At 41.9% G+C, this 144179-nt stretch overlaps 5 protein-coding genes across 5 annotated transcripts; 4 read left to right on the top strand and 1 right to left on the bottom strand.

Annotated features, from left to right (window-relative positions):
- Positions 1-39531: 39531 nt before the first annotated feature.
- On the top strand, positions 39532-63308 carry vps53 (VPS53 subunit of GARP complex). Its single transcript, XM_034097552.2, has 22 exons — positions 39532-39674; positions 40070-40150; positions 41742-41791; positions 42238-42304; positions 47423-47509; positions 47935-48050; positions 48534-48653; positions 50526-50604; positions 50729-50872; positions 50949-51091; positions 51653-51794; positions 52518-52616; positions 53075-53169; positions 54180-54422; positions 55528-55675; positions 56097-56179; positions 56279-56357; positions 56666-56814; positions 56923-56992; positions 57219-57356; positions 61711-61815; positions 62444-63308. Exons 1-22 carry the CDS (start codon positions 39588-39590, stop codon positions 62609-62611), a joined length of 2493 nt encoding a protein of 830 aa, XP_033953443.1. The 5' UTR covers positions 39532-39587; the 3' UTR covers positions 62612-63308.
- Positions 63309-63650: 342 nt separating this feature from the next.
- rflnb (refilin B) lies at positions 63651-66310 on the top strand. The gene is made up of 3 exons (XM_034097451.2): positions 63651-64256; positions 64683-64777; positions 64986-66310. Exons 1-3 carry the CDS (start codon positions 64068-64070, stop codon positions 65347-65349), a joined length of 648 nt encoding a protein of 215 aa, XP_033953342.1. The 5' UTR covers positions 63651-64067; the 3' UTR covers positions 65350-66310.
- Positions 66311-68687: 2377 nt separating this feature from the next.
- Positions 68688-71344, top strand: dus4l (dihydrouridine synthase 4-like (S. cerevisiae)). Its single transcript, XM_034097491.1, has 6 exons — positions 68688-69050; positions 69322-69443; positions 69625-69742; positions 70058-70180; positions 70651-70877; positions 70993-71344. Exons 1-6 carry the CDS (start codon positions 68959-68961, stop codon positions 71256-71258), a joined length of 948 nt encoding a protein of 315 aa, XP_033953382.1. The 5' UTR covers positions 68688-68958; the 3' UTR covers positions 71259-71344.
- A 489-nt stretch (positions 71345-71833) lies between these two features.
- bcap29 (B cell receptor associated protein 29) lies at positions 71834-77131 on the top strand. The gene is made up of 8 exons (XM_071205198.1): positions 71834-71942; positions 72437-72554; positions 72760-72860; positions 74338-74485; positions 74565-74700; positions 75261-75363; positions 75472-75572; positions 75951-77131. The coding sequence occupies exons 2-8, from the start codon at positions 72463-72465 to the stop codon at positions 75984-75986; spliced, it is 717 nt and encodes a 238-aa protein (XP_071061299.1). The 5' UTR covers positions 71834-71942; positions 72437-72462; the 3' UTR covers positions 75987-77131.
- Positions 77132-86623: 9492 nt separating this feature from the next.
- On the bottom strand, positions 86624-128060 carry LOC117457653 (solute carrier organic anion transporter family member 1C1-like). The gene is made up of 15 exons (XM_034097841.2): positions 128010-128060; positions 118402-118574; positions 108456-108597; positions 105094-105226; positions 104687-104808; positions 104457-104603; positions 103294-103392; positions 98515-98763; positions 92170-92334; positions 91552-91747; positions 91122-91287; positions 90448-90620; positions 87767-87831; positions 87529-87646; positions 86624-87232 (listed from the first exon to the last, which is right to left on the bottom strand). Exons 2-15 carry the CDS (start codon positions 118495-118497, stop codon positions 87007-87009), a joined length of 2097 nt encoding a protein of 698 aa, XP_033953732.1. The 5' UTR covers positions 118498-118574; positions 128010-128060; the 3' UTR covers positions 86624-87006.
- Between the last annotated feature and the right edge of the window lie 16119 nt (positions 128061-144179).

The following is a 144179-nucleotide window of genomic DNA, read 5'->3' as shown; positions in this document are numbered from 1 at the left end:
GTCTGAAATTGTTGCTCTTTAGAAACCAGCTGGGCCTCCAGGGAAAGGAACAACTGACAGCCGGGGAGTAAGACAGGGAGGTGAAGAGGATGACTGATAGGAGAAGAAGATAGAGAAATCATCAATGACAGGAAAAGGAAAGGCAGTGAGAGAGGAGGAGAAGGAACACAGGGGTAAAGACAGGGGCCCTTTCTCATTTCATCAAATCCCCCTCCTCGACTCCTCGGTCCTCCGGTAGTGACTCGGAAATTAATTTCAGCTCGCCATGTTGAAGGACATCTCATTTCTCTAAATGCACTTCGAGGACCGAGGATCGAGCGTCGAGGAGGCTCTCTGGAGGAGCTATAAACGAGGATACACTGATGAGTCCTCCACAGTCCTCCACGGCTCCTTCATGGATGCATTTCCGGGAACAGAGATGTTTCAAAGAGGCGTGACGCACGGCCGGACTTATCTCAGCCAATGACAGCTCTGCATGCATCCCCTGGATATTATTTTATTAACTGCTCTCATCCAAGCCCCCAGGAAGTGCGCCGGACTCAGATGGAAATATTCGTGCTGGCCAAACGGCGGTACTGCACATCCGTTTGGTTGCCAGGCCCGGAAACACTTTTTCCCATTGACTTACATGGGGAAAGAATGGTCTGTAACACGTTGGATATTTTTTTTTAAACTAAATAAACTACCCAGTATGAACACTTGTATAGCCCTTATTAAAAACATTCGTTCCTCAAGTTGTAAAAATGTGCTAATAACGTTATTCTGAGAGTTATTTCTTTCGGCATTATGAACGTGCATCTACCCCACGGGACCGCGCCGCCCGGCACGTTCATGTTACGTGTTCAGCACTACATGAGTTTCTCTTTACCCATGGATGCACAATAACAACGGACCCATATCGCCTTACTGCCAGCCCACGGAGCTGTAATAATGGATATATTGCACATGTTTGCTGTAATTCATCATTTGTAAAATATTATACTACATGGGCTGTATGATGTAAATCTTGTACCGTAAATGTTGTATTAAATAAAGTTAATATTACCGACATAGATTAACGTTCCTGTAGCTTCTTATTGCACTAACAAGTTTATTGCACTGTGTATATATATATATATTAGGGCTGTCAAGTTAACGCGTTAACGCAAAAAAAAATTAACGCCACTAATTATTTTAACGCGATTAACGCATGTGTATTTTTTTTCCTCGGCCGCCCCGTAGTTTCAGAGCGCATCGGGTTTAAAATACCATCTACAAGCTGATGCTGACAGCCCCGCTCCGGCAGGCACCGACTGGCCACCGGGAGGACCGGGAGGGTGTGTGTGTGTGTGTGTGTGTGTGTGTGTGTGTGTGTGTGTGTGTGTGTGTGTGTGTGTGTGTGTGTGTGTGTGTGTGTGTTGTGTGTGTGTGTGTGTGTGTGTGTGTGTGTGTGTGTGTGTGTGTGTGTGTGTGTGTGTGTGTGTGTGTGTGTGTGTGTGTGTGTGTGTGTGTGTGTGTGTGTGTGTGTGTGTGTGTGTGTGTGGCGCGAGTGAGCAAGATAGAGACCTTACTTGCATTGTTGTTGTTAGCATCGGGTGCTAGCTAGCTGCGCTAACGGATATAAGGAGCTGTTTAAATGAAAACAGAGGAGTGCTCTATCCACACAACTGCGCCGAGCACTTGACTTTATGCAGGAAGCAGACAGCGGGACGTTGTAGGAGAAGTCAGCACACTCATGATTGCAGCAACATGATCGCAGCGTCCAGGCAGCTCCCGTTCGAGCATATGCCTTGAGTTGCACATAGCTCCAACGATCCAACACACACACGCGCACGCGAACACGCACACACCATTTGTATTGTATGAGAGGTTCCAGGTTGAAGTGAGGCGAATATTGTTGTGTTTAATATTCATGAGAATATTTGTCATTGTTCAAATGATAATAAACATTAGCATAAAGCATATTTGTCCACTCATATGTTGATAAGAGTATTAAAAACTTGAAAAACATTCCTCTAAGGTACATTTAGAACAGATCAAAAATGTGCGATTAATTTGCGATTAATCGCGATTAACTATGGACAATCATGCGATTAATCGCGATTAAATATTTTAATCGACTGACAGCCCTAATATATATATATATATATACAGTGCAATAATTCTTTCATGCTAAATGAAGCTCTGTTGGATATCACTAGATCCTGTTACAGCATAATAGAAGTAGGCCTACATAACGATTGATGTGTACATTAGCATAATTACTAGCTAGCCGTTAGCTGCTCACTGCATAATAACAAGCCATTACCATGCTGTCATGAACGCACGGTGCTGTTACGTGTACGCAAATTGAAGTGCTTGATGTGAACGAGCATGTTGGTTAAAGTTGCGCATGCGCTATGAACGCACATACGGGTACTTCTCAGGCATGCCGGGTAATCTGTGACGTTTCACTCTCAAAAGTTGGGCCATTTTATCCATAGATATATATATAAACACTAGATGACTCATCCGCGCTGCTGGCCAATGGAGACCGACGTTGCCACTTGGCCGCCATCTTGCTACAGGGAGTTCTCTCATTCATAACATTATGGTTTACTATTTAAATAACCATAGCTTACTCAATTTTCAACCAATTTTCAAACTGTTTTTTTTTTTTTTATAAACATCAAAGATGTAGTTATGATACTGCATACTTATAATCATGGACTTTCATATGAAAATAACATTAATCAGATAAAGCAATAGCTATACACACACACACACACACACACAAGGTATTTATATTAAATATTTGCCGGTGTATATATTTCCATTTATTTTATTATATTGTTAATATTTAAAATAAATTATAAAATTAAAATACATTTATATTTTATATATAAAAATCGGTCTCATGTTACCACTCTGTAAGCCAAGAGTTGTTAATTTAGCAATGCCTTAGCTTTAAGAACAGGGACACAACTAATGACAATAGCATATGTTGGTATATTATTTAGATATTCACACCTTTTATCAGAAGAACCAAACCAACATAAAATGTGCTCACAGACAGGCCAGTTCTGTCTAATTTATCACAATTATTTTTGACATGAGATCTTCATATCATCCTAGATTTGTAAACAAATCCAGAACCTTTGAAATATGTTATTGAAAAAAGACCAAGAATAATATAAACTGTACCATGTGTCCTTTTGTGTCCTTCTGTAGTCCATTTGTGGTTTGTCTTGTCTCACCCCGGCTGATATATCACAAAATCCACTGTTTAAATTGTTCCCTATATTGCCCCTATGCAATATAGGGAACAATTTAAACATAAACTATCCTATGTGTCCTTGGGTGTTATGAAAGGCGGCCCCCCAAAATAAATGTATTATTATTATTAAGAAGAACAACTTGGTGTGGTGTGGAGGGGATGTAGGAAGCAGGAGCAGGTTGGGAGAGATGGGACTTCAAGGTTATTTGTTTTAAATGTGTCTTGGAGATAAGGACCAGCTGCACACAATAAAATACAGTATAACACAAAACCAATAAGACACACGGTGACACATGGCACACCAATCATCGTCCAGCCTCAGCTTTGGTATTCTTTCACAACCATGTTATGGGTTTATTAGACTGAGCAAACATAAACATATGTGGGGAACATAGTGCTGCGTCTCCTGTCCGGTCAAATTCCTCACTCCTGAAGTGCTCACTGCAGGACAGTGTCCTGTCACAGGAAACAAAACCGTCCCTTTTTAGTGCGAGTTCCCACTGCCTCCTCCTCTCTTTGGTTTTGGGAAACCTTAAAAACATGAGAAAGGTAGCCAGATATATAAATTATTGTCAACATGTTCTTTCCTTTAACATTAAGGGTAGGACAAAAATACACACCGAAATTATCATATTTTTGGTATGTATGCATGTATGTATAGCCTACTTTAAGAATAAGACAACCACACTAAGAGTAATACAAAAGGTGTCCAATAGAAACATTAAATAATTGTGTAAAGAAATGGTAACAACATATTCTAAAGAGGCTGGGTCAACAACAATCTTGCAATACTATTATCTCACATAGCCCCACTGATCCTGTGTAGCAGGACTTGTAATGTACATACATCCACTAAGAAATTAACGATTATCCTAATTTTAGTCATAATATTGTCATATCTTACACGTGAAAGGTGATCCCACGGGTTCTTGTTTCCAGACTGCGGTGATTAGAGCATCCGTAGGCTGCACAAAAGTCCGGCATAGTCAGGTACTTCTGTAAACACAAAGCCAGCAAATTCCTGTATCATAATGCAAGATGTTTTTAACAAGCCAAACCACTTGGAAGAAATCATGTGTAACTTAAGTTGTATTGAAAAGAAAGAGCAGTTCTGCCTCTCCCACTGGTGTAAAGTTGCTGGGTCAACTTTGTAATACTAGGTCTCACTGACAGTCTCTTGTTATTAGCCAGCTAATAAATACAACCACATACACAAAGAAAAGCTACACTTTCAACATGTCCAAGCATCCTGTATCATAGCCATGCTAATCATGTTTATAATAAATCAAACCGTTTGTAAATCAGTCAAGATTTCAGTGAGTTAAGAGTATTTTTGTGCAGATCACTCACCTTACAACAGCTAACATAACGCGAATCAGAGTAACTGTTAACTGCAGCAAGATGGCGGCCGGTCAGCTACGCTGGAAAATCTCCCATGAGCCATCTAGTGTTTATATATATCTATGATTTTATCATCATGCGCTCATGCAACCCAGTCTCACGGCATTTCGTGTTCACCAACACGATTTTTAATCTATTGATTCGTGTTCACCATCACGATTTGCCCCTTTTTTTCGTGTTGTACAGCACGATTTTAAAAGCAATGTATTTCTACTGGTAACGTATTTCGTGCCTGCAGGCTGCAGGACGTATTTTTCAACGGTCGGGTCGTGGAAGACCGGAAGCTGTGTGGTTCATAAAAACATGTTCTTACTCAATATCAAGCCACAATTATTGCTTTTATTTTAAATCGTATAATTTCTGACTTTTGTTGCCGTCTGTGAGGAAAATAAATGGGGCTCAGAGCCTCAGGATACTGAAATCTGTATTTTTAAATATTTCTTTCCTTCTAATTTGTTATTCTTTTCAAAATAACACACTGTTATTTACTCACCAATAACACACAATTATCCTTGCTTTTATTTATTGGTTTAATTCCATAATCTCGGGCTTTTTTGGTGTCCGTCAGGAACTGAATTTCAAAATAAAAATAACCGGAAACAGACGTAGGGCTATAAGGGACATTTCGAACATCATTGCGATTGTCAACATTTCTGAGTTTAGGATGGCCGAAGACACTACACTACCCATAATCCCCAGCTATCGTTTAGGACTACAGTCCTTACGCAGAGCGTCAAACAGCTGTGTGAAATGGAACGAAACCACGCCAGATTATCCAAAACTGGAATCGAACACCCCCCCAGAACTACACATGCTGGCTATTGTGTTTCGCAAAATGTTCTATGGGACGTCTCTACTGAACGTTTTCGTTTTTCCCACAATTAGAAGTTGCCATTATTAAACACATTGGTGTTATCAAATGTAAAACATATAATTAATAAATGGGTAAAAATCACTTGTGTCCATAATGCGCAGCATTAATAAATACCCACATGACAGCTCATTGCTACTTTGTAATTCTACTCCACTACAATTCAGAGGTTAACCTGGTATTTTTACTCCACTGCATTTATTTGAGTTACTTTGCAGATTCTGATTAATTATGTGAAATATATAAACAACCCTTAAATCAGACTTTAGTTACACCTGAGTAAAATTCAGGTAAGGTGATTGTCAAGTGCCAACAATCAGGAGAGATATTTGATAGTTGGTGCTTGAGAAGACTAAACATGTATCTGCAATTGACATGAATGGAAACAAGTAATAAAGTATATTCATTACTCGTTATTCTCTACTAATAGTTAATTAAAGACTGTATATTATGGCTATTTTGCACATCCCTTTCAAGATTTTCAAAGGTGTATTGACATATCATACACAACTACGGTGTAGTTATGCAATGAATGAAAAACTTGGGTCACAGGTTCCTCAACAGTGCATTACAAGACATCTATCAATATGTGTGTACCACCACCATTAAACTGTCATATTCTGCACATTTCTTATTCTATCTACATACATAAGAGTATAATTAATGTGTATAATATCAGTTAAAATAAGTGCTTCAACATAGTTAACATTGCAGGAAAGCAATATATTAGACGTTAATTACTTGGTCAGGCTTAATATTTAATATTTAATGTTTAAATAAAGGTTAATCCGTTTTTCTGTTTTGCACCTCCTCCTATTAATATCTTTGTACATCCTGCACTGAACTGTTTTATTGTAGAGATCACTTATAGTATCTTCTTGATTTTTAATATTCTATATTTCTATATTTATACTTTCCCCCTATGAAAGTATGTAGGCCTACTCTTAATATTTTTTTAATCAAATATAACACATAATAACAATAATTCAATAACGTGCTTTAACCACTAGGAGGTGCACACAAGGTACACACAGCCATAACAACTTTGTATTATTAGTGTGTATGTACAACATCTGAAGATGTATAGTTTTATGCATGCTTTCACATCATTTTACAGCATATTGCTATACTATTTCAGACTCAGTATTTACATTCAAAGAAAATCAGTAATATCTTTAAAAACTACAGTCCTTTTCTATCAGCTGTGCACCGTTATGGTGTAAATATAACCTATCTATGAATTAGATCAAATGTAAAAGTCAGCCGAATTAGTGTTGATACTGCAAGGAGACGTATTGTGTGAAGAGAAATTGAAGATGTTGTTTAATTGTTGATATATTTATGATCCACGTCAAGTATTCAGTTTCGGCGCCATTTCTTCCAGTTTTTCCAAAGGTCTTCTCATCAGGGCTCTCTAAATAAAGAACTACGGCAGATCTGTAATATGTAATGCAGCCGAACCGTGTATTACAATGCCGTTATGTGATGACTTTCAAAGAGAAAAGCAAGAGCACTCGGAATTAAGTATTATTTTATACTTTTAAAATGTTTTCCGGATTTCATATAATATAAACACCAACTCCCAGCATGCATTGCGGCTAACACATCCAATCAGATAGCTTAAAACCATAGCTGAGGATCTTGGGTAATCGCTCGAAATGCCTACGTCTGTTTCCGGTTATATTTATTTTGAAATTCAGTTCCTGACGGATGCCAAAAAAGCCCGAGATTATGGAATCAAACCAATAAATAAAAGCAAGGATAATTGTGTGTTATTGGTGAGTAAATAACAGTGTGTTATTTTGAAAAGAATAACAAATTAGAAGGAAAAAAGATTTAAAAAATACAGATTTCAGTATCCTGAGACTCTGAGCCCCATTTATTTTCCTCACAGACGACAACAAAAGTCCGAAATTATACGATTTAAAATAAAAGCAATAACTGTGGCTTGATATTGAGTAAGAACATGTTTTTATGAACCACACAGCTTCCGGTCTTCCACGACCCGACCGGAGAAAAAGACGTGCTGCAGCCTGCAGGCACGAAACACGTTACCAGTAGAAATACATTGCTTTTAAAATCGTGCTGTGCAACACGAAAAAAAGGGGCAAATCGTGATGGTGAACACGAATCAATAGATTAAAAATCGTGTTGGTGAACACGAAATGCCGTGAGACTGGGTTGGCTCATGAGCAACTCACGCTGTATCCAGTTCTTATTATACATCCATGCTCTCATCGCGACGCGATGTTTCCAGAGAGAACAGCTGTGAGGTCCATGCAGAAAGCAGAGCAGTGTGTATAATATATATCACTCAGTATAACAGGCCTACTCTCTTTATTTGCTTTAGTTTAGTAACTACAAACAAAGAGTCGATATTTTTCTAAAACCATTTAGTGCTTCACATAATAACATACACAACGGCTGTAGCCTCTTTTAGGAATGTGCGTGTGTGTGGTACAGTGTGTGCGTAGATGCAGCGGACAGACAGGTCTCAGTTGGTTTGGTGTCCTCTGCTTACTTTTAATACTTGTAAATAAAACTTTTGGCCTGTAATTTATTTTCCTCATTGTAGCGAGAGGGGAGAGGGGGGGGGGGGGATATATCCAGTCTCTGATAGTGTTACGTTATTATGAGAGTGCTCTCTTTGATTCTGAAATTGTGTGTGTGTGTGTGTGTGTGTGTGTGTGTGTGTGTGTGTGTGTGTGTGTGTGTGTGTGTGTGTGTGTGTGTGTGTGTGTGTGTGTGTGTGTGTGTGTGTGTGTGTGTGTGTGTGTGTGTGTGTGTGTGTGTGTGTGTGTGTGTGTGTGTGTGTGTGTGTGTGTGTGTGTCCACATATGTAGCCTGTTATTGTCTCATTATACCGCACTGTGAATGAATTAAAAGTAAATTATATAAGTGGTCATGAATACATCTGTCCATCAGACAGAGGGCTGCTGTGCCTCCTGTCATCATTAATGTACGTCTCTTTAAAATGACCGCTCAGAGGAGAGGAGTTCTCATTTCTCTAACGGCCCGTCCACACTACAACGTCGACAGCGTCGGAAGCGTCGACAACTCCAATCTGCCCATTCACTTTGAATGGGGTGACGTCACGTTGCCTCGCTTTTTCGCCGAACTGAATTGTGGGTAGCAGAGTGGTCCGTCTCCGCCGTCTCTGGCGTCAGAAGTTGAACAATGTTCAACTTCTGACGCCGGAGACGCCGGAGTAGCCAGCACCAGCCAATCAAATCCCGTTTCGGAAAATCTGACAGCTCAAGCCGTAGCCAATCAAACCGCGTCTAAGCTGGGAGAGATATCCCGCCGTTCATTTCTATATTTCAAAAAAAGTTGGAGGAGAAACTAATTATCGCCGTGGAAAATCACCCGGTTTTGTATGACCAGACCCTCTTCACCTACCAGGATACAAACCGGAGGAAGCAGGCATGGAGGGAGGTGGCAGAGACAGTGGGTGAAACTGGTAGGTTTTCGCCTGTTTGGGGAGTTTATATATATATATTGCTCCCATAAAATCCCCAGGGTTTTTTGCTTTGTGTGTCGGGGGCGGGAGATTCATGTGATTGGTTGTTGGTCGCATTGCTTGAATAAAATCCCCAAGCTACAGACACGCCCAGCTCCAAGCTTTTTTTGAAGCTGTAGTGTGGACGCTCCGTAACCGCCTGCTGCTTTCCCTCCTCAGCTCCTCCGCTCGCATCTCCTGTGGGCGGGACTAAGTATCGAGGATAGGAGTCGAGGAGGGGAGTTAGAGAAATGAGAAAGGGCCAGGGAGACATTTCTGTATTCACTTTTATTTTTATTCAGTACTTTTTTTAGTGTGTAAACACTCCAAAAACAGTTTAACACTTGGTTCACTGGTTCTGACATCCACATGGGTATTTAGGTATGAAAGGTTTGGATATATAGGATATTTCATGCCAGTTATTGATGGATCCATTGTCCAGCACCACTTTTCCCTGAATAGCTGCTGCAGCCAACAAAGCTTCATCAGTATACGCCTAAATCATGATCAGGGATTTCAAATCCTTCAAACATGCCTTGTGGCAACATATTGTGGATCAGTGTACCGGTATGTCTATTTGAATGCATTGTTATATAACACTTCTTCTGTCAAATGTTTGGAATTTAAGTATAGCTCACTCAAAAGACTCTCAAAAGACAGGTTCAATAAGTAATGCAGAAGAGGTTATCCGACTTTTAGTCTCCTGTTAAATTCTAACTCCAAAACCATAAGGGACTGTATTTCCCATAATGCAACTCAAGGGTGACTTTAATTTAGCCCTCTACTTTGTAATGCAGGGTTTCTTTTTCAGGGCTAGAATAGCTCTGAACGTGGCCTTAGTCATTTTTCTGAAATTAGTTGCTGGTATCCATCTTTACCTTGATGTTGTATAGCATTAAGCAAGCTACAAATGAAGGTTGTCTACTGATATTTTTTTCCAGAAGATGATACCTTTTTTGTATAATGTTCACATATAATGAAACATATTACCAAGGTTTCATGATAACCTGTACCATCGTTTTGGTCTCTGGAGTATTTACAAAGAGCTTCATATTACAGACCTACTTAATTATTTTTGAAGGGCCTCCTCTGCTTTATAAAAGCACAGCTGCACTTCTTAGTTATCTGTTTGAAGAGTCAAATCAAATGCAAACATAAGAGTGTTTCGAGCATACATGAGGGAAACAATCTTTAAGACCTGTTTTGTTCATTCATACATTAATTAGGACTCTCCTCAAAGGATTCTGCTAAAAAGACTGTAAATAATAGTCGTTTTATGATGATTGGTATTTTTAATTGTTTTTCTAAATATTGTCCAAAATTTTAATTTCATATATGTATGTTCCAAATAGTGTTGATGAATATATTTAGAGATCAAATGTTTGTCCAAGAATGAATAAAAGGTCCGAAATGAGTCACAATGGAAAAATAGGTCAATGTGTTAAGCATATTTAATGAAGCTTAATAACACAATTATATGAATATTAAATACAAATATTGATGGGTACAAAGCGGCAGATTCTGAGGCATCTTTTTAAACACTTTTTACTCAGTTTAAAATCATTCTCAAAGTAATTGCAATATCATTATCCAAAAGCACTGTTCTGTTGTTTGAAAAACAGGACAGAGAACATTGAAGAGCCAACAGAGTAGCACTTCGCAACAATGTAATAACCAAAGATTATAAATGTAACACGGAACAGATCAAAACCAACCAAAAGATAGTTCAGAAAATACAGAGCAAAACCGGACAAGAATAAAACCGGAAAGGACAGAACAGAGGAGAGAAGGGCAACGTGTTTTATCTGTTGCAAGGCTTTAGGGTAAATCACACCAGGGAACTCTTGTCAATAACAGCTTTAGGTGCGTGTGTCTCATGTGTGTGTGCGTGCACAGGTGCAGGTGCGTGCGAGAGCGCGAGAAAGGGAGCGAGACAGGTAACTTTTAAATATGCCGCATTAACTGAAATAATTTGGTGCATCTCTGGCCTAGAAAGTGCCAGAGAAACACTTTCTCAGCAAACTCAGCTCAGGAAATATGTGACTGGCACTGAACACACACACACACACACACACACACACACACACACACACACACACACACACACACACACACACACACACACACACACACACACACACACACACACACACACACACACACACACACACACACACAGGTTGGGTTGTTAGTGCCAACATTCGTCTTTTTGTCAACTTTATGGATCAGATAAACATTGTTAATCTGACCCCATAATAGTACTATACTGCCAATAAGAACACTGCACCATTGCTCTCCTCCCTACTCGGTTCATTTGAGTGTGATTTACCGTTTATTCATGTTCATGGGTTTAGTTTAGTTTAGTTCACGGGCTTTCTTCATATACCACAGACACAAAGCCCCACGGGCTGACTTCATATACCCCAGACACATTGAGCCCCACAGGCTGACTTCATATATACGACATATTTTTCCCCTGATAAATTAATAAGGTCACACTGTGTCAGTAAATACATGTGTGAGCTAGTAATCTGGTAGTGCTGCAATATTTACCTCTCTCTCGGCAGCTGAAGCAGCTTGTTTGGTGGCTCGAACTTCACGTTTGTTGACACTGGTGTCATTGTCTTGCGCGGCCGACGTGCTGGGACGGTCGGTGTTCCCGACTGCATACGATGAGAAATCGAATATTGTGAGAACAGATCCTGGCTTCAAATCATATGTTTTGTATTGAACCAGGCATCCAGACTCATCAAACATCATTTTGTGGACATAATCGTCATTTGTCAAGTGTTCACTGCACACACGTGCGTACTGATTCAGCGGCGGATCGGACCGTTTCATGGAAATAACCCATGCTTTGAGCAGCTTCTCATCCTTTAGTGGCAGCCTATGGAAATGTACTTCTTCCTTCTTTGTATAAAAACCATTTGTGCAGCCTGGGGCAATACAATACGCTCCTGACGACGACCGTTTTCTTTTGTTGGAAACCACTGGTGCATTGCACGCCATGTTGTTTGCAGCTGTATTGAGCTTTGGCCCAGGAAGCCGTACCCACACAGTGACGTCACTGGGAAAGTCCCGGATCCATGGAAGCGCCCAAGGTCATTAGGCGCGTATTTCAAAAAATAAATGTGCGTATCTCGATCGTTTACATTGGAAATAGACTAGATAAATACATTTCCTAATGGGAATATTGTCGCATGGAAAGCAGTTTGGAAAGTGTTTCCATTTCCCTTTAAATGAATGTAAATAAGCCCCACTTGAAAAGGCTTATTTCATAATCTTAGATTTGAAAAAGATGTTTCACTTATGTGAGATCATTGTTGGATTAGAATTGAATATAATGAATGTATATGATATCATTTAACTCTGATAAAACCTATTTCTGAAATCCATGCCCATGGACATTTTAGGAAACTAAACACTAGATCAGGTCCTTTGAACTGATACAGTTTTTCTGAATAGACTGCAGACAGTGATGGAAACTCCTTCTTGGGTGACTGACTGAAGATAATACAACGACTATATCGGGGGGGGGTTGTGCAGCACTTGGCCTGAAAGACAGAATGACAGATTCAGCAATGACATTTAAAGTTCAACATCCACAGGCCGATTGATTTGTTGAATACAAGAAGAAAGACGATTCGTCAGATATGGAGACACCTGGAATTTGTGATGATCTGCTTTGATGGTAAGCAGGAATGTTGAAACTGAAGTTTGATTCCAGGGGAATGTGGAAAATATATGCTAAAGATATACAGATAGGAACATGGTAAAAATATGAAAAGGGCTTGCAATCATTTCATGCCAGGGGAAGGTCCAATGCTTTTTAAGACATGCAACCAATAGAAGACTTAAAGAAATGTACCTGCAGTCAGATTCAATAGGCTCCTCTACACGATGCTTCTGTTGGACCGTTGTTTCTGATACCCCTGTGATCCTTAGCCAACTACATATTAGAGACAACTAACAAGCCTTAACATAAAGAAAATTGATTAATGTGATTGATAAAAGAAACAGAATTTGCAAGTCATGTATTAGATTATCACCATTCATGCCATACCTGACCAGTATATCCAACATGAGTTTGATTCTCAGATTTTCTTGAGATCAGCCATCTTCCGGCACAGCTGCTCATCATTTACTCAATGGTTACTCTGTACAAGCAGTTTCCCAGTGGCTGAACTCCATTTTGCTGTGCCAGTGTGCTTCATGTTTCAAGGGCAGGAAAACCCTTTACTGTAAACTGCAGGGGGCAAAGGAGGTGGCAAGTATGACATCAGAACTCTGAGCTAGAGAACACACACTGGCAGGTAGTGGAGATGCTTCCTGCTGAGGATGAAGTGTGGAGGAAACACAGCTTGCGTTCATCCTCTCCCATGCAACCATATAAAAAGATGGAGAAAAAGTTGGTCTGTTATAAAAATTATAGCAACTAAACTGAGTTGATCAAAACATTTTGAAATTAAGTCATTTTGTTTTTATTTTAATAGATGGAAAAATGTCATTACATTTGAACCTCTCTGTGGTCTATCCTCATTACTCTAGAAATAATATATCATACACTGCTGAATTAATCAATGGACACCAGAACACAACGGCTGATGTTACAGAGGCCATGAGAGATATGGTGCTCATTAGGCCGAATTGTAATGCACACCGGATATCTCTTTATTTTATAATGAGTCTGCTTATTTGCTGCAGGGATTTGCACATCCCAAATACTGTACTATGACTTGTCTGTATAATACATCCAGTGTATTCTACAGCTGTCATGACACAACGCCATGTGAAACGTGTTTTCATATGAAGCTGAGACGCTGGAGCAATATAGTCAAACTAAATGAAAAGATTGTTGCTTTAAAGCAGAGAGACAAAGAAAGGGCAAACAACATAAATAATTGGTGAAGGTATTTTGTGCCATGTTGAAGGGAAAAATAAGAAGGTGATGGCATTAGAAGAGAAGACAGAGGACCAGAGGTGAAGGATGGACAGGCATCACAAGAAGATGGAAAAACAGAATGAAAACAAAAGTTAGAGAAAAAATAAGGAGGAAGTGGAAACGAATACAACCTTATTATCTATTATCGAGCAGAGTGATTGAATTGCCTATAAGGTCTAATTGTGATTTAATAGGCCATACTCTTTAATAGTTTGGATGATGATGGGTATTTAAGTGCAGTTTATTGTTGTATGTAATTGGCACCAAAGCAGGAGTTTTTATACAGTTATTTGTTATGGGTATACAGTTGTTTAATCATTTTTGTTTAGTTTCTTCTCATTTCATGCGTTTTGTTGGTTTTGTTGCCAAGTTGACAAACAATGAATGAAACACTTATGGCAAAGACTGCTATGTGAGTTGGGATTGCTGAGCACAAGCCTTGCTTTTATGAGGCGTTCAAATTCTACCACCCTGCAGACAGGAACCACAACAAACACTACAGGGATTATACTACCTTTGTAAACTCTCTTCCTGCCTTCATGTCTTTCTGTCCCACTTTCAGTCTGTCTTTCTTTTTCCCTCTTTCTTTTTCTCTGTCTTGCTTTCCCTCTTCCTTTGTCGGGATTTCTCTCTGTCTCTCTCTGATTTAATAAAACTGGCAGCATAAAGGATTTATACTCAAAAGGAAATCATTGAGGGAGCCAGAAAAATAGAAATAGCCTGTTTTAATCACCACATGCACACTCACTATCGCACACACGCATGCGCTGTTCCAGAAGCACCCACACAGAAAGGCATTCTCCATATATCATTATCACGGGGTTCCAGGCAGCAGATAATCCGGTAACAGTTGACATTTAGCGGCCTGTTGTTCGCAAAGACACATTCAGCAGAAACCCTGATTAAGGCTGGGCATTAACAGATTTTATGAAGGCAAGATTAACTCCAACTAGCAAGATACATGCCCTCGAAAGCTGTCGACAACACAGGGCATACAAGTCAAAACAATAGTGTCTTCTTAGTTTGATTTATATTATTTTTCAGGTTGTCTCAAAGGGAGAAAAGGTTTCAAAGAGCAAGAGGATCAGAAAAGTGTTGATAATAGCACGACACTCAAAGCAAGAGTTGGATTTGAACAGATTACATTGTACGTTAAAATCGATGGGTCCTGAGGAAGTGACATTTCCAACTTGCCCAGAAAAGGGCAGTACGGCAGTGTTTCTCATGTTTAAGCTCTTGAGTCATAAAGTTTGGTCATGGTGATTGAAGTGGCACACAAACTGCTGATGCGGAGAACTACTGAAAGAATGTTCTTGATATTAACTGCAGGCTAGGACCCCGTTTTAATAGGATGAAAATAAATGCCCAGGATTAGAAACAAATTAAGAACAGAGTCTAGGAGAAACCCTGGTGAAAGTGTGCAGTTTGCATCCAGAAACCTTTGTTGCATGTTAATCTCTTTTTTTTTTTTCTTCTGTCGCCTATCTTCTGTTGCCATCAAGTGTAACTGCTGTATATACGAAATAACAAACTTAGAATTTTCCAAAATAAATCATGTCGTCTGTGGTTGAGTTTAACAGTATATATTCACAATTTGTGTAGATTTCTAAATAATTGCTGGGGGGTGCTGAAGCACCCCCCAGGATTGCCAAAGCACCCCCTAAGCACCCCCAATAAATATGTGTTTTTTTTGTTTTTTTAAATAAAATTATTATTATTATTATTTTTCTTAAATTAAATTAGAAAAAGTATTGATTACATCAATGCAAATGTGAAACAAACTCATTTTTTACCAAAAACATAAAGCCAACACAGGTGATATGATTAGGCCAATGGCCAGCACCCATTAGATTTTTGACCTACCCATAGGCTAAATTACATAAGTAACAATCATCAAGAGGGCCCAAGACGGCCAATTCTCCAAAAATACCCCACACGGCCATTTGGAAATCAGCAGAGATGTTTCTATAAAGACTGGATGGATCAACATGTATGGTTAGAATACAGCATGTCCAAAGAAGCAGCGTGTTGCTTTGCTTGTCGGCACTTTTCAAAACGAGTGCACGGAGTGCAACCAGCATTCATCTGCAACGGGTTCAACAACTGGCGAAAAGCATCAGCGACTCTGAACACTCATCATGAAAGTGCGGCGCACAAGTTTGCTATGGAAACATGGAGTGAGTTTAAACAAAAACAGACAAGTGGCTCAAAAATAGCAAACATGATTGACAAGGGACATTCAGCTTTGGTTATGGAGAACCGAAAGTTCATGCAGGCCGTGGTTGAAAGCCTTCGCTATACCACTTGTCAGGGAATCGCACAGCGAGGTCACAGCGAGGGTGGGGACTCCTCTAATAGGGGTAATTTTATCGAGCTTTTGCACCTCATCAAAATGTTTGATGTTACAGTGGATAAAAAATTGGCAAGCAATCCATCAAATGCCAAATACACTCACCATGACATACAGAACGAATTATTTAATATAATGGCTGATATGATACGAAAATAAATAAGTGATGAGGTGGGGGAGGCAGAGTACTTTGCTGTTTTGGTGGATGAAAGTAAAGACATTAGTAAGAAAGAACAGATTTCAGTGATCGTGCGGTATTTACAGCCACTGACAGAGACGTTGCATGAGGAATTCTTGCATTTCACCCCAGCAGATGGGTTAGATGCAGACTCACTACTAAACAGCATAAAGCTTCAGTCAGTGTAATATAGACATTAATGGTTGTGTTGGCCAGTGCTATGACGGAGCATCTGTAATGTCAGGATGTAACAATGGAGTGCAGGAAAAGTTCAGGAAAGAAGTGCCACAGGCAATTTATACATTGCCATGCTCATAGGCTCAACTTTGTGCTGGTGGACTGTGTGCATAATGTCATCGCTGCAGCAGAGTTTTTTGAGACACTACAAATGCTCTAGAAGTTTTTCTCTGGGTCAGTGGTGCACGATCTGTTCATGAAAAAACAAAAGGAACTCGAGCCAACAGCACAGTGCGTAGAACTCAAGAAGTTGAGTGATACTCGCTGGGCATGCCAATATACTGCAATCTGGGCAGTCAAGAAAACTCTCCCAGCAATACTGGCTACCCTGCGTGACATCATCGGCCTGTCAAATCCACACCGGAGGACAGAGGCGAGAGCTCTCAGTGAAATCATGGACGAGACATTTGTTGTACATCTCATTATTTTCAAAGATGTATTCAGAACAACCAAGTTCATGTCGGATCAGCTTCAGTCCGCCACTTTTAATCTTGAAGCGGCAGATGATCTGGCCCAGTCTGTTACCACTGCCATATCTGAAAAGCGGACCGAGGACAAGTGGAGGGAAATCAGAAATGAAGCAGAAAGTCTGTGCGTGAAGGCAGGAATTGCACCACAGACGCAACGTGAAAGAAGGCGGGCCCAAACATCTCGACATCTGGAGGGGTTTGTAGTGGAAGCCCCATTAGAAAGAGCACGCTTAGAAACAGATGACCTGAGAACACACTCGTTCTATCCTGTTATAGACAGGTTCAGGCCCGGACTGGCCATCGGGAGGACCGGGAGGTTTCCCGATGGCCTGGCTTGTTAAGTGGCCTGCTGGCCTGAGGATTTTTTTTTTATGTATATATTGTGAACGCAACGCTGCGCAAATGTGGGTCTGACTCTGCCTCACAGAGGGTGACTGGCTGTCTACATGATGTGGCCTGCCGACATGGCCACTTTCTATGGGCTCAGAACAGTCTCATAATACACACATGCGCACAGAAGGATTCACACTTGTATTTCCGGATCCACACTTGTGTTTTTCAATGCACACGCAAATGTATTCCGTTTCATATTCATGTAAATAAAATCCAAATACAGAAAAAAGTTTTACATGTGTATTTTTGATCCTCACATATTTGTTTTCCGTTTAAATCCTCTGAACCTGCAAACACAAACAGCTTTCTGTGCACGGATCGCTGTGCATTCGTGTGTGGGTTTTTTGAGACTCCCCTGACGGTCAGCCGATTCGTACTTGTAATTATTTCTATCTATAGCCAATCAGATGTCTCCTCAATTCTAAGCCAATCACATGAGCGCGCCCCCACGAGGGTAGATTTATTGCGTTCATGACGTAGTGCTTCATGTACGCATTTTGCGCAGTCCGGAGCTCACAGGTCCATGGAGCCTAATCTCAGGACACCTCCACTCTCAGTACAGCGCCACTTTCCGAACAGAAAATGCACGAAAATACAAGCCTTTATATTATTAAGGCACCGCGCCACTTCCCGAACCATTGATGAATGCTTGTGTACAAAAAAACATCAGGCAAAACCGTTTTAAATGTGTGTTTCCTGTATGGCGAATACAGCTGCTTTATTTATGTCTGTATGAAGTTGTTGTGAGTGTGGAGGGAGCAGCTACAGGTTAGCTTAGCCTAATCGATCAGTGCACTACGAAGCCAGTGATAGTGAATCCTTCTGTGTGCATGTGTGTATTATGAGACTGTTCTGAGCCCATAGACATAGGGAGATTCTTGGACTGTTAACGGGGGGAGCCCCGCTGGTCATTATCGGCCGATATTCACTCTTAATAGTTTGATCGGTGCTCTCTATAGAGGCCGATCAGGAGAGCTGGATCTGATCGATATGGACATAAACGCGAGTGAAGTATAACCGGACGCGAGAGAGAGATCAGATCAGCTGCTGAGTCTGATGGAGACACGCTGCTCTGCATGAGCCTGATGCTCCTCCCTCTGTTTAGCGAGCTGACCGGACTGCGCAAAATGCGTATATGAAGTAATCTTACCCTCGTGGGGGCGCGCTCGTGTGATTGGTTTAGAATGAAGGAGACATCTGATTGGCTATAGATAGAAAACATTACAAGTACGAATCGGCTGACCGTCAGGGGAGTCTCAAAAAACCCACACACGAATGCAAAGCGATCCGTGCACAGAACGCTGTTTGTGTTTGCAGGTGCAGCGGTTTTAAACGGAAAATAAATATGCGAGGATCAAAAATACACATGTAAAACTTTTTTATGTATTTGGATTTTATTTACATGTATATGAAACGGAACACATTTGTGTGTGCATTGAAAAACACAAGTGTGGATCCGGAAATACAAGTTTGAAACCTTTTGCAGATCATGACATACAAGTGTGAATCCTTCTGTGTGCATGTGTGTATTATGAGACTGTTCTGAGCCCATAACTTTCATACAGATCATACTAATGCCCTCGATTGGTCTCTGTGTGTCATTCAAGCTCGGGAGGGTGTGTGTTAGTGTATGTGTGGCGCGAGCGAGTGAGATAAAGCACGCGCACCGGTTACGTGTATTGTTATTGTTAGCATCTGGTGCTAGCTGCGCTAACGGATATAAGGAGCTTTTTCAACAACAAGGTGGTTGGAGAGTCCTCTCCAGTCAGACTGAGAGACTGATAACTACAGCTCAGGTGAGGTAAAGGACTCTCTGAGTGTTTAGATAGTTAACTTAGTCTAAGTTATCTCTGTGGGTCTCAAACGGTTTGGTCACCATTTATGTAAACACATATTTCCATTTGAGGGGGGAGTGATTAGTAAAATATGCATGAATAATAATTAAAAAAAACGTTAACTAGGTGAAAAAAGGCAAGATAAACTATTAAAACTTGTTGAGAGCTAAAAACTAGTCTTTCCTTCTGCCTCAACGAGAAGCAGGGGCAGAGGAGGGAGACAGGTGAGGCTGGTTCAGGAGCACACACACTCACAACTATAAATGAACCAAAAACAAATAAATAAACAAGTTTCAATGTTTTTTCATATTGGAAATGGTATGTTATTGGTTATGGCCATGTTTTTATGATTTTATGATTATTTAAATGTAACAGTTATGTTTCATATGGGTGTAGTCTCTTTATTTCCCCCTCAAAATGCACCAGATTGATGCATTTAAGTCCAACATTTAAAAAAAAAAATCTTGCATGCCCCCGGACCCCCCTATAGGATTTGAGGTCCCCCCGACTTAAAATATGTTCACATAGGTTCCTAAATAGATTTGCACATTTTTTTAAATAGTAATCCATGTCCATATGTTTATTTTTGGGTATTATATTTAGAGGGCTATCACTACGGGCAGCAACGCTGTAAAAATTGACAAATAAATCCAGCAAAATGGCACAAAAAACTGGTAGTGGTCTGGCTGGGTGTATAATTCCCGGCCTGACTTATTGTCCCAGTCCGGCCCTGGACAGGTTGTTAATGGAGATGAAACGTCGCTTTTCAACAGAAACTAATGAAGTACTGAGAGGTGTGTCCGCCCTCAGCCCCAAACACACATCATTTCTGGACAAAAAAATGATACTGCCCATGGCCCGCCACTATGGAATCAGTGAGGAAAACCTGTCTGCAGAGCTTTACCAAGTTCGCCGGCTGTTGCAAAGAAAAGAAGAACAGGGACATACTATCACCAGCACCAAGGAGTTTCTATCCCTCTTGAGGCTATACAGAGATGCATTTATAGACTTGTACAAACTGATATGCATATCTCTGACACTTCCTGTGACCTCAGTGAGCTGTGAGCGCAGTTTTTCTTGTCTGCGTCATTTGAAAAACTACCTGAGGAACACCAGTGGGGACTCTCGAACCAGTAACCTGGCACTGTTGGCCATAAACACCGTGAGAACAAGGGCCCTGGACAGCGACAAAATCATTGATGCATTTGCCCTCAGCCACAACCACAGACGCATTGTTTTGTTATGAAGACGTCTAATGGTAAGTGCATGATGATGCACCCCCTCTGTTGCCTATTATAAATGTAATGCATTGATGGTTGAGGCAAACATTCTGACTATTTATAGTTATTTCTATGTGGCCTACTTGTGTTTAATTCTATGTTCAGAGCCAGTGTGTTAGGCTTGTGGACCTTACCCGCAGTAACAGTTGTAAATATGCAGTGGTGTTTGTTTGTACATCATTTAAATTAGTATAATCACACTAGTTCTGTGTTCTTCGTTTATTTATGTTCAATACCTGACAAGGTCGGAGATCAGTGGGCAGAACTTCTGAAATGTAGTCACTATACTCAGAAGATTATTTTTGTGTGTACACCCACCCCCCTTTATATTGTCCCTCACGTTTCCTCTTCCCTTTTTGTTTTTGTAAATGTTTCCACGTGAGAGGAGTCACTGTGAGGGATGCAAAGTGTAATACTGATTTGTTATATCTGTTGTCAGTGATTAAAAGGAAATCGTCTAAACTGTATGCTGGCTCGGGTCTCATCCATCTATGAGCAACGCAAAACACAATACAGAGACCGCTTAATGTTGCTCTCAAAGTGCACCAATTGATGCATTTAACTTCAATATTTAAAATAAAATCTTCACGCCTTCATTGTAACAGTTGTGGGTGTACTGTGTGTGTGCCTGTGGGGAGTGTTGCAGTAGAAAATTCAACTGTAGCGCCGGTGCATTAATGGGAAACCCTAAATGTTTGAGCACCCCCTATGAAACGTCAAGCTACCCCACAGCACCCCCTAGAGGAAATCTCTGGCGCCGCCACTGGATATATCTCTTTATATTATTGAATGGTTTAAAATGTATTCTCTTGCTGTTTATAGTGTTTATTGTAAATGTATTCTTAGTGTCATAAGTTACAGTTTTTCTCGATTGCTAACACACATTTTTTTTTTAATTGCTCAGTTTCTCAGAACACTAAACACAATTCACAAAACCCACACCCAAAGTGCAAAACACCTCATTTCTCCTGCTAAATGAAGAACTGCCCTCAAAACTACATAAACACTTACCAAATGTAAACTTTTGCACCAAATATAACACACTTCATTCATAATACTAGATTGTTTGACCACAAGAAGTGAGGATACCCGGCCCGGAGGAAGCCCGGGGTCCCCTTCTGGAGCCAGGCCCAGAAGGAGGACTCGTCGGCGAGCGTCTGGTGGCCAGGCTTGCCACGCAGCCCGGCCGGGCCCAGCCCGAAAAGGCAACGTGAGCAACACCTCCGCTTCTCCGTCCTGCGGGCCCACCACCTACGGGAAACAGCGATGGGGTCGGGTGCGCTGCCAGAAGGGTGGCAGTGAAAGCAGAGGGTCTCCACGGACCAGACCCGGGCGACAGAAGCTGGCTTTGCGGACGTGGAACGTCACCTCTCTGGGGGGGAAGGAGCCGGAGCTTGTGCGGGAGGTGGAGCGTTACCAGTTAGATCTGGTTGGGCTCGCCTCTACACACAGCGTCGGCTCTGGAACCTTACTTCTGGATAGGGGTTGGACTCTATTCTTCTCCGGAGTTGCTCAAGGTGTGAGGCGCCGGGCGGGTGTGGGGATACTCACAAGTCCACGGTTGGGTGCTTCGTTGTTGGAGTTTACCCTAGTGGACGAGAGGGTCGCCTCCCTACGCCTGCAGGTTATGGGGGGGGGGAACTCTGACTGTTGTGTGTGCTTATGCACCCAATAGCAGTTCAGAGCATACGGCCTTCTTGGAGACCCTGGAAAGAGTCCTGTATGGGGCTCCTGAAGGGGACTCTTTAATCTTGCTCGGAGACTTCAACGCACATGTGGGCAATGATGGAGACACTTGGAGGGGCATGATTGGGAGGAACGGCCCCCCTGATCTGAACCGGAGTGGTGGTTTGTTACTGGACTTCTGTGCTAGTCATGGATTGGCCATAACAAACACCATGTTCGAACATAAGGATGCTCATAAGTGTACGTGGTACCAGAGCACCCTAGGCAGAAGGTCCATGATCGATTTCGTTATCGTATCATCGGACCTGAGGCCGTATGTTTTGGACACTCGGGTAAAGAGAAGGGCGGAGTTGTCAACTGATCACCATCTGGTGGTGAGTTGGGTCGAGTGGCGGGGGAAGCCTCTGGATAGACCTGTTAAGCCCAAACGTGTAGTTCGGGTGAACTGGGAACGTCTGGAGGAGGCCCAAGTTCAGGAGGCCTTCAACTCACACCTCCGGCGTAGCTTTTCGGGCATGCCTGTGGAGGTTGGGGACATTGAATCAGAGTGGTCGGTGTTCAAAGCCTCTATTGCCGAAGCCGCGGCGGGGAGCTGTGGTCTCAAGGTCCTAGGTGCCTCAAGGGGTGGTAACCCTCGAACCTCCTGGTGGACACCGGTGGTCAGGGAAGCCGTCCGACTGAAGAAGGAGGCCTTCAGCGATTTGTTATGCTGGGGGACTCCCGAGGCAGTTGCAAGGTACCGACAGGCCCGAAAGGCAGCAGCCTCATCCGTGGCCGAGGCAAAGCAGCGGGTGTGGGAGAAGTTCGGAGAAGACATGGAGAAGGACTTTCGGGCAGCACCAAAGTTGTTCTGGAAAACTGTCCGACACCTCAGGAGGGGGAAGCAGGGAACCATCCAAGCTGTGTACAGTAAGGATGGGACGTTGTTGACCTCAACTGATGGAGTGTTAGGGCGTTGGAAGGAACACTTTGAGGAACTCCTGAACCCGACAACTCCGCCCTCTATGTTAGAGGCAGAGCTGGAGTATGACGGGGGATCAACACCAATCTCCCGGGGGGAGGTCACAGAGGTCGTCAAACAACTCCACAGGGGCAAAGCCCCGGGGGTGGATGAGATCCGCCCATAAATGCTGAAGGCTCTGGGTGTTGAGGGACTGTCATGGTTGACACGTCTCATCAACATTGCGTGGAAGTCGGAAACAGTACCGAAGGAGTGGCAGACCGGGGTGGTGGTTCCCCTTTTTAAAAAGGGGGATCAGAGGGTGTGTGCCAATCACAGAGGCATCACACTACTCAGCCTCCCCGGGAAAGTTTACTCTAAAGTACTCGAAAGGAGGGTCAGGCCGATTGTCGAACCTCCGATTGAGGATCTCGCAAGGATCCTGGAGGGGGGCTTGGGAGTACTCTTATCCGGTCTACATGTGTTTTGTAGACTTGGAGAAGGCGTATGACCGAGTTCCCAGGGAGTTACTGTGGGAGGTGCTGCGGGAGTATGGGGTGAGGGGGTCTCTACTCAGGGCCATCCAATCTCTGTACTCCCAAAGCGAGAGCTGTGTCCGGGTCCTCGGCAGTAAGTCGGACCCATTTCCGGTGAGGGTTGGCCTCCGCCAGGGCTGCACTTTGTCACCAATCCTGTTTGTAATATACATGGATCGGATTTCGAGATGTAGTCATGGGGGAGGGGGTCTGCAGTTCGGTGGACTAAGGATTGCACCACTGCTTTTTGCAGATGATGTGGTTCTAATGGCTTCATCGGTCTGCGACCTTCAGCACTCACTGGATCGGTTCGCAACTGAGTGTGAAGCGGCTGGGATGAGGATAAGCACCTCCAAATCTGAGGCCATGGTTCTCAGCAGGAAACCGATGGACTGTCCACTCCAAGTAGGGAATGAGTCCTTACCCCAAGTGAAGGAGTTCAAGTATCTCTGGGTCTTGTTCTCGAGTGAGAGAACAATGGAGCGTGAGATGGGCCGGAGAATCGGAGCAACGGGAGCGGTACTGCAGTCGCTTTGACGCACCGTTGTGACGAAAAGGGAGCTGAGCCAGAAGGCAAAGCTCTCTGTCTACCGGGCCATTTTCGTTCCTACCCTCACCTATGGTCATGAAGGATGGGTCATGACCGAAAGAACGAGATCGCGGATACAAGCGGCCGAGATGGGTTTTCTCCGCAGGGTGGCTGGTGTCTCCCTTAGGGATAAGGTGAGAAGTTCGGTCATCCGGGAGGGACTCGGAGTTGAGCCGCTCGGAGTTGAGCCGCTCCTCCTTCGCGTCGAAAGGAGCCAGTTGAGGTGGTTCGGGCACCTAGTTAGGATGCCACCTGGGTGCCTCCCTAGCAGTGGCGTTTTCTCCTGGAGGCCAAGGGAAGCCAGGCTTCCGATGTTTTTTCGATTGTAGTTATAATTTTAATAAATAAATAAAAACACTTTGTTTAGTTTCGGAAATTCTTTGTTGTGTGTTGCTGCCGGTCCATCTCTCCCCCATTCTCATTGAGTATTTTACAAAGAGTGAAACAGCGCCCCTGTAGATGTTATGGTGAAACAGTAGATTGCACTCTCTGTTGCGAGAGGAGGCCAGCCTCACAATCCAATCAAATCGCATCATCTTAGTGTTGCAGTGACGCGTCCTAAAACCCGGAAGTAAGCTGCGCTCGGTTTCCCTCAACTAAAAAGCAATGGGATTTCTCCATAGGATTTTGGAAAATAGCTCGAAATAAGGTCATTGGAAAACCAACCTGTTAGATAAATGCACGTTTTGTTCAGTCGGATAATATCCACATGTCTACCTTACTTTTATAATTTTATAATCATAAATCTAATCGATAGAAGATAGATAGCATCACTGCGCCACTCTCACAGCCGTTAGAAAGTGGCAAGCAACTGAAGCAAGTGCAATTATGGAGGGTGGAGATTTGGAGTATTTAATCAAAAATAATTGTACTAAACTTCCGCTACAGCAGCCACAACAACAAATACAATCTGATGACATGCCAATGCCCAAACTGGAGCTGTGTACAGCGAGGAAAAAAGGAGCAAATCGGACGTAAAACGTTAAAGGTCTCCTGTATTAGTTTGTGAATGAATGCTTATTAGAGTTTCGGCTGGAGAGTGCGTGCGGACCTGTCGGTTAGATAACAGGCGTGTGTAAGTCCTGCATCTGTATGATACAAATGTGTGTAAAATGATACCGGGTGCTGTAATCACTCATCTGGTTACGTTATTACATTGACCACCACACCCCCGACCCAAAAGAAAGGACGTATTATTGGCTTTCCCTAATTTTTTCCCACGCCACGCTACTGCTCCCTAGGGAGGTGTTCCAGGCACGTCCAGTTGGGAAGAGACCATGGGTAGACCTAGGACCAGGCGGAGGGATTATATCTCTTCGCTGGCCTGGGAGCGCCTTGTAATCCCCCAGTCAGAGCTGGTTGATGTCGCCAGGGAAAATAAAGTTTGGGGCTCTCTGCTGGAACTGCTACCCCCGCGACCCGACTACGGATAAGCGGGAGAAGATGGATGGATTGATGGATTGATGTTTGACCACCCAACTGCACACTGCTGAGCATAATCTAAAGCACTTTCATCTTTTATGGGCTATGCTCTGTACATAGAGGTTTCTGCAGAGAAAGATTGCTTGAGTTTACAGAAATACAGTAAAGGAAGAAATACAAATGAGTTGTTGAAAAAAATCACATTTTATTCAAAGATAACACTGTGCAACATGCATCTCAGCACATAGTTACGATGCTTCGGATCTCTCTAAGTGTGATGCATTGTTTGCCAAAACCCAGTTTGTAACTGCTGCTACAGTACCTGTGCCTCATTGAAAATCCTTGGCCTTCCACCTCTTTTTTCCTCAGTCCTTCAGATAAACAACAAAGATATAGTGGTCGGTCAGTGTCTGTGTTGCATAAAAGTAAGTTTACCACAGTAGATTGTGCAGGATTTGTGTACAGTTATAGTATGCAACATGCCAACAATTCAATTACAGTAATGAAGTAAATACGTTTCACACAACAGATATAAGCACTGATATATCATGAGAGTATTCTTCTTTGTCCACGTCCTCTCCCTCCAGCTCTACCTCTACCTCTCATTCTTCCTCCTCTCACTCTCACGCCACCTCTTCCTCCTCCTCTCACTCTCAGCCCAGCTCTTGCTTCCATGTTGGCTTCCATTGTTGCTGTAAGAAAGTACTCACCTGTGGTCTTTTTATAGTGCTAACATCCTGATTGATGAGCCAACAATTATGCTATCAGGTGTTTGGTCAGGTGGAACGTGTTTCTTGATCATTGGTCCATGTGTGAGGCATTTTGAATATCAGTGTTTTAAACCAGCTAACACGTGACTTTATGTCAGATTCCTGTGTCTTACGTGTAGAAACGTGTGCAGTGGTTTGAAAAAAGTGCCATGTTGATTTGCAAATTGTGTGAAAAGCTGAAAACGTGTTTAGAGTTTTGGAGATTTGAGCCGATGTTTTGCTCTTTGAGTGTCAGTTGTATGTATAATTTTAGTGTGTTAGCAATCGAGAAAAACTGTAAAGTAGTGTCTATGCTTTTATTTTGAAGGCATGTTTGGGCACTGGGTGATTAGAGCACCTGGTGTAATTGTATATATTGAAGACAGGTGGTGGTGGGGGCCAGAGCACTAGTAGTTCGTCCCTTCAAACGTGACAGTTACATGGTATTGTTACAGTTTTTCTCGATTGCTAACACACTAAAATTCTACATAAAGCACAATTATTTTATCTGACACTCAAAGAGCAAAACATTGGCTCAAATCTCCAAAACTCTAAACACGTTTTCAGCTTTTCACACAATTTGCAAATCAACATGGCACTTTTTGCAAACCACTGCACACGTTTCTCCACGTAAGACACAGGAATCTGACATAAAGTCACGTGTTAGCTGGTTTAAAACACTGATATTCAAAATGCCTCACACATGGACCAATGATCAATAAACACGTTCCACCTGACCAAACACCTGATAGCATAATTGTCGACTCATCAATCAGGATATTAGCACTATAAAAAGACCACAGGTGAGTACTTTCTTACAGCAACAATGGAAGCCAACATGGAAGCAAGAGCTGGGCTGAGAGTGAGAGGAGGAGGAAGAGGAAGAGGAAGAGGAAGATGAAGAGCTGGGCTGAGAGTGAGAGTGAGAGGAAAAGAAAGAGTACTCTCTAATGAAATGAAATGTTATCAACCATGGTGTGACGATGAGAGAGGCTGGACAGAGGGTTCAGCCTAATCCAAGCCGATGTACTGTTGCCTCTGTAATCCGGACACTTAGACTTGACAACAGGTTAGTTACCAGTTTTTAGCTCTGCATAATTCATGATATATCAGTGCTTATATCTGTTGTGTGAAACGTATTTACTTCATTACTGTAATTGAATTGTTGGTGTGTTGCATACTATAACTACAAAAATCCTGCACAATGTACTGTGGTAAACTTACTATTATACAACACAGACACTGACCGAAAAACTAAACACTTTGTTGTTTATCTGAAGGACTGAGAAACAAAGAGGTGGAAGGCTAAGGATTTTCAATGAGGCACAGGAAGCAGCAGTCACAAACTGGGTTTTGGCAAACAATGCATCACACTTAGAGAGATCCGAAGCATAGTAACTATGTGCTGAGATGCATGTTGCACAGTGTTATCTTTGAATAACATATGATTTTTTTCAACAACTCATTTGTATTTCTTCATTTACTGTATTTCTGTAAACTCAAGCAATCTTTCTCTGCAGAGACCTCTATGTACAGAGCATAGCCCATAAAAGTAAAATGCAAAAACGTGCTTCAGCCACTAGTTGTCCCTTTCTATCAGCTGTGCACCTTTATGGTGTAAATACAGCCTATCTACCAATTGGATCAAATATAAAAGTCAGCCGAAGTAGTGTTGATACTGCAAGGAGACATATTGTGCGAAAAGAAATGTAAGATGTTGTTTAATTGCTGATATATTTATGATCCACATCACGTTTTCAGTTGTGGCGGCAGTTCTTCTTGTTTGTCTAGAAGTCTTCTCATCAGAGCTCTATAAATAGAGAACTACGGCAGATATGTAATATTTAATGCAGCCGAACCGTGTATTACAATACCGTTATGTGATGACTTTCAAAGAGAAAAGCAAGCACACTCGGAATAAAGTATTTTATTTTCTAAAAATGTTTTCGGATTTCACGTCGCATAAACACCATATCCCAACGTGCATTGCGGCTAAACCATCCAATCACCGAGCTGAGGATCTTGCCTACGTCTGTTTCGGGTATTGTTTATGATGGATGTATTTTGTTATACACACAGTCCTTCACATTTAAATGTAAATGTACATTAAAGGTGGGGTAGGTAATTTTGGAGAAACCAGCTCGAGTGCGCTGGAATTTGAAAATACACAACCGGAAAAAATCTGCCACTTCCTCACAGAGCCCCTCCTCCAACACACACGAACGCACACATGACCAATGAGGGCACGAGATAAGTTTGTGCACAGATGGAAGGCTGACAGGCAGGTAGGCCATCCAGTTACTTTAGCCGGGCCGGCTAAAATGATTGGTCGTGCTTTTTACAGCGCCACGGCTTCCACAGATGAAATTTTTTTATGGATTTTTTGTCAAAGTACTTACGATATTCATTGCTATCGGGATGTTAAGAGCATTCCATGCAATATAACAAAAAGTGTATCTCGAGCTGGTTTCTCAAACTTACCTACCCCACCCTTAAAGTATTTTGTGAGGCCTTCTAAAATGTTTTTAAATATAACTACGGTTCTAGTTGAAGAGTTTGTAAATCAACATGAAGCCAAGTTGTTGCCTGGCAACGCAATCGCACAACGTCACGTCCGTTAATTCCACAACCACACACATGGATTAACATCAATTTAATACATTAATATAGCCTTTGTTTCTGCTAAAAGAGGTGTCGACTAGCTGGGGCAACAAGAACATCGGCGAAATCGAGTGCTCCTCTGGGGACTACTGAATGTATGTAAGTCGCTTTGGATAAAAGCGTCTAACAAGTTACATGTAATGTAATGTTTACCTGTATGCTTCTACCCATACTAGTCACTAACTGCTGACCCGGCCCGGGTCAGATAATTGGATGGCCTACCTGCCTGTCAACCTTCCATCTCATGCACAAACTTATCTCGTGCCCTCATTGGTCATGTGCGTGTCCGTGTGTGTTGGAGGAGGGGCTCTGTAAGGAAGTCTGAAGAGGCAGATTTTTTTCAGAGGTGTACTTTCAAATTCTAACTCAAGCTGGTTTCTCCATTCCCTACCTTTATGTTCTATTAAGATATCACAATTATAATATTCATCAGTTTTTAATATGGATAATGCACAAAAACTGGGTTTTTGTTGTTTCAGTCATTAACTAATTATGTATTAATTTATTTGTATCTTTTTCATTTCTTACATATTTTGTATAAGCAAAACCAGGGGATATATGTAGATTGGTGTTGTTTTGTAATCCCATGTTGATTGAGCCAAATATTTGGCATGAATACAAATATAAACTAATGATGAATGAATGTGGCATACTAAAAATGTCACAAAACTGCCATTCATCTGATTTTCTGTAAATTCCAGCAGTGGATTTTCCTCAATATCCCAGGAATCCAGTCTAATGAAGTGTGTGTTTGCCTGCGTCTGTGGGCCTCTGTGTCAATGCAACAGCTCCAGGGCACATTAATCTGGTGAAGGAAATGGATGAGTCCAGCAAACTAATTACACAGCTGTAATGTACTCATCAATATGTATGTGTAATCACAGTCTCATCAGGTAGGGCTACTGAAAAAGAAGAGAAGAACTACGAGAAAGTACTTTCATAGTGCCAAGACTGCTCATGACAGCCTGTTTCTTTCCCCCACTTGTTTTTGTTCTTGTTTTTCCCTTTACTGGCCTTTCTTCCTCAACATATGAATCATTGTCTTTACTCTGCATCGGTGGCTTATTTTTCTACGTTCTCCACTTCGATGCAATGAAAAGAACATCTGCACAAAGCCATCACTCTCACTCAAAAATACCCTGAGAGACATGGAGGGAAAAGATACAAAAAAGAAAGAAAGTAGAACAGAAATAAAAGCCCAGCGAGACAGAGTGATAGAGAGCAACAGAGTCAAGCATGTAATTACCCCTGTTGATTTTGTGAGTCAGACAGTAAAATCCAGATTAATAGAGGAAGATATTGAACGTCAAGACTTCTGTTATTGGCACTACAGGGTATGAGTCCTGCACATCCTGGCACAAAAGGTACAGCGATACTCACACGGACACTCTAATGCTCACTTGATCCTGGGAACACACAAGCGTGCAACCCACACTCAATCATTCACACCTCTTCACGGATATTTGCACACACACCTGCAGGCACGCATGCATATAAACACTCCCACACGCAGTAATTATTTGGTTTGTCATATTTCTCACTCAATCACATGATACAAAAAAAAAAAAAATAGGATAATTGAGGTACAGGACAGAAAAAAGAGGGTAGATAAAAGAAAATGGAGAAATGGCAATTTGCAAACAAATACGGACAGATGGAGGAGTGACATTGTTGGAGAAAGACATCCAGAAAGGATTTGAATGACAGAAATTGTTTTTCCTAGAAGACTAAGGATTTGTGTTTATCCTAAATGTGATATATGGCCATAATTGATCTTGTTCATTTACATTCTGATGGGCAGTCTCATTTTGCGCCACTCTTCTATGACAGAAATTGATTTTATTCCCCTGATAACTAAATTGTCACACCAGTCTGTGGGGGAGTGCTTCTCCCGCTGTCAAAACAGCAAATTCCAGGTGACATGTTCTCCCAAGTGCCGATTCACATCCATGCACAAGTTGTTCTCTTACTTTATTATTGTCCCTTTTGTAAAAATGTTATGTAGTGCTATAAAAGTTCTAGATTTGGTAGAAGAAAACGAGTGAAGATCAGTACAGTTGTGTTGTTTATGTTTAATGAAAGATAAATCCTCAAATAATACATTTACATTTAATAAAATAAGCTATATTGTTCCGGTTCAAGAGAAGATTTATTATGCTCCAATCTGTTGTAAATATGAATCTGAAGCAGGAGATATCTAACTTTTAGGATAAAGGCTAGAAACAGCTCCTGGCTCTCCCAGAAAGTATAACAAAATCTACCTAGAAGCACTCCTACAGCTCACTAAATAACATATTATATTCTGTTTAATTGATGGATACAAAATGTTACAATTCCAGCCAGCCGCAGTGATTTCCTGGAGTTCAGCACTCCCTATAACAGTTCAGTGTACAGTATACAGTGTTATTTGTATTTGTACACTCGTAGGTGTATTTTGTTACCTTGTTCCTTCTTCAAAAAGCCAAGCTTACTTGCTGCTGGCTGTTGTCTAAATGGACAGACTCTCTGCAAGAAGCAAATTAGCATATTTCCCAACATACAGACAACTAGCTTTTTAATCATGTTTACCACTGTCTTTAACACGTTAAGCAAGAAATAACAACTCCCACTTCTGTTTCTGGTATATCTTGTTATAATACAGAAAAAATGAGGATAGGTATTGAACTTTGACCTTCAATTTGTCTGTCATGATGTCACACACACACACACACACACACACACACACACACACACACACACACACACACACACACACACACACACACACACACACACACACACACAAACACATTTAACACTCAGTTGTAACAGGTTGCTCCCTGTGTGGTCATAAAAAAACAAGGTCACTCTGCACATCTTGGTCATGCCAACACCACAGTAAACCATGCAAGTAATATTATTAAATGGACCATCTGTCCCCACACACGCATTCACACACACGCCAGCACACCCACATCTGCCAAGCATATACAAGCAAGGTGTTCATTTGGTTCTTTAGGGTTCAGTGGATTTTCAATTGTATCTCTTTTTTTTCCCTCTTGCATTGCATGAATACATGTGGAAACTCATGTAGCACATGTGCTATACAAGTGCATACAGATTCAAGGTTTTAACCAAAGTATATTGTCTTACGATAAACACCAACATGTTGGAGAGATATACTATAGTGTGGTACGATGTCAAATAATTTGTTATTTGCAACATTCTAATTTACATGATGATGGTAATGTCTAGATGAGAGTGTATGACTTGAACACGATAGCGCAGATATACGGTTAATGGATCCTGCTAACAGGCAAGTTGCATCCAAAACTATTATGTTGCTAACATTACCCCTGGCAAGACTGATGGTTTTCTCCTTTTATGTATTTCCCTGATGCTGTTAGCTTGGTGCTACATTTCCTGCCGGTAGAAGCTAAAGTTGAAAGTATTTAATTTGATTTGACTACTCAGGGAAAGTACATTTTTAAAAGTGCTGAATCCATTTTTAGACAAGACATTAAAATCCCCATGTTCCTGTTAAACCTACAATTTACACGAATGATTCAATAATTTGTTTCGCACAGGGAGTCATCCTCCTGCACCACAAATCTGTAAATAAATGAATGCAATCACTTTGAATTTTAGTGACAATTACAAGACTGAAATCCCTCTGGCTGGATTTGATCATGAGTTAAAATTAACCTTCATTCTCTTTTCTGATCCACAGCAGCTTTAAGACAAATAAGACTCTAAATCCACCATGACGGATAACCTTGGCAAAATAAGATGATTGCAATGCTCTTTAAATCTTCATATTAAATTTAACCTTAACATTTAAATCTGCATGTTAATTTTCACTGATAAAGAGAAGGTAACAACCATATGCTCCTATTACGCTTGGTGTCAAAAAGAGCATGTAGGTACTGTAGCACAAAGGACTGTGGGATATTCTATTTGTAGATGACATTTAGCTTAGCAGCTTTATCTTAAGCCCGATGCAAACCTGTGTTATCGGGATATCCCAAATGTTCACTTCTTTATTATCATTACAAGTTATTATATAACAGAACATTTACTTTTCTTCAATCCTATTTGCGCCTTATGGCATAGCATAAACATGTCAAAAATATCCTATTGAATTGAATACAAAATATGTATTCAAACTTTACCTTACCCCTAATAAAATATACTGTTGCTTTTTTTTTGAAATTCTCTTTTTATTCAGCTTTTCACATGTTTACAGTCATAGATAATACAATATTCTCTGTAAGCCTTCTGTAGTTAACAGTAAAATCACAAATCAAACGTACATATTTGGGGATAATACAGATGCAGGCCTCACTGACCGTCAAACATGCTATAACATATAGAAAGAACATAAACACGAACAGGGTTATGGGGTGTACCTGCAACTTATTCAAACAAGGGGGGCATAGAAATTAAAAATACTAAAAACAAAAATATATATAAAAGTCCCTTCTAGACAAATGATGGTCGTATTGGTGTAACATATATTATCCATTTTTCCCATCTTGACAAAAAGATTCCCTGTTGCAGTCTCAAAGCAAGGGTTATCCTTTCCATCTTAAAAATATCATACACAATGTCAATCCACTCATCCAAAGTAGGTTTTCCTGGTTTTAACCACATTCTGGTGATGGCCTTCTTGCAAGCAGCACTCAAGACTCGAACCAGATATCTATCTTCAGAGGAAAACATTTCTGGTGGTAAAGCACCCAAATATAACGATTCAAATTTAAATGGAATGTCTACCTAAAAAACTTTTTGTAAAACTCCATGAACCTGCTGCCAGAAAGGATTCAATGATGTGCAAGACCAGAATATATGAAAATGGTTTGCCATAAGGCATCCACACTGTCGCCAGCATGCAGAGGAATTAGTGTAATGTCTCTTCTGGGCTGGAGTAATGAAAAACCGTATGAGGTTTTTCCAACAAAACTGTCGCCATGAGGTTGAACTTGACGTTTTCCATTGTATCTCACATAAATTCTCCCAATCTTCTTCCTTCACAACTAAATGTCCTTCCCTTTCCCATTTTTGTTTTACATACAGCGAGTTACCTTTTGTTTGTTGTAAACTCCTATAGATTTTTGATACAACTTTCTTGTTTGAGCCCTCAAGATAGGCATCTTTAAAAACTTTTAACAAGGTGTTATCCCAGTGCACTTGTGTACTCTCCCTCTGTATTTGATAGATGTAATGACGAACTTGAAGGAACCTGTAAAAATCATCACGTTTCAAGTCAAACTGCCCCTTCAGATTCTGAAAGCTGTTCATGGACCCCTTGTGAAGAAATGTGCAGTAGGCTGTCAGGCCTTTTGAAGACCAACACTTAAATCTTGCGTCCCATCTTCCAGGCAGAAATTCTAGATCATACACACACCATCTTAAACACTTTACAGCCCCCCTCAAGTGATTTTGAGTTACCAGTCTGTTCCACACCTTAAGCGACAGACAGATCCATGGGTTTCTCAGTTCATTTAGTGTATTCATCAAGACCTTATCCCCAATTGCAGCTTGAATTGGAAATTCTTCTGATATAGCACTCTTAATCTCCTTCCATCTAGCAGCGTACTTTGGATTGCACCAGCATATTAATGGTCTCAATTGAGCCGCAATATAGTAATCCTTTAAACATGGGAGTGCGACACCACCCTTGTTTTTAGCCAATTGTAAACTCTGATATTTAAATATTGGCCTTCGTCCCTGCCAAATGTACCTTGAGATATGTTTATCCCATTCCTGAAATTGTTGGTCAGATAGTTCTAGTGGAAGGGACTGGAAGAGATACAGCAGTCTCAGCAAAATAACCATTTTGACCGATTCAATGCGTGAACTAAAACTGAGAACAGGAACCAGGTCCCATCTCCTTATGTCTTCCCTAATCTGTTGGTTCAAAGGTAGGTAGTTAAGTGAAAACAGTTTTGTCAAATCTATTGGAATATTTACTCCCAAGTACTTCATGGATTCAGCATCCCACCTCAATGTAGTTTTTCTTCATATTTACTGAGGGGCAGTACTTAAAACTCAAAATGTGTGTCTTCAAAACATTCAGTTTATATCCAGAGAAGGATCCATATTGTTCTAAAATTGAAAATAACTGCACCAGTGATTGTTCTGGGCTGGATATATATACCAATATGTCATCAGCACATAAGGAGATATTTTGTTCCACCCCCTTCATTACTATTCCCTTGATACTGTTATTCTGAATAATCCACTGGCTCAGAGGTTCGATAAAGATTGCAAACAAGAGATATACTGTTGCTTTAATGATAGCATGGATACCCTTCTTTGATGAGTGGTGGAGACCAAGTGGGAAAAGAAAAACTCATGATGAGATCTGCCAGCTGAATCCGCATGTTCAGTTGATCAGTTTTCAAGCCTGATCAGAAATGTATCTGGATGCTGCTTGAAGGCTGGCTGGAGTGCAAAGCATGTATTTCTGCCAACCTTGAAAATCTGCCTTGTGAGTTTTTCTCAGCAACAGCCAGCTCTTCACCTTCAGTGATGCAAGTCATTTGCTTGTGGATGTTTGGTTTTCCACTTTTTCATACTTTGGAATGTGTTCATTTTGATCATCTTGAAGAGGCTCATCATGCTTTTATCATTCATGTTGGATATTCTTTGTTATTATCTGCACAGGAGTTCAACTTAATGGATATTTTGGACCGGGACTTCTTAGTCTATATGTGAACATACATGCTTATCATTCTGTTGCCTCTTCCAGGTCTGTGCACAAGGCATGTTTAACTTGGCCAGGTCACTCTTGGAAAAGAGATTTTAATCTGAATGAGTCTTTTACCTGGTTAAATAAAGGATATATGTAACTTTGTTTTTCATTCCAAATACTTTGGCATTTGCCACTGATTCAGTTGGCATTTAAGAAATGTCTGTGATGCCACATTCCTTGCACATGTCAATGTTGGCTTTTCACAGCAAAGCAAGGAGAGACAGTTGGATTCAACCAATGAAAATAGTTTCGAGGTCTTTAAAGGTTTTGACAGATCGTAAAAAAAAACAGAAGATGACTGAGGTTCACTTTAACAAGATTCTGCTTTGCTATATTTAAGGATAATGTAGCTAAATTATTGGAGTAAACTTAACACAATCTGAGGAGAAGGTTTTTAAACATCTTCAGTTAAAATGACTAAATAATAAGCTGAGGGGCTCGCTCAAGGCGACAGATTGTGTGCTGGCAGAAAATCATAGGAGAATTTTGGTCTCAAGGTTTTAAACTTGTGATCCCATTTATCGCCCATAAGTACTATATTGTATTAATTTTTCCACAGAAATGGCCTATTTAGTAGACACGCTTTTACAGTATTTTGTTAATGCATGTTTGACTTGTGTAACAATCTTTGAGAATCTTGTCAAGCAGAACATCTTGCACAGGCTTTTGAGGGAAAATGTGGTTCTGCATAAATCTTTCCCTCGTTTCTTCGTTTTCCTCCAAGAGCAGGTAAACCCCTGGACCACACTGCATGACTGCTGCATCCACTTTGCAAATCTTCAGTGCTTCTCCAATTGCAAATTAGGCTGAAAGCTGTTGATTTGGGGAGAAAGGCTTTCAACACAGCTTTGGAAGTGGTGGTAAGTGGAGTTTTACATAAAGGTACACTGATGAGAAAAACTGAAAAAGTTGACTTTAATTACATTTATTATGTCAAAACATTTCACATTATTGTATTAGGTTCTTTGAAAGCAATAATACGTAATAGTATTGCTTTCAGCTAACCACATACATTAATGTGAAATGTGTTGACATAATTAAATTAAAGTCAACATTTCAGTTATTTCAGTGTATGTTGAAATTAATTGTGTAGATGTGTGGATGGTATACACTGTTTGAAACCAATTTGTATTTCAAACTTTACATGTACATAGTGGGTCTCATTGTCAGTCTACTTTGAAACAGCTGTTCTCATAAATCTTGGACTCCTTACAACCGTGAAAGACATAAAATCCATCACCAAAACCTTGTGATAACTTCATTCTAACATACTCTAATGTCTAATCTGCCTTGCCTTGTAGAAGCACTTGGTTTGGCCTGACCGTAAGTCTCTTGTTTCTTGAACACTTTCCTCTCAATGAGGGAAAACGCTGTTAGCTATCAGGTCATCATAGTGGGCTCAGGCATTAGCAGTAAATGGCTTTACATAAGCTATTAGAAACCGTCCGTCTAATTAAGTGCTGTCATGACAGTCGATATCTACCCATTGTGTCTGCCCATCTTTTTCCAGTCTGGTTCTGTATGCATTTGTATCACTGGTGAAAATTAAGGACATGTCCTGTTTCTTTATACTTTTATAAAAAAGGGAACAATGATCCATTACTCAAAAACTTCTACAAATGCATAAAAATAAATGTGTGTAAGCAGACATTTTGTTTCTTCTTCTTTTCTACCCCATTTATCAGCACAATGTTTCTGACAACCCGACGGTTTGTAAAGTAGATCAATTTAGCTCCAGCTTCAACAATAAAATGCTGAATATAAATTGATGCATCAATATTAGGAATCTAATGGTTAAGAATACAAAACAGCATCTGACTCACAAGAATCATTTTGGGACAATCTGCAGAATGAAAGTCGTTCCCAAAATGTCTACCTAATTCTTATATATTTGTATTTGTATTTTGTATTTTTACACAGTTGTGAGAGTTCATTTTGAATGCTTTTTTCATAAACCACATTTTTTGCTATAGCCTACAGTTGAATTATGCAGCATTTGTTAATTTGTAGCTTATTAACCTAACCATGTCTTTATTTAACAACCTGCTTTCACATCACAGTCATAAAATGTATCGAGAAGCCTCTGCCACGAATGCATAAACACACACTGCTTGTCTGCAGTGTTAGCTGTACCCCCTGGTGAGTCTACAACGTGATGTGTTTCCTCTGTGGGTGAGATTTATATGGGCTGTCTGACAGCTGCTCTGTCCCACACGTATATTATTACACCACAGCCATCTTTTCGCTTTTCCTGCCTGCGTTATCTCATTGCTTTTCTTTTACGTCTTGTGTGTTACGCTTTTGTCCCTTTTTCACAGTTCAGTGCATCCTTTAAAATGTCAGAGAATGACTAATTTTTTTAATGAATTAAAGCAATTGTATAAAAGCCATTGCCAATTGTCCTAGTGATAGCTTAATAGTTACATTTACAAACAACTTTTTAGTCATATGGCAAGTTTGTCCTGTCTCCTTTTCTCCTTTTCTCTACTCTATTGATTTTCATCCGTCTTTAATATGCAGTTAAACCTGATACAGCCATTTTTCGAGTCGAGTCGAGGTCTCGCTGTAGGGGGGGGATGAGTCCTCGACTCGCTGTATCATCTTATGCGTTTTCAGCACTCCACTGCTTTCCACTTCTAAAAAGCTCTCTTATGGGTTTATATTCCTGTCTTTGAAAGAAAAAGAACAGTGTCATGCTTAGAAGCTAATGGGAGCATGTGTGTTTCTGTTAGTGTGCTGCACCTTTAAACAGCAGGTGGCACTGCTGCTATTTAAATCATGATGTGCGCAAAGAGGACAGCAATATGTTACTGCAGTAGGTCGATTTCTTGTAACAGTAGTTGTGGTAGGGACAGTTTTAGCATGACTAATTGTTTCTGCAGGGCACACTTTAAATGGAATCATGTTAAAGGCCAGAGTGCCTATTAGGATCATCAGAACAGAGGAAATGTGTGGGTCAACTCAACAATGTAGGAAGGGGTTGTACGGTTGTGTACATTTAATTTGAATAAAAACTATGAGGGCACATTTTCAAAGTGCAATGTGCTATTGTTGAGGTTATTCAACTGTATGTATAACACGTTCCTCTTGTTAAATGGTCAAGGAAGGAAAGCCAAGGAGATGCAATTTTTTTTAAAAGTCATTACTTTTAATTGAATTCCCTGGGACCATGGATCATCTTCTTATTCTGATTAATGCCTGGTGAAAAGAATTGTTTTCCATGAAGAAACAAATGCTACTGCCCTTACGTCCCCACAAAAATGAAAGACATTCAGACAAAGGCATTTAAAAACAGTCATTACAAAGAAAAAATAATAAAGGAAACATTAAAAGAAAAAAATACATGAATAAAAAGTACATGTCTACCCCTGATGTCAACTGTTTTGTATACACAATATATGACCTTCATATATGTTCTTGAATACTTAAAAGAGAAAAAAAAGACGAGAGACGTTCAAGTGTAGCTCTGATTTCCGACAGCCTTGAAAGCACCGTTTTCTACGTCATCGAGTATCCCAAAAGCCTCCTCACCAGGAAGTAGTATGCCGGAGATTTTTTTTCAGGATTTGTTTTGACAATGATGGAGGAAGAAGAATTTGAATTGGCTGAGGACTTGGAGGCTATTCTGCATCTCACCCCAGAGGTGCAACTAGCCATTGAACAGGTAGCCGTTTGACCCTCGGTTGCTCTAGCAGCTTTTAAACAGTGTTGCTGCTCATGCCTATAAACCAGCTGTTAGCAGGCTAGCTCAACGTTACAGTGCTGTCACAGCTAGCCGAAACACCTTGGGTTCCTCGATATATTAACATTGTTAAGCCTCCAAAACATCGTCAGGTTGTTTTATATGTTGCTTAAAATAACACGAGAGTAAAAGACAAATACGTCGTGAAATGTCATTGTAATTACACACGTCCCATTTATCAACTTGTCAGTGTATGCTTTCAGTGACAAGCCTAAACCGGTTTGCATGTTGAACTATGCCAAATTACTCCATCAAATATTTAGTGAAGCATTGTCAGTAACGTACTGACTGGACGTCATGTGTGTTTTGTGTACTAGGTTTTCCCCAGCCAGGACCCACTGGACAGAGCAGACTTCAATGCTGTGGAATACATCAACACCCTATTCCCGACCGAACAGGTACACTTTATACATGCATGGGTACACTGAAGTGATAAAGACTGTTATGCTACTGATATCCATTTTATTGGGGGGCAGTCAAAAGCTATATTTGTCATTAGTGGGTTGATAATGTTTGTCTTTGGTTATACTGTTTTGGAATTCGTTTTAGGTTGGAAATTCAACATACTGATAGAAACAACTAGTATTCTCAGTTTCACAGACTGTCAGCTGTCAGAGGACGAACTCTTGAGCCCTCACTCAGGGGCTGTCAATACATTTATTACACCAAATCAATCTTAGTTGCAATACCTTAATACTCATATTACCGAAAATTATGGTGATAAATATATTAAAAAGGGTCTTTAAATTGCTGATCTGTCATTCATTTATTTAACACAAACATTTAATCGAAAGATAATTTCAGTTTATTTCAATAGCTTTCATATGTGTGACTCCAAATTCATACCAGCAATGTTGTCTACACCGGGCTGTTCAGACACACCTCTTCCTGTTGGATTGAAGTGTTTCTTTTATTTTCTATGAAAATATTTTATGAACATTCTGCAGTTTTTGTATTGAAAAGTCTTGATTTTTTCAAAAGCTTCAATGTCATGTGACCCAGTGACTCTATTATACATTTGGAAATATATATATTTGTAATTATTTGTAACTATACAAACATGCTGGTTTTCTTTATTATATAAACTTGTTTAATAATAAAAATAGGTGTGCTCTACTTATCCACTGCAATGGTAGGAGACCTTTCATAAACTTGTGAATTTTCATAAGAATAACCATATACGATTGAAGAAATCACTGAACAAAATTGTGTACAACTTGTCCAGCGTAATAACTCCATATTAATCTAGATGTCATATGCTATGGCAGTTATTGAAAAAATATCATATGTCTGTGGATGCAATGAGTATGTTGTGAATCTTTATGTATTGCACTTTTGGACGGTATACTTAATAAAGTGTCTGTGTGTATATACTCCATTTCCATGAGGGGTCGCTGTTACCCTATAGTTTGTGCTCATCGTATACATGGAAGGGCCCCTAGTGTAAATGTGCATGAATTTTTTTTCTTCTCCTAAATGGACTCTATGTGTACTATTTCATCAGGTAAGGTGTACACCTGTGCTGCAGTTGAAATGGCTAGTTAAACAGATTTGTATACCCTGAAGCAAAATGATCAGCTTTTTTAAAGGGACAGTTTACGTCAAAATCCAAAACACATGTTTCCTTTCACTTGTAGTAGTATTTATCAATCTAGACTGTTTTGGTACTAGTAGCCGTGTTGGAGGTAATGGCCGAGAAGATGTCTGCCTACTCGCAAATATAATGGAACTAGATGGCACTCTGCTTATGGTTTTCAAAGTGCAAAAAAAATACATTTGAACAAATCTGCTGCAATGTGTTATCAGAAATCATGACCCATTAAGTCAAGTCGATCTATAAACCTTTTAGTAGTTTAATGTAGGAATTGTACTTTTGTCGTGAACTGTCCCTTAGGCACACATGCAGTAAATGCTACAACGTGTGTATTTAAGTACAGAGGTATAATATAGGTTCAACAGCTGATTACCTGTTTTTGTATTTCCCATCAGTCATTGGCTAATATTGATGATGTGGTAAACAAGATTCGTCTGAAGATCCGGTGAGTTCATTTCATTGACTTGATGACACATTTCTTGTTTTTGGTCATTTCATTTCAAAACCTTTATTTATCCAGATTGTTCATCGAGATCATAGATCTCTTTAAAGGGAGACCTGCAGCAATTCCAGTTCCACATGAAACATAAAACAACATAAAGCAATAGAGGATATCATACAACATATTAATAAGCTACATTTACATACTTATCAACATTTACAAATACCCATAGTTTCAATGAGCATTTCACTTAGACTTGCTTTAAAAACATTCAGAGGAATACAATTGCTCAGTTTCAATTTTAGCTGTAGACTGTTCCAAGCAAGTGGCGCTGCGCACATAAAAGCTGTCTTACCTAAGACAGTCCTTGCTCTTAGCACATCAATTATTTATTACCCTTTATATTACCCTCAAACTGACTGGAGTGCCCTTTGTGTCACATTTGATAGGCGCCTGGATGACAACATCAGGACAGTGGTGAGAGGCCAGACCAACGTGGGTCAGGATGGCAGACAGGTGGGTCGAGCTACAGTGGTTAAACAAACTTGATCGACTTCAAATATGTTTTCCGGCACAATGAATTGTCATTTATGTCATTATGGATAGGAAAAAATATACATTTATTTAATCTATGAAACATGTTTCGTTGGTTGTCAGAATTAAGATTTATGTAACTATTGAAATGTATTATCTTGTTATAGTGAAGATGGTGGAGCTGGAATTTTTCCGCAAAGGCTGATTGATATGTGTGCAATGTAACCATAGTATATAAAGCGTTATAGAAAAATAGTAGACGTTACGTTATATGGGGGATGGTAACACTATTTTCTTATTGTACACGCAACCACAAGGCCTAATTTTCACTTGTGGTTTTCAAAACAGTATCCTTTCCCTGAAGTTAGAATAGCGCTACTGGCTTCTCTAAAGCCATAGAAAGATGTTTTTCCCGCTCTCCTCCTCTTTCCTCTCTCCACATTGCTTCCATGGAAAAGGACAAGATGACTCAGAACCATTCCCACTGCTCAAACTACCCTTCTTTACAGAAAACACGTCTGGGAAATAGATTCTCGTATGTGAAAACGTAGATTTATTTTAAACCCTGGCTTTTGAGTCTTTGCCTTTTCATGTTGGAGCATGATGGAAAAGAACAGCCCCTGCTGATTTAATCCAGGTCCTCTTTTTGTCGAGGAGTTGTGGCTCAAAGGGAATGTGACACCTGACGGGTGAGCCGTGTATGTTCTGACCAGTTGACATGATGAGGTGTGTGTTGTCGTCAGGGTGTCTGGCCCGGTGGCCCTGTCTTTCCCCGTTAGCTACTGTTTGGTAGCGGAAACACTTTTAATCCCTCCAGACCAATAACGTTACACAGCCACACACAACCATTTTAGTTTGTTTTTCCAACCCCGCAGTGCCATTCCAACATTTCCAGAGGGAAAATACTTTCTGTAGATGGAAAGAGGTGTTCATTTCAAGACGGCGATTAAGACATAAAGCAATAGAATAAAAACAAAAGTATCAGCAATTTAGTCATTTCTGCTGTTGACTGATCTCAACTCACTGAGCTCAAAGCAATGCCCGGGATGACATTTAAGATTATTGAAGAAGAATGGAAAGATCAAGACAGGAGGAGAGAGAAAGTGGAGGAGAGAGAAAGTGGAGGAGATTCTGGGAAATATTTCTCTGGTGCTTTTTTTCTGTTTGGAGTCATATGCTGCAGGACAGAGTGTGGAAATGTGTTTCCCTTAGTGTTCGACTTAAAGCGCTGTTATTAAGTGTTACAATGACTGTGTTACCTAGCAACCAAACATCTTTGCAATCATTCATTTATGAAAAAAACAACAACAGCACGACAGATGCATACAGGAATGGCACTGCAAGCCAAATTGTTTACGGTATGATGTCAAGTGGCTTTGCGGCAGACTCAATTATTACATAAACTCTGTCATTAATCAGATGCTAATTTCTTAACAATCCAGACTAATTCCTTTTAATCTGCATCATTTAATGTGTCAAGGTAATGCAGAGGTGCATAACCTCTGTATTATCTGAAGAATCCAACAATTAGTCACCTTCAGCACTGTAGGCATACTACAGTGCTGAAGGTGACTAATTGTTGGATTCTTCTGAGCAGTCTGGCTATGTTGGAAAATGTACTATGAAAATATCTGTATGGTTGTAGCCTGCCAGTTAAGAGTTTCCTGCCACACACACTGTTCCTGTCTGTTGTTAAAGCAATTTGGATACCACATGCACACCTGCTCCACAGTCAGCTCAATATTGCAGTGCACCACTAATGAATGACATAAAAGCCTGGCTCGGTGGGAATCTATATGTTCATGTCTGAGTCAAAGGATCTCATCAAGGAACCCACACATTTGTTACCAGTTAATTCCATTCACATAAAAGCTGCAGTATGTAAAAAGGGGTATGAAAACACACCCACACACATACACATAGTGGGGCTTGCTTCCTGCATGGTTGGCAGTCTGCCATTTGTGTTTTTCTTTCCGTGTGTCTGATTTGTCTGTTCGTGTTTACATACTTTTATAAATAGTCACAGGGAAGGATGCAATACAGTATAGGCTGGTATTCCTGTAGAAACCGCATTAATGTCAATATTTAACTCAGAAAAGGTTGTTCAAAGCTTGTTTTAGCGTCCATGCTTTCCTGTTCTCAGAACTCTGTCTGCTCTAAATGCACTAGTCACTTTCAACCTTCGCCACAAATATGTTTAGTGACTATCAGTTTAGCCTATTACATTTGTCTAAAACATAATCTATAAACACCAACTTTGCCAACATTTTGTATTGCTTTTTAAAGGAGAAATTAAACAATTAAAGAAATACGAGGCAGCTGGATACTAGGATATTTATAATTAGGCTATAAAAGAATGCATTAGAAAGTGGTGCTTTGGATTTTATTTACTGTGAGTATTTCTAAACAAATCTTTTTACAAGTTATTCTCTGTTAAGTGAAACACTCTTCTCTCCAAATGTACTCCCTACAAATGTTAACATGATGGCAATGAAACAACTATTAAAATAGCCCTGATTGGTCGATCAGATTTTTTAGAATTGGCCTTAATCTCAGAATTACCATTCAACCCAACCTGTATGTCAGAAAGCTACACTAGCATCTGTCAGAGGGAGGAGTGAAGTGCATCCTGTTCACACTCCTTTTGTACCTCTATAACACTACATATGTATGCATTGGAGCCCTGCTGATTAATGCATGTAAGGGATACACTGGTTAGCATATGTGTGTTTGTGTGAGAGCAGATAACATCTCGGGCTTAGAGGCGCCTGCTGGGCAGTGGTCTCTCTCTCTCTGCTCTCTTCAAGGCTAAATACAGGAAATGAGCGCTCGGAAGAGAGCCAGTTTGTCTCAGCTGAGCCTGCATGAGAGGCATTTGCCGCCTTGGAACCAGCCTCTCCTGCATGCAGTTTGCTTTCTGAACAGCTCCTCCAGGGAACCTCTTAGAAGATTCAGTGGCCCTGCCTTCCGCTCAGATCAAAGAGTAATGACATAACCTGCATGCATTTTTCTAATTCATTTATCCAATCACCCGACAACCAATGGGTTGCTTGAAGCATACAATTAAAGGTGCAACCTAGACTTGTTCTCATCTGTATTAAAGAAGAGATCCTCTCTGTCTGGCCTCCAGGGCCGACTTCCCTAATGTAGTTTTATTACACAGAGTAGATCAAGTGTGAGTTTAGTTTAAGATTACAAGAGAAACTCCTTGCCGGTTTAAATGTCAGAATGGTTTTGTTGTGATTTGATGACCTTGTCTTGGTGTTGTGCTGACTTTCACTGGGTCTCTACGACACTGTCACCAAGTGCTGCTTTTTAGCCACTCTCAGGAAGCAGAGTGAATCCTCTGCTGTCAGTGAAAGCTGTATTTATGTTTGTGTCTGTTTGCTCACTCACTGTTTCTTAGACGTGCTTGTAAAAGTGGTAAATTCCTTGCACAGCTGGTGCCGGCTGTTAGCATTCCTTGGGTGCATGTGTCAGTCTGTGTGTGTGTGGGTGTGTGTGTAAATCTTAGGAAAGTCAAAGTTGTGTCGTAGCATCGGGCCAAGTGAAGCCAATTACCTTGGCATCAGATGTCGAGCACAATCTCTGTTTAGGACCATCAAAAAACAGCTGCCATGTCAGATGATGGGGAAATATTCAAATAGCACGTTAACTATCTTACAATTGTAACTATCTGATGTTATCTAATCCCGTCTGGCTTTATAGGTTTTTAAAACTGCTAATAGTGTCTTTAGACTTTAACCTGTCAGTGTCAGATATCTAGTTAGCTTTCCAGATAGATGGGCAATTACTGTGTATATATCAGAACTGTGAACAGGCATAAGCGGGATATTTTTTTACATGGACCAAAGCCAGTAGTGAGCGGATAAGAAAATATCCCTGGAAATACGACCCAGGCTGGCGAACCACAACTGACACACAGTTATTCCACACAGCCCTGCTTCTCAAATCAACTGTATTTTAAGTGCAACATGTTTTTTTCTTATACAATTTAGCTAAAAAGTTCACCTTTTATGTATGGGATGACACATTTTCATTCAAGGGTTTCCCTGCTCTCTCTCAGGAATTTGTGGATTAAAGAATATACAGTATAATAAAGTTCTAGACACCAGAGGGACATTTTATTGTGAGTTTGGTACAGTAGGTTGACTCATTTGAAATATATCGACAGTACAATACTGTCTGTTAGAAAGGACACTTGTAAGGGATAAGAAGAATGCATGCAAATACATACCTTTAACGCCTCTCAGGTGGAAGCACCAAACATCAAGGGATTGTTTTTTCTAGCTGTTTCCATGACTTGCCATTTCTCTACAGGTAGACAACTCCACTCATTCAAACTCAGCATATAAGGGTTTGTTTGTAGCCTTTATCTAACCAGGTGAAAGCCCCTTGAGATCAAAATATCTCTTTTTCAAGGGTGACCTGCAGGACATTAGTTACACATGTAACATAAAAACAACAGAACAACAATAAGGATGACATACAACATAATGTACAGGGTACAGTTTACAAACTCTATTTACAATGACAGGTACCATGAGTATCAAACAGCATGTCACCCAGCCGAGTTTTAAAATGATGCAGGGGAACCAAAGTGCTCAGTTTTAAACATGTTTGCAGACTGTTCCAAGTTAGTGGAGCTGCACATCTAAAAGCTTTCTTCCCTAAAACAGTCCTAGCACTTTTAATAAAACAACATCCTGAGATCTCAGGCAATACGTACTTTCAATTCGTCGAGAGATCAGAGAGCAGATATAAAAAGGTAGTTTACCCAACATGGCTTTATAGATGAACATGTACCAATGACTGAGCCTCCGTACAGTTAGTGAAGGCAGACCTGCCTTGGTGTACAGGGTACAGTGATGAGTAAGTGATTTACAGTTAGTAACAAATCTCAGGGCACTGTAATAGGTGGCATCTAACTTTTCCAGGCAATGGGCAGGTGCATTCATAACTGAATAGGAGTTTTTCTCATCTCTTTGTTCAGTTCTGTTTGTTTGAGAATAAATCCACACTTACATTATCAGCGGCAGCAGCAGGTGAAAAAAACGTATTCTCGGTATGTTTCATATTTTCTTTGTTTGTTTTGGACAGGCTTTGGAAGAGGCCCAAATTGCCATCCAGCAGCTCTTTGGAAAAATCAAAGACATCAAGGACAAGGCAGAGAAGTCTGAACAAATGGTATATATACACACATACACACATACACATACACATACACACACACACACACAAGGTAGCTTGTTGAAGCTAATCAGTGACATTACCTGGCAAAGGGGATATACACTCTGTATCCTTCTGTTACAATAGAGGAGAGAGTTATTTAAAGTTGAGGACGTAGGCTGGGTGTGTAGAAAGGATGAAGGGGGAGGTTGGAAAGCAGACCCTCCCTCAGTGGCATGTAGGAGCAATGATTTCTCAAACCAGTGGGTGGATTGTTTATCTTGCTCTATTTATCTTTGTCGTATCGCACCATCCAGTCGAACCACCTATATGTGTACACCTTCTCTTGCTTCCTCTTTTCCCCATCTCTGAACATTTTATTTTCTTCTTATTCTGTGCAATATAAATGACCAACCTCTCTGACCTTTTCTTTTCCTGCGCAGGTCAAGGAGATTACGAGAGACATAAAGCAGTTGGACCATGCCAAGCGCCACCTAACTACATCCATCACCACCCTCAACCACCTGCACATGTTGGCAGGAGGCGTCGACACTTTAGAGTGGGTGCAATCCCTTTTAACAGAATGGATCTAATTTGACCTAAATAAAGCATTTGGGATTTTTCAGAAGCTCTTCAGTTGTGATAAGCGTTCTACATTTTCTGATAAAGAGTTAGTTGCTGCCAGTAGAAATACTCTGAACTGAATGAGGAGTTTTATTTCAGTCTAATATGATTTCAGTGGCATGTTAAAAAAAAATACGGGGTTCAAGCTTCTAATGTATATTGATAAAACATCTGATTTGTCTTTAAAATCTATAAAAATAACATCCTTCTTTGTTATCTTTTCTATCTTTTAAGGGTAGTGTTTGTATCCCCTTTAGCATGTTAGGAAGGAATTTGCACATGTGAGAGATATACACTTAGATTGATGCTTGAATGATACGTTTACAGATGTGCGTGGCATTATCACTTGACAAAATGTAGCGTATCAAATATATTTTCTTTATTTAATAATAGAAATGTGTGTTGTTTTGGGTTCCAGAGCCATGACCAGAAAGAGGCAGTATGGTGAGGTGGCCAACCTGCTGCAGGGAGTGGTCAATGTGCTTGAACATTTCCACAAGTACATGGGCATACCCCAGATCAGACAGCTATCTGAGAGGTAACTGAAGTGCACACGCTAACACCTACACACACAGCTCTGGGGTTGAGTATCAAAGCATTATTTACAGTAGCAAGTTCAGAGCCGGTTCTCTGCTTACAGCTGAATATTCCACCGCTCGTCAGCAGAACTGTTGAAAAGTGGTTACAGTATTTGGATGGAGGTATTTTGCGAATTGCATCCTGTTTATGCAGATACAGTATACACACACAACGCCACAAATACAGGAACACAGAGGAAGGAAACACTGAACAGAGTCCCATTATGGCCGTGATTCTTCCATTGTGAGAGATTAGGAGCATACTTTTTCTAAGGGTGTGTTTGTGTCCGCATGTATGTGCTTCAATTAATGGTACATTCCAAAATGTTAGTTTGCTCTCCTGCCAATATCTGGAAAATACACACAGCTACACACATACAACAAAGTGCATTGTTACACTCTCGTTTCCCACAGCCCTGACTGATTTAATTTCCCTTTTTACTATTATTTTCCATGAACATTAAATCAATTTGGGACACATGATTCCTGGCCATGTTCAAGTTTAAAGCAGTGCTGATCCCCCCCAAAAAAGATGACCTTCTGTTCTGTTTTGACTGAGGTGTGGCCGAATAGTTTTTTACCAAATAACAGCTGCGTGGAAGAAGTGACTCGAGATAATAAGACAAGGCAGAAAGCTGGACGCAAACAGTTAAAAGAAAGTCATAGCAAGACAATAAACGACTACATATTTGATTAAATTCTGAACTCAATCTCATTAAAAACGTAAAACATTTACAGAGAAGGAGTTAAGTAATTTTTGTTTTACTTATGAACTTAAATTTAAAAAAGGGACGGTAATAAATATAAAGCAATACAAAAGAAGAAGAATGGTTTGTTTTATGTGAATATTCTACATGGTTACAATCTAAATGTATATTACCTCCAAATTACAATTCTCCCTTCCTGCCTTAAAATATTTAATTCAGTTAAGGAAATTGTTATTTAATTTGTCTTTATACTTACTATACTGAAAGTGCAAATGTCATAGTTGAACCTGATCAACTTTTTTTTATCTTAATAAGCCTTACTCTTGTCATTGCTTAATGCTTCGCTCACCTTCTAAACTTGACCATGACTCTCACAGTTCAGCTGACAGGCAGCGAGACAGTGTTTTGTTGTGTACTGTATCTATGTACTGTACTATTGTGTGTGTGTGTGTGTGTGTGTGTGTGTGTGTGTGTGTGTGTGTGTGTGTGTGTGTGTGTGTGTGTATACACATACATGACCTGCTGTTCTCTCTGACATCAGTGTATATGAGCATGAGACTCAGCTGAAACGGGAGCAATAGAGCAGAGTTTGTTGTTACACTCAGTAGCTGAGGTTAATAGCTGGATATTTAGCCAACATCATGCACTTGAAATAAAGCTGCCAGTTAATTTGCCCTCCATCTGTGATAACATCTCTGCAGCCTCTCCTGCTTATTCTGGACCATTGTCATGGCTTTGGGAGCTGTCCTTGGTTAACCCAGCCTGGAAGCCTTCAGGCAACACAGACCCTCCAAGCACTGGACAGACAGAGTGTCTAAGTGGATCCTTTTGTATAAGCACTTCGAAACATTTTATACAGTGACTTTATAGTGGGTGAAAACAAAACTAGCCACTTTAAACAGTGTCTTTGTCTACAATCACTAAACAATCATTACATTAGGGATATTTTACCTGGCTGTTTATCATAAAAGGTATTTGCCAAAGTAGCTAGGTGGCCAAATGTCATATGCCAAAAGTCTATTGTATATTGGAAGCTTCCACATGTAATTGCTACCATTCCCTTATGCAATTTGAATTATTGCGGAAACAACTTTAATTAAAAGATATAATTTATTGGATTTCCAGAGTAAAAGCAGCACAGAGTGAGTTGGGGACTCAGATCCTGGCAGATTTTGAAGAATCCTTCCCCTCTCAAGGCTCCAAGGTAAGAGTTTCAGATTTGTTGAGTTTAATTTGTTTCTGTAAAAATGAATACCATTTCTCACTATTCAGACACTGTTCTTGTCTCGTTCCACCTTGTAAAAAAACGTGTATTGTTATCCATCCAGAGACAAGGTGGTCCCAGTAATGTGTTGAGAGATGCCTGTCTGGTGGCCAATGTGCTGGATCCACGCATCAAACAGGAGATTATCAAAAAGTTTATCAGGCAGCACCTCTCAGAGTACCTGGTATTATTCCAGGAAAACCAAGATGTGAGTAAGAAACTGATTTCTCTAATGAACAAGATGATATCTGTAATAGTATACTAATACCATGACCTGTGCTTAGGTTGCATGGCTAGACAAGATCGATCGGCGCTACGCCTGGATCAAACGGCAGCTCGTGGACTACGAGGAGAAGTACGGACGCATGTTTCCTGAGGAGTGGAGCATGACTGAGCGCATTGCTGTGGAGTTCTGCCACATCACCAGGTAACGAAAACACCACAACATATAGCATAAAAACCCATGTTGGAAAAAGCGGTGCAAATTATCATAGGCTATTAATTGTATAGCTTGTGTTTCTAGCCTATTTAGTGAATATGTTGATGGTATGTCTCTGTCCCTAAGAAAAGAGAAGAAAGACAAATAAATAAAAGAACAATAATTAAATTAAAGAGAACGTGGCTGTGGAACATTTTGGCACTAACCACACTGGTATGGCATGCTTCTCGTGAGTCTTTGATTTGGCTTTTAGTGCAGTTGACGTAGGTGGCCTGCATGAGCAGCGACCTAGTGACCACACACTCAGCCTGTTTCCCTCAGCTACAGAAGGCAAGAAGAAGTGGGCACTGTGTGTGTGCTACTCTCGACTACAGCTGACAACAAAAATGCATAAATCCAATCAGTGTCTTACGAGAAGCCTGAAAAGACATGTTAGGTAACAAGGATGTATAGGATAGGTGTAAAATAAAATTACTAACAAGGGTCAAAGCATAGAAATTAATATTCTCATAAGTAAGCAATTTCAATTTTTGTATCTTTGTTTTTAAGGGTGGAGCTTGCCAAAGTGATGCGAACACGGGCTAAGGAGATTGAGGTGAAGCTGCTTCTGTTTGCTATTCAGAGGACCACAAACTTCGAGGGTCTTCTGGCCAAACGCTTCACTGGATGCACCTTGACTGACATACCCGGAGTAAGAAAACTCCAATAAATACATACAGTTGTACAGAATTTAAACTCCAACGGCTTCCACCTTTTCAAGCTGAAATTGTCCAAACACATAGAAGCTTAAATCAGAGATCTTAATTGCACTTCTGCCCTTAAATAACACTTTTCTTACAATACAACATTTCATCCAATCAAAATAAACGTTATGATGCAGCTTGCTTTTTTTGTTCCATAATCACAATTACAATAAGCTGTTTGTTTTGTTCTACTCACACACACAGTCCTCTCTGTGTCACAGCATAAAGAAACCTTTTACTCCACGTGATGTTGTAAGTCGAATTGGATGCAATAAACGAAAAATGGACGCTTAATGATTATTATTTTGTTGGACGTAAAACTCTGCCAAGCTTTTTCATCACTGACAATATTTAGGTTAGTCAGAGGCCCTTTTGTCCTCAGTTAGGTTTACACCAATGCCTGCTGGGTTCTGTAATTTGATCAGGGAATTTAGTTGAGTGGAATTTCATAATTGGATTAGCAGTTTCACCAAATCCTCCCATTAAATTGTCTACATAGAAATAGAAGAAACTGACTAAGTAATACTGAACGATTTAAATAATTACAGAAATATTTATGCAAGTCAAGAGAGTTGTTAGCATGGGATGCCTAAGTGGCAGTAAAGCCCCTAATGCTGCTTTTAATAATTGAGAAATAGAAAAAATACTAAAGTTTATCTGTTCTTTTATAGAAAAAGAGGCCAGAGAGTCCTCTCGAATCTACTAACCCCTTCCTGGATGACGACGCGGGTGAGGATGTGGGCGCAGATAAGGACGAGGATCTAGCTAAGGTGAGTTGACCTGGAATGACCCCATCTGTTTTGTAACAATGAGATGTTTCTTCCTCCTGCTTTTTGATTGGATTGATTGTTTTTTACTCTTGCTAAAGGTAATACCACTGGTTTATTGGCTTATGCAAGTAGAACAGTTGTGTAGAAGCTCAATTTAAATATTTAATGTTTATTTTGTTTCAGTTAAAAAAACAACAACAACCTTATAACCCATTTAAAGCAGGGTGGATTGGTGTAAACTGCATAGTCACTTTAAGTTGGAGCTAATACCTTGGTAGCTGATTGTACTTACAAATGAGAAGTGATTTCTAACAAGTTACACCACCTTATTTTTGAAAACTGTGCTCATATTTTGACCTTTGTTCGCTGAGCTGGAGGCACATCATAAACTCACTGATTGATACTCAAAGGAGCTACAACTTAACTAAAATGCCTAATTGATGTCTCAATCCTTTTAGCCCAGAAAGCCAAAAGCGCCGGACAACCCTTTCCATGGTATCGTCTCCAAGTGCTTTGAACCTCATCTATACGTCTACATAGAATCCCAAGACAAGTGAGCAACACACAAATATACAAGCAGACAAGGCCATATTGGGTCGCGGTGCACGGACCCAGGGTCAGAGGCAGGTTGTGTTTTAAGGATGGCACGCGCATCCTTTTTCTACTCATCAATCAGATCCCCCACCTACCATTCTACTTCATTGTCTCTTCTGTCTTTCCATCTCTTGTTTCTGAATGCCTCTGTCTCTGGCAGAAATGTTTCCCATTAGCTACGCGACCACAGACGCTGGGAGGAGGAGAGAGGGAGCTTGAATAAGTGCTGCCACAGCAGATCTGCCTATTTTCTTTCCCACCTCTTTATTGCTTTCCTTTTTGCCCCCCCCCTCTTTCTGTCTTTCTGTTTGATTCCTCCTTTCTTCATCTCAATCTCTCATTGTTCCTATTTTGTACATTTCTCTAGCCATGCTTATGTTTTTTGATTCCCTTCCTGTCTCCCTGTCTTCTACCACCATCCTTCACTTTCCCTCCTTTAATCCCTTCCCCCAGTCATGGCAATCTCTCCTGAAATCAAACACAGTTCTGGGAGTGCTGTGCTTGCATGCAGGCCCTGGCTTTTGGCTCTCTGGCCCGTTAAATGCTGTTTGTCTATCCAAGGGAACAGTGTTGACCTATTCTGCAGTTACAACCTCATTTTACTTCAGTCCAAAGGCCTTAGGCAGGCAACAGCCAGATCAGCATGTCCCCAGTGGGACATAGCAGGAGAGAACAGTGGCCTGCTTGTTTTGTCCTTGGCTTTAATTCCAAGATTCAGCAGGATTGGGCCCCACCAACTGACTGTGGTCCTGTTGACTGTAGCACTTTTGATTTTGATATGCATGGAATATTTTCTCCTATTCAGCCGTGTGGCTCTCTGTCTGCCTGCCTCTTATTTTATCCTTAAATTTATTGAATGGGTTTAGGAATCATTTATTTTAATGATCATGTCTTTTATGTTTGAGTCACTTATTTCCTAATCCTAATCCAACCATGGGAATTTGGCTGTACATTTTCTGGCATCCGCAGGAACCTGGGCGAACTGATTGACCGTTTTGTGGCTGACTTTCGAGCGCAAGGCCCACCCAAGGCTGGCACGGAGGAGGGCGGAGCCGTGCTGCCCAGCTGTGCGGACCTCTTTGTCTATTACAAGAAGTGCATGGTGCAGTGCTCACAACTGAGCACCGGGGAACCAATGATCGCTCTCACAACCATCTTCCAGAAATTCCTCAGAGAGTACGCTTGGAAGATCCTCTCTGGCAACCTTCCTAAGTAAGACGTTTAAAAAAAGTCATTATAGTGAAAATGTCCTTCCTCATGTCCATCATAACATGAAGATTTTAAAAGAATATGAGAACAAAAGGTAATCCAGCACTTTGCTTCTAAATGAAAACACTTCCAAATTGGCTTCCAATCTCTATGTTGTGGAAGTAGTTTAATATTTCCTGTTTCCATCCAATCAATAAATATTCTGGGCAGTAACACAGATTTATTTGGGATTCATTTTTCACGAACAAAATTGTCAGGCCAATATTTGTCAAATCTGTTGGTAAGATGATGTTTGGGAGTTTAGTTTTAAACGAAATGTCTTCAGTGCTGTGTGTATGATGGATTGTGGTGGCATGCTTTAAGGGATCTGGAGTTAGTTATGTTGTGGCAAAGCCTAATATGCTACCAGCAAAGACATCTCTGGCTCATTGTCCACATTATAACTCATCACTGGCTGTGGTGTGCGTGCACACACACACACACACACACACACACACACACACACACACACACACACACACACACACACACACACACACACACACACACACACACACACACACACACACACACACACACACACACACACAGAGTGGGGCTCTGTTTCTGTCTCAGATATTCATGCATGCTAATTACAAACTTGTGCTCACAGACTAATGTATACCATATTCTGAGCTGTACACAAACATGATACAAAGATGCACTCAAAGGCTTTGCAAGTGCGTACACTTACAAACACATGGAGACACAGTCGTGCAATGTGGTGTGCTCTAAAGGTTTGCAGAGGGGCCCTCGAAAGGAGCTTAAATTGTTGTGGTTTCTCTGTTATGTCTCTGTGATGATGTATATTAATGTAGAGGCATCATGTTGGTGCTGCCACCCCATAGATTGTTGATAAATGTCTTAAAACAGTTAGGAGCTATATCTTAGTTGTTATTATTAAACTCATATGTTTCCAGGTATGATTAGTTGAGAAGTGTAGGGTTTCTGCCAACAAGTAAAATCTTGAGTTATATATGCTAATTCACTATTAAATGTTACAACCAGCCAATATGTTGTCTCCATCTTTGTTTAACTGCTTTTCTGTTCCTTATATCTCTCGATTCAGATCCAGCAGTAACAGTGGAGGTCTTACCATAAGCAGTCTGCTGAAGGAGAAGGACGGGCCGGAGGCTGCAAAGTTCACCATGGACGAGCTGTGCCTGATCTGTAGCATCCTTAGCACTGCAGAGTACTGCCTGGCTACCACACAACAGGCAAGCACACACATATAAGCACACCGATGCACTAATCTTAAATATCTATAAATGCATGGCATGAGATGAACTCCAGTGACAGTACACACTAGAGGACACAATAGATTCCTTCCATGTAGCAGTTACAGAACGTTTGACCTGTGTTTCATCCGTGTTTTAAGGAACTCAGAGTGATTACAATGCATCCTGGAAGGTTTCATTCCTGCTCCTTTTTTCAGGCAACAAAGCAATTTTAAGACAATATTAAAAAGAAATATGACAACATGCATTACAAAGGATGCACTCGAAGTAATAAAGCTTCGTATATTGACGTTATTTTGTTTTATTAGTTTGTATTTTGTTGGTCGAACGCACTTATTGTAAGTCGCTTTGGATAAAAGCGTCAGCTAAATGCAATGTAATGTAATGTATTATTTTCTAGTTGGAGGAGAAACTGAAGGAAAAAGTCGATAAAGTCCTAGTGGAGAGAATTAATTTGACTGGGGAGATGGATACTTTCAGCACGTAAGTGACAATTACAGACATGCAATGTTTTATTAGTACAAAACATATGTGCTCACCTAACAGTTTGTTTTAATGGTGTCAATTTGTTTTTGTTTTCAGTGTCATCTCAAACAGCATCCAGCTCATCGTTCAAGATATTGATGCTGCCTGTGACCCTGCTCTCACTGCTATGAGCAAGGTTGTACACAAACACAAACAATCACACATCATCTCTAGTTATTGGATCAAATACCATTGCCATTGATATAAAAAAGGAACCTTTTCTTTTTTTGCTTTTAAATTATGAATGCCATAACACAAGGTTTCTGGTGGTTTTGTGAATGACTCTTTTCTAACCATCATCATTCAGAAAACCTTGTAAAAGATGTCCTTGTTTTATGTGTAATGCATTAAAGGGATTGTCACATACATATTACAATAAAATGTATCATAGAGCATATGCTAAAGCTTCCCTTCTCTCCCCTCTCCTCTCCCTCTCCCTCTCAGATGCCGTGGCAGAGTGTGGAGCACGTGGGAGACCAGAGTCCTTATGTGACCTCAATTATCATGCACATTAAGCAGAATGTGCCCATCATCAGAGAAAACCTGGCCTCCACACGCAAATACTTCACACAGTTCTGCATCAAATTCACAAAGTACAATATACACACACAAAGTATATATAACACACATAATTGTTAGATTTATAAGCCACAATTAACACTTCAAAAAATTGATGTTTTTGTATTTTTTTTTTTTCTTAGCTCTTTCATTCCCAAATTCATCAACCACCTGTTCAGATGTAAGCCTATCAGCATGGTTGGAGCTGAACAAGTACGTTTAATTCCTGCTTATCTATCGTAAAGTGTCATTAATTATGGTTCATTTTCAGTCACCATCCCAATGTATCTTCTGTTGTACATGCATGTGCACAAATGCATGATTATTACATCAGAAAATCCATTGTTAGCATTCATAATGTGCACTGGTGTATATGTTTCATCATGAAAAGCTGTTCTTAAATGCCTGATGTTCTGTCTTGTGTATCCTACCCCATCAGCTTCTCCTTGACACTCACTCCTTGAAGACAGTCTTGCTGGATTTGCCCTCCATTGGCTCCCAGGTGCTCCGCAAGGCCCCTGCCAGCTACACTAAGATAGTGGTGAAAGGCATGACCCGAGCAGAGATGATCCTAAAGGTGAGGAGTGGGTGGGCTTCAGTGCAGCAGCTTTTTTCAGAAGCCTTTTGTACATGTCTTTTGCATTTGTACAAAGGGCGGAGCACTTCCCAGAATACTGTTGGAAAAACACTCAACCATGCTCTTAAGGCCAGTAGATATTAGTTTAAACAGTTTACCTTACTGAAATAAACTAAAGAATGAGCTTGTTTATTTGACTGATGGATTGTAATGAGAACCTGAGATGTTCTCTTAATTCACAATAGTTCAACTCAAACAAATTATCAGAGTCGCTTGATGTTTATGGGACACTTCTGATTTTATTACATTTAACTTGGGTGGCTAACCTCATGTGTTCCATTTTACAACAAAAGCTTCACTTTCTGGCCTTAAAAGGACTTGGAACTTTAGATGGGCCATTTTGGATGAGTGCAGTCTGAATTTAATTTTGGTTTGCCGTTGTGCAGATTTAATGTTGCTGACATATCCAGTTAAACATGAACCTTGGTGTTGATGCTAAAGCTTGACCTAGAATAGTCTGGCACAACCTCTAGCTAACTGCTTTTTCCACTAATTGAGGTTTCATCATAAGAAGAAAAAAAAGACAACATCTCGTCTGTGGCTTCCCTGGCAAGTCAGAATTAAACAGTGTATTTTGAGTCACTCGCATAGATTAGTTAATTTTGGCAGAATAACTCTTGAATTGTTTCTTTACCCCTACTTACAATAGCACTTTATGAGCATGTTTCCATAAAATAACCTACCTCACATGAGGTAGGGATGGAATGGAGCTCATGCACTACTGGTTTAATGAGTGAAAGACGGGGCCAACACAGAACACACACACAAACATATTCTTTAACACAGAATGTGGCTGACCTTGAGCCAGTGGAAAGGTGTGAGTGAGCAATTAAGGATATACATGTTACCATGCATCTACTCAAGAAACACTTGGAGTTGATCACGGCATAGGGGTGTTGTTGTCGGTGAGGAGAGCAAACACAGGAAACAGCCAGTTAGCCATGCGTCAGAATTACCTTCGGAGACCTGAGAGGACTCTGGTATGTGGCTGATGTAGATGAACCCCACCCTAATTAACTGTCTCTGGAGTGTACTGAAATGCAGACACTAACACGCGCCTGTCCCTACATTTCCCTCGGACTCCCGGGAGGCCTTCTTTCCTTCCTGAATTTGTCAAGGTTGGGCTGTTTTGTTGTTTGTAACAATAAGAGTGACCTTCACTAATCATGCCATGCTTTACTTTAATTTGATGGATACTTTATTATACTATTAGGCAAATTAACCACTCATTTGTTAGTTTTCTACTGGGATGCACACTGTTCCATAAGGCCTGTGTAAGTCTTTGTTTCCTGGAAAAATGCCCTGAATTTCAACTCATCTGCCACACATTAAAGGGGCTTTCACATTATAGAATTATAGAGTGTATTCACATCAGTATTCACTGCCTGGTTTTTACTGAATTGGAGTGCCAGTGGGCCCCTTCAACTGGAATGTGATCTACAGTATATGGCTTCTTAAAAACTCTCATAGACGTAGCTGACTCTGCATTAAAGCCTCCAAGTGATTCACATCGATTAGAAGTACATTATTAGTGATAATAAGAATAATAGAGAAAGTATACATTTCTAATGAATACAATCAGCATTGCATAATGTTCCTGCTACTTTAGCAACAAGTCATTGAAGGGAGAAGTCTCTGTTGCACCTCTTTGAAGAAAAGAAAAGGGCCACACATGGACTTTTTTTTTAACAGTTTTGACCTTGGAAAGAGAAAGCTCATATTCGTTTAGAGAAGCTTTTGTACTATGGGCAGCATATAAGCCATCAACTTTGTGCAACTTAAAGTTTCCTCACAGGTAATTGCTTCCACCTTGTGCTAAGATCGGAACAGGGTCAATATAATAATTCCTCTGTCTAGCCTCAACAATAGTTTTGAATTACTCTCTGTGATGCTGTGGCTTGAAATGTAATCCGGCGCACACCCCCACCAAGGAACTGCAATTCATTGGGACAATTGAAGGAGCACTTTAAGTTCCCAAAGCTCACTAAGATTTTAGCAGAAAGCCAACTTCAGGATTACATGTCAAAATCTAAGCAGATCATAACATATTTGTTTTTGAACATTTAGATTTACACACTGGAGAACATATCGTACGTACAGTAAATGTAAATGTACGTCTTATTACTGTAAGATTCAACAAAACAATTAAGTTGGTATGTTTTGTTTTGAATAGTTTGCCATGTACACAGCTGCACATTTAATTGATTGTGTTACTGTTCTTGAGGTGGTATAATGATCTCACACTTATCAAAACGATGCTGTTGATGTTTCAATTAGAAGCGAAGTAACTATGTTTATAAGTCAAGCGGTTAGTGAAAAGTGAAGCCAATGTGGAAGTGCAGCTGGCAAAGAGAAGTTTTTGAGAAAATCCCCCTACATCTCACTTGATTTACCTCAGTAAAACATTTTCCTGACGAGTCAATGGCTAGTTCAAAGTCTTCTTCAATACAGCATGATGTTTGTGTTGTAAATGATGGTCCTATTTAGAGAATAATAGTGTATAAAACCTTATGTGTTCACCTTCAAACTTGAACCCTTTCCCAGTGTGTGGTATTTGTTCACATAAGTTAATTGTAAACATTTTGGTCACTTAAAAATGTTTTGTTCAGCACTTGGTTGTACTTTTTGTTGCCCTCTTTGGAGCCGCGAAACAGACTGTTAGCACACAATTTCCTTTATTATCACCTGATGAAGTTGTTATGTGTTATAAAAACAATTGCCTACTAACTACTACACATAGACTAACACATTTAGTATGTGGTGTTGACTCCTCAGGGATCCTATTTAGCCAAATGCTTCACAATGTTCAACAGGAACCAGCTGACTTTATCTCTATTCTCTTTGGATCAGCTCGGGAATGAGTACAGTGGTTCATCGGAGCTTCTTTGTTATGCAGAAATGAAGCTGTGTTTGGCCGAGCGGTAAGACTGAACCAAAACAATGAAGTTCTTTGTCCTAAAGCCAAAACAATGAGCTTAAAGATGTTCAAAAAGTCCATGACGCTGAGCGGATCTCTGATCCTTTCTTGATGTGTTCATTACTACTAGAGACCCCTTTCACAATATGTGTGATAATTTGTTCCATTGTTAAAATAACAAGATTCAAATTGCATATTGTTCTGCACGTCAGCTGACAAAAGAAAGTCTCAAGATTAATTACTGTATTTTTTTTTCCACTTCCACCACCCTAAATTAGTATTACACATATTTGGGTTATCTGTTTTGTGTGCTCAGTGATGTTTAAAGTACATAGGATTGTAAGCTGTGTGTCTGAGACGCCTCTCGTCTGATGCCTGTGAGACGTGGCTGTTTTCCACGTCCATCCAGCCCAGCCCATCATTGCTCCAGCTCTCTGTACCACCTCTGAAGCTCTCTTTTGGGGAGTATTTATAAGGCAACCCCCCTCCCCCCCTTGTTCAGCCTAAATGCACCCCCCCTTACTCTGTCGCTCTCACTCTCCTTTTTTATGCCCCTTTTCATTCTCAACCCCCCCCCTTTTCTGTTTTTTACAAGGTCCCTACAGGCCTTTCCTTTGGCCTGGCTCCAGGACAGTTGCTAAGTAAATCACAGTCAGCAGGGAAAGCAAATAATTCCACACAATTCTTTCATGGCTGCTCTTCCCTCTTTTCTCCTGCTTCTGATTTCTAAACTATCTTCCTCACTGTTTCACTCACCTTCCCATATGTTTCACTGTGAGTAAAAAAAGTAAACACTGACAGATTTGGTCTTTTTTAGAATTGAAGGAAATGAGAAACATTTAGAATTTTAGTCAGATGATCCCTGTGTGCATGCCTATGCATGAGATGGGAGGTGGGGGTCTGTCAGCCATGTGTTGGTCTGCCTGCTTTGTAGCGGCTGTAAGACATTCTACCCAATCCACGTTTTCCAGTCTCGTGCTCGTATTGTAGGAAAAAAAAGACACCAATAGAATCTAATCCAAAAAGACATGTGCCTCATTAAACCTTTTCTGTCTGCTCATGACTAATGCTGATTTTTGACTCATTATACCCCCAAAATAATTACCGGTGAAACCATTTCTTGCCACTGATGCATGGAGTAATTGCCGTGTAAAAGGAAAAAAAAGAGTGAGGATTGGGCTCCTAAATTTAGAACCATAGTCCCAACTTTGTTTGTAGCCAGAACTACATGCTTTTGTCAGTTGCGGCCCCCCCTTTCCCTCATTTGGGCCGTAGCTGCCCCATGTGGGATCATTTAAAGATCTCTTGGGTCGTCCCATGATGGTTCACAGGAAAGGAGGGAGGGTTGAACCCAACATTGAACTCTACTTTCCACAGGTGGTGATGGCCCCACATGAACCACCAGTGGTGTTTGTTGACAACTACATCAAGCTCCTGGCTGACGGAAATCCTGAGACCTTCCAGAAGATCCTGGACATGAAGGTCAGTTGTTTTTTACTTTACCAGTCATTTCAAAGGATAGTTCGACATTTTTGGAAATACGACTTTTTTTTTAATTATAAAAGCACACTGAAAACTTGCTCTCATCTCTTTCTTCAATTACGAAGCTGGACCTGGACCTAGTTAGCTTAGCCTACTGGAATGAAATAACTGTCAAGGTTTTGTTGGAAGGTAACTAAATCTGCCTACCAGAACCTCTAAAGTGCACTAATTAACAGCTGCACATAAAACCGAAAGTGGTTGTTTTTTTCACTTTTGTCTTTGGTGTACGGATTAAACAAGATATAACAAGTTAGTTAATGAGCTTTAGAAGTGTTGGTTGGCAGATTGTGTTACCTTTGATAGAGCCAGTCTAGCAATTGCCCTTCCAGACTATGCTGAGCTGACCTAACTGGTTGCTGGCTCCAGCTTCAACATGAACATACAGGTTTAATGCTGTTGTGATCCTTATCTCTCTTTTGGTTGGAAAAAAAAAGCGTATCCTATTCCACAGCTTTAGCTTTTACATTGTAATTTAGCATTTTTTCAACTCGTAGTTTTTAATGTTGTCTTTTCTTGAGAACTAATCGAATTTTCTTTCTTGTGTTTGTTTGTGTTCATGGCTGTGAAGGGTCTGAAGCGCAGTGAACAGAGCAGCATGCTGGAGCTATTCAGGCAGAGGCTACCCACTCCGCCATCAGGGGCCGACAGTGGCCCCTCTCTATTCAGTGCCCCCACCCCAGAGCAAGAGTCTTCCCGCATCCGCAAACTGGAGAAACTCATCAAGAAAAGATTGTGAAATGACAAATTCACTGAAATGTCATCTTGAAAATGTAAAAGACTGAAGGCCTGGATGGTGGTCATGTCAAAGACTTCATTTTACTCCATTCAGTCATCATTGAGAAGGAGCAAAATGTTGACAGAATGTTCTGACTGACAATAATATCAACACAAGCTGACGCTGGATTATGAAGACACTTCCTCAAATGCTACTAGCTGTTGTTGCATACATGTATGTCATTCAACTCTGTACATTTTTACCAATGTCTGAGCTTTGTAACATTATTGCGCAGTGTATATACTGTACACTATATAGGGTTCCAGTGCTGTTAACTGTATTCATTTGGAGATCCTGTAGAGAAATATTCCCATCTTTAGTCAGAAATGAGGCTGGCTTTGTCTTGGCTTTTGAAATCTCTCTAGGCTGACTTGCATATGAGAACCAGCTAGCTGAAGACTTTTAACTGATGCCGTTGCTTCGGGTGTATACTATACTGTAAAGTATGTGAGCATTTAGTGTGGTGATCAGTATGATTTGACATTAAATCAAGTTTGTTTTTGTGTATTATTTATCCTATCGGAATTTGTAGGGCAAACTGCAAATTGAGAAAACTTGTGTTTCAACACTTTATGTGGTCTTTCATGTATTCTCAGCAATTTCACTTGTAGTATATATCACTCCCTGGAAGACAAATAAAATCAGCTACTTATTTCAAGATCAGAGAGTTTGATGCAGTGCCTCTCAGTTGTAATAAATCAAGAAAATGCAAATGCATTGGTGTACACTTCCTGCATTTAGCTACAAAATGTTGATACTTTTCCGTGTCTGAATTGTGTCAAGACTATTAAAAACATTGCCTCCATGTATCCATGTGTGCACAGAGCTCCAATGTGCACTTTATGCACAATACCAAGAAATATATCAACCTGATTTTACCAGGATCCAATTTTAAATGTGGGGCTGGAAAAGTTCCCATGACCAGCTCCGTCTCTGGTTGCCACTTATCCTGCATCCAATCAGGAGCCTGTAAAAGCTCCAAAAGGCGTTTCCTTTGGTGTGTCTGGATCTGAAGGCCCCTGTGAGGGAAAATATAAATTTGAAGACGAGCCGCGGGCAGCAGGGCTCCCTCAGCCTCTCACTGCTCAGTCCTAAAAGCGGACACACTTTCTAATATTGTTATACACATTCACCGCGCCGGTGATGCTTTGATATTTTTGAAATCCAAAGTAAAGGACCTTTTTTATTTTATTTTCCTTTTAACCTCGGGCGCCCCTTGGACCGAATTACCGCCTGGTTGATTATATTTCCAGCGGGCAGACGTGCATCCTGTCCGGGGAGAGGTTAGCAGCAGTAACACCGTGGAGAATTGCAACAAACCCTAACGGATCGGAAAAACACTCCTGAGGAACTGCATTCTGTTTTTCTGTTGCAATCTCCGTTTCAGTCGCTGGACTTTTGCAACGTTTGACTAGAAATGGTTGGCAGGTTGAACTTGCCAAATGTATGTGAAGGAGATCCACTGGATATGAGCTGCAGGGCTGAGAGAGGACTTGACAGCCCGGACTCCGGGTTACCCCCGAGCCCCAGCGCCTGGCTGCTGCCTGTGTGTCCGGATAAAGGTGGCGTGAGCCCGGTGTTTGAGGACGAGGAAAGGGGCCCCCTGGTAGGTAATACTACTACCTGAGTATTGTACTGATCTAAGCAGTAATATATCAATTCCCTTTGCATTCAACGACCACAGATTCCATCTGAACATTTACTTGATAGTCTATAAGACTTGACGTACTACTAGGAATTTAGTATTGCAATTGTGCTAGTTTCCACACATGCTTGTGCAAACCTAAAATGATCGTTTATCCTTGAAATTGCAGTCTTTGGAATAAATGTGTCCACTGCACACAGTACGTTAGCTCAGAAATTGTCACATGTCAGCTAACCTCAATGTTTTTGGAAGTCCTTTGACAATGATTTTAACATACCTGCGAGAACTTGCTGCATGTTCAGAAAGTGGCTTTCTGCTCTGAATGGGCCTATGATAATTTACACTATTGGCTCTGTTTTGACTGTGTGGCTGACTTCTGCATTGCAGGTTCCAGTTTTACCCACCGGATCTTTCCAGCAGCTACACCCATTATCCTTTGGGGAAGGCATAGCACTTGATCCATTACCGCCAAAGGAAATACGGTAGGTTGGTTTGCTGCTTATGCTGCACAAAATGGAACACCCTGAGGAGTTGTTGTAATGTGTACCAAGAAAGATAACAATTGCAAAGTGTGTAAATGAGCCAATAAGAAGTGGGAGTTGGGCAGACTTGTGTTGTAGTGATATTTAGTGGGATTAAGAATAGTTGTTGTCTACAAAGTAAAACCATCACACTTTCCCTCCTTTACAGATACACCTCATCCGTGCACTACGACTCAGACCGCCACTTCATCCAGGCCCTGGCCCTGCAGCCCACTGGCCGTGGCCTTGAACACTGCAGGCAGACCATCATGGCGGTGCCCCACAGTACCTGGCGCCACTACAAGACACAGTTGGAGTTCCAGCCTCGCCATCGACCACAGCACTTCAAGAGTACCACCATTGTCTACCCCAAGAAAACCAGCGCCCTCTACACCACAGAGCTGAGCTACAACTGCAACCGACTATCTAAACGTTTCCTCTCTAGTGTGGAGCTGGTCGCAGAGAGCTCCCTCAGTGATGGGACAGGTGGCTGGGAACACAAGGGTGCTATGCCCAAGGCCCTTATACTGTAGCTCCCCTAAGGCTGGCTGCCATCGACCTGCTGTGTTGTCTTTTTACACTTGTGTAGCTTGTCATCTTTTTCAGTCCCCTTCCAAAACTGCAGACAGGAAGCACCTGTGCTGTGCGACGGTGTTACATGGTCCATTTTTGTGTTACCTTTCAATGTGTGGTCTATCCATTGAAAAGGATATTTCATTTAATATTTCACTTTGCATCTTTTTGGTTTCCAAAGGCATGCTCATGTGTGATTGTTTTGTAATGGCTGTAGAATAGGCTCATAGGACAGGGATGTGGTGAATGTGACATCAATTGGGCAATTATGAATTGTGATTGGTTTTGAATTTGAACTGTGAGGCCTGTATCCACTCAGAACAAGTGATTCCAAACATAGAGAAGAGAGAGATAAAAGGGAAAGTAAAAACTAAAATGTGATGCATGCCGGGGTTTAGATGCATGCTAAGAAATCTCAAGCTTATACACACTGTAACTGTTTGTCCACAGAGGATGTAGTGATAATACTCAACACACGTCTTCTTTCTTCACAGGGTATTTTTGTTTTTCTGCACGACACAAACTAAGCTCCCACAAGCGTTCTTTCTGGCCATTGCTATGATTCATAATGTATTTTGTAAATGTTGCTAGATAAGGGAACTCTTCTGTTTGTTGAGATGTGTTACCTTAAACAAACTGATTTTAATGTGTCATGAATTCAGATTTACTGAGAAGTAGATATATATTTTTTGATATCATCTACAAGCTGCATTCCACTGCCATCACTTTCTTTGGATTGAAATTGTATTTATTATGTTGGAGTTTCAGTTTCTGAGATGTTATCAGCTGTTTAACGGGTCTCTCCACAGTCATGGCGAGGGATATTTTGTTGATGCCGTTTGAGTCTTATTGATGCTTTTTTTATATAAATATTAATCGCTGCAGTGCCAGTTTGAAATAAAGTGCTCATCAGTTCAACAATGTTGTATTTTATGAGGTGGGTGGACAGATTTCCTATAGATCTTTTCAGGTAGGAAATTAACGGGTACTTTTGAATTTGGGTTGCCCGCATTAGACCACTCACAGAGAGAGAGATATTTAGAATTGTGCTGCTCTGATGCTCTCCTGTGGCCAGAGAGGGAATTACAGAGGTCTCCCTGTCATTGCAAAGTGAGGTTGATTATTTGCTTCAAATCAAGTTTTCTATATTTAAGACCTTTGTTTGGATATAATAAAACTTGTGATGCATAGAGATAATTAAGATAACATGCATTTGGACTTTTTTCTTAGTTCACAAAAAGCTAATAACAACATTAAATCCAACAAGAAATCTCTGTTTTTATGATTAATAAGTATGTTCTACCGAATGGATTCACTCACCACACCATTAGGGCTTATTCTATAAGTTCAGTGTTTGTTGAACATTCCTTTGCGAGGGTGATTACCATAGACTGTATATATAAAGGTGTTGGTTACCCAGAAGATGCCTCCACCACTGGCAGTCTAAGGCTGAAGTCGAATAGTCCATTTAGCTTAGGAACCTTCCTAAAGGAGTGAAATGACCCGGAAGTCCCTCAGTGGCAGCCATGATAAGTGCCGTTCGAATTCTCTAGAATGATGAGAATGATAGGAAAGGAGGTTTCAAGCTTCCTTTATAGCCTCCTTTAGCTTAGGAACCACTGGACCTCCCTATCCGACAGGAGTAGCGAAAATGCTGCCCCACAATGCCTTGCAGCCGCAGCATTTGCCGTCACTCAACAGTCGGCCGTTCACGGAAACAACCGATTATGACCGAGAAATGATATCATGAAAGTTACGGTGCTTATTAAGCATTTTAAAACGTAGGTGGTAAGTTGCCAAAGTGCTTTGTTCTGAACGTTCATCAGTATTATAATCAAAAAGAGAAATATGAACGTTAGTTTTTACTGAAATGATCAAATAAAGTCAACATTTCACAGTCTTCACTGAGCTGTGTGGAGTCTGTTCAACTTCTAAAAGATGTTTGAATGGTGATATACACAGTGATAGATGTTAAGGACTAACGTTTATAATAAATACATCTGTATTGATTTAAGATCTTTAGTTCATACAATCATACGTATTGGGATCATTGGTATTAATGTGGACCGGAGGGAGAGGGGGACGAGCAGAAGTTTCACTTTCCTTTTTTATTTCAATTCCAACTTTGGTCCTGAAGAATATGTTTCTCTGTTGTCCACGTTCATAAAGCAAAGCAGCAGCATCAGAGCACTGTGCAGAGTCTCCAGATGAGTTCACAGTCGTCCCTCGTTCTTATTAAACATCCATGTTGTAGTCCGCTGTATAGAAAACTGTAGTTTCCATAGTTCCCCCACAGCAGCAGACGCACATTCATGACGTCCACTGGCGCATCATAAACACGTCGGATAGTGAAAGTGCATTCGGATTCTCTAAAGTACCGCAGTCTCTTCTCCTAAGTCCTTTTGAATTCTCCTGTCCACTATCCCTTAACCCCGTGACGTTTCAGTCAGAGGTCAAGGAATAGACGATAGGGTTAGAACTTAGGAGCTGATCTTTGGACTATTCGACTGCAGCCCTAAATCCGTTTGAATTCTCCTATCCACTATCCCTTAACCCCGTGACGTTTCACTCAGAGGTCAAGGAATAGACGATAGGGTTAGAATTTAGGAGCTGATTTTTAAACTATCCGACTGCAGCCTAAGACCTGATGAAAGTAGGTTCCTCAGTGTATTTCACTTTTCCCTTTTCATTACACATCTGACCCATTATTCCACCAATGGAGATGCTTTTGCACAACCTGCTAAGTATTGAGTGAATCAGTTAGAAAAGGCTGTTCAAAATGGTATTGTAACTAGATGTAATAAAGTGTCAATGAACCCACAGCATTTAATATATTTTCTCTAGCTTGTCTTCCATTAGGTTTAAGGTGCCAAAATATTGTATTTTCATGTAAATATAGTGTCAAAAATAATGTAATGTTCGTATTTCCATCAAACCAGCTATGCCCTGTTTCTTGATGGCATTGGAATAGTTTGTACGTCCCTACACATTATGTAATGAGCCAATTTACAGTACACAAACTCATTCTTAGGCTTTTTGTGCGCTTCAGTAAATCAAAAGCTAAAAAAACGACACTTCCCCACAGTACCTTAAAGCAGCATTGCATGATGAACTCATGACTGTATATCGCTGTGATATAAAAAACACAATTTCAAGGGTTTCAATATGTTTTTCTTAATACAAAATGACTGCATGTTAAACAAACTGAACTATTTAAATTGTTTGATAGATTATGGTAAGGATTTTTGAAGAAAAAAAAGATAGACGTACACACATAGGCGTACACATCGATACATGTATGACGTATGGGTTCAGAGGTCGTAAACACGCCTACATTTATCTTCCGCATGTGGACTGAAAGTATCGTTGTTTATAAGTGATACGAAGTAACCCTAGCAAAATATGTAGCTGTATGTGACTGTGTGGGATTTTACTTCGTATTTTCACTCTGTTCTTGTCTTTGAAACAATGAAATAGATGCAACGACAGAACCTTTCCTTAAACTAAACTCTTGGATAGCTTGTGGCTTGTTATGCTAACTGGCTATTAGACCGTACTACATGTGAAGAATGGAGACTTCTAACCATAACCGCAGTATTATGGACATGTTTGAAAAGGGAAAGGTCCTGAAAATATGTGCTCCGATGGTACGATATTCAAAGTAAGTGGAGGCTGTATTTATGATGTACTGATAGCTATTAATTTAGCTATTTTTGCTTATAACGTCAGTAAACCATTAACCACGTGAAATTCCATAAGAAAACACGTCCAAATAAATGCATAAGGTTAAGCAATTAACGTTATTTTTCCTAATTTTACAACAGTTTGAAGTGCTCTGTGTCCTGCCTTAAACATGAGACATGCTGAAGGTACAACTGCCCTTTGTTGTGTGTCTGTTGCATACCATGCTTAATAAAGTATTTGTTTCATAGGCTTGCATTCAGGTCCTTGGTGAGGAAATACAACTGTGATATCTGCTTCACCCCAATGATAGTGGCTGATGACTTCATGCGATCAGTCAAAGCCAGAGACAGTGAATTCACTACCAATGCAAGTGAGTGGCAACATTAAAATGTGAGCGTAATCATTGTGTTTCTGTAATGTGTTGCTCCAAGCAAGGCCACTTTGAAATGATTAGCATTTGTACACAAATATGTCAATCTTGCCTGTATAATAAATGTCTTGTTGACACTTGATTTGTATTACAGTTGTGTGTTATTGCTTTTCCTCCTCAGGTGACCGGCCTCTGATAGTGCAGTTTGCTGCCCATGATGCCCAGACTCTGGCTGATTCAGCCTGTGTGGTAGCTCCTTTCTCAGACGGAGTTGACCTCAACTGTGGCTGCCCCCAGAGGTACAGTCACTGACAGCAGGCCCTGATACAATATGGGCTCAGTTCATTTTTGTATAACTTTATTATTTCATCAACTGGATTTTATAGAGGCTCAAAAGCTCACATTTAGTTAATTTCTTCACTTCTAGTAGAATAACAAAATAGTATGTTTCTGTTTTTATGTTATGGTTTTATTTTGAATATTAATTAAGTGTTACGCTGAAGGACAGTTCTACAAAAAAAATCTCTTTAACCCTTTGACGACTAAGCATGCTTGAAGATGTTTCCGAATATTTTATCTCGGTTGTTTGGTTAACTTTGTTGTTGTGTTTTCAGGTGGGCTACGTCAGCTGGGTATGGTGCATGCCTCATCAACAAGCCTGAACTGGTGAAAGACATGGTCACACATGTCCGAAACCAAGTAGACAATCCAAATTACACAGCATCCATTAAAATAAGGTAAACACCCTTCACCCACTTATAATATGTATTTAGCTACACTACAAGGCTTATATATTGGCAGATATACACTTATTACAGTTACATCATTATCTGTGAGACATTGCCAGTCAGAAATCATGTCAGTACTTTTTTGACAGTACTGACATGAAAATAATTTCCTCTTTTAAAAAGGAACTTTTAAAAAGTACTGACATGATTTCTTCTTGGTCAAAATTGAATATATATTTAAAGGTTTAAAGGATTTGGATCAAGATTGTTTGTTTAAGTTATATGTCTATACTTAAAAAGACACATTACACCATCATTGTCGTAAATAATCCATTAATGTTTAATACTTTACATACATATTTCAATAATCAATACATGTAATTACATGTAGAATCCGTACCTGGGACCTGATGTGTTAAAAATCATGGTAAAAACCTATATACCACTAATGAAAAAATTAAAATAAACTTCACCCACAGAATCCACAAGGACCTGAGGCAGACAGTAGATCTGTGCCAGAAGGCTGAATCAGCAGGAGTCTCGTGGATAACTGTTCATGGCCGCACAGCAGAAGAACGCCACCAGACAGTCCATTATGATGCCATCAAGTTAATCAAAGACAGCGTGTCCATCCCTGTCATTGCCAATGGGGACATAAAGTACCTTCGTGATGTGGAGTCCATTCACCAGCTCACTGGTGTCGATGGTATGTTTGTTTACAACAAATCCCAGTCTTGAACAAGTACATTAATACATCTAGACAATAATAATGACAATATTCCTTTTGAATTTGCTAATTTCTTGTTTTATTTTCTTTATAGGTGTTATGGCTGCACGGGGGTTGCTTGCAAACCCTGCCATGTTCAGTGGCTACGAGGATGCCCCTCTGGAGTGTATATGGGACTGGGTCGACATGGCTATAGAGCAGGGCACTTCATTCACCTGCTTCCACCAACACCTTATCTACATGCTTGAGAGGGTTAGCTCCATGCCTGAGAAAAAAGTTTTTAATTCTCTATCCAGTACCTCAGCTGTCATAGATTACCTCCAAAACACATATGGGTTGGTGCGTGATCTGGCAACATGAGAATATTAAAATGCGATATTTTAGATTTTAACATTTTCTTGTATCTGTGTCTTTTTGTATGCCAAATAAAACTGCTAAGCTATTGAGGTGAATCGCTGATGTCTTTTTTATTCTGATAATTTCTCCCATGAAGCCAGATCTTATCAGTATCTTGTAGAATATATTCATTTGTAATAATTTCTTGTCTTAAACAGTGAGGAATACTACTGACGCTTGATTTCTTTTTTTCGTCTCACAAAATATACATAACGTGGAACATTGGATACATACATATCACAGAATCACAACAAATTAATATAGTGCAATATTCCAAGTCAGCATCATGGATTGACTTTATATTATTTATTAGCAGTCTCTTACATTAGAAAATACAATTTAAATAAGTACAAGGTAATACTGGTAGGCGACAGAGCTTATTTTGTCTTTTGCTATGTGTATATTGTTTGCCTTGTAACAAAAGAAATTAACAAACGACTGTTCTCTGACCTGGTGATTTTTGATAACTGCCAATGAAATATTTTTATTCTGAAAAGAAAGGGAACCGGAAGTTGGATATTTAACAAACGCCTTAGAAACCACAGGAACAGGAAGTGAGACGCAGACATAGCCTATAAACTTTCTCTGGCTGATTTCAGGAGTTACTATAGTTACTCTCTTTTAATTCGTATTTTTAGTAATTTGCTGGTAAGTTGAACATCTTTAATTTTGAATTCTGACACAAAACATTCTACCTTCTTGCCATTTTAAAGTGTTGAGCTTGTTAACAGTAGCTTAGGCTATGTCCTTATCGCCAGGATAGTTAACGATAGCTTTTAGTTAAGATAACGTTAGCTTATATTTACGAAGCATTGGATTTATGATGTAAAGAGTGAAATAATATGTTTTGTATATGTGCCTGCAATAAGTACAAAGCACACTGTTTGTGGCAGTGTGATGTAGATTGCAGTGACGTGAGTTTGCATGAGTTTACGTTAAGGTATTGTGAACTGTGAACAGAGTGGATAAGAAGCTTAAGATACATATTTCTCAACTGAGGTCGCATTGTTGTCGAAGTGGAATTAAAGTCATTTGCGCTATCTAAACCTCCCAACTGTTCTGACTGACCTTTTTGTTCTGTAAAGTCACAACCCAGGTCTTGCCTGTTTTTCCTGATAGCATTCGTGTCTATATTTTATCAGGTTATCTTCAGAAGCTCCCACTAAAGATGACGCTGCAATGGACTGTTGTGGCCCTCTTTCTCTATGTGGAGATGGGCATTCTTGTCATCCTCTGTTTACCCTTCATCTCAGCCAGGAGGTAAGTAGTAGTCTCCCAAAACCCTACATGTAGTTCATATTTGTATTATCACAACATGATCTCATAAAATACCCAACTGAAAGATAGGGTAAGGGTTGCACCTTGCTGTGACAATATACTGGCATTGTAATGATTTTGCAAAATATTGTTATTGCATAATGGAGGAGTCAGTGTCAATAAATGCTTGTGTTTATGGTGGTTACAGATGGCAGAGTATTTTCCAGCTGAGGATCTGGAGCTGTATGTCGAGGTTCTGGAACAAAGTGTTTCTCACAATGATTATAATACTCATTGTTCTCTTCCTTGGTAAGTAAAACATGAAGTGTGAACAGAATGTTTTCTTCATGTTGATTTATCATAATAACCAACCATATAGGGGACAGGGACCCTCAAAGTTGTCCCCTATTTAATTTCAACACTGCCTACAGACACCGTTATCCTCTTAAAAATATATATAAATAAAAGTATGGTTTGCTGATAATCTAAAGCTTATTAGAGTTATCCACGATATTAACAATCTTAGTCATTTGGGGGTCATTTGGTCCCAAAAATGTGTGTATTTTATAAGGCAGACACTTCTTTACCTCATGTTGCCATCACTATTGGTCTGAGTATGTTTTGGATGAATCCCTGAGCCATACACAGCAACAGGCAGAGCGTCACTCAGATCGAGCAGAGCATCCCTTTACTATTGTCTTTAACATACACCTTCACATGATTTTGCACCACACAGTTTTGCTGACTTGTTCTTCCCTATTATGTACGTTTATTTAAATCTTCTGTCAGTCATGTGATGATAAACAAATGGTAAAACTGAAGTAAGGTTAAGCAGAAAAATGATGGGCAACATTAAGTATTCATATGTTTGGACTAACCTACCCAATTTACTAAACCTGCACAACATGAGAGATGTCTACCCTACAAATTACTTTTAAAAAAAGGACAAAAATAACTACGTATGTATTTTGGACTCCGAAATATATTATCATTAAGGTTCATCAAACCACTTTCTTGCACTCTCTCAAATATATTGCCTGTAGGGATGCCAACGATTATTCGATTATTCGAATATTCGCTACAGTCTCCATAATCGAATATTATTTTTAAAAATCGATTTTATTTATATATTTTTTTTTTTATTATTTGTTTTTTTTTGTTTTTTTCTGGCTTAGTTTCAACCATATATATATATATATATATATATGCTAATAATAGTAATAGTATTAATAATTGTCATTGGTCACACCACCAGTTTGTTTTACTGTAAACTTGGAGGAAGCCTCCGTGCAGAGCAGACTGCTGCTGCAGCACGCTACACACCGACCCCGCCCCCCCTCTCCCTCACACGTGCGACTAAAGATGAACAAAGCGGCAAGTAAAAAGAGTTCCTCCTCGTGGAACTACTTCGAACTTACAAGTCCAAAGGAAGTTAAATGCAAGCTCTGCGAAAAGACGTTGATCTATCACAGCTCAACCTCAACAATGCGTTGGCATTTGAGTGCGAAGCACGCCAAAGAGGTTACAGAGAAAGACGCAGCACAGCCGGCCATTACCAACTTCACTTCAAGGCCACGTCGTTGTGATGACATGCTTGTTTGTTGTTTGTACTGTTAAACATGTTCCAGTAAAATAATAATAAATAATCGATTATTATTCGCCAGGGCTGACGAATAATCGATTTTGATCATGGTCAGTTTCTGGCAACCCTAATTGCCTGTATGGAGAATTACATCAAAATTCCCCAGTATAAAAGGTCTAACTTTGTGTCATTGTCTTTCTTTAGATGCTGTGCGTGAGGTGAGAAAATATTCAGCTAAAGATCTTGGCTCCGATGCCAAGCTGCAGCCCAACATGTTCGATCACCTCCACATGAAGCTTTTCAGAGCCCAGAGGAACCTCTACATCTCTGGCTTTGCTGTCTTCCTCTGGCTGTGAGTCTTTGTTGTCTTATACTGATACCATATAAAATGTGTTTCCCAGACCCCTGTAATTCCCACTGTCTTTTTGCAGGGTCATGAAGCGAGTGGTCACCTTGATAAACCAACTGGCATCAGCGTCTGGCAGCACGGCTGCTCTTCAGCTGCAGGCTGACAACGCTAACCAGGCAGCCAAGAAATGCACAGAGGACAATGAGCTGCTGAAAAAGGTAGGCTCCACATTGGTTCGGCATTGACTACACTAAATACGTTTTATATTATAATGCAAAATCTTCGTCAGACAATTGATAAGTCTGCCACTCTTCTAATGAACAATGTGTATGTACGTGACTTCTAAAAGCAAACAAAATGTGTTGGAATTTATAAGTTGCTTTTTTTGCTTATAATTTAAACTCCTCTTACAGTGGAGATTCTTTTTAGACATTGTGAGACAGTTTAAAACATTTCCAGGCCAGATTCCTGGGTGTTTTCTTTCTTTTAACATCCAATCCTCTTGTCCAGGTGAGTGGCCAATGGGTGGTCAGTCACACTTTAGTTAATGTACCTTGTGTTGTCCAAAACCCTGTCATTTACAACCATCTGTTTGTGTTTTGCTTGTATATAGAGACACACACAATTGACCCCACCTATGTTTGAGACACTTATCTATCATGCTTTGTTTGCTTCCCTTCATTAACCATCTTTAAATGTGAAGACACACTGTGAACATTTCATCTCTATCGTAGCAATTAGCTTGACAAATAACTGTAACTGTGATAATCATTTTCAGACTCTGATGGAGGGGAAGGGCGATAAGGCTACTGCAGAGGGCATGGAGCTGTTGAGGAAAGAAGTGGAGAAAATGAAAGGGGAGCTGAAGACCTCAGAAGATGGTAAATATCCATGTACATGTGCAAATATCCTCCGTCATGTTAAATGATTTTCACACATCGTCTAAAATGTGGCTTCCCTATGTTCATGTGTGCTTGTTTCCCCTTTAGCTGTGAAGAAGTCCCAGTCCGAGGCAGACGTAATGAAGAAGCAGACAGATGGTCTCGCCAGGGAGTACGACCGACTGCTGAGAGAACATCAGGAGCTCCAGGTGATGCTTGCTCTTAAATACAGCTGGATAATGACTTGTTGGGTCATTCGCTACCTAGACATAACAGTTTCAGAGTGCAGTTAAACCTAATCATCATCATCATCAGGCAGGTGGGAGGCTTCTCCGTATTTCAAGTTTTAGGAAGCCTGTCCATTTCATTATCGGCTAAAAGTACGTTTCCTTAAGTGCTAGGTACTATGTTTTGACATACAAATACTGTTAATTATAATTAAAGAATTACATTTAAAGAAGATCAAGGGATTAGATTTAGATTTTACCATTTCATCTGTAAAGGTTAGTGAAAACCCCAATGGATTAATGTTGCTTTACATAATGTTATATCACTTTAACTGGCATTTTCTTTCATTTTCATTCCAGAATCTTCAAGATGGTGAAACCAAAAAGGACGACTAGTTATCGTAAAGTCCCTTTTAAGGTTGACTTTAACCCAATCAGGACAGAGCCACTGCACCAGGTGCTTTACCTTCATATAACACCATGTGTCAGAGTGCATATCACAATACCAGAATGTGCCACTCTGAGGTAAAGCCATTTGCTGATCACAGTAACGTTTTTAAAGCATGGAGTTAGGTTTTTTTTATCAGGACATCAGATTAGCTTTGGTTTATTTGGAGTAATGTTAATGGTGTCCTGTTTCTGATTTGTGCGCTTTGATCTAGAGAATTGCTTTTTTTTCCTAGTCATCACTCGAGGGACTGTAATTGGAGAGTTTAGCCAGTAAGTCTGATCACAGAGCACTTCATATGTTAAAGAATTGTGCAACAAGTTGGGCTGTTTTATGGTTTGTGGCATTAGTTTTGCAAAGGGCACAGCGTAGGGTCCATCATGTGTTGAAACTAAGCTTGAGCAGTACAGCTATGAATGTATTTTGATACTGAGGATTTGCTTTGTGTTACTGTAGCAGGAACACCTGCCACTTTAACAACATTATGCAATGTCCGTCTTTGCAAATATATTTTGCATGTACAGTTGCACTTCAATAAATGTTGCTTTATTCCGGTTGATGATATGTACATCTCAATTATGTTTTGAGATGTCCAACATAAATACGTACAGTAAATACGTTTGTTATTCTTTTGGTTTCTTGCTTAGTTTAAAGTTGTAGACTTGACTTGAAGAAAATCTGACGTAATAGATCTGTGGATGAAACTGTATATCTGTAGGGATAGAAATCTTATTATCTAACTGAAGGTTTACACGTCTTAACTTGAACGTTCCGATTTGTTGTGTATTTTCTGCACTGTGTGTTTCATGCGTATAATAGTGTGAGAGTTGCACCAGGGGAGTTACTGTGTGCTTCCTGAAAGGGGCTGTATGTTTTTTGTTATATCACCTTTCTCCAGAAAGAGCCTTGAAACTGAGGTTCTTAATGTTCCCCGTCGTTCTTTTATAAATAAATAAGGATATTGAGCTCACAAAAGTTACTTTCAGGTTGCATAAATGCCTTTTTAAGTTGAGTTTGGACGTTTCTTCGGAAATCCGACGAAAGTGCCTTTAAGGTAAATGTTCACTTTGTTAAATAAAGATCATTTTCTTTATGTTGTGCCTTGTTTCAAATGAATAACAACAACACACATTGGATATTAAAAGTTTTATTTTAGTATGACATTTAAGATATTCTTTGAAATGTTACAAAAATAATCCAGAAAACTATATATTCTGATTTATTTTGATGCAAGCAAATGCATCACTGAGATTGATAGCGACTTCCTTCCTCACGTCTCTCTGAGTCTGTATAGTGGCCACCTGTGCCTGAAACTTAAACCTGAATGTAAAAGACAATATCACATAATGTTAACAAAATGATACACATCCATTGTGGAAATAAAGTCTTACAAAATGATAATATGCTAGTATAAATGTACATACTAAACAATTGTCATGAGATACAATAGCAAGGCGATTTGACGGATTTCAAGAAAATGGGTTTCTTATGGGATAAAGCTGTTTTATTTAACAGAATTGTTTGAAAAACCTGAGAATAGACCATGATATTTATATGTGTGGGTTTTGGCACAGGAGTTCATACACACGCAAAAATACACAAGAAAAAACAAATGTCTCCTAAAGACAGACTGATCAGTGAAACATAATGTATAGCAATGGCTTTTTTCACAGCAGAAACATAAATGGGCATTTCCTGTGGTCACACACGGAGGAATATTTTTGCCTAAAGATTAAAACGACATACAGTATATCTTTATATTTTCATTAACGTTCTAACAGTACACATTCTGCCTATTCTAAGGCACATCACATGGCAGACACTAGCAAGCATTGACCTCAACTAGCGGTTTAAACAAAATGGCTGTTAAAAAAGTCTGCCTCCAAAAGTGAGAGATATTCTGAGCAAATGCTATCTAATACTAGCTATCAGCGTTGTGACAGACTGTTGTGTACTGTTTATTCTTGATGACATTTATTTTCCTTTTCAATACCATATTTAGAAATTGTGTTGTCTAAAAGCAAAATGGAGGAGCATCCATTAGACAAACGGGTAAGCAAAACTCACAAAAATACAATTTCCATGTTTAGCGTATGAGTACCAATGGAACAAGTTCACATCCAAAAAGCGCACAACACAAACTGCAATACAATTACACGTTGGCCTAAAGTAAATGACTAAAATTAAGACTTAACTTTTTTTCTAAGTGAGTGTAAAGACTTCCATTCCTTTACAAGTCAAATGAAATGGCATTCAGATATGTTTAAGATGTGAGACATTATTTAGAGAGGTAACTGTTGAGTGAATGACCCTTACGAAAATGAACTATAGTATTACTATAGTTTACTATAAGAGTTGTATAGTATCCTATAGTAAGTTTGTAGAGTTCTTTTATATATATATGTTTGTAGTATTTTTCACCAGCTATCGTATTACTATAGTCTTTTCTGTAGTGCCATTTTACTAGCTATTAGCCCTATAATATTTCAATAGTAATACTATGTATCTAGATCTTTGTAGTATTCCTATATTATTTTAAATATTATAACTATAGTATAATATATAGTGTTTCTGTAGTTGTTTTTTGAACACACTATAGACCACTCCTATAGTAATATGATATTGTCATAATGAATGCATATTATTACCATAGTGTTTGTAAAAGTATTACACTCCTAGAATTAATGTCATTTTTTTTAACACACTGCTGTGTCAAAGGCAATTCAACACATTCAGTGTCATTTCTGAACTATTTTACACAGTGTAGTAGAAAAAATAAAAATGCACATAGTCAACACATTAGTTTTGACTAACACTGGGCTAACATTGGACACTGTCATTGGGCACTGTCCTGCCCAATCACGGTTGAGTTATTTCAAATGTATCATTTTTCAACTGTCCAACTGTCCATCAAATGTCCCAACTGCCATTTCACCTCTGGCTGCTGTGGAGGATGGATGTCAGCAGAGGAGAGTCTAACGGCCCCTACACACGGCGGCGTGCGTTGCCGCTTGGCGGTGGGCGTGTCTTGAGCTTGGGGAATCAACGCGAGCAGCCCGACCAACAACCAACCACATGAATGTCCCGCCCCGGACATACAAAGCATTCATGCTACATCCATGCTGGCTAAATATACTGTCTATGATTGCTAGCTGTCCATTCAAACGAAATACACTGGATATAAACTCCCCAAACAAGCGAAAACCTACCAGTTTCCCCCACTGTCTCTGCCACCTCCCCCCATGCCTGGCTCCTCCGGTTTGTATCCCTGTATGTTCCCTACCGCCACGATCATTTTCTCCTCCTTTTGTTGACATATGGGAAATGACTGCGGTCTGGCTCTCCCAACATACACCCGGTTTGATTGGCTACTGCTTGTACTGTCAGATTTACATACGAGGGATTTGATTGGCTAACGCCTCCGTCGAGGCGGCAAAAGTAGAACATTGCTCTACTTTTGCAGCGAGCACCTCGAGAGAAGCTACGCTTTACTACCAGAATGCAGTTCGGCGAATCGTGACGTCACCCCATTCAAAGTGAATGGGTAGAAGCGTTGAAGCGGCAACGCACGCCGCCGTGTGTAGGGGCCGTAACTCTAGGTAAGTTACAGAAACAAAACGTTTTTAACAAAGTGCAGTAGGGCCTGGCTCATTTCGTGGCATCTGCAGGCAGTGGCAAGTCCTTCCGGCATATGCCACAGAGGCCGCTACTCTGTGGTAGCTGTGGCAAGTACTTCCGGCATATGCCACAGAGGCGGCTACTCTGTGGTAGCTGTGGCAAGTACTTCCGGCATATGCCACAGAGGCCGCTACTCTGTGGTAGCTGTGGCAAGTACTTCCGGCATTTGCCACAGATGCCACAACTTGCCGAGACATCTGCCGCTGCTCAACGGGAGTTGCCACAAGATGCCAGAGTAAGAGAAGGTTTACTGTAGCTGCCACTCGCCTTCCGTGGCAAATGCTGCTATTTAAACCCGTATGTATCGTGTAAAATGTCGCTGTTTTGGCATGACTTTATCGAACTGATCTGTACACAGGACTGATGATCTGTACACAGGGTTGGGTTGTAACGGAATACATGTAACGGCGTTACGTAATCAGAATACAAAAAACAAGTAGCGTAACTGTATTCAGCTCGCGTTACATTTGATAAACAACTAATCCGAATACAGTTACTTTCGTAAACCTGAAGTGAATACATATTGGAATACTTATTGGAATTATTGGTGGAAAAGTTTCCTCACAAAATGTATCCTAATATTCATTACCGGCAGAACTGTGTGCACACATGGATGTATAATAAGAGTGTGCACAGCGCAGCAGCATGTATGTGAGGCCCCGCCCCCGCACGCAGATGAGAGAGATCTCTTTTTAAATATATAGAAAGTTAGAAACGGAGATGGTTCGATAAAACGTGCAAGATAACGTTTATAGCATTTCTTTATTGTCGAAATTATGACATTTCATAACGGGATAACATCAAAGTGAATGGCCTGCTGCTGCTGAAGGCATGGGGCAAATATAAGTCCTTTGGCTAATTTATAAAGTAAACCTTAGCATCTCACTAGCAGTGGCAACTGCAATCAGTTACAGCTGCCCTAAGTCTGTAGCCAAGTCTAATAACATCTGTGTACACGTTGCTGTGTCAATACAGATATTTATTTGTTAATTATTTGTCTTTACTAGTCATAGGCTACACCTGGTTTATCGTAGCAAGCAGTGGAAACTCCCCTCAAGAAGCGACAATTGCCAAGGGCGTTGCAACCCTCACTTGCCAATATTTCATCATAAATATAGCACGTTTGTTTATTTTAGCAAACCATGCTCCAAGTAAAATTGAATAGAAATGATAATGTATACTCTTTTTGAAAAACAGAGATCGCACATCAGTCCTGTGTACAGATCAGTTCGATAAAGTCATGCCTAAACAGCAACATTTTACACGATAAATACGGGTTTAAATAGCAGCATTTGCCACGGAAGGCGAGTGGCAGCTACAGTAAACCTTCTCTTACTCTGGCATCTTGTGGCAACTCCCGTTGAGCAGCGGCAGATGCCTCAGCAAGTTGTGGCATCTGTGGCATATGCCGGAAGGACTTGCCACAGCTACCACAGAGTAGCGGCCTCTGTGGCATATGCCGGAAGGACTTGCCACTGCCTGCAGATGCCACGAAATGCGCTTGCTGTCTCTCACAAAGTGAGCAGATATGTTGTCATAATGTGAGCAAGCTAGGGGTCTAAATACATATTTTTAAACTTAAATAAATATGTTTTGCCAATGTTGAACAGCTAACTATTGTTTGAGTTTAGCTGCCTGGATGACAATTATTTTCCTTTAAGCCGTTCTTCTATTTTATTATATTTATTTTATCTTGACTTAATGTAGCTTACACTCTTTTCTGTGACCATCATTCTTCAATCGGCATTATATTGATAGCATTAGCAGCTATATGTTTAATGCTATCTAGCTACTTTGGCTAGGTTTCATTGTTCGGCCAGATGTGGCGGGAAAGTGCAAGTGAGAAGACCGACAGAGGCTGCGTTGATATACAGTCTCTTACAGTGCAAATACGTAATTTACTCGCACTAAAGTTATTAGTAGTACGTGTACACTACAGTTTACCTGTTTCTGACTAAAACATCAGCCACTACTCTATACTTGCAAATATTATATTGTGTAGAAGGGAGATTTCATATCTGCCTCTTGTCACTGGCAACTTGTGTATGTGAGATGCAGCGCCACAACACTGCACGTTGGGCCTTCCCTTCCGATTATTTGATTGGTCGGAAGGGAAAGGCCTGACATGTCCCTGACACAGCGGACTGCGGGTGTAGTATAGAGTGAGTAGCGTGCAATACTGTGTTTCACCACACATTAATTTAGAGGGGCGCTGTTTCAGTCTTTGTAAAAATACTCACTGACAACAGCGGAGAGATGTTTTTTAATACAAATAAAAAATATGAAGAAATTCCCAGCCTCCAGGAGAAAACGCCACTGGAGGCTGAGCAGAATATCCCCTGTGCTTCGCTAGAAGTTGTCTTTATGGGTGAAGTTAATTAACTTAAAATTACCATACTGCTTATAATTTATATAAGGTGTGTATTAATGGGTTTAACTAGAAGATGATAGATGATGGCATTTAATTTAATCTGGCATAATATGATTAGTCAACATCAGGATGAATTTGTCTTTTTTTTATAATTACAGGAAGCGGGAATGAGCTGCAGGAATCTGTTAAAGTCCTAGCAAAAAGGAAATTAATAGAATAATCTACAGTATCCAAAGCACAAACCATCTCCTGGAAGAAACAGGTGAATTTGGATTTGTCCTGGATAGGATTTTAAAATACAACACAGACTTCCAAGAGTTTATAGATGTTGATAGAAGTGAGAACATCAGTAACTTTGACAGATTCCAAGTGCACTTTTCTGAAGCACCGGATCTTCAGCCTGTCCTAAGAGAAGTCTGTCAAACTCAGGTATACATGTATCATGCTTGTTAAATTGTGTTTCAAAAAATCACACAGATCAGAACTTTACTTTGTGCTGTGCTTGCTCTTATTGTTTTGTTCAGCCAATAACCAGTTCTTCTGAATGGCCTAACTGATCTACTTAAGAAGAAAATTCCAGAAGTATTTGATGAACTGCAAACTAATGCCATTCTTACCGAGAAGACCAGCCTCAAACTTGTCAAAGTTTGCTTCTCTGACTTGGTGGAGAGGCATGGGTTGTAAGTATATGAATGTGAAATGTGTTTATATATAGGGGTTGGGACACTTTTTCCCTTAATTTCATTGCCCAACCATTTCTGTTTCGGGCCTGAAATTGTTCTTGTACATTTTTTACATTTAAGTTATTCATATTCTGTGAACAATGTATTTTATTTTGTTAATAAAGTCCCTATCTTTCAAATTGAAACTGCTCTGCTTGCTAACTTGTATTTGTTGATATCATACTTACTATAGGGATGAATACATCATTATTAAAGCTAATTAACTATAGATTCACTATAAGATCACCATAGCCAACTCTATAGTATTACTATAGTAATTTGCTGTAGTGTGTTCCAAAAAACCATAGAAATAATATATAAAGCACTATAGTGATACTACATAAAACTCAATAGTATAGCTATAATAATTTCCTATAGTGGCTGAAAAACCATAGAAATACTACAGGAAACACTATAGTATAACTGTAACTTCACTATAAGATCACCATAGCCAACTCTATAGTATTACTAAAGTAATTATCTATAGTGTGTCCCAAAACACCATAGAAATACTATTGCAGTTTTTTGTGGTATTTCTATAGTAATTCTCAATAGTAATACTATAGTGTTTTTTCGTAAGGGGAGGCACACGTCAAAACAACATCAGACAAGCCTTCTGAACGTTATTGAAATACATATTTCCATTCCCTCATACATAACCTGTTTGAAATCATCAGTTCCTTTTTTTTTTAAGGCCTTATTTTATCCTCTCTGTTTGAATTTGGTGTAGTGCCTCTAGTTTATAAGGCCACTTATCCTCCTGTCCACGAGTGATGACAGGAATAAAAACAGTGCTGGTCTTCAGGATCAAACTGTTTTTTTTAGTATGTACAAATCCAACCCAGTCTCATGGCATTTCGTGTTCACCAACACGATTTTTAATCTATTGATTCGTGTTCACCATCACGATTTGCCCCTTTTTTTCGTGTTGTACAGCACGATTTTAAAAGCAATGTATTTCTACTGGTAACGTGTTTCGTGCCTGCAGGCTGCAGCACGTCTTTTTCTCCGGTCGGGTCGTGGAAGACCGGAAGCTGTGTGGTTCATAAAAACATGTTCTTACTCAATATCAAGCCACAATTATTGCTTTTATTTTAAAATCGTATAATTTCTGACTTTTGTTGCCGTCTGTGAGGAAAATAAATGGGGCTCAGAGCCTCAGGATACTGAAATCTGTATTTTTAAATATTTCTTTCCTTCTAATTTGTTATTCTTTTCAAAATAACACACTGTTATTTACTCACCAATAACACACAATTAGACTTGATTTTATTTATTGGTTTAATTCCATAATCTCGGGCTTTTTTGGTGTCCGTCAGGAACTGAATTTCAAAATAAAAATAACCGGAAACAGACGTAGGCCTATAAGGGACATTTCGAACATCATTGCGATTGTCAACATTTCTGAGTTTAGGATGGCTGAAGACACTACACTACCCATAATCCCCAGCTATCGTTTAGGACTACAGTCCTTACGCAGAGCGTCAAACAGCTGTGTGAAATGGAACGAAACCACGCTAGATTATCCAAAACTGGAATCGAACACCCCCCCAGAACTACACATGCTGGCTATTGTGTTTCGCAACATGTTCTATGGGACGTCTCTACTGAACGTTTTCGTTTTTCCCACAATTAGAAGTTGCCATTATTAAACACATTGGAGTTATCAAATGAAAAACATATAATTAATAAATGGGTGAAAATCACTTGTGTCCATAATGCGCAGCATTAATGTATACCCACATGACAGCTCATTGCTACTTTGTAATTCTACTCCACTACAATTCAGAGGTTAACCTGGTATTTTTACTCCACTGCATTTATTTGAGTTACTTTGCAGATTCTGATTAATTATGTGAAATATATAAACAACCCTTAAATCAGACTTTAGTTACACCTGAGTAAAATGCAGGTAAGGTGATTGTCAAGTGCCAACAATCAGGAGAGATATTTGATAGTTGGTGCTTGAGAAGACTAAACATGTATCTGCAATTGACATGAATGGAAACAAGTAATAAAGTATATTCATTACTCGTTATTCTCTACTAATACTTAATTAAAGACTGTATATTATGGCTATTTTGCACATCCCTTTCAAGATTTTCAAAGGTTTATTGACATATCATACACAACTACGGTGTAGTTATGCAATGAATGAAAAACTTGGGTCACAGGTTCCTCAACAGTGCATTACAAGACATCTATCAATATGTGTGTACCACCACCATTAAACTGTCATATTCTGCACATTTCTTATTCTATCTACATACATAAGAGTATAATTAATGTGTATAATATCAGTTAAAATAAGTGCTTCAACATAGTTAACATTGCAGGAAAGCAATATAGTAGACGTTAATTACTTTGTCAGGCTTAATATTTAATATTTAATGTTTAAATAAAGGTTAATCCGTTTTTCTGTTTTGCACCTCCTCCTATTAATATCTTTGTACATCCTGCACTAAACTGTTTTATTGTAGAGATCACTTATAGTATCTTCTTGATTTTTTATATTCTATATTTATACTTTTAATCAAATATAACACATACAAACAATAATTCAATAACGTGCTTTAACCACTAGGAGGTGCACACAAGGTACACACAGCCATAACAACTTTGTATTATTAGTGTGTATGTACAACATCTGAAGATGTATAGTTTTATGCATGCTTTCACATCATTTTACAGCATATTGCTATACTATTTCAGACTCAGTATTTACATTCAAAGAAAATCAGTAATATCTTTAAAAACTACAGTCCTTTTCTATCAGCTGTGCACCGTTATGGTGTAAATATAACCTATCTATGAATTAGATCAAATGTAAAAGTCAGCCGAATTAGTGTTGATACTGCAAGGAGACGTATTGTGTGAAGAGAAATTGAAGATGTTGTTTAATTGTTGATATATTTATGATCCACGTCAAGTATTCAGTTTCGGCGCCATTTCTTCCAGTTTTTCCAAAGGTCTTCTCATCAGGGCTCTCTAAATAAAGAACTACGGCAGATCTGTAATATGTAATGCAGCCGAACCGTGTATTACAATGCCGTTATGTGATGACTTTCAAAGAGAAAAGCAAGAGCACTCGGAATTAAGTATTATTTTATACTTTTAAAATGTTTTCCGGATTTCATATAATATAAACACCAACTCCCAGCATGCATTGCGGCTAACACATCCAATCAGAGAGCTTAAAACCTTAGCTGAGGATCTTGGGTAATCGCTCGAAATGCCTACGTCTGTTTCCGGTTATATTTATTTTGAAATTCAGTTCCTGACGGACGCCAAAAAAGCCCGAGATTATGGAATCAAACCAATAAATAAAAGCAAGGATAATTGTGTGTTATTGGTGAGTAAATAACAGTGTGTTATTTTGAAAAGAATAACAAATTAGAAGGAAAAAAAGATTTAAAAAATACAGATTTCAGTATCCTGAGGCTCTGAGCCCCATTTATTTTCCTCACAGACGACAACAAAAGTCCGAAATTATACGATTTAAAATAAAAGCAATAACTGTGGCTTGATATTGAGTAAGAACATGTTTTTATGAACCACACAGCTTCCGGTCTTCCACGACCCGACCGGAGAAAAAGACGTGCTGCAGCCTGCAGGCACGAAACACGTTACCAGTAGAAATACATTGCTTTTAAAATCGTGCTGTGCAACACGAAAAAAAGGGGCAAATCGTGATGGTGAACACGAATCAATAGATTAAAAATCGTGTTGGTGAACACGAAATGCCGTGAGACTGGGTTGACAAATAACATGTCCCATCGATCTTGTGCTACCATTAAAACCAAAAATATATAGTTTACTCTTCTTTATAAGAAAAATAATAACAGCATATACAGTACATTCAAGAAATATTGAAGTTATATCAAAGTTTCTGTCAAATTCACAAAGCCTTCATATGCCCAGTAGTGGTATAAATATAGAATGTATGCTTTATATGAGATGATTGTATGTGATTCCCTGCAAATCTCATTTAAATGTGCGTGCATGTGTACAGTATCACTGTACATACTATAGGTGTAAATATATTCATAAATACATACGTGTGTGTGTGTGTGTGTGTGTGTGTGTGTGTGTGTGTGTGTGTGTGTGTGTGTGTGTGTGTGTGTGTGTGTGTGTGTGTGTGTGTGTGTGTGTGTGTGTGTGTGTGTGTGTGTGTGTGTGTGTGTCGGGTCAGTTCTGTCACAGCCGCGTCTCCCTGTCTGCCGTTTGTTGTGATTGGTCAGAATTAGAAACAACAAACTCTTCCTTCCTGAGTGCTTCCAGCTCTGTTCCGCCGTTGGCCAGTGCTCCATGGACGGCATTTCTTTCCTCCTTCCTCAGCTGCCGACTGAGCAGAATGAAGCCCGGGATGCAAATAATGAAGGAGATAGACCGTAGGCTCAGAGTCAGACCCAGGTATGCTATCCTGAGAAGTTAAGATGTACACATCACATGATTACTTACTGAAACAAAATAAAAAAACGTGACACTTCTTAGGACCTTTCTGGAATTATAAGGATTGTTTCCTTTTAATGATTTTTAAAGCGAAGCAAGCATTGCAACAGAGTTTCTATAATTTCAAAGTTGGTTCATCATTTTCCATCTAGGCAATATCAAGGGGCTCAGTGTTTTTGTCTGAATCAGTTTAAAATGTCATGTTGTTTTTCTTTGCAAAATAATATAAAAAGTCTCATGTTCATCGCAGAACTTCAACTGTACTACCTGTATGCAGTGGTGTTGTAGATTCGACAGGCTCCTAAGCCTCCACACCTCTTCTGACCCCATTTAAGACATGTGGTGTCAATGATTGCTCCAAAGTAGATCGGTGCTGGGATCCCCGCTGTGAGCAGGAAACATTGTGAAGAAACATGGAATAAGGATTTAAACCGATGCTAACACATTTTCATGGTTTGCATTGCATCTTAGACCAGCTCAAGAGAGGAAGTTTAAGCGGACTTACCTAGGGTACGAGTTGCCATAGCGTGGAAACCTAACGCCAGGGATTTCAGCTGTGGTTTGATGCACCTGCATAAAAAAAATAGTAGACTATTTAGAAAAAAACAGCCCATTATAGATTAACTCAGTAACCGTCTTACTCTTATTGTAATGCAATGAGTAGAAACCTCAATTTCGGACACCCTAAGAATATAAACCATGCACGTTGCATCACTATTTCATGATGAAGGGATACATTCATTGTATGGCACTGGGTTGAAAGTACATTAGTACATGACATTAACAACAATTTATGTTCAGTGAGGTCAGTGCAGTTCAACAGGATCAGATGATATGGCTTAAGGAAATTGTGTAAGTATGTGTAAGAGTGTGTGCGTGTCATATGAAGGGAACGGTTGTCACGATCTGTCTGCGTTGTGTTTTGTCTTGTTTAGATCTGTCCTTGGTTTCCATGTCTCTGTTCCCTCCTACCTGTTTACTTGATTGTGTTCACCTGGTGCCCCTGTGTTTTCTCCTCCCTCCTCACCTGTCTCTTGTTTCGTTGATTAGTCTTGTGTGTATTTAAGTTCTGTTTTTGCTGTCTGTCATTGTTGGTTTCTCGTTTGGCTGAGACTGTATTCTCAGGGTAGTGTTCTGTTTTTTGTCACCTACAACCTTGAAATAAAGGTATTTTTCTCTGTTCAATCTGCATTTGGGTCCTGCCTGTTTCACTAACCCTAACAACGGTGTCTCTGTGTTGAGTGGAGACACAGGGCTGTGTTGCAGAATAATCTATCTTCTTGTCCAGGGGATCTCAAGTTATGGTGACAATGTAGGGGACCAGTATAAGATTGATGGCAGCGACAGTAACAGTGCACACATAAAGAAAACATTTATTGTTGATTTCACATCCATACTAAACTGCAGATTTGTGTATCGTTATCGATAGCTTTAGCCAACAGCAAAAGCATTGCTTTATAAACTTTTTGTGACATACTATACTATTTTTTGGAATACAGCACTATATTTCATGACATTTACTGTGCCTTCTGTATTCATACAATGTCTTACTATGTTTATTAAATGGCAAACTATGATACATGCTTTGTGCCATATTAATGCCATTTTAAATCATGATTTTATTATTTATTATGATCCTATTTTCGGGCCCTACTATTCCAGGTATTCTCAAATCCCTTAACTAAGCGCACATGTACGGAGCCAGAAGATCATTAATATCATATAATTAAAACACCTGTTGCCAACTGTTACAACCCCCTCCCCTCCACTAGGGGTCTCTGTCTGTGTTCGCTGCTTGCTGGCTCTTAATAAATCTTGTAAATAAATATGCTTTCTGTTACATGTCAAGTCTTCTTGCCTTCCATCTTCGTTGCAGCATTTGAACTGGGTTGTAAAATAACTGAATTCTAGATTTTTGTCTAACTCAAGAGGTCAACAGGTCCTTCGTTTGTAGAAAGCAATGCCTAATATCCATGCATTCTAGCCATACTGTGATATTTCATGATGTTTTTCACAGAATATACCATGACTTTTCTGCAATTTTTTCCACATATCTTCATGATGTTTGGAAACACTATAATGTCATTATATAATCGACATATTATTCTTTGAACTTTCCACTGACCACTGTCATTTTTCAACAAACTATACTATGAATAATATAATATAATATATTATAACTTTTTCATGTCATTTTACACAGACTATGTTACGATGCTTTGCACATTTTTGACATACTACACTGACTTATTTTTGCACATTTTCAACTTTTTTTCATGATTACATTGCATTTAACTGACACTTTTATCCAAAGCGACGTACAATAAGTGTGTTCGACCAACAAAATACAAACTTGAAGAAAACAGAATCATATAAGTACATCAGGTTTCATAGAGCAAAAACATTTCAAGTGCTACTCAACTGGCTTTAGGTAAGCCAGTCCTTTATTAGTATATAAGTGCTTTGTTAATAGTTCTATCGCTCGAAGTGGAGTCGAAAGAGATGAGTTTTCAGTCTGCGCCGGAAGATGTGCAGGCTTTCTGCTGTCCTGATGTCAATGGGGAGCTCATTCCACCATTTTGGAGCCAGGATAGCAAACCCACGTGTTTTTGCTGATGGGAACTTGGGTCCCCTTCGCAGCGAGGGTGATATTTTCGAAATACTACATTGTGACATTTATTATATATTTTTTTGAGAAACTGTAGTCTGACATTTTCCATGATATTTTTGACAAAATACTATTACTTTTTTCACATTTGTCTACATACTATATAATTGCTTTTCTCATAATATCTTTGACATACTCTACAATGATAATGAATGATTGAATAACAAGAACTTCTGTTTTGGTGGAGTTCAATAAAGGAAAATGTTCACTGTGTAAAGAACACAGTGTATTGAGGTCAACAGTATTACTGGGGCCATACATCTGTTTGTAATCAGCATAACATTTAATGACAACACAATGTTGACATATAATATGGCCTAACCAGAACAAATAAAAAGAGAAAACAATTAGTATCCCCTAGTTAACATATCAAGAATCTGGTGAAAATCCTTATTACATTTTCAAAACAGACAAAAAGTGAAGTAATTGATGTACTAGCATTGAAGCTTATAAGATTCTTCGTAGCAGGGTAGTGATAATTACTAATTTTCCTTATATTTTTACAATTGAAATCTGACCTTATGAGAAACATGTAGGCTGGTGTGCCCCCAAGGGAGATGATAAAGGAAGTGATGACAGAGAGAGCCAGGAAATACGGGAACATCCTGTCACAGTCGTCCTTCTCAGGGCACTGCCCCGTGCTGGCCGTAAAGTTCCCAGCCACTCCGACACAGCTACAGCTAGAGAACACCTGGAGACATGTGTGGTGGGAATGTATTTATCAAATGTGGATAGAGAATCATATAGCCTACTGTATATATATATATACAAACTTTCACATATACCGTTGTTGGTCACAACATCTACTAATCTAATAATATATTGTTTAAATATTAAAGCCAACCAGGCACATAAGGATGATGTGACTACTTTGTTAGCACTCATTAGATTATGGGATCTAAGAACATTTAACTGGAAACAAATCTCACTTTATTAAGTGGAAAGTAAATAACCCTCTCAGTTATAAGCTTGAAACATAGCCAATGTTTCGTTTTGGTTTGACATCCTGCACTTTACACAGGAGTGGTGATGGTCCCCAGATCGGACCGTAACCTTTATATTCAAACAAAACTTTAAAACATGTTCCTGTTTAGGCATGTACCGTATTGTGCTGTGAATCCAGCACAATACTATGGTTTTCACACCAGAAATGACATTTCCGTATTACAGTTTAAGTACCTTGTCCACTTACTGTGTTTTTCCCTGAGCCAGAAGAGCTGGCGCAGCCAGCGAGACAGGGAGAAACATATGTGATGCCGTTCTCTCCACAGACTGGGTCCCAGTCGCTTTCTGAACAAAAGCAGTCTGAGTTGCATGCTGCGAACACTGAGTGTTTATCATAAGATATGCTATCCAAGCTGGAAAGGAGAGAGTGAGAGAAAGTACAATACAAAGGAAATGAATTATTAGGGCAGACATCATGAGGGATTTGAAATAAAAATGTATCTTTACGAGATAATCGTTATTTATTTGAAATTCATGAAGTGCATTCAAGTTATGGTAATTGATTACATGTCTATTAGATCAATAACATTAATGTGTGGTGTTGCTCAAATTGTAATATTATATTTTTACTTTGAAAACAGTAACTCCAACATACAAAATAATTTCCCATGACTAACCTGATGTATGGAAGTGTCACTCCGGCTACCTTGGCATTTTCGCAGCTCATTGCAAAGAAGAACAGCGACAGGATGTATCCGATCAGAGATGTGCCAAAGGCAAACCTGGCTGCGCCCATGATGTTCAGCTTCAGCCTCTTCATCAGTAAACCTCCAGAAAACATCCCCAGTGCCACAGCTGGGATATTAATCACACCTAAGATCAAGAGAATCAGCAACATGCTAGATACATTCTCACTGCAATGAAATGTTGCTTTCAATGATACATTTGGATTTAAACAAATACAGAGTATATGATTTATTATTGTTTCAAAGGTGGCTATCATATCTCCTTCTTGCTAATACAGAGGAGGAAACAGGACTACAAAATTCCAGTTGCCTTGATCAAAGTAGAGGCCTGCTTTTTATTTTCTCAGTCTCTTTCTCGTACCTTCATTTGACATCTATGTGAAGGCATGGTCTTTCATCTACACCCATGTCATTTGCTCTGGTCACTAATATTGCAGCAAGTCTAGGCCATGCAGGCACCTCCTTTGATGAGGCCACATAAACATAAAGACTTTCATCTTCCGTTATCATGAGATATTTCATTTCATATGCTGAGCAATTTGCATGTACCCATGAGAAAGTTGGCCTTTGATGCCGACTGCCTGAAGTGCTGCTCGATGTACTTGGGCTTGTAGGTTACCATGCCGATGAGGGAGTTCAGCTGCATAATTGACACACACAGGTAGATCAAGTACACAGGGTTTCCCAGTAGAGTTCGCAGGGATGGAATAAAGTCTGCAGAGAAATCGAAATATTGAAAATGTTTAATATGCAATATTGAAAATGTAAGAGTAAGACATGACTGTAACACTCTCTGATAAGTGCTATGGAATCAAGTTTCTGACTACATGGGTTACGTGTGACAGTAGGACATCATTTAAGTTTTGGATGTGAAAGCTGCAGTATGTAGTGACTTAACAAATCAAAAGGTAACCTGTGGAATTTGGGGAACTAGGAATACTGTGGATGTTTTTAGGTGTGGGTGGGCAAGTAGCCAAAACAATTCACATCCTGCCGTTTATATCAATCTATACAGCTACAAAAAGAAAGGCAGTAAAAAGACTTCAAGCAAGTAAACATGGATATAAATAATGCAAGTTAAAAACGTTTTTTTTTAAATCAACTTGGAAATATTTCTCTATTTCAAGCTCCTATAACTATAGGTTACTTACTTAACCCCAGTGCTCCGAGTAACATGAAGTGAGATGTCTCACTATGGGATGCGCCTCATCGCGGAGCAAACAGAAGCATCAATCTCATTACGCCAATCCTGATTGGCCGGTGATTCTTGACGTCAACGTCAGGGGAAATCACCCCCTATAAGTAGCCTGCGCCACGACGCATGCGTCATTCAAAATAAGCACCTCTTCTCGCTTCACCATAGCAAGGAGGGCCGTCTGGTGAGACATCTCACTTCATGTTACTCTGAGTACTGGGGTTACGTAAGTAACCTATAGTTCTCATTCATAACACTCCGTTTGATGTCTCACTATGGGATATTGTAGCTCCCGTATTGTCAGACGAGCTTATCTCGAAGATCACCGATCAACCAGAATTTAACAGGTGGAGTCCCGACTCAACAAGGTGCCCAGCACTGCTCGGGCCACGCTTGGAGCGGAGACGTCCAGCCTGTAAAAGCGGACAAAAGTGAGCGGCGAAGACCAGCTTGCCGCCGCACAGATGTCTTGGATGGAAACACCCTTGAACAAAGCCCAGGATGTAGCCAGGCCCCGAGTCGAGTGAGCCCGCAGACCCAAAGGTGCTTGCAGATTCTGACTCGTATAGGCCAAAGCAATCGCCTCCACGATCCAGTGGGATAGTCGTTGCTTAGTAACAGGCTTACCCTTGTGAGGTTTAGCCCAGGACACGAAGAGTTGGTCATTAAGACGAAGCTCTTTTGATCTGTCCATATATGTGTGTAAAGCCCGGACTGGACACAATAGATCCCGCTGCTGCTCCCCGGAGGAAACCAGCTGCGGAGGAAATGCCTCAATGTCAATCGGGGTACACGAACCAACCACCTTTGGTGTAAAGGCAGGGTTGGGTTTCAACAACACTCTCGTTTGCCCTGGGGCGAACTGAGTGCATGAGGGATGTACAGACAGTGCATGGATATCGCTGACCCGCTTGGCAGATGCCAGGGCCAGTAACAGCACTGTCTTGAGTGACAGATGTTTCATGTCAGCTCCCTCCAGGGGTTCAAATGGGGTCATTTTGAGCCCATTTAAAACCACTGCCAGGTCCCATAAGGGCACCAGCGGCCTGGAGACAGGGAGGAGCCTGCAAGTTCCCTTCATGAAACGGCAAACCAAAGGATGTTGGCTAGCCGTCTTACCCTCAAAGCCCACATGGCATGCAGCAATAGCAGCCAGGTACACCTTGATCGTGGAAAAAGCTCTGTGTTTATCGATCAAGTCCTGTAGAAATGATAAAATCACCCCGACAGGACATTGAAAAGAGATGTTCCTTCTTGAAGGCACCACTCCTCCAACACCCTCCACTTACAGTCGTAAAGAGACCTGGTGGAGGAAGCTCTCGCACTCTGAATAGTGTTTATCACCTTCTGAGGGAGTCCCACTGTATTCAGATTGTACCACTCACGGGTCAGGCCCATAGTGCCCCGTGCTCTGGGCGTGGGTGAAGGATCGCCCTCCCCGCCTGAGACAAACTGTCCCTGCGTGGTGGGGGCTGCCACGGCTGCCCGCACAACAGCTGATATATCTCCGCCAGCCCGTATATTGCGGGCTAGGGTGGAAACATCAGAGTAAGTGTGTGGCGTTGCTCTTTCACTCTGGCCGGAGTTAAGGGGAACAGAACCAGGGGTGGGAGCGAGTACAGAGGACCCGGAAGTCAATCGTGTACGAGTGCGTCCCCGCCTAACGGTGCGTTTAAATCGTGCATTAAAGAGAACAGCTGTCATTGAGCATTTTCTCCCCTTGCGAACAGATTTAACGCGGCTCCGCCGTAACGCACCCACAGCGGACTCTCGATCCTTGGATGAGGAGTCCAGTCTGCATAGAGTGGTGCACCCTTTGACAGTAATTCTGTCCCTAGGTGCATAACTCCCGGTACTTGTGTCGTTCTCAGAGAGAGGAGACGTCTGCCGCTCCAAGGGATCAGTTTGTGTGCCAGTGTGTGTGACTGGAGACAACGCAAACTCCCCTGGCGGTTCATACACGATATTGTGTTGTCTATCCTCACGGGGACATGAAGTCCTCTGAGAGAAGGCAGGAAGCATTTTTGGGTGGGGAACACCGCTAAAAGCTCCGGGTAATTTACGCGTGCCCGCTGGAAGTCTCTGTTCTAGAGACCTCTCACCGGGCGACCTTCGTAAGTCCCCTGTCAGCCCGTCTGACCTGCGTCCGTGGTGACCACCTTCCGTGAAAGGACTGCACCCGTAGGCGCGTCTCGCACTGGAAAAGTCGGGTGTAGTGCCACTACGCATTTCATAATCACCAAAACTCTCCGTAAGCCGTGGCGTTCGGGGTTTTGTTTTATTATGAGGCCCATGTTGAGCGGGTGCTTTACGAGGACATGTTCCTCCGTAATCTGACTCCGCTCGGTGGGTTTTATAGATAAAACCCTTCTTTCTAGGAGAGAGAGAACCTCTCTCTCCAGAATGTGGGTTGACTCTCTCTGGGTTTGTGAAAACAGATAAATTATAACTGTTTTGAGAAGCCCAGGCAGACATCGTGAGTATCTCCTGCTGTATGCTCCTTAGAGCCAGCTGGGATGTCACTCTTATGGCTCCGACCGGCACTGCGCATGTGCGTGACGGAGGAGCCTTTTCAGCTCCAGCCGGTACTGCGCATGTGTGTGCTGGTGGTGCCCTCACGGCTCCAGTCGGCACTGCGCCTGCGCGTGCCGGTGGTGCCCTTAAAGCCCCGGCCGGCACTGCGCATGTGTGTGGCGGTGGCTTCACGGACCCGTCAATAATCCGTCCTTTGAGAGATGCCGTAGCTGCTCTTGAAAGGGGAAGGATTGAGGGGCCGTTCTTTGCAGCTCTAGCCGGCACTGCGTACGCACGTGGCGGTAGTGCCCTTAAAGCCCCAACCGGCACTGCGCATGCGCGTGGTGCCTTCACAGACCTGTTTATTATCCGCCTTTTGAGAGAGGCCGTAGCTGCTCTCAGAAGGGGATTTATGGTTAACGGACTGTTTATTGTCTTTCTTTTCATTTTTTTGGGCTGCGCCCTTGGCCGGAGCCTGGATGCGTCAGCGGAAAATGGTTTATTCAGACAATAACGATGTGACATGTGTTTTGTGCGGACTTGAGGATGGCGTTGAGGCATCTCTCGAGGCGGCAGGGACACATTTAGAGCCGGGGAAGGAACTTCCAGCTCCGTCACGGAGGGGAGAAGGAGGGGCTGTCAGGCCGCTCGCTTCTTCTTCCTCGCCTGCTGGCCGAAATTCTGGGTCGGCTGTGCCTGGGCTACAGCCGGAACCGGAGATTTTCTAGACCAACTCGCCCTCGTCTCCTGCCTGGGCTGGGGACTCGGGGCGGGCTGCGCCCTCTGCTGTCCTGGTACTTTGAACCCAGCAGAGCGCGGTGCAGCGTGGGCGAAGGGCCGCCGTTGCAAAGGCCGCGGCTGGACCCTTCGAGGGAGACAAAGGTGGAGAGCCTCGTCTTCCTTCTTTTTCGACTCGCACTTCCTCTGCATGGAAGCGAGAGCGGAGCCGAAAATCCCCTCGGGAACGATGGGCATGTCAAGCACATCTTCCTTTTCCCGGTCTGGGAGGTTGGTGAGGTTGAGCCATCTATCTCTTTCCTGCACCACCATGATCCCCATTACCTTGCCCGTGGCCTGGACGGCGCAGCGTTGGACACGGAGACAAATGTCTGTGACCGCGGCTATCTCGTCCAGAGTGGCCGGTCCAGGATTGCTCGACATATCCTCACAGAGCTCCGCTTGGTATGCGGTTAGCATCGAGGAAACGTTCAGAGCCCTGGCGGACAATGCTGCGGCTCTGTAGGCCCGTTCCGTCATGGTAGACTGGAATCGGTCCGTTTTTGCTGGCAGCGTGGGGTTCCTGCTTGGCGGCTGGCCCATCCTCGGTAGGAGGTGGGCTGCCACCAGCGGTTCCATAGGTGGTATGTGGAGCAGGCCAAGCCTCTCCATACCGTCACAGTCAAGGGAGTGGGCACCCTGGATTGGGGCCTTGTTGCTAAAGGGCCGGTCTCTCCACGAGACCGACACCTCATCCAACATCTCCGGGAAGACCGGGAGGAGTTGCCTCTTTGCCCTCGTTGTTTGGGAAAAAAGTTTTCCCTCGTAACGGGACCTGGAGGTCTCCTTGGCCACTTCGGGCCATGGGATGTCTAGTTTGGCCGCAGCGCGCTGACACACGGCCTGCAGGTCCATGCTTAGACAGGGCGAAGCTGGTGTGCTGTCGCCCGGGGGAGCAGCCATCGCTCCCGGCTTTGCAGCCTGAGTCGATGACATGAAGATGTCGTCTTCCTGCTCATCCGAGTCAGACAGGAGGAACTCAGAGGTGTACTCTTCGTCCTCCATGCAGTCTAACTCCAGGACATCTTCCGCGGGTGAAACCGTGGTGAGGTCCAGTCGGGAGCCCCAGCTTGGTATAGCGTGGGGCCCCGTTCCCGCGTTTCTTGCCGCCACCGGATCTCGGCCTGATATGGCGCGGGATTCCGGTTCTGCGGGTGCCGCTGTCGGTGAGCCCCAGACCGCAGTGAGGGGCTCCACCTCTGCGGCAGACGTCCCCGTGTCTTGATTGCCGGTCGGCGGATCAGTGGACATGAGGGGGTCCGGTCCCGACAGGTTAACTTGTTGCGCTAACCTTCGGTGGAGGCTCTTCACGGTGAGGCGGGCACAATGTCCGCACGAGCCGGGGTTGTCGATGGCCTCCTGGGCGTGTTCCAGCCCGAGGCAGGGCGAACAGATCTGGTGTGAGTCTGTGCCTGACACTTTCAACCCGCAACCGCAGCGCCGAGCCTCCGAGTTCCTGACTCCTCTGGTGTGAGGGGGAGAGGCATCCATCTCGTTCGCCGTGAGGCGTGGAGAGGGTCCGCTCATGACAGGTACGTTCAAGAAAAAAATGTTTACCGATCTGTCTTTAATCCGGGGGGAAAAAGGACAGCGTGGGTCTTTTTTCTCTCAAGGATATTACCTGGTATGGTAATATTCCTGTAATCCTTTTCTCCTCCGTGGAAGAGAGAAGAAAAAAGTGTCCTCGCTACCGTGGTGTCGGTAGTGAGGGAAAAAACACAAGTTAGCAACTGGTGTGTTGCTAACTTGAAGTCAAAACCTTACCTTACTCCAGAGGAAGAACGGCGAGGTTGACTATAATACTCTTCTGTGAGAGAATCGGGTAGCCGGCTAACGCCCGTCGACCGAAAATTAGCTTTGGGTTCAGTCTGTGGACTGTTAAGCTAGCCCGGCTACCGTTCGAGATGTGCTCTGAAGCGAGAAGAGGTGTTTGAATGACGCATGCGTCGTGGCGCAGGCTACTTATAGGGGGTGATTTCCCCTGACGTTGACGTCAAGAATCACCGGCCAATCAGGATTGGCGTAATGAGATTGATGCTTCTGTTTGCTCCGCGATGAGGCGCATCCCATAGTGAGACATCGAACGGAGTGTTATGAATGAGAACTAGTATATTATTGTTATTTTATTAATATGGTGAAGTGTTGTGATTTTCATTGTAGAAATGTGTAGTGTAAGTGTTTTCAGGCATTTTTTTTCCACAGCCCATTAATCATTTAGGGGCTTTACACTTATAAAACAGTCAAGCCATTAATATTTATGAACAAAGAGAACATTCAGGGAATCTAAAGCGCTGAACATTTAAAATCACTTCTGTAGAGTAGGTTATGTTTTTTTCTTGTGTTTTGGTTTGTCTGTCTGTTTATCAGCAGGATTATAGATAAACTAATCACTCTTGATTGATACTTACCTTTGGCCATCTCTATGAAAGTAGTATTTTGGTCTGCAGGATACTTGTGCTTCCCACTATGAGGGTCTTTAATAAAACTTGTCTGCTCCGGTGTGCACTTCTCTGAGCCCTGGGCCCCGGGTATGTCCAGGGAACGAGGCAGAAACCAGAATGGGATGGCAGAGAGCAGAGTGATGACCCCTGCTATGAGGTAGCCCAGCCACCAGGCCCCCACCCAGCGGGCATCCGATGGGGTGATGGTGATAGTTTCTGTGTTTGGAGACAGAGGATGACATGTAATCAATGCTCAGTGATACACTTATGGCTAAACAAAGATCCTGTAAGGTTCATCTTGATCATTTTATAATATAGCTGGCAGTTTTGATACATTATTTTTAAGGGTATCTAAAGCCTGCTTGAATCCCTCAAATTGACTGAATAACCAAATAAAAAATGCAAAAAGTGAGCCTATTTATAACTGACGGCAGCTTTTCCAAGAAGGCAAAACAGAGGTTATCAGAACACTCAAATAAAAAGCCTGACATGGAGGTTTCGAGTGAGTACTCATTTGTTCTGTTTGAGCGGTCAGTAAGTGCAAACAGGCATGCATTATTGCACACTTGATAGCTTGGGTTAGCTGGGATGTTTTTTAATTCTTTATCATTGAAGTTCTTTTTTTTCATTGGTTTTATTATTACCTGTTTTTCTTACAGTTTACTTTATTATGTGGCTGTTTACATCCCCTTTTCAACTGTTTTCCTTCTTTTCTGCTACTTTTCTATTTTCCTGTTTGCGGCACTCTATTTGATTGTAGCTTAGTTCTTCCTAACCCCCGTCATGCTTTGTTCATTAGCTAATTGATGCTAATCCTGTACACCTGTTCTTGGGGCATACATATGACGCAGGTGATATCTGATAATACCATGCCTCAGTTTTATTAATAAAAGGACCTCTCGTTGAAGCAGACATTTTGATTTAAATTTGGTTTTACCAATAAGATTACCAGTGGCTCTCTTCTACTCAAATGTCCAAGGAATTCATGAAAATTCATGAAAACCTATTTAGCGAACATTTATTGTATTAGATATACCTTTACCTTTGCTCCTTTGTTTATTGTTAATTTCAATGTCTTACTCTTTTTGTATTTTCTTTATTGCACAGGGGTCACTTATAAATATAAATCTAGTGTCCAACTATTGTCACCTATCGAGGAAGCACCGGGTACACCAGAGTAGTGTAACATAACTATTCATTACCACAGATTTTAACAAGATTATATCTGATCAAATGTGTGAATCCCTGAATATTCAGTGGCTTTCCATAACTAAATACGGTCACTAATATTACAGTGTCTCGGCCTATGGATCATTAAAATACAAACACACCGAAGAAACCGCTCTCTGAGATGCTTCTAAGATGCTTCTAAGATGCTTCTAAGATGTAACTGACTGGTTGCTACGTCTGGTTGCTTGGAGCTGAGTTGGTATAACCCTGAATTAGATTAGAACATTTTAGAAATATGAGGAATAACCTCTTGGTTTTATAAACCGTTTTGTAATTACTTCTTCATCCATTTTTGGATCTCTGTAGGGTTTTCTTTTAAAACCCTAAACCCCCCCCTGGGGTTGGTCCCTCCCCTCTCCCTCTGCAGATCTAAGGTCCGGTAGAGGGGGATGGGGCACATAGTCGCTTATCCAGGCGGGGGAGTGCATCTGACGAAGAGATAGGTTGTTGTGCTCTCTATCTCTGTTTCTTATCCTACATTTTCACCCTGGACTAGAGGGAAAGCGTTCTTGGACGCCTTTTCAGCTCTGTTTCTTACTATATTCTTCCTACCCCGTTTACCTTGAACTATTCTAGGAGAGTGTGTTGACGTTGACTCATTGGGCCTTTCCTCCTGTACTTGTTTGTTCCCCAGTTATTTCCTTTAACTGAATCTAGGAGAGGGCATTTAGGCCTCTCTACTTCCTTCTTTTGATTAGTTTAGTTTTTCACCCCCTTTCCCTTGAACTAATTTATACAGGAGAGTGCATTTACGTTGTGCCTCTCGGCATATACTTTGACTTTCTGTCTCTTTGGAGAGTGCTAGTACGTTGGATACGTTGGGCCTTTTCATTGATGTCCCTCTTCACTAGTATCCCATGTCCCCTCTTTATAATTTGGGTCTTCATAATTTCCACCCTATTCTAAGGGGAAGCATGATGGTGCCTTTTCATTTCAATTTCTGGCTTTGTGTTTCTTCACCTCTTACTCGTTTAATATTTAGGAGAGTGCATTTACGTAGTCACGTTGTGCCTCTCTTCCTCTGTTTCTGGCTGTTCTTTTCATACCCTTGTTTCTCAGAGAAGAGAAGAAATACTATTCTAAAAAGGAGTTGACACATGGTGTCTCTTCACTTGTACACTTGAGGGGTCAGAGTTCATATGGTGAGGGATTCCATGAGCGGTATACGCTAGCCTGTGCCTTTACCTAGGACTTCTAACAGAACTGCTCGGGTCTTGATAGATTGAATGGGGAAGTTCATGAGATCTTTCTAGAGGGTTATCAAGAATAACTTTTATCCAATTCTCTTGTTCCGATTAACCCAGACAAATCTTTTTTCTTGTTTTGTATCTATATCTACGCCAGGATCCGGAGTCGAGGCTGATCCTCTTGCTGTAGTCCTGTGTCTTGGATCCTCTATTCTGGATTAAGTCCTGGACTTCGGGTCGTGGCTGAACCTGTCTCTGTGGTCCTGCCTTGGGTCTCGTCATGCTGCTTCCCTGATGGCTTCCACAGGATTGTAGCTGACATCCTCGTGGATTCATCTTCTTATTACAGACACTTGCATTTCCTAACATTCGGTCTATATGCTGTAAAATGTATTATCTCTTCGATTTACACACGGCATCTATTGCACGTCTGTCCGTCCTGGGAGAGGGATCCCTCCTCTGTTGCTCTCCCTGAGGTTTCTCCCATTTTTCCCCCTTAAACTGTGGGTTTATCTCTGGAAGTTTTTCCTTGTACGATGTGAGGGTGTAAGGATAGAGGGTGTCGTTTTTCTCATACTGATATTCTGAACAAATCTGTGCTGTTGTATTTTCTGTAAAGTGTCTCTACTGTAGGCTATTTTTATTATATGTACAGCACTTTGGCTCGACCAAAAATCGTTTATAATTGTGCTATATAAATAAAACTTGATTTGATTTGATTAAAGAAAACACATGGTTCACATGAGCTCTTTGTGAGTCCATTTATTCTCTTTAACATCTACATGCTACCACTGGCTCAGATAATGAAGAACAACAAAATAAGTTACCATAGCTATGCAGATGACACACAAATTTACGTAACAATTTCACCAGGAGACTATGCTCCAATTCAAACACTGAGTAAGTGCATTGAAAAAATCAATGACTGGATGTGTCAGAACTTTCTCCAATTAAACAAAGATAAAACTGAGGTAATGGTCTTTGGAGCCAAGGCAGAACGTTTAAAAGTTAGCGCTGAGCTTCAGTCTGCAATGTTCAAACCAACAGATAAAGCCAGGAATCTAGGTGTAGTCATGGACTCTGACCTGAGTTTCAACAGTCACATTAAAAACAGTTACTAAGTCAGCCTACTATCACCTAAAGAATATATCTAGGATTAAAAGACTAATGTCACAGCAGGATTTGGAAAAACTTGTCCATGCCTTTATCTTCAGTAGACTCGACTACTGCAATGGTGTCTTCACAGGTCTCACTAAAAAATCTATTAGAAAGCTGCAGCTGATTCAGAACGCCGCTGCTCGAGTCCTCACTAACACTAAGAAAGTGGACCACATCACTCCTGTTCTGAAGTCTTTACACTGGCTTCCTGTGTGTCAAAGAATAGATTTCAAAATATTGATGCTGGTTTATAAAGCACTGAATGGTTTAGGCCCAAAATACATTACTGACCTCCTGCTAAACTATGAACCATCCAGATCTCTCAGGTCTTCAGGGACTGGTCAGCTTTCTGTCCCCAGAGTCAGAACTAAACATGGTAAAGCAGCGTTCAGTTATTATGCTCCAAATATCTGGAACAAACTCCCAGAAACCTGCAGGTCCGCTGCAACTCTTACTACTTTTAAATCCAGGCTGAAGACTTTTCTTTTTGTCGCTGCTTTTAATTGAACTTTTCATATCTTAAACTGCACTGTAACTTTTATCCATGTACTTTTTCTAAACGTAATTAAACTCCATGACATTTATGAGAGGGACTGCTCGAAAGCAGAGATATTTGGAATATCTGGCATCGACGGATGAAAAATAGTGTTTTGGTAACACGGAGTGTTTTGGTAACACTTTAAAGACTTTGTTATGGAAGCAAAGCAGGGGAGGGGGTGTGTACAGCCTCCTGAGGGTCCGATTGTGGATGTCATGCGAGCAAAATATGGTGAAGAAAGTCTGTCTAAATTAAATCATATTTTAGACTGCACTGTAACTTTTATCCATGTATTTTTCCTTAATGTTTATTTTATTAGCACTGTAACTTTTATCCATGTACTTTTTCTTGTAATGTTTAATTGAACTATTCATATTTTAGACTGCACTGTAACTTTTATCCATGTATTTTTCCTTAATGTTTATTTTATTAGCTTTTCTTTTTTAATGCTTAATGTCTTTCATTTCTTTTTTGTAAAGCACTTTGAATTACCCTGCGTCGAAAAGTGCTATATAAATAAACTTGCCTTGCCTTGCCTTGCCTTGGTGAGAAGTTAATGACATCAAGTCTGTCTAGACGGACTGCAAATTATGGCCTTAAGAGACCAAGACATATACTCGTGATTAAACCCACCCATTTTTACAAATCCAATGTCCACATAGATTTTGGCACAAAGGGAGCCTAACAGGTAGCCGAACACAGGTCCAATGACGGAAATGGTCTGCACACAGCCTAGGAAACAGCAAACACACAACAAGAGACACACAACACAAAATGGTTAGGAGTCTAGCTATCTGTACTAACAACTGATACACTCAACACATTTAACATACAGGCTCAGAGGTCTAGTGCGCTGATCTTCTGATCAGGAGAGCACTGGTTCCATCCCCACTGCAGTCAGCATGTTGTTGTGTCCCTGGGCAAGACACTTCACCCCAAGTTGCTCCTGTGGGGATTGCCCACAGTATTATGTGTATGTAAGTCGCTTTTGATAAAAGCGTCAAACAAGTTAAATGTTTTGGAAAACACCTAAGGGATTTACCCCCTTAGGTGAGTAAGTCTTCTTACTCGGAAATGTTTTTAATGACAGTCTAATTAATTTACTTCAAATTAAATGTGAGACTTGGATGTTACCAAAAAAGAGCAACACTGCTTATAGTTGTGTGGACTATGTAGGACGTTTTTTTGGGACATTAAAGAATATGTTTTGTTTTATTCATATTTAACTATGTCATATTTTTTTTGTCATCCAACAATCTAAGTTTGCAATCAATTATATCAGGATGTCAATAAGGCTAGGATCTTTGTTTAGTCTGCATATAAATGAAAGGGTTTGTTGTGATTTGTTATGACATTACTTGGTGGGATCAAGTACGGAATAAAAAGCAATGGTCCAAGGATAGACCCCTGTGGTACTCCAGAGAGAATTTGGATCTTGTCTGGTAGAAAATTGTGAATGAACACAAGGAAACTTATGAGTTTTTTTAGTATGGGCATTCATTTTTTCTAGGGTGTTTCAGCTGTGTGCTGTGTTGCCAGTTGTCATGGGAAATATATATTGCCTGCAAAACTAACGTGAAGTGAATCCCATTAGCTGCGACTAGCAGCTTCATGGATCAATAATGGTTGGTTGGCCTATACAACATGTTACCCACGTTTTTAAGCACCTCTGTTTAGTACTTATTTCTGGTGGTATTTAAGATATTCCATTCTGCAGCTTAAGTTGAATATCATCAATGATAAAGGGTGTTTACTTTTCAAGTATATATCTTCCACTGGGGGGAGGTTTTTCTTACCAACATATAGCGCAGCATTTTCCTCAGAAGCAAAATCATCTATGTAAGAGATCCCAAGAGGCTGAACAGGTGTCTCTCCAATCCCCCTCAAGACATTTCCAAGGAGCACATAGATCCACATTGACAGGTTGGAGTCACCTTCACAAGCTGGAGGGCAAGGAAAAGAAGATGAGGGTAATCAGACCAATGTACTTGTGGACACTAGTCTGTATGTGTATATAAGTGCTCACCTGTGGCTGGCACATGAGACAATTTTCTATCTTGAGCTAAGTCTGACGGTGAGCCCACTGGACAAGGAGAGGGGTTCAGTGTTGAATTCACTACCCACCGCACAGATGTTTCATATTGGTAGCTGTAAGCAAAATACAAATGGAACTGTTGAAAATACAGCTGACAGAGGTGAAACACTCATTATACTTGGTTATAGGATAACATCTTTTAATCCTACAGAAAAGAGAATTCATAAGTAACTTAAAAAAGTAAAAAGTGAAGCCATCATTGGAACAGCAAGAATATTCGACCTACAGTAGAGAGGCTGAACAATTATTGAGAGGCTGACAAATAACAGTGCTTTAGTAAGTAGAGCAATATATTATTGAAAAAATTATGGAATTTGTTTATCATATCTTAGACTCACCGTCCAATGATGAAGTGAGGCAGAGCGATGATGAAAGTGCCAATAGACATCAGGACGCAACCTACTGCGATGATCTTTGGTCGATGGAGCTTGGCCCCAAAGTAACTGACAAAAGCTATCACCAACAGATTACCTGGGAGGACAGAGGCAGCCAGAAATACAAGGGGTTCAGAGTGCTACTTACATCTCCACAGCATGAAAATGAAAAACAATGCAAGGCTTTGAGCAAAAAAAGTCATGTTGAGAAGGAACAGAACCATTGATTTATTGCATTTGATTCATACTGCTTTTTGTGACACTGTGTATAAAAATGTGATGTAATTAAATGAAACGTACATTTGTAAATATGCACAATATACACAAGTGCTTTTTAAATGCTTTCTCTAGCAACACAAGATACAGAAACACAATCGAAAAAAAAAAAACAACATACATATATCTAAAACTGTTATTTTTCCTTAAATGTTCTAGCCAGTATAATACCCATTACATACCGCAAATTCACATAATTATAACAATATACAAAAACACGTTGATGTGTCTTATGTTGGAAGACTTCTGTCTTCTGCATGCACATTTCAGTTGACTGGACATTTTTGTGCATGTCCATAGTTTGAAAAACAGATAAGGTCATCACATGTGATGCATTATCTATAAAATTATCTGGAGCATGTGGTGGCATGAATATTAAACAATGCTGGGTGGGAACATGACCATTTCTCTATGGTCACCTTTGAGCACATTTCATCTATTATGGGCAACGTGGTAACTTTGTTGTAATAACAAGATGAAAAACTGGCTTAGAAAGATAAACGTAAGCCTTGTGGTAAAATGCTCATTTTATGGGATGACGTCAGACCCTCCAACAATCCTTCAGCTGTTGTCATGTGCGTGTGTGTGTGTGTGTGTGTGTGTGAGAGAGAGAGAGGCAAAGACAGAGCAGCACTTAGAACATGTCAATAGTTATAAGTATATGTGAATGTGAAACCTTATCAACCTTGTTTTGTGGGTATAAGGAATTCTAAGTAGTGCTTGTATCTTATCTAGTATTCTGCATGTAATTCACTACATGAGGTTTGTACTTTCCCAGAGTAAAATAGGAGATGTCTTTCTTTCCAGTAAAACATTTAATTGTGTTCATTCATGATGATTTTGTATGTTCTTTTTTCACTTTTTTGAATTTCGATTGACACTACTTTTACTGTTCATGTGTAATTACAAGAACATGGATGTATATAACAGCTAGCTCCAATCAGCTGTGCTCATTATCCAATATTATCTATCTATACTGTCCTTCCTCTTCTTTAAGCATATTTATTTCTCTCTTCTCACCCTTTGTCTTATACCTGCTCTGATCTCCTCCCTTGTTCCCTACACTTTCTCCTCCCGTTTCCCTTCCTCTTCACACTGCCCTGCTTTGCCTCTATGTTACCCTGGCAACAGTCCTATAGAAAAAGCTTGTTGCCTTGGCCACGTGAGAGATGCAACTTTCACAGGAGACGTAGAGATGGAGAGATATGAATGAAGGGAGATTGTCCGGCAGATATACCCCACCTCAATCAGAGTGAAAGCAGGTTTTACAATCCGCCATAATGTTATTGGAGTAACATGTTAATTATTTTTCACTACTTTTATGTCACCATGGGCCCAAATCCATGTAGAATGGCTATTAGTGGAGGACGACTTTTATCTTGGATGAATCATATCTCTTTGGGTCTTACAGCAAGCTTTGTGTAATTTATAACATAGATGAGGCCCTTTGCATAATGTCATCAAGGTTACTACAGTATGATTAGTTGTGGACTTGTGCTGCAAGCCAGATCATCTCGCAAGCTAAATCAAACTTGTGGTTGGGTCGAATAATTCAAATCAAACTCTGATACTATGTTTGGTCCAACTTGTTATAGTTAACACAATAGCCCACAGGACAAGTGGTACCTGAAAACCAGAAATTAGCATTAGAAAAAGTACAATCTAACTCAACATATGACTCACTCTTTCATGAGTAATTGTTTCAAAATCACATATTCTTGGCAATTCTGACGAGCAAATGTCTTAGTAATGAGCAATTTTAACATCGATATTGATGAAGTATCTGGGAGGAGTGTATTCAGCAAGGCGCCGGACCACCCCCCCACCCCTGTTGCTCCCCGGGCACTGTACAATAGCTGCCCACTGCTCCTAGTACTAGACTCCTGGTACTAGGATGGGTTAAAAGCAGAGAACACATTTCACTGTGTGCTCTGCATGTGTGACCATTAAAGAGGGTTTCATCCCTCCCAATTCTTCTTCTTCTTAAATTGGATGAAAATATTGGCCATAAACTGTAATTCGGAAAATTGCTTTGTTTATTGTGTTTTCTCTTCATTTTTTTACCATGTACCACATCTTGTAATGATCAAATGTGTGTCCCTAAGAACCAACATCCCCTGGTGTGGAAACAATTTGTTTGAAATATTGTGCAAATAAAGGGTAAATCTGGTTTATCTAAATTTCTGCATACAGCAAAGCAGTAGGCCTAAGTGTTGTAACAAATTATTTTTGGTATTGCCCTTAAAGGTGGGGTAGGTAAGTTTCAGAAACCGGCTCGAGATACACTTTTTGTTATATTCCATGGAATGCTCTTAACATCCCGATAGCAATGAATATCTTAAGTGCTTTGACAAAAAATCCATAAAAACATTTCATCTGTAGAAGCCGTAATACTGTAAAAAGTACAACCAATCCGGACAAGATGGCCTACCTGCCTGTCAGCCTTCCATCGGGGCACAAACTTATCTCGTGCCCTCATTGGTCATGTGCGCGTTCGTGTGTGTTGGAGGAGGGGCTCTATAAGGAAGTGGCAGATTTTCTCCGGTTGTGTATTTTCAAATTCTAGCGATCTCGAGCCGGTTTCTCAAACTTACCTACCCCACCTTTAAGGGTCTGTCTGCTTAGAGCTGATTAGCATTTCTGATCAAAGCTGATCAATGCCAGCTGATTGAGTATATTACCGAGGGTTAGTTCTAAATAAAGTCAAAGTAAAGAGAAGTTATTGCATTTGAAGTTATTCAAAACATCACAAATATATCTGCAACAATAAGACAGGGTTATAACCCATTATGTCCCTGCTTGACACCGCACGCAACACACACACACACACACACACACACACACACACACACACACACACACACACACACACACCCTTATGTCCTCTTCTTGGAAGCCTGATGAATCCTTTATCTGCAGCTTGAATACCTCTGTGACCCATTCATATTGTTGTACCAAAGACAGAAAAAGAGAAGGGAGGGGGGCCTATGAAACGGAGACTGCGAACTGAACAACAAAATAACAGCAGTGACTGTGTCAGGCCTACTCACCAACCTCGAAGCTCCCGTCAATGACACCTATTAGGTAACTGGGGATGTCAAAGCGCCTCTCCAGCTGAGTTATTGTGCTCTTCATGTAGCTCCCCGACAGAGCCTTTGCAAAATAGGCAAAGGACAAAGCCACCAGAAACATCTGGGTGAAGAGAGTAGGATGAAAATAAGACGAAATAAATCTCATTATAAAATGCTTCAGTCTCAATAACTTACTCACCCCACACCCCTTCAAATGCAAGAGAAAATATAAATAATCCCCAAATGATGGACTGTAAAATTCCCCTGCTTTTTTATTTCTTTCTTATGATCTTGCCTTAAGGCGGTGAATGTAAAGAATTTACATTTAAGAATGAAATACAATGGAGCCCTTGTGTTTAAATTAGGGTGTTGATATCAACAGCTTTCCATCTATATCTCCAGTATGTTTTATTGCTGCATGTTGCATTTTTACGCTTTGGGATGTTTACAATTTGGTATGGAGTATTTTGAGCAATTAGATAATTAATCCCTAGTTTATTCTTTAATAAAAAATGTTTAAGGGGAAACAGACCACCTTTCAACTGACCTCCACCCCAGCATATCCAAATTGTTTTATTGTTGACGGGTTAGGGTCAGAGACAATTGCATCGCTTTCTGTTTTCCTCATAGTCTCAAACACAAACAACACAGGATAAACTAATTGTGTTTCCCACAGTCACTTTGTTCGTTGCATCATTTACTCTATTGGGGAAATAAGTGCAAATTGCTATAATTGTTGATAAAATAGCTACCTTAAAATAAAAGTGCAATACTCTTCCTGTTTTGGTTGTGAAATAGTTGACTGACTTTCTTTGAGCTGTAAATTGAGGATTTATTTGAAGATCTTACCTTGTGGCAAAACTAATTTAAACTAAACATCAATAATAAACATAAAGAGCAATTACACAATACATGGATGAATTTAGGCTCATATTAAATAAATAAGAAACTTTATTTTAACTTGATATAAATTGAACATACATCTAAATGCTTGATACAGTCTAAAAGTGGTCAGTTCATAAAGCAATGCTAATAGAAAACATACAAAATGTGACTTAAAATTACTATTTGAATATGTACTAGAAAAGTACATACAAGCTTCTCATGTACACAACAAAGGTTTGTTACTTCAGCCCCCACAGGTAAGCATATGTGTGGTGTGAACATGGTCACAAAAACCTTGTCCTTATCCTTGCGCGTCTACATCTATTTTACTCCTCTGAATTGACTCTCTATATCCACTACAAAAAACGACTTGCTCCTTTCATACAATTGGCCTTGCGGGCAAAATGACAGTGGTTTCACGCAGACGTCAGAGAGAAGAAGAAAATAATCCTTGTTTTATAGATTACAAAGTGTCCATTGAAATAATAGAATGGGATCTATGCAAACAGAGTTGAGATCATGCCCACCACCAGTGCAAGCTGTGGGGCATTAACAAAAGTATCTCATCACATGTGCATTTTCTGGGGGTTTTGTCCTGAAAGCAAGCGTGCATACTCGTTTTAGTGTGGTAAAAAGGTTTACGGTAAAGAACTCAACATCTATAAGAATTGTAATAATCCAGTGGTTGCTTTGCTCCATATGTTTATCAGTAGGAAGTAAGTTGGCTTTACATTCTAAGATATAATGTAGTGCTGTTTTTGTTCAATATGATTGAGTTGACTCAAGCTGTTCAACTAGTTTCTAGTGTTGCCTGTGGTAACACGTTCATTAGAGACGCATGTTGGAATATACTCATTTTATAAATCCTTGAAATTCTCAAAAATGTTTTCAAGATGTATTCATTTGGTAGAGAATTAAAAAATGTTGACAAAAATAAAATGATGTTGCCTTTGATCAGAGCCAAGCTAGTTATTTGATCACATTTCCAGTATTTGTGCGAAGCTAACAAACTGCTGGTTGAGTCATTACTTTCATTGTTGAGAAAAATCCAAATGAAACCAAAATAAATTGATGATAAATGGCTTAGTTTTTTTTTAGAAACTTCTTTCCCATATTGAGAATGCAACAATGGGATGCATTGTGACATTTTCATTCTGTTATTTTAATTCGTTTTTTCAAAGTGTCAAATGAGCAGTGGCCTCATTGTGATTACTAATCAGTCAAAAGGGATACACATTAAGACTCTTTAAACATTTTCTCATGACCTGCAACCCGCTTTTGTTCTGAGCTTTTGATGTCATTCACCTAATGCACTTAGACCAGTAGTCTGCCACACACACCGTTTTATGTTATTTGTCAAAGTGATGATAAATATTAGAACAAATAATGTATCATTTAATACACAAGGTGATACGAAACAATTACAGGAGTTCTGAGATGGTATTTAAAGCCAGACAGAAATAAGAAATTAGAATTAATACAAAACCTGGGACATTGTAGAACTAACGTTCCAGTCTTAGTGGATGAATTAACAACAAAAAAAGAGATTAACATTGAGCACAAGATTATAGTTAAAACGGTCTGTGCCATGCCCCAGCCTATCAGGAACCCAAACAATTCTGAGAAGAAAACATAAGTCTGTCCTGCCACCGCAGTCTCTGTTGTGATAAGCTGCTTGAACACCATTGTCTCACGTCACTTTCATGTCGGGAAAAAGCAACAAAGTGTCTGATCTCGTTTTATTTTTTAGAAGGTTGTTTGAGGTAGAAGAAATAAAAGAGAAAGAAGAAAAGCCTGAGGTGGTCTATTTATAAGATTCACATTATGTTCTGCCTCATTTTCTGAGAAGGAAACCTTGATAACCATTGTGAAATGTTCACTATGGCAACAAGAGGACACACTCGTAGTATTAATGTAAAAAAGCAAGTGGTGGCTTAAATTTGCCTAATTCAAGGGTTATTATCTCTGCATGACCCGGAATCTTCAAGAACACGCTTTATATTGTACTTAAACCTGTTAGGATGTTTGGTGTGGTGTTGCCGGATAAATAAATAAGGTTCAAATAGGGATGGCAGATGGATTTTTTTTTCAGACAAGATATTAGAGGAGATGTGAGATGTTTCTATTGAAACAGTTAAGCTACAATTTTCACAGCTAAACATAATACAGAGGCAGTGGCACATTATTTAGCCTCCCTTTTAAATAGGTTATTTTAGAAACTGTTTACTAAAATTGTATTATCCTTTATTCTGATATGTTTAAAGTGCTCTACAATTCAACATGTACCCTCTTTGTAGGTATTCAGAATTTGACATTCTAGTCACTCACAACTGATAAGTGGTACTGGCACTGGTAATGATACATGATAAATATGGGTGATCAACAGCTCCACAATAGCTAGCTTTTTAATGGACATTGGTTTTTATCACCAGTGATTTTGTGAGCCTTTTAAGCAAATCCTTAAAGTGCTAAGAACAACTCCGCAAGCTCCATCTGCTGTTTAACACTCAAGTGAAACTGATGATAGCTAGTATGTATATATTTTGAGTATTCAGACATTTTAAAAACGTGCAGGAAACACGTATAAATACAATTCAGAGGCAAATGTGTAGGTTGCACTCATCCTGGATTTTATTGTGGAAGTATTTATTTGTTACCATATGCCACAGTTTGATAGACTAGTTGGCCCTGATCAGTCAACACATTTTCCATTAATAACTAATGTAGTGGCAGCAATAATAAATCCAGTAGAGTAAACCCAGACTTCACATATTTAGCTCTTACATGTGAACAATGACCTGTGTGTCCTAAACCAGTTGTTCTCAACTGGTGGGTCGCGGTCCCGTTTCGAGTGGGTCGCGGATGTGTGAGTGAAGAGAAAAAAAATGTAAAAAAATTGGAGGTTTTTTTGGGGGGAAAAGTCAAACTTTTATTTTGAAGGCCCGATTTTCTAACGATGTGCATGCAGTCGGCGTTGGACTGGAACTTAGTACCGGAGATCATAAACGGTTTTGAAAACTCATCTTCTCAATAAAATATCTTTGCTGATGTTTGTTCGAGTCTTCTGGCCAATCAGAATAAAGATTGTTGCCGGAAGTCCCCATGGAGAATAACTATAGGTTACTTACGTAAACCCAGTTCTCAGAGTAACATGAAGTGAGATGTCTCACTATGGGATGCGTCTCATCGCGGAGCAAACAGAAGCATCAATCTCATTACGCCAATCCTGATTGGCTGGTGATCTTGACGTCAGCGTCAGGGGAAATCACCCCCTATAAGTAGCTTGCGCCACAACGCATGCGTCATTCAAAATAAGCACCTCTTCTCGCTTCACCATAGCAAGGAGGGCCGTCTGGTGAGACATCTCACTTCATGTTACTCTGAGAACTGGGATTACGTAAGTAACCTATAGTTCTCATTCATAACACTCCGTTCGATGTCTCACTATGGGATATTGTAGCTCCCGTATTGCCAGACGAGCTTATCTCGAGAATCACCGATCAACCAGAATTTAACAGGTGGAGTCCCGACTCAACAAGGTGCCCAGCACTGCTCGGGCCACGCTTGGAGCGGAGACGTCTAGCCTGTAAAAGCGGACAAAAGTGAGCGGCGAGGACCAGCTCGTCGCTGCACAGATGTCTTGGATGGAAACACCCTTGAACAAAGCCCAGGATGTAGCCAGGCCCCGAGTCGAGTGAGCCCGCAGACCCGAAGGTGCTTGCAAATTCTGACTCGTATAGGCCAAAGCAATTGCCTCCAAGATCCAGTGGGAGAGCCGTTGCTTAGTAACAGGCTTACCCTTGTGAGGGTTAGCCCAGGACACGAAGAATTGGTCATTAAGACGAAGCTCTTTTGATCTGTCCATATATGTGTGTAAAGCCCGGACTGGACACAACAGATCCCTTCATAAAACGGCAAACCAAAGGATGTTGGATAGCCGTCTTACCCTCAAAGCCCACATGGCATGCAGCAATAGCAGCCAGGTACACCTTGATCGTGGAGAAAGCTCTGTGTTTATCGATCAAGTCCTGTAGGAATGATAAAATCACCCCGACAGGACATTGAAAAGAGATGTGTCCTTCTTGAAGGCACCACTCCTCAAACACCCTCCACTTACAGTCGTAAAGAGACCTGGTGGAGGAAGCTCTCGCACTCTGAATAGTGTTTATCACCTTCTGAGGGAGTCCCACTGTATTCAGATTGTACCACTCACGGGTCAGGCCCATAGTGCCCCCCCCCCCCCCCCCGCCTGAGACAATCTGTCCCTGCGTGGTGGGGGCTGCCATGGCTGCCCGCACAACAGCTGATATATCTCCGCCAGCCCGTACGTTGGCTAGGGCGGAAACATCAGAGTAATTGTGTGGCGTTGCTCCTTCACTCTGGCCAGAGTTGGGGGTAACAGAGCCAGGGGTGGGAATGCGTACAGAGGACCCGGAGGTCAATCGTGTACGAGTGTGTCCCCGCCTAACAGTGCGTTTAAATCGTGCATTAAAGAGAACAGCTGTCATTGAGCATTTTTTCTTTATGCGAACAGATTTGACGCGGCTCCGCCGTAACGCACCAACAGCGGACTCACGATCCTTGGATGTGGAGTCCAGTCTGCATAGAGTGGTGCACCTCTGGACAGTAGTTCTGTCCCGAGGTGCATCACTCCTGGTACCTGTGTTGCTCTCAGAGAGAGGAGACGTCTGCCGCTCCAAGGGATCAGTTTGTGTGCCAGTGTGTGTGACTGGAGACAACGCAACCTCCCTTGGCGGTTCATACACGATATCGTGTCGTTTGTCCTCACGAGGACATGGTGTCCTCTGAGAGAAGGCAGGAAGCATTTTAGGGTGGGGAACACCGCTAAAAGCTCCGGGTAATTTACGTGCGCCCGCTGGAGGTCTCTGCTCTAGAGACCTCTCACCGGGTGACCTTCGTAGATACCCTATCAGCCTGTCTGACATGCATCCATGGTGACCACCTTCCGTGAAAGGACAGCACCCGTAGGCGCGTCCCGCACTAGAAAAGTCGGGTGTAGTGCCACTACGCATTACATAATAACCAATACTCTCCGCACGCCGTGGCGCGCGGGGTTTAGTTTTATTATGAGACCCATGTTGAGTGGGTGCATTACGAGGACATTTGTCTGCGTAATCTGACTCCGCTCGGTGGGCATTATAGATAAAACTCTTCTTTCTAGGAGGGCCTCTCTCTCCAGAATATGGGTTGACTCTCTCTGGGCTTGTGAAAACAGATAACGTATAACTGTTTTGAGAAGCCCAGGCAGATGTCGTGAGTATCTCCTGCTGTATGCTCCTTAGAGCCAGCTGAGATGTCACGCTTACGGCTCCAGCCGGCAGTGCGCATGTGCGTGACGGTGGTGCCTTCACAGCTCCAGCCGGCACTGCGCCTGCGCGTGACGGTGGAGCCCTTACGACTCCAGCCGGCACTGCACGTGCGCGTGGCGGTGGTGTCTTCACAGACCCGTCAATAATCCACCATTTGAGAGATGCCGTAGCTGCTCTCAAAAGGGGGAAGAATTGGCGGGCTGTTTATTGGTTTTATTAATTTTCTTTTCATTTTTTTGAGCTGCGCCCTCAGCCTGAAGCCTGGATGCGTCAGCGGCAAATGTTTTATGACAGAGGAATCAATCAGCATATGACATGTGTTTGTGCGGACTTGAGGATGGTGTTTAGGCATCTCTCGAGGTGGCGGGAACACATTCACGGAGGGGAGAAGGAGGGGCTGTCACGCCGCTCGCTTCTTCTTCCTCGACTGCTGGCCGAAATTCTGGGTTGGCTGAGCCTGAGCTGCAACCGGAACCGGAGATTTTCTCGGCCAACTTGCCCTTGTCTCCAGCCTGGGCTGGGGACTCAGGGTGGGCTGCGACCTCTGCTTGACCGGTGCTTTGAACCAGGCAGAGTTCGCTTGGGTGAAGGAATGCTGCTGCGAGGGCAGCGGCTGGACCCTTCGAGGGAGGCAGAGGTGGAGTGCCTCGTCCTCCTTCTTCTTTGTCTCACACTTCCTTTGTATGGAGGCGAGAGCGGAGCCGAAAATTCCCTTGGGAACGATGGGCATATCCAGCACATCTTCCCTTTCTCGGTCAGGGAGGTTGGTGAGGTTGAGCCATCTCGCTCTTTCCTGCACCACCATGATCCCCATTACTTTGCCCGTGGCCTGGACGGAGCAGCGCTGGACACAGAGGCAAATGTCCGTGACTGCTGCCATCTCGTCCAGAGTGTGTTACGGTAGAGCGAAGGAAGCAGGACCCAAATGCAGATTAAACTGATTATACCTTTATTTCAAGGATAACGAATATAACTTGGACAGACAGAACACTCACCGAGGACAAGCCAATACACAAGACAACCCGACAAAGAGAGACAGAAAACCCAGAACTAATCACATAAACACGAGACAGGTGAGGAGGGAGGAGAAAACACATAGGTACCAGGTGAACACAATTGGGTAATCAGAGAGGGAAACCGACAGAAAGCAAACAGGCAGGAAACGGGGGTGAACACTTTACAAAATAAAACAGGAAACCCAAAGATAGAAAAGGACAAGAAAAATACCAACACAGACAAATCCTAACAGAGTGGCTGCTCCCGGGCTACCCAACAGGTCCTCGCAGAGCTCCGCTTGGTAGGCGGTTAGCAGCGAGGACACATTCAGGGCCCTGGCGGACAGCGCTGCAGCTTTATAGGACTTTTCAGTCATTGTGGACTGAAAGCGGTCCACCTTTGCTGGCAGCTTGGAGTTCCTGCTCGGTGAGGGGCCCACCTTCGGTAGAAGGTGGGCCGCCACCAGCGGTTCCATGGGCGGTATGTGGAGCAGGCCGAGCCTCTCCATTCCATTGCAATCCAGGGAGGAGGCACCCTGGATTGGGACCTTGTTGCTGAAGGGCCGGTCTTTCCACGAGACCGACACTTCATCCAACATTTCCGGAAAAACCGGGAGGAGTTGCCTCCCTTTTCCCGCTGTTTGGGGAAGATGCTTCCCCTCGTAGCGGGACCTGGAGGTCTCCTTGGCCATTTCAGGCCACGGAACATTGAGTCTGACCGCAGCGCATTTGCACACGGCCTGCAGGTCCATGCTCAGACCGGGCGAAGCTGGTGTGCTGTCGCCCGGGAGAGCAGACCTCGCTCCAGGCTTTGCAGCCTGGGCCGATGACATGAAGGTGTCCTCTTCTTGGTCATCCGACTCGGACAGGAGGAACACCAGGGCGTCCCCCTCCTCCCCCTCCTCATAGTCCAACTTGAGGACATCCTCCGCGGGTGAGACCATGGTGAGGTCTAACCGGGAGCCCCAGCTTGGTAAAGCGCGGGAATCCGTTCCCGCGTGTCTTGTCGTCACCGGGTCCCGGCCTGTCAGGGCGCGGGATTCCGGTTCTGAGGCCATCGCTGATAATGCTGATTAACGCTGATACGGCAGGACGAACAGACCTGATGTGTGTCTGTGCCCGAGATCTTCAACCCGCAGCCGCAGAGTCGAGCCACCGAGTCCCTGACTCCTCTGGTGTGAGGGAGAGGGGCGTCCATCTTTGTCGCCTCGTGGCGTGGAGAGGGCCCGCTCTCGACAGGTGGGACGGGAAAAAAGGTATTACCACCTTGTCCTTAATCCGGAGAAAGAGGACGGTGTGGGTCTTTTAATCCCGGAGAATACTGACTAGTGTGGCAGTATGCTCCTCTTTTAATCCTTTTCCCCTCTGTGGGGAAGAGAAAAGAAAAAACTAGTACTAGTTAGTACTACCGTCTTCCTGCGAAGCAGAAGGAGTAGCCGGCTAGCGCCCGTCGACCGAAATGGTATTTTAGGTTCAGTCTGTGGACAGTGAAGCTTGCCCGGCTACTGTGAGATGTGCTCTGAAGCGAGAAGAGGTGTTTGAATGAGGCATGCGTTGTGGCGCAAGCTACTTATAGGGGGTGATTTCCCCTGACGCTGACGTCAAGATCACCAGCCAATCAGGATTGGCGTAATGAGATTGATGCTTCTGTTTGCTCCGCGATGAGGCGCATCCCATAGTGAGACATCGAACGGAGTGTTATGAATGAGAACTTTGCGGTAGAACTCTTCTTTATACATCCATGGGTACAACTTCAGATAAAAATGAACACATAATGAAATATGACCTCCGGTCTGATGACTGACAGGTCACAGAATAATGGGAGCTATCTACCCTAACCCACAATTTAAAGTAAGTCACACAGACTATCTCCTCTTTACTCTTCTCGCAGCAAGCTGTCAGAACAAAGTGAAAAACAAACAATGGCATTAAATATTATTAATATGTCGGGTAGTAATAGATTTATTTATTTTCTTCTCAGAGTGTACCAGAATGCATATTTTATGTTAGTATTTCTAAAAATCTCCTGGGGGAGAATCCCCCCAGACCAGGTTTTCAGCATGCGTGCTTTTTTATACAGTTCAGCTTTGATTCCATCATCTCATTAAACCTTTTTAAAAGCATACTTTAGTTCTGTGAAGGGATATAAGGGATATATGCACTGTACTTCACTTTTATTAATATTGTATGCTGAAAAGCGTATATATTACAGCACGATGTTTTGTTGAATAGATTTGAGTGATTCAAAATGTTGGGTCGCAATGTATTGACCACTAAAAAGTGGGTCCCGAGGCCTGACCAGTTGAGAACCACTGTCCTAAACTATCAACAGCACTCCAACAAGTAACATTTCCACTTTAATAAAAGATTAGCCTATATGTTCAGACCACATAACACCCTTATTCTGTATATTACATAAATTACTTTCTAGTGCCTTGTGTAAACTAGAAAATGTGTCGAATTAGTGCAAAGCCCTTGTATTAGATAATCTAAAGTGTACTGTTGAATAGAAGCATGCTTAATTTCCTGTGGCATCCTACGAAAAACAGTAACCCTCAAGAACACACATCATCCTTCTGGAAGTGACTTGTTAGACTGTAATTTGGTTATGTAGCATACAAACTAAGACAGCATGTGATCCCTTCCCAACACGCACAGCATATCAAAGAGAAACATGTGTCAGCTGGAGCTACATTATTCCACATGTTTCTGTACCTTCAGGCTGTTGCAGGGAGAGGTGCGGGGCTTTCCGGCTGCGGTGTCACTGCGTCCATTCCCCTGTGCGCGTCCTTGCTCATTTCCCACCTCCATCCTCCAGAAACGTCTCTATGTCTGCTTAGCAGAAGTCTCCCACGTAATGCAATTTCTTGGCACTGATGCATGCAACCCTGCAAATGGATAATTCAAGCATGTGACCCACTCCTCATCCTCAGCTAAAAAACAGAAACATGTCTGCAGCAGCCAGCAGAGGGGAGACAGACACACAAACAATAGTCCCTGTATGTGTTCTGGAGATCTTAAGACTTATAACACAACTAAACATTGTAATGAGATGACATTTGCCCTTTTTCAGAACAAATTTCTTTTCCAGTTTACAATTTTCTGCCACAGTATCAAAAACTGAGCTAAGTATTCATACATTTCGCAATTACATACTTTGTTTTGTTGTTTGGTCAGTAACTGACAGCATGTGACCGACTGAACAAAAGGCATCAAGAAAATGTACATGTCTTAACCTTAGAGGCTGTTCCTGCATGGGAGATTGATTTTAGGCTTCTGACAGTCCCTGTTAAGTCTGAGGAAAAGCCTGCATATTTTCTGATTTGATACCGTTATACCACTGTATTCGTTGTATTATTGTATGGAGATTTAAGAGTACTTTCTTCTCACTCCAGTCCTCATATTCATCTTGTTTATTTCACATATACTAAATTCTCCACCCCTTCAGTAGATTTCCAGTAGTCATAAACAGTGAATGTGATCGTAATAGAGGAAAATAACACACACATAATGCCATCACCATTTGTTTGTATTATTATATCAACATACATTTAATCCGTCACTGTTATATAATGACTGGTGAAAGAGACCTCTTTATTCAGACTCAAACTTACTCAAATGGGTAATTTCTGCCCTTTCATGTTAAAAAGTGTAACTTGTGTAAGCAACACTTCCTCAGAATAGACAATGAACTATCCACATTGCATGGTATATGTATGTAATAAGTCCAATTACTGGGTTGAGTTTTAATGTTTACCACCGAAGCGCTGAAGCTAGCAAGAAGACCTTGACAACATGTTGCACAGTTGCGGTTACAACAATCTGCACACGCACACAAACACACAAACTATCGAGGAGTAAACAAAATATACCCTCGCTGATAAATAGTCTGGTAACTGAGGGATTAAGTGAACCCGCAGGAATACTGTCCGTCAATAACATGAATAGAAATGGGGAATGACCACTGTCCTGTGGCGTCTGTATAGTGGTAAAACGCACCTCTATCATGGTGTTGTCTACCCTAAAACCTTGGGATCTCCCAGTGAGAAGATGTAACATCCATGTGATTAGTTTCTATTCCAGAACAAACTTCTCCTTTAGTCAGCAATGATCAGAGGATGGATTGTATCAAAAAGAACACGAGAAATGTCGGATGCATACAATTGGTTTAAAGGTCCCATGTCATGCTTTTCGGGTTATAACTTATTACCCTTCCCCTTGTGTGTTATGTAGTTCTCATTCATAACACTCCGTTCGATGTCTCACTATGAGATGCGCCTCATCGCGGAGCAAACAGAAGCATCAATCTCATTACGCCAATCCTGATTGGCTGGTGATCTTGACGTCAACGTCAGGGGAAATCACCCCCTATAAGTAGCCTGCACCACGACGCATCCGTCATTCAAACACCTCTTCTCGCTTCAGAGCACATCTCTAATGGTAGCCGGGCTAGTTTAACAGTCCACAGACTGAACCAAAAGCTAATTTCGGTCGACGGGCGTTAGCCGGCTACCCTATTCTGCCTCGCAGAAGAGTATAGTACTAACACACCAGTTAGTATTATAATCAATAGAGCCGGGACTCGATTAAAACAATTAATCTAATTAATTAGAGGCTTTGTAATTAATTAATCGAAATTAATCGCATTTTTAATCGCATTTTTAATCGCATTTTTAAAAATCGCATTTTTAAAAATCGCATTTTTAAGCACAGGGTCATCTAAGCTAATTTACAGATGGCCCTGAGCCCAATAGAGATTGCCCTGAAAAATGCATGCGGACGAAATGGCACGAAGGGTTTGGGGGGCCTCCGTCCCCCTAGACATTTTTTAATTTTTGCAGGTCTTAGATGCTGTCTGGTGCATTCTCTAGACTGAATTATAAGATGAATCACCACAATATTATATTGTACAATTTCAATTGTATTCTTCATTTCACTTGTTTGTTTGTTCTTGTTTGTGTTTGCTCGCCCTGCATAGCTTTAAGAAACACTTAAGTTGTTGGTCAAAACACTTTCCATCTGATGAAGGCAAATGCCTTCCCAGATGGAAAAAAGTAGAAAACATTACATTCAGTTATAACTGCCAAAACAAACATTATTTACACTATTATTTACACTAAAAATGTTTGTAATGTTAACTACTGTAAGTTGGTCGAACGAATGCCTCCTCATCCGGAAGCTGACCGAGCAGACCCGAGCAGCAGTCGAGAGGAGCCGAGCGCATCCGCGAAGCACACGTCAGAGTTCCCGTTAGCCGGCAAATCTAAATATCTTCGGTCAAAATAATTTCCCTTTAGAGCAATACCGCTTCAGTTGCGCCACTTATGTGACAGACAAGAAGAGTATGTGACAGACAAGAATAGTCAACTCTAATGTCTAACACTTAATGTGGAGAAAGAGATGTCCTGTATGGGTTGATTGTGCGTTGATCTGTTGGTAATGCCTCGGGTTCCGGTGGGCATGTAAACAAATGCATAATGCTGCGCTATACTTTGTGGCCTCATCCAGTTGCATAGCGACACTTATTGTGTAGTTGTCTTTTAATAAGCAGGTAGTCATGTCATTAGCTAGAACTAGCTGGATCTGATCGATATGGACATAAACGCGAGTGAAGTCTAATCTGACGGGAGAGAGATCAGCTGCTGCTGACGAGTCGACACGCAGCTCTGCATAATCACATGCCGCGGTGAGCGGAACAAAACACACACTTCAGGTTAGAATATCACACGTAGCTATTTGAATTACCTCTCAAACTACCTAAACTAGTTATAGATATGTTTAGTTTTACTGTCGGGTCACTCATTACCAGATCCGCGAGCTGCATGATACTGGCATAATAGATTGCCCGATCGGGCCACCAGCAGGTGAGGCTTCATTGCCCGAGCTAAATACTAGATGGCCCCGGGTTTTTTAAAACAACATTTCCCATCCACGGGGCCGACCAAAGCGGTCTCATCAGCTTGTTCGTTCATGTTTGACTATTGATCACCGTGGTTTGTTGTTGTTTGAAGTCCCATGCTGAAGTCATGAACGTTAGTTGGTGCTCCAGTATAATCGGTACGCCTGAAACTCATCCAGTGAGAAACGTTCCGCTGTGCAAAGATAAGTGCGATTAAAGTGCGATTAAAATGCGTTAATTTTTTTAACGCGTTAATTTTTGTGTAATTAATTAATCTTAATTAACGCGTTAAAGTCCCGGCCCTAATAATCAACCTCGCCGTTCTTCCTCTGGAATTAAGGTAAGGCTTTGATTTTCAAGTTAGCAACACACCCGTTGCTAGCTTGTTTTTTTCCCTCACTGCCGACACCACGGTAGCGAGGAAGTTTTTTCTTTTCCCTTCCACGAAGGAGAAAAAGGATTAAAAGGATATTACCACACCAGGTAATATTCTTTGAGATAAAAGACCCACACCGTCCTTTTTCTACGGATTAAAGACAGGTTGGGAACAATTTTTTCTCTCGACGTACCTGTTACGAGCGGGTCCTCTTCACGCCACGCAGCGTATAAGATGGACGCCTCTCTCCCTCACACCAGAGGAGTCAGGAACTCGGAGGCTCAGCTCTGCGGCTGCAGGTTGAAAGTGTCAGGCACAGACTCACACCAGATCTGTTCGTCCTGCCTCGGGCTGGAACACGCCCAGGAGGCCATTGACAACCCCGGCTCGTGCGGGCATTGTGCCCGCTTCACTATGAAGAGCCTCCGCCGAGGTTAGCACAACAAGCTAGCCTGTCGGGAAAGGACCCCCTCATGTCCACTGGTTTGCCTGCTGGCAATCAAGACACGGGGGCGTCCACCGCAGAGATGGAGCCCCTCACTGGGTCGGTCTGGGGCTCATCGACAGCGGCAGCCGCAGAACCGGAATCCCGCGCCATATCAGGCCGAGACCCGGTGGCGGCAAGAGACGCGGGAACGGGGCCCCACGCTTTACCAAGCTGGGGCTCCCGGCTGGACCTCACCATGGTTTCACCCGCGGAAGATGTCCTAGAGTTAGACTACATGGAGGACGAAGAGGATACCTCTGAGTTCCTCCTGTCTGACTCGGATGAACAGGAAGACAACATCTTCATGTCATCGGCTCAGGCTGGTAGCGGCTCACCTTCTACCAAAGGTGGGCCCGTCACCAAGCAGGAACCCCACGCTGCCAGCAAAGTCGGACCGTTTTCAGTCAGCAATGACTGAAAAGGCCCACAAAGCGGCAGCGTTGTCCGCCAGGGCCCTGAACGTGTCCTCGCTGTTAACCGCCTACCAAGCGGAGCTCTGCGAGGACCTGTCGGGTAACCCGGGGGCAGCCACTCTGGACGAGATGGCCGCAGTCACGGACATTTGCTGCCTCCCTCGAAAGGTCCAGCCGCTGCTCTCGCAGCAGCAGTCCTCTGCCCAAACTGCCTCGAACTCTGCGCGGTTTAAAACACCGAAGACGCAGAGGTCACAGCCCACCCCGAGTCCCCAGCCCAGGCTGGAGACAAGGGCAAGTTGGCCGAGAAAATCTCCGGTTCTGGCTGCAGCTCAGGCTCAGCCAACCCAGAATTTCGGCCAGCAGTCGAGGAAGAAGAAGCGAGCGGCGTGACAGCCCCTCCTTCTCCCCTCCGTGAATGGGTTCCCGCCGCCTCGAGAGATGCCTAAACACCATCCTCAAGTCCGCACAAACACATGTCACACGTTGATTGATTCCTCTGTCATAAAACATTTGCCGCTGACGCATCCAGGCTTCAGGCCGAGGGCGCAGCTCAAAAAAAAAAAAAAAAAATCAATAAAACCAATAAGCAGCCCACCAATTTTTTCCCCTTTTGAGAGCAGCTACGGCATCTCTCAAAAGGCGGATTATTGACGGGTCTGTGAAGGCGCCACGCGCACGCACAGTGCCGGCTGGGGCTTTAAGGGCACCACCGTCACGCGCATGCGCAGTGCCGGCTGGAGCTGTAAAGGCACCACCGTCACACGCATGCGCAGTGCCTGCTGGAGCTGTAAGGGCACCTCCGTCACGCGCATGCGCAGTGCCGGCTGGAGCCGTAAGCGTGACATCTCAGCTGGCTCTAAGGAGCATACAGCATGAGATACTCACGACACCCAAGCTGCCTCGAACTCTGCTCGGTTTAAAACACCGAAGACGCAGAGGTCGCAGCCCACCCCGAGTCCCCAGCCCAGGCTGGAGACAAGGGCAAGTTGGCCGAGAAAATCTCCGGTTCCGGCTGCAGCTCAGGCTCAGCCAACCCAGAATTTCGGCCAGCAGTCGAGGAAGAAGAAGCGAGCGGCCTGACAGCCCCTCCTTCTCCCCTCTGTGACAGAGCTGGAAGTTCTTTCCCCGGCTCTAAACGTGTCCCCGCTGCCTCGAGAGATGCCTCAACGTCATCCTCAAGTCCGCATAAAACACATGTCACATCTTTGTTGTTTAAATAAACCATTTTCCGCTGACGCATCCAGGCTTCGGCCAAGGGCGCAGCTCAAAAAAATGAAAAGAAAAACAATAAACAGTCCGTTAACTATGAATCCCCTTCTGAGAGCAGCTACGGCCTTTCTCAAAAGGCGGATAATAAACGGGTCTGTGAAGGCACCACCGCCACGCGCATGGGCAGTGCCGGTTGGGGCTTTAAGGGCACTACCGTCACGCGCATGCGCAGTGCCGGCTGGGGTCGTGAAGGCTCCACCGTCACGCGCATGCACAGTGCCGGCTAGAGCTGTAAAGGACAGCCCGCCAATTTTTCCCCTTTTGAGAGCAGCTACGGCATCTCTCAAGAGGCGGATTATTGACCGGTCCGTGAAGCCACCGCCACGCGCATGCGCAGTGCCGGCTGGGGCTTTAAGGGCACCACCGCCACGCACATGCGCACTGCCGGCAGGGGTCGTGAAGGCTCCACCGTCACGCGCATGCGCAGTGCCGGCTAGAGCTGTAAGGGCACCTCCGTCACGTGCATGCGCAGTGCTGGCCGGAGCCGTAAGCGTGACATCTCAGCTGGCTCTAAGGAGCATACAGCAAGAGATACTCACGACATCTGCCTGGGCTTCTCAAAACAGATATACTTTATCTGTTTTCACAAACCCAGAGAGAGTCAACCCATATGCTGGAGAGAGAGGTTCTCTCTTTCCTAGAAGAAGGGTTTTATCTATAATGCCCACCGAGCGGAGTCAGATTACGGGGAAAAATATCCTCGTAAAACACCCACTCAACATGGGCCTCATAATAAAACTAAACCCCGCTGCGCCCCGTGCGGAGAGTATTGGTTATTATGTAATGCGTAGTGGCACTACACCCGACTTTTCTAGTGCGGGACGCGCCTACGGGTGCTGTCTTTTCACGGAAGGTGGTCACCACGGACGCAGGTCAGACAGGCTGATAGGGTATTTACGAAGGTCGCCCGGTGAGAGGTCCCTAGAGCAGAGACCTCCAGCGGGCACACGTAAACTACCCGGAGCTTTTAGCGGTGTTCCCCACCCTAAAACGCTTCCTGCCTTCTCTCGGAGGACACCATGTCCTCGTGAGGACAGACAGGTAGCAGTGCTGGGCACCTTGTTGAGTCGGGACTCCACCTGTTAAATTCTGGTTGATCGGGGGTCTTCGAGATAAGCTCGTCTGGCAATACGGGAGCTACAATATCCCATAGTGAGACATCGAACGGAGTGTTATGAATGAGAACTATAGGTTACTTACGTAACCGCAGTCTCAGAGTAACATGAAGTGAGATGTCTCACCAGACGGCCCTCCTTGCTATGGTGAAGCGAGAAGAGGTGCTTATTTTGAATGACGCATGTGTCGTGGCGCAGGCTACTTATAGGGGGTGATTTCCCCTGACGTTGACGTCAAGATCACCAGCCAATCAGGATTGGCATAATGAGATTGATGCTTCTGTTTGCTCCGCGATGAGGCGCATCCCATAGTGAGACATCTCACTTCATGTTACTCTGAGGACTGGGGTTACGTAAGTAACCAATAGCTTTCTGCTTGTAAACAGTCTGCAGAGTCACAAACCCTCAAAGTACACCCTGTAGCGAGTAAAACTCTAACACAGAAAATACCTGTCTATGCTGCCCCATAACTAGGGTTGGGTATCGTTTGAATTTCCACGATTCCGATTCCGATTCTACTTTTCGATTCCGGTTCTTAACGGTTCTCGATTCCGGTTCTTTGAGGGGCAGGGTAAAAAAATGATACATGCTTCTTCCACCAAAACAAATTACATTTATTCGAGAAACTTTTACACAGGTTAGTTTACAGTAATATTCACATCAATCAGTCTGTTTATATTCACTGCTATGTAACTGTAACCTGAGAACCACTGAAGCTACAACAGTGCAACAGTCCAACTTTTAAAGAACAGTTCTTTTTGAGAAAAACAAGCATCTGCCTTCTCAGGCATACAGGGAAGAAAGGTTTGAACATTTTAAAGTAAAATGCTTCAATCTGGTGCACTTTAAGCAGAATTACTAGAGACTAGATCTAGGGGGTACAACTCCAAACACCCATAAGAAAAAGATCGGTTTACATTTTAATAATTAAATAAGTATGTGAGCATAACCAGTAACCTACCATAGCCAATAACAAATACATGTAACGTATTTTATTTTTGTTGTTCATTCATATCTTATTTTACTATTTTATTTATGCATATTTTTTGTATCTCTCCAGTTTAAAACGATATGTCTGGTTTACTGTCCTATAGTATACATTGGAATGATTTCAAACCTGTTTTATCCCAATAATTATAAAGGAGAGCCTTGGAAATATGTGTTTACGTAAAAACGTTTGAGACCCACTGAGATAACTTAGACTAAAGTGAACTATCTAAACACTCAGAGTTCTTTACCTCACTGAGCTGAAGATATCAGCCTCAGTCTGACTGGAGAGGACTCTCCCTCCACTTCATTGTAGAAACATCTTCTTCTTCCGTTAGAGCAGCTAGCACCAGATGCTAATAACAACAGCGCCCTCCCTTTCTCCCTCGCTCACTCGCACTTTGGCTGTGAGCTGCGGTTGCCAGATAAGCCAACATCCCCCATTTTCATCACTTACAGCGCCCATCGTACACGGGAAATGAAAATTGTAACCGGGATGAAAAGGGTGTTACATTTACTTAATTATGAATGTTGTTACATCAAGGCCAAAAATTAGGATGAGCACCAACGGTCAAAACTATTTTTTTTCCTCCCAGAGCTGCCAGCGCAGCGCCTCCACAGATCTGGCGCCCTAGGCGAACATCTATAACGCCAGTGCAACGGGCCGGCCCTGGTCTCAGGTTACACTGTAGGAAGTGTAGGTACAACGCTACATTTCCCGCCCCGCTGCAGTCATGCAGTAGGCTACGGAGAGCGGCGAGAAACATTTCCTCAGGCATCGAAAAGCGGAACCGAAATTCACATTTCTAAATGATGCCGTTGGAATCGAAATGTTGGAACCGGTTCCGAACCGGTTCTCGGTATCCAACCCTACCCATAACGCCTCGTTGGAGATTTTTCTTTTTCCATTAGCCGCTTTCACACCAAGTACTTTGCCTTACTTAGTGCCCCGGCACTAAGTACCAATCGCGTTCACACCGGAGTACTTTTCCCTGAGGGAAGATTACGCAAATGAGCCGCTGACGTCACTTCGTCTTCTTCTACTTTGGGTTTACTGGCAGGCCGCAAACAACTTCACGCCGTATACTGCCACCCGAAGTCCCCGGATTTGGGGAATGGCTTCAGTAGAAGCTGCTGGGACACGCCCATCTACTTTCGGAAAAATTATTTATTGAAGTCAATGGAGAGAGAAAACGTATCTTTCGATCCCGTTTAAATTGTGCCACCAATTACACATATGATGTTTGACAATCTTAAAAAATTATTTCCATGTAAAAAAAGTCACAGTTTGTCGTAAAACTGTGAAATGTTGTCATTTTTATTAGCCTTAACATGAAGTAACATTAAGTAACCCAAAATGTTAAACAGTAAGAGTAGTATTCATATTTCGTGAACCCTTTGAAGAGTACTGTCACACCGGTGTGATCATTCTATAATACACCATTTAAGCCCGGGGGGCCCATGACATGTGACCTTTAAAAGCTATTGTAGCGTCACCTGTTCCTCTCCCAGAGCAATAAGAGGTGTTGATGAAGTCCTGAAAATGCAATGTTTAAAGACGAATTGGAATGTTTCTTAATGCTCTTAATGTCTTTCATTTGTTTAAAGCACTTTGAATTGCCTTGTGTTGAAATGTGCTATATAAATAAACTTGCCTTGCCTAAACACAGTAAATCCAAAAAGGGATTTCAATATCTTCACCACTGGAATAAAAAAAAGTGCGATAAATCAGATGTTCAGCAAAGAGCATCAGAAAAAAAAGCGCACCACTTACCTCGGTGTCCTGTGAAACAGTAGTCCAGTTGCTTTACTACTCAGACAAAAACAAGGCAAACGGAAAGACAGGTAGCCTCCCTTCAACCAGCTCCAGTCAAACTGTTCATGTGGATGAGAAAGGAGGAGAAGCGAACACCCGTATTATGAATGCTCTGAGACCAATATGCACCTTCAGAGTTCATTTCCAGCCGACTTCACGGTTACTTTAGGCAGACGAATCGAGATCAAATAAGGATTTATATCTGGAAACAACTAGTCATCACCGGTAGGTCTCCATCATTTTGGAGATACGGTGTGCTCGACGCGCTGCTACCTGTTTCCTGGACTGACCTGGACTTAATCTGCATCGCTCTCTCTCTCTCTCCGTGTCTCCCTGCCTCTTTCTGTTTTACTCCCTTCTCCTCCTTCTATCCCTCCCCCTCTCTCTATAATTTCTATAACATTCCACTGAGCTTTATCATACAGTGCCAATGTCATGCATTGTTAAGAGGCTGATGTGGTGTTATTGACAAGCTTTAAGAGCAGTTATTTAAAAGCATACTGGTTATCATAATCAGAAAATTACGAATGATAATGATAATCCTAACGGTTTTTAAATTGCTGAGTCACGGTCACATTGTCAGTCGGAATTTTGAAAAGAGTTGTAGGCCTACTTCCCTGATTTAATTTATTTGGAGAAAATTAGCTTAGAACATAACTTTCTTTTTGGCACAGATTATAAAGTGACTTTATTTTTCCACTTTTCCTCCTCTCAAGCCAAAGTCCTGCCTACCTTACTTATTTCTGTGTTACATAATATTTGATAAACTGGAATTGGTCGAAGTTTTCCTTTAAGGTAGGCTATAATATAAAATGTCTTATAAGCAGTGTTGGGACTAACGCGTTACAAACTAACGCGTTACTGTAACGCAACTACCTTTAGCGGTAACTAATAACCAGGGCCGGCCCTAGACTTTTGGGGGCCCTAAGCGAGCTTTGGCTTGGGCCCCCCTCACTCTAGCGCGTTCTCACTACACACAACACGGAACCAACTTGTGTCTTATGGTGTTAGCATAAGCACACATATTGTATAAATAAGCATGTAAACACCCTGGACCTAAACTCGTCTAGGGCAGTGGTTCCCAACCTGGGGGGCGCGACCCCCTTGGGGGGTCGCCAAAGATCGCAGGGGGGGTGCCAGGCCTCAGATGATTTGAGGTCTAATATCATATCTAATATCATATCATTTAGAATAAAAAAAATGTACATATCATTTTTTTTTACATATCGTTTTTTTTACATATTGTAATGCAATACATGATTGTCGCTAAAAGCCTTGTCTCCACATTACAATAAAATATAGAAATTAATTGATTAATTAAAATTAAAATAAAAAAAATTCATCTGATACTCCTCCGATTCGCGCCAACATTGACGTTACTGTGTCAGCTTTCATAATAATAACAGTTTGCTGCGCTTGCTAGCTAGCGACCGACTTCATAAGGTGAATATTTTTGTCTAAAAATGTCTGAAAAACGTAAAGGAGATGACAGCTCATCTGCAATCAAAAAGAAAATGAGGACCTACCTAGAGAGCTATCTTAACTTCGGTTTCATGGAGGGAACGGACAAAACCCGCCCAGAGTGTGTGATATGCAGAGAGAAGCTAGCCAACGAAAGCATGAAACCCAGCAAAATGAAGAGACACCAACAGACCATGCACCCAGAAACAGTCGGGCGTGATCGGGACTTTTTCATAAAGAAACAACACCTTGCAAAGGCAAACAAGCCAATGGATATTAGAACAGCGTTTGTTAGGGCTGGCAGCGATGCACAGAAGGCCACCGAGGCCTCTTTTGAATGTGCACTTTTAATAGCAAAGGCAAAGAAACCGCACAACATTGGCGAGCAGCTCATTAAGCCAGCTTGCATTAAGATGGTTGAGAAACTGTGCGGCCCGCAGGTGGCGGAGAAGATAAAAACTGTACCACTGTCAAACAATACGGTGAAAGACAGAATTGACAAGATGGCAAGTAACTGCGAGCTGCAGCTGCTCGAAAAGCTTGGAAAGGGGCCATTTGCCATATAACTTGATGAAACCACAACTGTAGCAGACGAGGCTGTGCTGATGCACAGACAGAGCTGCCTCAATGATGGGGAAAAACATGGGATTTAACAGTCGCTTGAAAGAAAAGGCCCCACACTGCACAATATTTCACTGTGTGATACATCGCCAGGCCCTGGCCAGCAAGAAACTGTCAGAAGACCTCAGCGAAACACTCTCAACTGTTGTTAAAATAGTCAATTTCATCAAAGGTCGCCCCACCAACAAGCGTCTATTCGCAGACTTGTGCGAGGATGAAGCGCACCAAACCCTCCTCCTGCACACTGAGGTGCGCTGGCTCTCACGCGGCCGAGTGCTGGCACGCTTTGTAGAACTGAAGGAAAAAAATTGAAGAGTTTCTACAAACTCGTAACCGCGCACTGTCAAAGCAAGTGACTGAGTCATTCTGGATTAAAACAGCATACCTGGCCGACATCTTCAGTCTCTACAATGAAACGAACAAGCGTCTGCAAGGCGTGGAGTCCAACATTCTCCAATGTAAAGAGACGCTCGATGCATTTGTGCGCAAACTGGAGTACAGGGTCGGGAAAATGGAGAGGGGGGAGCTGCAACAGTTTCCACTACTGCTGAAACAATCCCAAAACAATCCTGAAACGGTGCCTGTGTCTGTACGTCGCGAATTCATCCGCCATATGAACGCACTGCAAATGGAAATGCAATCACGGTTCGCTGACATAGACGAGTATGTCTCCAAGGAATTGTGGGTTTTAGATCCCTTTATTGCCAAAATTGAGGATGTGGAATACCTGGATTGCGAAGATGAGCTCACCGACATCCAAGCTGAGTCGCTGTCAAAGAAATACTTCCAGGAAAAAGGATTTAAAAAGTTTTGGATTGTCAAAGGACCAAGCCTCGCTCCAAAGCTCACACTGCATGCCACGACCAGGATTATACTCCCATTCAGTACGACATATCTCTCAGAAACAGCCTTCAGCGCACTTGTTGCCATCAAAACAAAAGCACGCAACACACTGGACGTTCACAACGACTTTAGACTGGCTGTCACTCACATTACACCGGACATTCCATCCCTGGCTGCGGGCGTGCAAGCCCAAGGTTCACATTAATGAACCTACTTGAACCTCGTCTTCTCTCTGCTACCTGTTCCATGGCAGACAAGCATTTGATTTACCTGCTTAATATGCCAGTTTTTCATTTTTGTTTTATACAGGCCTATGCCACCATATTACCATTTTTTTATTAGACATAGTCTATTCTTTTGAAGTGTCCTGTTCTTCGACATTTGAAATAAATATGATGCATACATTTGCAAGTAAGTAGCTAATAAAAGCATACAAAGACAGAAGTGTATCATTTTTTCTTTAATAGAAATGTTTCTTCTGCGCGTAAAGTGTCGGTTTCAGTTGGATTATTTGTCACAGTTGCTCCGATCAAATCGGTCTCCTCCATTTTGTAGATTATTTACGACTTTTGAATCCACATAAACACATCGCCAAAATCCGGGTTACTTTGAGCATGTGTTTTAAACAGTTGAATCCCTTTGTGAATTGTTTCCACTTGTGCCGTCCTTTAATTTCTTCATACAGCGGGAAACCAAATTAATTAATCCTGAGTCCAATAACCATCAAAGTCACTCCAATAGTGCTCCTTAATTACGCTTTCATCCTCCTTTAACGAAATACTTCATTCATCCAGTTTGTGACAGTAGTTGTAGCATTTTTGAGACTTTTAAACTTGAATTACCGCTGTTGCCGTGTGTGTGTGTGTGTGTGTGTGTGTGTGTGTGTGTGTGTGTGTGTGTGTGTGTGTGTGTGTGTGTGTGTGTGTGTGTGTGTGTGTGTGTGTGTGTGTGTGTGTGTGTGTGTGTGTGTGTGTGTGTGTGTGTGTGTGTGTGTGTGTGTGTGTGTGTGTGTGTGTGTGTGTGTGTGTGTGGAGGGAGAACCGCTGTTACCAGGCACGTCTGTCACTACCCGATCTGCCCCCCTGTCCGATCTGTACTGCGCATGTGCGAGATGGTCCGCCATACTGGACAACTACATACGACAACTCTAATAGGACACTTCACACAGTGGCGTTTGGCAAAGCAGAAAAAGAACACAAAAAACCGGGAGAGATGAGTTATTGTTATTACAACGTGACTTCACTATTATTTAACAACTCTTTTTATTGGGTTCTTTTATTTGGGGTTAAGTACATTGTCAGAATAAGTGAGACATGGATTTAACTTCTGTTAGACAGCTATATGCCATACATTTTTGCATACATTCACTGTAAATATTTATTCAGTATGATAGCTGCCAAACAAAAGTTAAATCCATTTCTCACTTATTCTGACAATGTACTTAACCCCAAATAAAAGAACCCAATAAAAACAGTTGTTAAATAATAGGGAAGTCACGTTGTAATAACGAATAACTCAGCTCTCTCGGTTTTTTTCGTTTTCTTTTTGTGCTTTGCCAAACGCCACTGTGTTGGGTTGCTGTACGGAGTTGTCCAGTATGGCAGACCATCTCGCACATGCGCAGTACAGATCGGGCAGGGGGGCAGATCGGCAACAGCGATAATTAAAGTTTCAAAGTTTTGGGGGGTCGCAAATTCCAACAGGAGTCATTTGGGGGGGGCCCTGGGTGAAAAAGGTTGGGAACCCCTGGTCTAGGGGGGTCCTCACCTCCTCTAGGGGGGTCCGGGGGTATGCCCCCCCGGGAAGATTTTTTTTTTTTTTTAAATATTGAAGTTAAAAGCATCAATCTGGTGCACTTTGAGAGCAAAATTAAGAGATCTATGGATACATCTCTCAACACCCATATGAAACAGAACTGTAAAATCACTTCACAAATCACTTAATCTGTCACAGTCTGCTTTCTCACTCACCTATTTTCTGCATTAACATTCCTTAGTCACCTGGTAGTCACACCCTGTCTCTCTCTCACTCTGTTACACCCATCAGCTCCATTAGTATTTAGGCCCACTTCACTTTCACCTCAGTGCCAGATTGTACTTTGCAGCATACCAGTCTTTCCCGCATTACCCTTCAGATTGCTCTCCCGGTTTTGACCCTGCCTGTCCCTGACCAGCCTGCCTCGCCTGCTCCCTGACCCGTTCTGTACCTGCGACTCCCGTCCTGCTTTCTCCTGGAACCCTCGCCTGTCTCCGACCAGCCCTTTGCCTACTATCTGCCGTTTTGTCTCCTACCAGCCTATTGCCTTCAATAAAGCTGGTTACCGACTATCCCTGGTTTCCCGTGTTCTGCATTTTGGTCCTCAGCTCGTTTGTGACAGAACGATCTGGCCAGAAATGGACCAAGCAAACACCGGGTCTCCTAGAGACCGCTTTGAGAGGGTTGAGGATGCCATCCAAAGACAGGAGGTCATGATAGCTACCTTAGCTACCGAGACCCACCAGGCAACCTCAACCCAGGGACAAACGCTGGCTTACCTTACCTCCCAGATGCTACAGATGGCCGCCACCGTACAACAGCTAGCCGCTACCATGGCTGCTACCGGCCCACCGCCCGCAGCTCCGATGCTCGCTCCAGCCCCTGGTCCGACGGGATACGCTCCGGAGCCTCGTGTGGGAACGCCGGAACGCTACGCTGGTGAGCCGGAGTGATGCAGTCCTTTTCTCACAAACTGTTCCATATTGCTTTCACTGCAGCCACACACCTTCGCCTCCGAGGCGGCTCGTGTAGCGTTCACCGTTAATCATCTGACGGGGAGAGCCCGTTTATGGGGAACTGCGGAGTGGGAGCAGCAGACTCCAGCCTGCGCCTCTTTTGCTGCATTTTCCGCGGAGATGCGGAAGGTGTTCGGTTCCGTTCGTCTGGGTCCCGACGCTGCCAGAGGTCTAGTGAGTTTGAGCCAGGGTTCCGGCACGGTGGTGGATTACGCTATTGACGCCGCAGCAGCTGGAACGAGCCGGCGCAGTGTGACGCATATCTGAGAGGATTAGCGGATTATATGAGAGATTAGCTGGTTTCCTATGATCTCCCTGCTTCCTTGGATGGGTTGATTGAGCTCACCTCTCGGATTGACAGACGAATCCAGACCCGGAGAGGAGAGCAACAGACGCGAACAACTTCCGGTTTCCGGGAGATTTCGACTTCCGGTTTCGGCGGAGAATTCCCATTCCTACTCTGACTCACGATACGGGGAGGTCGAGCCCATGCAAGTGGGTCGTACCAGTCTTACCTCTGAGGAGAGGGAATTACATTGAAGAGGTAATCTTTGCCTTTACTGTGGTCAGGCTGGACATATGGTTTCCTGTTGTCCGGTAAAAGGCAGAGCTCATCAGTAATGGGGAGTATACTGGTGGGCCAAACCTCTGAGCTGATCCCCAATCTAAGACCCTTGTGCCATGCTCGACTCCTCCTGACAGGCAAATCTCAGGCTCTGGCTGTTTTTATCGACTTCGGATCAGATATTAGCATCATTGACGAGGAGCTCACTCTACAGCTGGCCATCCAACAGGTTCGGCTGTTCCAGCCGGTACCGGCTAATGCTTTGGATGGTCACCTGCTGGGAACGGTGACACACCAGACGACACTGGTCCATATGCTCATGTCGGGGAACCACCATGAGACAATCCAGTTTCATGTGCTACGGTCCCCCCAAATCCCTCTGATTTTGGGTTATCCGTGGCTCCGCCGCCACAACCCGAACATTGACTGGGCAACTGGGTCCATCCTGGGTTGGAGTTCCTCCTGTCATCAGGTTTGCCTCAAGCAGGCCGCCGCACCTCAACTATCTGTGGATATGAACCTGGTTCCGGATGTCACAGGGGTTCCGGCAGAATATTTGGACTTTAAGGAGGTTTTTAGCAAGGCTAAGGCAACATCTCTCCCACCGCATCGGTCCTACGACTGCGCCATTGAGCTACATCCAGGCGCAGTCCCACCCAAGGCCCGGTTGTACTCGCTTTCGGCACCGGAGAGGAAGTCCATGGAGACTTACGTCAATGACTCTCTGGCTGCAGGAATTATTCGTCCTTCCACATCACCTGCAGGAGCAGGGGTTTTTTTTGTGGCGAAGAAGGACAAGACCATGAGACCCTGCATTGACTATCGGGGCCTGAACGACGTCACGGTGAAGAATCCCTATCCCTTGCCACTCATCTCGTCAGCATTCGAGTTACTACAGGGGGCTACAATCTTCACTAAGCTGGATCTACGAAACGCTTATCACCTGGTACAAATCCGGGAGGGGGACGAATGGAAGACCGCCTTCAACACCTCTTCGGGACATTACGAGTACCTGGTGATGCCATTTGGACTTACCAACGCCCCTGCAGTTTTCCAAGCGTTGGTGAACGACGTACTCCGAGACATGTTGGATCGTTATGTTTTTGTTTATCTGGATGACATTTTGATTTTTTCAAAGAACTTCAAAGAACACGTCCATCATGTCCAGACAGTCCTCCACAGACTTCTGGAGAACTCTCTGTTCGTCAAGACGGAGAAGTGCGAGTTTCACACTTCTTCGGTTGCCTTTCTTGGCTACATCGTGGGTCAAGGAAGTGTGGAGATGGATCCTTCTAAGGTTTCAGCAGTTACCTCGTGGCAGGTCCCTGATTCCCGGAAGGAGCTGCAGCGTTTCCTGGGATTCGCCAACTTTTACAGACGGTTCATCCGTCTCTACAGCACCGTGGCCACCCCGCTCACCGCCCTGACCTCGTCCAAGGTGACGTTCCGATGGTCCCCTGCAGCCGAGGAGGCTTTTCAGGACCTCAAGGGCCGGTTTACATCGGCTCCTATCCTGCAAGTACCAGATCCCGCTGGTCAGTTGGTGGTGGAGGTGGATGCTTCTGACGTAGGGGTGGGGGCCATCCTGTCGCAACGTTCTGGTGAGAACCAGAAGCTCCACCCCTGTGCTTTCTTTTCGAGGAGATTGAGTCCGGCGGAGAGAAACTATGACGTGGGGAATCGGGAGCTTCTAGCAGTCAAGTTGGCGTTGGAGGAGTGGCGACACTGGCTTGAGAGGACAGAACAACCATTTCAGGTTTGGACCGACCATAAGAACCTGGAATACATCAGGTCGGCACAAAGACTGAATTCCCGGCAAGCCAGGTGGTCGTTATTTTTTACCCGGTTTAATTTTTTTCTCTCCTACCACCCGGGCTCCCGAACGTGAAGGCCGACGCTTTGTCCCGGCAGTTCGGGAGGGAGGGAGGGAGGGAGGGAGGGAGACACCTGGGGTATTCCGGACACTATTCTTCCAGCTCCTCGTGTGATCGGCGTCCTCGCTTGGGAGATTGAGGAGAGGGTTAAGACCGCTTTGGTGACCAACCAGGTCCTAGTTCTTGTCCTCTCAACCGTTTGTTTGTGCCTCAGGTTTTGAGGGCTGAGGTGCTTCAGTGGGCTCACAGCTCCAGACTTTCCTGCCATCCTGGAATTCAACGTACCAGAGGGATGGTCCTACAACGGTTCTGGTGGGCCACGCTGGAGGCTGACACCCGGGAGTTTGTGAACGCCTGTCCTGTGTGCAATCGGCACAAACCATCTCACCAAGCGCCAGCTGGCCTCCTTCATCCATTACCGGTCCCACGTCGCCCTTGGTCACATATTTCATTGGACTTTGTGACTGGTCTACCACCGTCCCACGGACATACTGCCATCTTGACGGTGGTAGATCGGTTTAGTAAGATGGCTCATTTCGTACCCCTGCCTAAGATCCCGTCAGCTAAGGAGACGGCAGAACTTATTCTTCTCCACGTTTTTCACATTCACGGACTGGCGACTGATGTGGTTTACGGGGGCCCCAGTTCACCTCTGTGTTTTGGAGGGAGTTTTGTGAACTGATCGGGGCGACGGTCAGTCTCACCTCCGGTTTCCACCCACAGGCCAATGGCCAGACCGAACGGAAGAATCAGGAGATGGAGACCACTCTCCGCTGCATGGCTTCCGATCATCCCACAACCTGGTCAAAACAACTCTGTGGGTGGAGTATGCCCACAACACCCTCATCAGTTCCGCTACTGGTCTTTCCCCTTTTCAGTGTGCATACGGTTTTCAACCCCCATTGTTCTCTGCATTGGAGAAAGAGGTTACCTGTCCGTCTTTCCAAGCTTTCATCAGACGTTGTCGGAGGACTTGGAGGCAGTCTCGAACAACTCTGCTTCAGTCTGCTAACCGGTACGCCACATCAGCGAACCGCCTAGGCACCAAGGCACCTGTGTACCAGGTAGGCCAGAGGGTGTGGCTTTCCACTCGGAACATTCCCCTTCGTGTGGAGTCTAAGAAGTTAGCGCCCAGGTTTATTGGACCCTTCAAGATTGTCAAGGCCATTAACCCTGCAGCAGTTCGACTGAGTTTGCCCCGGAACATGAAGATCCATCCCACCTTCCACATTTCTAGGATTAAACCTGTCCGGGAGAGTCCTATGATTTCCGCCGCCCCTCCACCACCACCCCCTAGGATGATCGATGGGGGTCCTACCTACACCCTTCGTCGTCTACTCCGTTCCCGTCGCAGAGGAAGAGGGGTTCAATATTTGGTGGACTGGGAGGGCTATGGTCCTGAGGAAAGGCAGTGGATTCCTGCTCGTCATATCCTCAACCCTCAACTCATTCGAGACTTCCACCTGTGTTACCCGGAGCAGCCTTCTAGGACCCACGCTCAACCAGGCGTTTAAGCCAGGGGGCACCTGTCCGCTACAGACCAGAGGCTTCGTCGAGGGGGAGGGGGAAGCGTCATCAGTCGAGGAGGACGATGACGAGGATTTCCAGGAGGGAGAGGCCGAGAGCATTCTGAGATGAGTACTAACCTTTCCCCATACCTCCACCTTCCACCCTGTGTCTGTAGGGTTTTTGTTGATTCTTCTTTAATTCTTTTTCTCTCTCTCCTAGAATTTTCTTAGACGTCAGGAGCCGTCCATTAAGGGGGGGGGGGGGGTTCTGTCACAGTCTGCTTTCTCAATCACCTATTTTCTGCATTAACATTCCTTAGTCACCTGGTAGTCACACCCTGTCTCTCTCTCACTCTGTTACACCCATCAGCTCCATTAGTATTTAGGCCAACTTCACTTTCACCTCAGTGCCGGATCGTACTTTGCAGCATGCCAGTCTTTCCCGCATTACCCTTCAGATTGCTCTCCCGGTTTCGACCCTGCCTGTCCCTGACCAGCCTGCCTCGCCTGCTCCCTGACCCGTTCTGTACCTGTGACTCCCGTCCTGCTTTCTCCTGGAACCCTCGCCTGTCCCCGACCAGCCCTTTGCCTACTATCTGCCGTTTTGTCTCCTACCAGCCTATTGCCTTCAATAAAGCTGGTTACCGACTATCCCTGGTTTCCCGTGTTCTGCATTTTGGTCCTCAGCTCGTTTGTGACATAAACTGTATTCTTGTTTTGTCATACAGTATTTCATAACTGTTTTTCATGTATTCTCTCTGGCTGTCCATCTCATAATGTTCACATAGAAACTAGCTGTCAATAGGAATATAATTCAGAAGAATTATAATTTCTTGCAAAAATCTGTCACAAAAAGAGGTTGCCCATTTAAATTCAGGTGTTGTTATGGCAACGTCAGTAGCCAAACAGCCACATTTACTGCTGCAAATACGTTCAAACATGCTGTTGACACGTAAAGCAGTGGCAACTATGCCACCATTTCAGCTGACTTTTTCTCAGAAATACTGTCACATAACATCCATATATTGCAGTGCTAGGTTGATAAGCTAACTATGACACACTAACTGACAGGACTCAGGATCAACTGTGTACTGTAAGGTAGCTTCTAGCTTCATGTCGAACAGTAAGTCAACATTTCCTAGAGAGCTTTCTTTGAAATCACCAGGTAACGCTACAAAATATTACATTTAGATTGTATGACAAAGTGTTTATTTAATATATCTGGCAAGCTATAGCTACTTGCTAACGGTTTAGCTTACCCCGCGATTCAAAGTAACATCAATGTAGCTGTAATTTATGCTTTGCTTACATGTTCGCATAACTTGGAAGTTTACTGACATTAGTAGTTATAATCATACTGTTTAAATCACATTAGTATGCATGAAAAAGTGACAGGTGGGCACGCCCCCAATTATGCAAATGAGCTAAGTCCGTCTCCCATTGGTCAATGAGCTAAGTCCCGCCTCCCATGTCCCGCCTCCCATTGTTCGATGTGTGTTAACAGGTAGGTGTGAAATGCCCCCCTGTGTAGTGCCTTTGTTGTCTAATTCTTTGATGTGTTAATTAGGGCAGACTCTTTGAAGTTATGTTGTCTGGCCTCTGTCCCCTCACACCCCTTTGTAGTCTAGTCCATTGATGTGTGTTATAACAGGTAGGTGTGAAAAGCCCCCCTGTGTAGTGCCTTTGTTGTCTAATTATTTGATGTGTTGATTAAGGCAGACTCTTTGAAGTTATGTTGTCTGGCCCCTGTCCCTCAGAGCCCTTTGTTATCTAATCTAATTAGCCTTTGATGTTTTGCCCTTTGATGTAAGGTGGGATTTCACACTGGTGAAAGCCTTGGATGTTAATCTAGGTGTCTCTTTGAAGTTATGTGTGAGACTGTCTACCAGCCCCCTCCCAGCCCAGGCCTCTTCCCCTTTTCTCCACCCCCTTTCCTGTGGCTATGAAGCCAGCAGATAGTGGGGTGGAAAGAAGTAGAAATACACTCAAACTAAATTAAAAAAGACAGTCATTTACACTTACCAAGTCACCATTCAAAAAATAAAAATGACCAGAGACGCCTCGAATTGGGTTTAACCAGCCTGTGACCGCCACCCGTCCGGAGCGCCAGTCAAGAAACGAATGCAGCAGCAGTGCGGGGTTCAGACGCCTACAGCCGAAAGATCTGTGCACAAACTCATCTCGCGCCCTCTTTTTTGGTCATGTGTGTTGGAGGAGGGGCTCTGTAATAGGGGTTTCACCAACTAATCGACTAGTCGACTAGTCGACTACCTTTACCACTAGTCGGCGCTGTAGGCCCTAGTCAACTAGTCGTGAAAAAAATGGAGGTAAACGAGGTGCTGCAAAATGCTCCAAAACTTGTCCGACATTCTTATGTATGGCAGTACTTCAACAAAGATGTAACCAACTCCACAGTGAAGTGTCAGTTGTGTACCGCTGTACTGAAGTACACAACACATCCTCACTCCCAGGTCGGCCTATGTTGACGTTATGTCAAGTCCCCTGCCGGCTTTTTCCAACGCAAGGGGGGGGGCCTTAGCGTCCATTTTCAACGCAAGGGGGGGGGCCTTAGCGTCCATTTTCAACGCAAGGGGGGGGCCCTTAGCGTCCATTTTCAGCTTTCCGGGATGTCCATGTGCTTCTATGGACGCTCATGGAAGCACGGCATTCGTTTGTGTCAACTGCCCTTAAAGGCAATGAAGACACTACACTACCCAGAATCCCCAGCTATCGTTTGGACTACACCATGTGCTCTGTTTGACAAACCCCGTGACAGTCCTCAAGCTCTGTGATTGGAGAGTGTGCTCCGAGGGTTACCGAGCCTCGAACAGCACTTGAAATGGGATGGAACCACGGCAGACTGTTCAAAACTGGATTTGAACGGGTCCACCGCGTCCCCCCCCTCCCCCACCCCGTACCCAGAACTACACATGCTGGCTATTCTGTTTCGCAACATGTTCTCTATGGCACGTCTCTACTGGGAGTTGTAGTTTTAAAAGACGTTTTCGTATTTCCCATAATAAGAAGTTGCCAGTATTAAACTGTGTACATCCCTGGAGGTTTAGGGGAAAGGAAACACTCACATTTAAAACATATAATTAATAAATGGGTGAAAATTGCTGGTGCCCATAATGGGCAGTATTAATATATATACCCACATGCCAGCTAAGGTCAGAAGAGCTTTATTTAACAGCTGGTCTTATGTTTGTGACCCCTCCTGTTGTTAATTGATAACATTACATTACATTAATTGATAAGCCTGAAACATGCACTTGTCAAGGTTCAGAGGCACATTTTGCAAATATGGCAGTAGCCATCGATCAGCTTAAGATAAGATATACTTTATTGATCCCAAGTTGGAACATTTGCGTTACATCAGCATGTGTAACAGTTAAATATGCAGTGGTGTTTATTTGAAAATCATTTAGTATAATCACACAAATTCTGTGTTTTATATTTAACAATTCTGTGTTCTTTATTTATTGATTGTTCAATACCTGACAAGGCCGGAGATGAAATATCTGCATACATCATAAGAGTATAATACATTATGTATAATATCAGTTAAAATAAGTGCTTCAACATAGTTAACATTGCTGGAGGTATGCACACATATTGATAGATGTCTTGTAATGCACTGTTGAGGAACCTGCGACCCAAGTTTTTCATTCAGTGCAGAACTCCACCACAGTTGTGTAGGCCTATATGATATGTCAATAAACCTTAGAACATCTTGAAATCTTGAACGGGATGTGCAAAATAGTCATTACATACAGTCTTTAATTAACTATTAGTAGAGAATAACGAGTAATGAATATACTTTATAGGGATCCTATTAATATCTAATAATAAAAATAATGAAATTCAATAACATGCTTTAACCACCAGGTGTCTCTTTATATCATCTGTGCACCTTTATGGTGTAAATACAGCCTATCTACCAATTGGATCAAATATAAAAGTGAGCCGAATTAGTGTTGATACGGCAAGGAGAAGCATTGTGTGAAAAGAAATGTAAGATGTTGTTTAATGGCTGATATATTTATGATCCACGTCACGTTTTCAGTTCCTCATGTTTGTCTTCTCATCAGGGCTCTATAAATACAGAACTACGGCAGATATGTAATATTTAATGCAGCCGAACCGTGTAATACAATGCCGTTATGTGATGACTTTCAAAGAGAAAAGCAAGAACACTCGGAATAAGGTATTATTTTATTTGTTTTAAATGTTTTCGGTCTGTTTCCGGTATTTGTTAATGACGATGTGCTCTGAGATGTGAGACTGGAATTGCACAGGGGGAAATAACGTATCTTTAGATGCGGATTTTGTTAAACTAATATGTTTGCGCTGTGGACCAACACTATACATTGACGGGGAAGGGGGTAGCAATAAAGATAACACCATTAAACAGTTACACACCATAACAGAAATAATATCGATAGCAGCGTCCCTAGCAACCACCTTGGTAACAATGAAAACGTTGGACGCAATTTCCTGAAGTAATCTTCGTAATAACTAGCAAACTAAAGATCATGTACATCCACTGCACACATAATCTGAAATAACAACTCATATTTCTCGCATCAAATGACATCAAAACGCATTTTAATGGCCAAACTAACTTTAAAATAGGCATTTTACACCCAGAATAAAACGAAGTTCGGCCATGTTTTCTTTTTCTGCAGGGAGAAATGATAGCTGGGGATTCTGGGTAGTGTAGTGTCTTCTGCCATCCTTTACTCCGAATCGAAGGGGAAAAATACAAAAGCATTGCACACAATTTAAACCAATCAATGTTGTGTAATTAACAAGGATAATCTGGTGTATTTTAGTCGATGAGTAGTGCAGATATCACTGTAAAATCAATCGTCAGTAAGGGGAATATTTACTTCCGGGTGTACAATTCTCCGCTATCCAATGAGAATGGACGCTCACATTGCCTTTAAGGGCAGTCGACACAAACAAATGCCGTGTTTCCATGAGCGTCCATAGAAGCACATGGACATCCCGGAAAGCTGAAAATGGACGCTAAGGCCCCCCCCCTTGCGTTGAAAATGGACGCTAAGGCCCCCCCCTTTGCGTTGGAAAAAGCCGGCAGGGGACTTGACATAACGTCAACATAGGCCGACCTGGGAGTGAGGATGTGTTGAAGTACAACACAAACACATCTGCTATGCGCAACCATCTGAAGATGAGACACCCGCTGCCGACAGCTAGCACTAGCAGTAATGCTAGCACCAGTGAGCAACGGACCGGCGTCAGCACAGGACAGAGGCAGACGAGCAGCAAAATAAAACGGGTCTACAGTAATGCGGATGATGAGCTACGGGATTACTGCCAGCGGACACTGCATATCCCCGCAATGAATAACCCACTGGAGTGGTGGGCAGAAAACGCGCACCGCGTCCCCTGTTTAGCCAAGCTTTCGAGGAGCTACCTGGCTATTCCAGCCACAGGCACCCCGAGTGAGAGGGTTTTTCCCTGGCAGGCAACACTGTCACCCGAAAGCGGTCAAGCCTCCTTCCCTCACATGTCGATGCGTTGGTGTTCCTCAACGCAAACCAAAAATCTGGAAAGGTGGACGTTATCGTGGAGGACAGCGAGTAAAATGTTGCGCACTGGATTTACGTGGTATTTCAGTAAACAGAGTTTTTTGCTGTCGATTTTGGTGAGTCCAGTTACTGTTAGTTATTTACTCAGCCATGTAACACAAATTAAAATGCAGTGTTTAATGTAACTGTATGAGTTCCAATATAAAATACAGTTGTACACCTCTCTTTGTGTGTCTTTATTATGACGTAACGACTAGTCGACTAGTCGACTGCTATTTTGAAAAACGTGTCGACTAGTAAATATTGGTAGTTGTGAAACCCCTACTCTGTAAGGAAGTCTGAAGGAAGGGGCAGGATTTCTCCCCCAGTTTGACTGCAAAAGACTCTCACTCGAACTGGTTTCTCCAAAAAATGACCTACCCCTACCCTTAAGAACAATTAACACACACACACACACACACACACACACACACACACACACACACACACACACACACACACACACACACACACACACACACACACACACACACACACACACACACACACACACACACACACACACACACACACACACACACACACACACACACACACACACACACACACACACACACACACACACGTTGGAGTTCCCCCTTGATGTGAGGATTTGAGATAAGCAGGGGATGTTAATCTATATGTTAATTAAGACACTCACTAAGACACCTAAAAAACGTTATTGCCCTCTCTAGATCTGATTCAGTTTTTGTTTTAAATGATATGTGAGTGCTAAGGATGTTTCTTTTAAAGTGTTTGTGAAACTGTTAACTACAAGGAAGTATCTGCTTGCAAAGAGGGTATTCATATTAATTTAAAATATCTTGTTTAGGTTTTATTAGTGATAACTAAGGATGTTCTCTTTAGTTGTAGGATTGTGAACTAATGTAT

The sequence above is a fragment of the Pseudochaenichthys georgianus genome, chromosome 13, assembly GCF_902827115.2.
Source record: "Pseudochaenichthys georgianus chromosome 13, fPseGeo1.2, whole genome shotgun sequence".
NCBI classification, from domain to species: Eukaryota; Metazoa; Chordata; class Actinopteri; order Perciformes; family Channichthyidae; genus Pseudochaenichthys; species Pseudochaenichthys georgianus.
This window is presented reverse-complemented; position numbering and strand designations above follow the sequence as displayed.

Coding starts and splice junctions, on each gene's coding strand:
- vps53 (XM_034097552.2), top strand. CDS start 39,588: ATGATGGAGGAAGAAGAATTTGAATTGGCTGAGGACTTGGAGGCTATT. Junction 50,873..50,948: donor TATTCCAGGAAAACCAAGAT/GTGAGTAAGAAA, acceptor ACCTGTGCTTAG/GTTGCATGGCTAGACAAGAT. Junction 51,795..52,517: donor CCTTGACTGACATACCCGGA/GTAAGAAAACTC, acceptor GTTCTTTTATAG/AAAAAGAGGCCAGAGAGTCC.
- rflnb (XM_034097451.2), top strand. CDS start 64,068: ATGGTTGGCAGGTTGAACTTGCCAAATGTATGTGAAGGAGATCCACTG. Junction 64,257..64,682: donor ACGAGGAAAGGGGCCCCCTG/GTAGGTAATACT, acceptor TCTGCATTGCAG/GTTCCAGTTTTACCCACCGG. Junction 64,778..64,985: donor TTACCGCCAAAGGAAATACG/GTAGGTTGGTTT, acceptor CCTCCTTTACAG/ATACACCTCATCCGTGCACT.
- dus4l (XM_034097491.1), top strand. CDS start 68,959: ATGGAGACTTCTAACCATAACCGCAGTATTATGGACATGTTTGAAAAG. Junction 69,051..69,321: donor CCGATGGTACGATATTCAAA/GTAAGTGGAGGC, acceptor TTTGTTTCATAG/GCTTGCATTCAGGTCCTTGG. Junction 69,444..69,624: donor TGAATTCACTACCAATGCAA/GTGAGTGGCAAC, acceptor TTTCCTCCTCAG/GTGACCGGCCTCTGATAGTG.
- bcap29 (XM_071205198.1), top strand. CDS start 72,463: ATGACGCTGCAATGGACTGTTGTGGCCCTCTTTCTCTATGTGGAGATG. Junction 72,861..74,337: donor ACTCATTGTTCTCTTCCTTG/GTAAGTAAAACA, acceptor GTCTTTCTTTAG/ATGCTGTGCGTGAGGTGAGA. Junction 75,364..75,471: donor GCTGAAGACCTCAGAAGATG/GTAAATATCCAT, acceptor TTTCCCCTTTAG/CTGTGAAGAAGTCCCAGTCC.
- LOC117457653 (XM_034097841.2), bottom strand. CDS start 118,497: ATGGAGGTGGGAAATGAGCAAGGACGCGCACAGGGGAATGGACGCAGT. Junction 103,393..104,456: donor AAATGCTGCGCTATATGTTG/GTAAGAAAAACC, acceptor GCTGTTTCCTAG/GCTGTGTGCAGACCATTTCC. Junction 87,647..87,766: donor TATGGCAACTCGTACCCTAG/GTAAGTCCGCTT, acceptor TCCTGCTCACAG/CGGGGATCCCAGCACCGATC.